We start from the raw sequence: 141448 nt of genomic DNA, 5'->3' as shown, positions 1-141448 counted from the left end.
TTCCAGTGCTATACCAAGTTTCTTTCCCACCCAGTTCGTACCCGGACCGACCACTGATGATAACTGTGATGAACAGTACATTTGTATGATCCATCTCTGTCACCTGTTATTCTTCAAAGACTAATGATAAATTACTTGTCACGCCAGCTTCGTAGCATCCATCTATTACAAGTTGCCATGGTCGTAGTCGCCAACTAGTTTTGACCAGTAGTACGTTCCTTTTTTATTGGATTTTCTTTCTTGCCTTTGCTTTTTTTATTTTATTTTTTTATTATAATTTTTTTAAAATTACTAAACAAAATATAATAATCAATTTAATTTTTTCAAATTTTAAAATATAAATAATATTAATAAATAATATTTTATTTAACTTTTAACTTTCATCTCATTTTACTTTTCAAACCTTACTTAAATTTAACATTGCTCTGAGTTGCTCTCTACAAAAGCATTGTCCTGTTTTAACCTTTTATAAAACTTTTTTTAATGTAATGTCGTGCAGTTTCACATTGGATGCATGCTAATAGAAAAATTATTAGAGAAATGCTTCGTACAAATTTTAAACAGATAAATTTTATACAAGTTCTTATAAAAATGTGAATCCTATCTTAAAAAAATATAAAAAAAATTATTATTTATTATTGAAACCTACTTTTTTACAAATAATTTATATAAAACTTATTTATATAAAAATTATACCTACCATTACTCAAACTGCTATCATGCATTTAATAAGTTGAGGAAAGCAAAAAGTATTGGTAAAACATTTTTTAAATTTTAATACAAAATATAATATACTCATCATTATAATTTTTTTAAATTTTAAAATAATAATATTAAAAAATAATATTTTAATAATATTTTATCATCACAACTTAATTTAATTTAATATTTAAATTTAACCTTAGAAACTGTAACCCAATTAAGTTTTTGCCATTAAAAAATAAACTATAAAACATATCTGAAAGGATACAGGAAAAGTATTTTTAGAAGATGCACAAACTTTCAAAAGGATCAGTCTGAAAGAAATATATATGTTGATTGATTGGGTTCCTCTCGCTGAATCGCTGATTGTGTACAATATTATGGTCCACGATCGGCCAATATGGTAACGCAATGAAATGGTGTTTTTTTTTTTTTCCTTCCTTATTTCCATTGGGTTGGCTAGCTATGCCTAATTATGCAGCAGCCATTCACCGACACATCATCATGAACGGATGAAAGTCAATGCCTTCTTCGGTATAGAAATGCAAGCCAACTAGTTGTACTACTCTTCTTTCTACCAACCTATATATATATATATATATATATATATATATATATATATATGATTGGTGGTGTCCAGTTTTTCCTTCGAAATAGCCTCGATGTGAAGCTGGCTGTTGTTATTTAAAAGAGAGAATATACAACATATACACTGTAGGACATTCGCATGTGATTGGAATGATTGATCAAGGAGTTGAGTTATCCGGGCGATGACAGAAGTAGTCATTAACTGATCATAGAAAGCATTGGTTGACTCAAACGGCAAACCCAACAATTCAACTTTAGATCAAGCTTTATAAGATGTCAAAACATTTTCACGAATATTTCTTGACGTGTTGATGTTCAAACCAACATCAGAACCAATAGTGGTTTGACTACAGAGTTTGTACAGCAACCAGCATGCTCTGTATTTTGTGTCTTTGAGCCTGTGTCTTCGATTTTATCTCCATTCATTTCAAGTATGGGATAATGTGAGATATCTGGAGAAGTTCAAATCCCTCTTGATCCCACTTGTTTAGAAATATACATTGTATATTTGTTTATATTCGAAGAATTAAGGGTTTCATTTTTCCAAGAAAAAAACAAAGTCACCTAGTGTGGGTGCTGATCTATAAGATCCAATTAAAATATAATAATTATTATATTATATGAGTATAGCATTAAAAGTCAATTACTATTGAAAGGGGAATTGAACTAATAGAAGAAAAATTAGAGGTTCTACCCACCCCCTACGGGGTGGGGACACCCCTTCTTGCATGGGGTAACGGGTGGGATTTTCACTCCCGTCCCCTGCCCACGAGTGCGGGACGAGGCGGATTGGGAATCCGCCCCGCCTCATTATACTTAAAAAAAAATTACATTTTATTTGATTTAAAATTATTTCTAAGTACAAAAGTAATTAAAAATACATTTTTAAATCTAAATTATAAATTTCAATTTTATAAATATAACTATAATTTAAAAATTATGTACTTTTTAAATTAGATAGTATATATTTTGTGTAAATTGTAGTGTATTAATTTTTAAATTATGTAACTTTTAAATTTACCAATGTATATTTTATGAACAAGTTTAACAAATTGTAATATATATTTATATATACACAATTTATAAAATATAAATATATATTTATGTTTTTATATATATGTATATAATATATATATATATATATATATATATAAATGTAAGCGAAGGCAGGATAAGGCAGGGCGGGAAAGGGTTGGCCCTAGCAGGACTGGAGGCCTTGCCCCTGCATAGACAGAGTGAAGTTGCCAGCCGAGCAGACGGGAGCGGAGTGCGAAGCCCCATCCTTAAGAAAAATGACTATTATGTGATTATATTTCTAAATAAGAAATGATAATTACATTTATGAATGTGCAAGTGTCGCGTAATTATTTAAAAAAATAAATAAATACAAAACTTATTTATAAAAAATTAATTTTTTAAAATAATTATATAATACTTATTCACTACACGATCGTGTACGTACACTTTTCAAATAGAGCATGCCCATCGTTGGCCCGTGGCAAACCATCTTGGCTAAAAAATGACGTCATTCTCCTCCTTGTTGCCAATCGATGCTGTGCAACACAAGACCAACATCGATTTCATTGCACGCTTTCAAATTATCAAACAAATTGGAGGCCAAATGAAGGGAAAGTGGCAGATTTTGAAGTTTTTCTTCTGGTAGAAAGATACAAATGGGAGGAGGAATTGATCATTTACAGTAAACAGGAAAACAATAATGTTAGGATGAAGAAGCTCTATTCTCTATTATTATTCATCTAAAGCTAAACAATGAAATCAAAACCAAAGCTTTATATCTAGTATTAACAGTAGTACACCTTTAAGCATACCATTACAGAAAAAGACACCAAATTTCACGCACACTGTTGTTGATTAAGCAATGAATCAAACCGCTCGTCTCTCACCAAACACCCATTGTTCCCACCGTACAACACCTTCAGAAGTGCCACCGCCTTGCTCTTCCCCTTTGAACTTCCATTCTCCGCCACGTCGGTGATTCCGTCCACCACCAGCATCCCTTTCTCCCTCACTTCCCTCCCTATCCTCTCCCTTCCGCACCTCACCAAATTCAACAGCGCCCCCACCGCGTTCTCCTTTACCCTCATGCTCGACCCCGTCGCCCCGTCCAATAAATCCACCAATACCCCGATACCCGATACCTTCCTAAACGCCTCTTCGCTCTCCTCGCACCCCGCGACCTGCGCGATCACCGCCGTCGCGTCCTCTACAACTCCGGTAGCAAATCCTTTCAGTATCAGCGAAAACAGGGGCCCGACACCGCCCAGATCAATAACCGTCTTGCGATTCAAAGGGTAGAGTGAGATTCCAAAAAGAGCTTTAAGCGCGTCCTTTACGGATCTGACGGAGGAACCGGAGTGCTTTATTATGTCGATCAAGGAATAGATGATATCCCGTTTGGATCCTATGATGGGACGGTACTCGTCGTCGATTAGGAGGCTGTGGAGAGTGGCTGCGGATGACTGGACAGCGTAGGCGTAAGAGGATGAAGCATGGTGGCGGAGCACGTGGGAGAGAGCGTCCAGGAGGCCGCGCGTGCACATGAGGACAGCGCGGGAGGAGATGGAGAGGTTGAGGAGGGTGGCGGCGGCGTCGTCCTGGGCGGCGTGGGCTGAAGAGTAGAGGGTCTCAGCGAGGTAAGGTACTGCGCCGGCGTCAGCGATAAGAGGGCGGGTATCGGCATCGAGCTTGGTCATGAGGCGGAGCTCGCTCAGGGCCTCGGCTCGGGTCTGTTCCGACACGGAACCCAGCTTGGTTATCAGGGACCGCACGGTTCGATGCTTGACCTCCATTTTGTTCAGAATCCAAAGCAGTATCTGAAAAAATCCTGTTGTTTTCTGTATACCTGCTCTCTCTCTCTTCTCGTGTTTATCTAGAGAATAATGACACACGGCACACTTTACGATACTTTTTTTACAAGTTAAATGAGATGTTTTTATAAAATGTTATTATTTTTTTATGATATTTTATAATAATATTTTATATTTTAAAATATAATTATAATGAAAAGTATTACGTGTCTATCGTTTTTCCTATCTAAATACTCTGAATACATGTGTGAAAACGAAGGGACAGCGGAAAGGCGCGAGAGATGCTTTGCAATTGGATTTTCATTAATGTCAAAGGCCATCATCTACCTAACTGTCCTCAATGACGAAAATGCCCTTCTTCATCTTTCCAACCAGAATTATTTATTCATATTAGTATATTTCTATTACTATTACTATTTTATTTATTTTTGTTTTTGAATTAGTTGTTTTGTTTTTTACTGAAAATTCTTATGCCACGTATTTTCATTTAATTGATTTGTTATTTTTATACTTTTATTTAAATACACATATTTATATATTTAAATATTAAGATAAAATAACAAAAATAATAAATCACATATTAATTAGTTAAAAGTATGTGATGTAAAATTTTTACATAGAATTTCTCTTTATTTTCAGGTGTAACACAACATAATTAAGATTTTAACAAATAGAAACAATGAAAAATTAAAATTAAAAAAAAAGAACAAAAAAATTAGCAGGTGATAAAGACGATTAATTATATTAATTGAAGGGAAGAGAGTCTATGAGAATTGATTTTTTCTATATATATATATATATGATAATAAGCCGAAATGGTCTAATATCTGACCACTTGTCAACCACGAGGGTTTTGAATTCAACACCAGTACCTTTTCTTATAATTTAGGTGTTATATATGTATATACGATTCCACCAATTGAAAATGTCATTTTATAGCAGTTTGGACAGCTTGCATTGATTTATGATACTTTGCGTACAGGCATTCATTCATTCATTGGGCCAATAACGTCCTTATCCACTTGTACATGATTTCTAGGAACATCTCGGAAAGTTATACCAAACTATCATATTTTATGAGATTTCTGAACAATTCAACAGATATATGATAATATGTAGTCAATTAAGGATGTCCAAGTAACCCGAACATGATTTTGCATATATGCAGGCTCTTGGAAGCTGCTGCAAAAGTAGGACTAGGAGGCTTTTGGAAAGCTTTTTAACTTCTTTAATTTCTGGGTGATCGGACAACTACTGTTCTGCGCCGGTTGACATGCAGTGACGATCAGCATTTTCTTGGTAAGACAACCACTGAATTGACATATATATATATGTATGTATATATGTCATATCATGATTTTAAGCTGAGTTTCTTGGCTCATCACAATTCAATGTATGCACCCTCATGTATAAACATATATTTATATGCAACTTTTATGTTTTTTTATATAAGACGTATATAATGTTTCGTATCCCACTCGATCATTCTGTTTTCTTTTTTCATTTGACGTGACTCCTCCACGTTGCACTGCTTTTAATTTTTTTGGCTGAAACACATCTCAAGCTTGGTCTCCTTCTCCCCAACCCCATTGCCCATCAATTTAGACCTAGCCCCATCTCGCCTCCTCTCCATCTCAGAAGGAATCTTCAAGGTAAATTATTATTATTATTATTATTTAAGCCCTCAACTTTGTTCGTCTCCCCTCTCCTCCATCTTCGACCGGTACAAGGTATTTTTTATTTTATTTTATTTTATTTTACCTCAATTTCCCCTCCTTAGAGAAACAAAGAAAAAATTGTTGAGATCATTGTTAAGATATTGTGGATTCTTGGCTATACATTTGAGATCCGACTGCTTTCAGAGAAGGATTACTTGAAACTCGGGAGAGGCTCTCAGTTTTCACTAATAAATTTGATCTATAAAGTGCTTCAGCGTTGTTTAGCCCAAATTGGCTTGTCCGATCATTGAAACACTGACTACCAAAGCGGGAGAACTTGGTTGCCCTCTCTGCAAACCCAGGATCAGCAGAGAATTCTACCACACTGGAACTCAAAGGCATTGATTTTTCCAAACTGGATAAGTTTTCTTTTATCAGGTGATCCGTCCTAGGCACGTTTGGCTTAGGAGGAGAATTTCAGTGGTGTACTGTAACAAAAAGTGTTGGCATGGCACTATTATTTCTACCGAAGTTGCCAATGTTTCCCAGCTTCCAAATCAACTCACTTGTAGTCATTTTGAAAGAACTCTTTCTCCATGGAGAAACAAACAAACAAACAAATAAATAAAGGAGGCTAAAGTCCAATAAAGTTGAGGGCTTAAAACTGAGGTTAAAAAAAAAATGCCTTGGAGATTCCTTTTGAGATGAGATGGAGGGGAGGGGAGATGGGGCTGGGGGCGAAGTCGATGGACCATGGGGCTGAGTAGAAGGAGACCTAGCTCGGGGGATGTGTTTCAGAAAATAAATAAATAAATAAAAGTAGTGCAGCGTGAAGGGGCGACGTCAAACGGAAAGAGAGAACGAGATATGTAACATTGTCTTTTTTATAAGTAATGTGGAGAAACATGGGTATTTGTAACATTTTTGTGACGAAAATTATTATTTGTAATAAAAACAGACTAATTTTAGCTAAAAATAATCATTTCGCTGAAAATAACTAGTCACAAATAAGCTGTTTTCTTGTAATATCATTGATCTATATGAGCAGCGAAACATACAATTAATACAGTTTCAAGCACATCATGGACAAGGTGTTTCAAGCCTTCAACCTGTGGACAAGTGCTCTTAATTAAGACACAGTACATACAGTTTGATCATCATGTAGGTTTACAGAATGATCTGTTTGAGAAACACAATTTGAAACTTTTTTGTATGGGTTTGAATCCAACATTCACATCCGCAGGTTTACACTACAACTTTCTACACATGATATGATGTTTTTTAACTTGATCTATGTGCCTGAAATTTCTGACCTTTACAAACTCGTATCTATCAATATATCATTTTTCATGTGTTTAACGTTCGCCAAGTCAAAGTTAACTTACGCAGATCAAAGCATAAATCTTTCCTGATCTCGCAAAAATAATACACAAGACCCATGCATGCAGATACTTATATGTCCGTACTGATCATGATTACGATTATAATGTCATCAGGGGATCCCGATTACTGCAGCACGCACATGATCTGTTGATGTTAATCTCGTATTTACCGACGATAAATGTGCTCAAAGCACGAGAGTAGGAATGAGGTTTAAAAGAAAAAAAAATTCTATTTATAATTCTCACATCGGACATTATATATATATATTTTTTAATTTTTTTCTCCGATTAAATATATAGTATATTGATGATAAGTAGAAGAAATTAATTAATTTAAGAACAAAAAAAAGTGTGGTATGTAAAAATAATGAGTAACAAACCTCTGTAAATATATTTGCATACAATTTAGTTGTTCCAAACATATTATAAAGTAGCTGTAATTTTTTTAAACTTGGTCACTCACTTGATGGAGTTCTAAGAATCTAAAATGTGAAAAGAAGAAATTAAAAAAAAAATAACTCCAATGTAAATTTTTTTTTTTTTTTAGAGTGTGAATGAAACTACTCAATATTCTTTGGTCATAATCAAAGACATGTAATCTGATTGACATAACTGTAAACCTCTAAAATAAAGGTACGAAGTTTAAAATCTCTCTAATCCAACTTAAAGAAAAAAAAAAAAAAAAAAAAATCTTGGGTCCATTCTTGGGCCAGGCCGTCCGGTCATGCCACAATGAGGCTGGCGCTGCCTCGTGACTCATCATGAGGAGACAAGATAAACATCCTCTCGATTTTTAACGTACGTAGAACATTTTATGTTGTAAAAAATATTGAATGTTTAATAATTTATAGTGATACTTTCAAACTTCAAATAATTAATTTTTTTAAAAAAATTATGTGCTTTTATCACGACAACATGTATCACTTCTACCGCTCGATGTTTTCTCAACAATACTTCTTCATTAGCAGATGCATTTACCATCACAAAACATTACAACACACCTCATTTATTGGTTTATATATATATATATATATATATATATATATATATAAATTCAGAGAGGAAAACCAAAAACAAATTGACCGCAAAACATTTGGAAGTCGTGCAAAATACAACCCGTGACTATGTACCTTACCCAATAAAGTGATGAACAACCTAAATAAAGACAAATTAAGATGGCTACAGAGAATCCGTGACCCACCCCAACCACAAAACTACAAAATGACACTTCAATCTGGACCTTATACCTACTCATCCATCCCTTTTAAACACATACAGTTAATAGCAAACCTTAGAACTTATTCAAAAAATAATACTAATAATAATAATAAACCTTGACTTAGAACTAAACCCGGGCAGAAAGCCAAATACATTACTTAAATGGGTACCAAAATGACATGAGCATGAGCTAAGGACATGGCATGGGAACCCAACAAGCTAGATTAGGTGCAGAGCTCACGAGCCACGCCAAGCCTCGAATTGGGAACATCGAAAAGCACACGGTGGTTCTGTTGTTGCATGTTGGCTATCACATTAAGCACAGAGTTCACGTTGTCGGGAGCGGCTGCCATTGCTAAACATGTGGTGCTGCCTGCTGTGCTGTGGATCAGTATGTTGTCTGGTGGTAGTGTCACATTCATGCCTGAGAACATGAATGTTATTGTAGGCGCAACAATTGGGTCCGAGTAGCATGTGTCGAAGCCACCTAGGGATGACACTCCTGGCTTATTCACACGCCTTCGGAACTCGTCTCTCACGGCTATGTACGCCGGCTGGACTAGCCTGGTGAAGACAGTGCCTGATCCAAGCCAAAAGAATTTGTGTTCATGTCAAGATTTTGAACATGCGTTTTTTAGCATGTGACTTGACTGACTTGAGTAATGGAGCAAGTGTCAAGACACATAATAAAATAATATCAGGCACAAACTGTTTTGAGTACATCAAAAAATTACCAGAATCAATGATGGTCCCTGCGCCTGTCGTGGGATTGAACGCCAATGCATCAGCCGGAATGTCCACGATTCTCCGACCAACCCTTATTGCAATTAAGTTCACGTAGTACAGTGATGATCTTCTAGGGTTTTTGAGCAAGGGAGTGTACTTGATCCTCTTGGGCTGCCCAACAGGGCCGAGCCTCAAAGACCCAGAAAAGTTGAGGGACTTGAAACTAGGCAAGCAGTAAGAAAATGTGGATTGGTAGAGGTTTTGGGTCTGGGATAAAAGAGAGAGTGGCCCTCGGCCGAGACCCAAGAGGCCCTGTGGTGGCGCTGAGCTGCCCGTGACTTTCTGTATGCAGCCGAAGGTATAGTCAGGAACAGAGTCAGTGGCTAGGGTGATGTTGTCCTGGGACAGGTTAGCCGCTATGGTGGAGCCGCCGTAGGTCAAGTTGAAACTGCATGCACTGCCACCGCAAGTGGGGTTGGGTACCTGAAAAACAAAGTTATTCACCCGTGAACTTTGCATCGGTCACATCACACTCAAAAAGTTGAAGAAAAATTCAGAAAAATTCAACTAACGATAAGGTTGTTAGAGACGTGATTATGAGAAAAGGAAGCGGACCGCTCAAAGTTGAAAAAGGAAAAAGAAAGCGCGTGGGATTTGTGGATTAGCATCAACATAGAATTTATTTTGACAACAGCTTAATTTGGATCATTTTGTCAACTAAAAATTCACATCCACCAATCATTGTTAGAGACGTAATTATGGGAAATGGATCTCATATTGGACCCATCTCCATTTCTGGCAGTAGACTAGGCATATGGGTAATGTTCTGTATAATTACATAAATATCACGTAATTATTTTAAAAAATAATAAAATATATTATTAAAAAATTAATTTTTTTTATATAGATCTTATATTTTATTATTATTTTTTTTAAATAATTACGTAACAGTTACACAATTTATAATTTTAAATATATTTTCTCGTGCCATATATATATATATATAGAAGAAAATTCACGAGAATGAATGGATGTACCAAAACCTCAGACAAACGAGGGTAAAACCATAAGGTTTCGATTTACTCAGCAATCTTAAGGATTTTCCTTGTTAGTGGGAACCTAAACTCTTCTTTGCAAGGGAATATATAGGAAATAAAGTTGAATCACATTCATCTAGGACCAATATTTATAATAGCTTACAACAAAAGGTGGCTTGATTGATAGATCTTACGTTGTAGAGAGAACTTGCAGTACCGTTCATAAGGATCACAGATCAGAGTAATTATTAGATATTTTTAGAATACAGATACATGATACTTTCATCATATTATGAGATGTCACGTTAATTTGAAGTGTTGCTTATATAGTCATTTTTAATCCCATACATCTAGTGATTGAAGCAGAGTATGAATACTCGAGATACTTAATAATTTTCCACAAATTAAGCCTACTGTTAACAGCAATTATGTAATAAAGCAGTACATCACGTACCTGCTTGCACTGAGCTACTTCGCAACCGAGGGTCTTGAAGGTGGTGGATTTATCAGAGGCAAACAACGTCGATGATAGGCACCCAACACAGCCACTGCAAGGTATCCAAGCAGCATCATTGCTCGTGTCCATGGCCAAGAGAAAGGTCTGAGCTGGTGTCCCAATCTTGGCCCTGACAATATACGTGGGGCTCTGTATGATTTGCCGGCCGGAGGCAATCGGCACCACAGATTTACGGGCCACAAGGCTCGACAGGTACTGGAGCCTGGCCTGGTCCTTGACCTGCATTTGGAGCACACTCTCATCCCATGAGAGTGGCTTTGAGGGCTTGAATGGGGAGCATGGGCTGTAAACGTGGAAGATTTGGAGGGTTGAGCCGTGGTCCGCTGTCTCGCATTTGGGGTTGAGCCCTTGGGCAAGGGAAACATAGAGGAGGGTTACTGCCAAGACATGGGATACTAGAAATAGGGTTCTCATAGCAGCCATGGCTACTTGGTGATCAGGACGAGTTGGCTATGATGGTTTATTGTGGCCAAGAGAGAAACTATATATATATAGCTGTAATAGTGTGTCTGTTTTCTTTTTATTTTATTTTATATTTTGAAATGGGGATGACAATTAGTAGAATTCTCAATTCTGAAGTAAGTGCGTAGTTTGCGTACAGACTGTATTCCATCTGCTTTTGTAGAGACTGGCCCTCCCGTGCCTCTGTCACGTTCTACTTATGGATGGATGATGTTTTGCCCTCTCCCTCTCCTTATTTGTCGATTGAGAGAGGAGAGAGAGAGAGAGAGAGAGAGAGAGGAACGCGAGGATTGGCAATTTTGATAGCCTAGACATGTTAGAAATGATAGTGCAAAGATTGAAGTAGAATGATAAGTATGGCCACCTTGAAATAGTAGTAAACAATGTTAACTTACCAGAATCTGATTTGTTAAAAACGCCACTCATATTATTAATTGTTAGACGTACAGAGCATCATTTGTGTTCTAGCTCGCTGTCTCACCTGAAAACTGAATAAGTGGACAAGGACAATGATGTGCAATTTAAGGCCATCTATTTCATGTGTTGCTACAGTGTAAATTGTAATGATTATAATTTATTAAAGTTAAGATCTTTATCTGATTTACATAATTTTAGAAACCCAAAGAAGATGGAAAGGTAGAGAGAGCGAGAGAGAGAGAGAGAGAGAGAGAGAGAGGAGATTATCTTTTTGCCTGTTTGCATTATGGAGGCTTTTGTTTCTTTCCTCCCATTCACACTAATACAATCTCTTAATGCTAGGAATATGGAAAACCAAAAGAAAGCAAGCAGAGCCCAGCTGCCAAGTGCCGTCAAGCTCAGCTCTGATAATAGTCAATTATCTTGCAGGAATCGCTGGAACTTTGTCTTTTAAGTCACGGACATTGCAGTCATAGATGAAGTTTGCATGTGATACTTTAACTCCACGCCAAGACCCAATCTAACCCTACCCAGAATGCAAACGCTAAACTTGGGATTTGATAGATCTTTCCGGCCAGATACTCATCTAAATCTTTACCACTAAGCTAGTTAATTGAGAAGATAGCAACAAGCGTCAAGCTGGCTCAGAACTTAAAAGTCAAATTCCAATTCTAAGAATAATGTTATCTGATGTTTTACTATCACCCAATATTGTAGTTGCAGTACTGTAGATCACGTCTTTTACCTTATTATTGCTCCTTTTTTTAAATTAAAAAAAAAAAAAAAAAAAAAAAAAGAGGTTGGATGATCTTTTGGCTGTTTACCAACTATTTGGACAAATAATTTTGCTACCATTAGAGTAAATATAATGAGAAATGATTTAGTTCTAGAATGATTCTACGAAAATAAATCTACAAATCAACATTGTTTGATACGGTATATTAGATTATAAAGTTATTTTTATTATAAAATAGATATGATGTATCATACAAAGGCATGTTAATTTATTGGTTAACTTTTATGAAATCTCTTTATATCACTTCTCAAATATATAATAGAAAATGATTGGTACACAATTTGTTTTATAATTTTTTAGTATTATGTTTTAAATGGAATGCATTTTTGTACCTGTGACCATTTATTTTATGAAAATGTCTTCCAACTAAAACAAAGTTATAGAAATGAAGATTATGTCTATATCAATACTCAATCTAATTGACATAATTAATAATTCCGTTTCATCTTTTAACTAAAGTCCAAATCAAAAGGAGATTCCATGTTATAAGTAATTAAAAGACTATGATTCATACGATATTGGTAGATTCCACGGACTACATGATTTTCAACTGTAACAACGTCTAACACGCATTACAGGCTGTAGCTAATCTGTGAAAGCTGTTTACCTTCAAATCTGGACTCACATTTTATGGCAAAAAGTGAATCAATCTTTCGTGAAAAAGGCACTTTTTTATTTATTTTATTATTCCTTGAAACAAGGATCGATGGAGAAGGACGTCTGGTACTGATCAACACGTGAACACGAGAAATTTTTTAGAAAAAAATGTAGAACAAGACGAGCATTCATCATCACAATCTTTGCATATTAATTATTATTTTTATTTAATAATTTATAACAATTGAATATTACGATTCACAGAACGAAAGTACTTATTCACTGACTTATCTGAAAGAATCTTTCTTTTTATAAGAGAAATATTTTTTGTCTCGAAAATAGATCCCCATTTTGTGTCTCAAATAACTTTTTTTTTTAAACTTAATAATTAAGAAAATGTTTTTTAATAATATTGTAAATTTTTTATTTTTTTAAAAAATATTTATAATGATTAAAAAAATACATGAAAAAATAAATAATAATAAAAAAGTAAAATAACTTATTCAGGATATTTATTCGGAATGCATTTTCGGTGAACGTAACAATACTCTTTTTATAATAGCCAATTCCTTAATATATGAGATTTTGTTAGCATTATTAAGCACATTGCATGGAGCACGTGTACACTTAAAATCATTTTTTTAATTATTAAATAAAAAAAAATTGAGACCAACTAGGACGGTTAAACGTTGGCTGCAAATAAGCTTTTCCCATAAAATATCCCCTCCCCTTTTGTCTTGATATAGGGTTTTATTTTTGGATTTGGACTGTGGCAGTGAGATCTACAGCAAGGCGAGCACAGACCTTTGTGATGGAACCTGGAAACGGAATTCTGGAAACAGTGAGCTGAGTAGAAGGTGGCTTAATTAAATGCAGATCATGCAAAGCAAATGGCCTCATGCATGCACTATGTTGATATCTTGTTTCACGGACCTACATGGACAAATCCATGTAGACAGTGCCGTGATGTAAATTTTTTAGAGCCCTCGGCAGTATTTCAGTGTGATTGTACAGTGGTGATTCGTACGTCTATGACGGTGAATAAAAATAAGTATTGTGAAAGTAAAAAGAGATAACATCAAGATTTACGTAGTTCGGCAATTATATGTTTACGTCTACGACGGTTTCGGGAGAGAAGTCTCCAGTATAATATATATGTTTACAATCATTCATGGATCCTCATATTTCACTTTACAGAGAAGGTTGGAGCTCTTCCTATCTGTAAAAAATCTCTCTTTAACCGTTCGTCTCTTCCTTGTCATTCTCTATATTTCATTAGTTCAGTAGTCCAGAAGTCCCCTTTAATGTTGTCTGGGTATCATCTTTTATAGGCTTGCCTGACCCCTACTATACATGCCAGCCTGCCTTGAGCTGGCAAAGGGTTATCTCTCTTGCATGAACCATTTGCCTTCTCCCCCTAATCTTTTAACACTTTACAGCTCTAATATCTCTCTTGTCTCCCTCTTTCCTATGACATTTGCAGTCCTTATATCTCTATTGTCCCCCTCTTTTGTCCCCTAGTGATATCTTGATGAGTTGGGCCTAATTTATAGGTTAGTGCATTTTTTCCCTTCACATAAGCCTGCTAATTTTTAGCACCATTTTGGGATTAGAAATTATAAAGAAAATTTGTTGTATTCCTATTTCCTCAATTTCTTTTTGCTCATATTTTCTCAGTTTCTTTTCGCTTCTATTTCCTCAGCTTCTTTTCGCTCTTATTTCCTTAGCTTCTTTTCGCTTCTATTTCCTCAGTTATTGGGAGATGGACTCAACTGCATATAGCACGAGCGTGGTGCTCTCGAGAGTCTAGTGACTCGGTTTTGTTTGATGGAGATTTCGTTTGATGGAGACTTTGCTGATGGAGATTTCGCTGATGGAGATTTCGCGGATGGAGATTTCGTTGATTTCCACATCACAAAAAATAATTGCATTAGTAAAATAAAATTCACATAATTTTTAAGAAAGATAAACCGCTAGGAGTGCCCTTTAGGGAGAGTCAGCTGGCGGAGCAGAGCAAAGCAGAATAGTAGAGTAGAGCAGCCGATCAGGGCCAAGCAAGGTAGCAAAACCGAGCCGAGCAGAAAAACTGAGCTGAGCATAAAAATTAATTCGAGCAGAAAAATTGAGCCGAGCAGAACAATAAAGTCTCATGCAAATTTGTGCAATTTTATCAATTTTGTTTGTGCGATTGGTTTGGTCCACCATGGGCTTCTCGTACATGGCAGACGTCATTTATGTAACTTAATGCACAAGTTGTGCAATTTCCTCTAGTATATGATTGATGTAGCCATGCGATGATTTCTGAGTTGAGGGAAATACGAGTAGGTAACATACGAGTAGGTGCTTCACATGCAAGTGAGTTTCCGAGCAAGAATCTGTGCATGTAGTGCTGAGGGAATCCATGCATGTATTTGCCGAACTGATTAGTTCGTTTATGTGGTTGCCTTGAGCTGGGGGACCCGTGTAGGAGCTGAGCAAGTTGAGGGACCTAGCTGAGGGGCATATGCATATAACTTCCAACCAGTGAGCCCTGAGCAGGTGGTTTTGTTTCGAACTGGTGGGCTGCTGGGAATTCCCGTGCAGGTTCTCTTCGTGCAGCGGTTTTTGAGTAGGTGCTTTTCATGAGTAATGATTTCCGAGCTGAAGGATCTGAGTTGATGCTTCACGTTCAGGTGAGTTTTCGAGCGAGAATTCATGCATGTCGAGTTGAGGGAATCCATGTCTGTTGTTTCTAAGCTACTAACTTCCAAGCAGGTTGTGCCGAAGTTGAGGTCGAGCTGTTTCTATGGCATTACTGGATGTGGTTCATGTGGAACCCTGCCCTAAGGGAGTGGCCGGTCAATGATCGGCTCAGAGGAGACAAACGACACCGGCACACCACATGGTGGGCGCCGGCCACCTCTCCCGTCGCGTAGTAGTTGGGCTACTGCATAGCACCATAAGGTTGTGCGTGTGGTGTGTTTCCGCTGGGGTCATTTCTAGGGTTGAAGTGTTGTTGGTGATGCTCCAACAGAGACAGACGGGGCCGGTGAGCCACATGGTGGGCGCTAGCCCCCCCTCTCCCATCATGTCGTGGCTGGGCTTCAGCTTGCTCTCCGTGCGCACGAGAGCACTGTTGACGACCATTTTGGTGGTGGTAGTGGCTTTGGAGCCAGTGTCTGCCAGCGGTCCAAGAGATGACCGCCAGTAGGTGACTGGGCTCGCAGTGTGGCGCCGCGAGCTCCAGGCACATAGGAAGCTGGGACCCTTGCACTCGCACAATGCACATGGGCCTAGCTTGTGGGCACTATTTACACATGCATTGAACATGCATGCTCATTCACTGTGCACTTAAGTGCATAATGCTTTATCTGAATATTGTGTAGGTTTGAAGAGTGTTTGTGTGTTACTGTGCACTTTAAGTGCATAGTATTCAACTTGTAACGTCCGGACAGCGTGATCTTTATGCATTCGGTTTTACTAGGTGCTTAATCGCTGCACAGTTCATTAGAATGAACTGAGCGCAATGGAGCTCGGCTCTCCACCTGGGCATGTAAAGATTCACTTGCCTCCTTTTTTATAAATGTAAAAATTCAAGAAAGCTGAGAATACTTATCTAGAGGAAGCTCCATTCTTTATTCGAAATTTATTTGGTACACTGGAAAAAATCATTATTCTTCCACCTTTATTGCGTTCATTTTCTGTGTTATCACAGCCTGTTTGTCTGCTCTTCCTTCCATCACTTCAGTTTGTTTTTCTTCACATTGCAAGCTCTAAGAGTGTGTTGTTGTCGGCCTACAAAGGACACGCTGATTATGAGACAACAGAGATCCCACAGACGGTGTCATTGTTGATGTCGTGTTTCACGGGTCTAGGCAAATCCACGCAGGCAGTGTCGCGATGTGAATTTTTTAGAGCCCCCGGTAGTGTTCTAGTACAACTGTACGGTGACGGTTCATACGTCCATGGCAGTGAATGGAAAATAAGTGTTCCTGTACACCAAGATTTACGTGGTTCAGCAATATGCCTACGTTCACGAGGATTTGGGGAGAGAAGTTTTCAGTATAATATATTTGTTTACAATCACTCATGGATCCGCATATCTCACTGTACAAAGAAGGTTGAAGCTCTTCCTATCTGTCAAAAATCCTTCTTTATCCGTTCGTCTCTTTCTCGTCGTTCTCTCTATTTCATTAGTTCAGTAGTCCAAAAGTTTCCTTTAATGTTGTCTGGGCATCCTCTTTTATAATCTTGCATGACCTCCTACTGTACATGTTAGCCTGCCTTGAGTTGGCAAATCTCCCTTGTGTGAACCCTTTGCATTCTCCCCCTAATCCTCTGACGCTTTACAGCCCTAATATTTTTCTTGTCTCTCTTTCGGCGCCACTGTTGATGTTGTGTTTCGTGGGCTTAGGCAAATCCATGCAGGCAGTGCCACGATGTGAATTTTTCGGAGCCCCTAGCAGTGTTTCGATTCGACTACATGGTGGCGGTTCATGCATCGATGACGGTGAATGAAAAATAAGTGTTGTGAAAGTAAAAAGAGATGATACCAAGATTTATGTGGTTCAACAATATGCCTACGTCCATGAGAGTTTGGGAAGGGAAGTTTCCAGTACAATATATCTGTTTACAATCACTCATGGATCCTCATATCTCACTATACATAAAAGGAAGTTGGCAAATCTCCCTTGCGGTAACCCTTTACCTTCTCTCCCTAATCCTCTGACACTTTACAATCCTAATATCTCTCTCGTCTCCATTTTCCCTTTGACATTTGCAGCCCTTATATCTCTCTTGTCCTCTTTTTTTATCTCTAGTGATATCTTGATGGGCTGGGCCAATTTATGGACTATTATATTTTTTTCCCTTTACACAGTAAATAGACCGCTTGGAGAAAACTTAAGTTTTTGAAAAAAGTGGTAAAATTAAGGCAGTTGTAGTTGTTACGTACTTGTGCGGAAACAAAGTTTAGATTCAGGCAAAAGCACTTTGATCCAAAAAATCTTGAAGAAAGTATGCAAATAGAAAGAGGTTTTATATATAAAAGCACTATGATCTACAAAAGAATTATACAAAAGTAATATCACAAATTGATATAGCTTCATCTGATCCACGTTAGATCTACTTTAAAATAAAAATAACTTTACAATTTGACGAATCACATCAAACCACGTTAGTTTATAGAATTAATTTTATATAATCTATTTGTGGCTAGAATAGTTTTCTTTTCTATGCGGGGTCCCATATGGGCCGTGCGGGATAGCCTGTCTGCCCATGTGGGGGCAGGGAAGATGGGGCTGGGGAAGATGGGGCCAGTGTAGTGGGCCCACTGACCACCTCTACCCTTTCCTCCAAAGTGATGGGTGTAGCATGTGTGTTTCGTACGAGTTTTGTTGTGTACGCATGCACAAAGAAAGAAAGACATACAATGGTCCAAAATCATCAACAAAGTGTGAGAATAGAAGATATTACTTGGAAGTGATAAGAGTTTATCGTGTAGCATCATGTGTGACGTCTTGGATGAGTCTTGTTGTGCAGGTATCATGTACTTGTCCAGATTTTTTTTTTTATTTTGTGTGGTTATAAATCTAATATATAATGTTTGCTGTCTAACCTTCGACTCTACTCATACCATGTGCTGTGTATATTGATACCAAAAACATTTCAGGCAATGAATCCGTCTGTCCAAGGACAAATTGCGCATGATTTTTCTGTCTATTATTCTTAGTTGATGCCTAATGTTCTAAATAAATCTTTATTAAATATTTAATTTACAAAATTATTTAAAACATATCACACCAATCTATGAAAACAAAATTTTCTTACAAATCAATAACGGTTTATATCACACTCCACAATTATAATTTTTTATAAGATATAAGAGTATTTTTTATATGATGCATAAATATTTTTTATAAGATGTGGAGTGTGAAATGATGAATAATAATTAATAAATAAAAATTTTCATGAAAATACTGCATAGTTTACGCCAACAAACACTCACAAGCTCACCCACGCCTTGCTGGTCCTGGTGTCACCCATCGTCATATCACGTCATGGGTTTGATTAATCTTATCCTCTGTGAAAAGGCCATCAAGCACATACCTTTGCCCGACTTTCGACATAATTTCTACCATTTTCTAACTTTACGAGTTTGATAGCCAAAACGAGGAGGTTTTTTTTTTTTTTTTTAGAGTTGTTTTTTCGTATTTAAGTGGGAATACAACATTTTTCCCATCTACAAATTCAAATGATTTTGACCCAGCCATACTGGGAGTGTTCCATTCAACAATCTAGACCTACTGACATATCTAGATCAGTTTGAAGAGTCGTTTCTAAGAAAATTGCATTCCCTAACTTGTGATTTGGATAGGAAGTCCATTTTGAAATAGAGAAATAATTTAATCACAAAGGATTATACAAAAATTATTCTACAAACTGAAATTACTTTATGTGATTTATTAGATCGTAAAATTATTTTTATTATAAAATAAATTTAATAAATCACATGAAATCACGTCAATTTATGAGATTATTTTTACATAATCTATTTATAGATGTAACACTTTTCTTTGAATTAATTATAGCGGGGAACAATAGTGCTATCAGGTCAACCATTTCCAGACTACAGTGGTTGTATTTGCCCAAGATCCAAAGAAAAGCAGCAAAACTATCTTCTTTATTTTCTTTATAGTTCATACTTGGGAACATTTAACATGGGGTCTGTGTGATGCATCACTGATTTTTTTTTTTTTTTTTTTTTATTGGGGGGGGGGGGGGGGGGGGGGGGGGTTACAAAGAGATAAAAAAAATTTCCTTTTTCTCAAAATCAGAGTTCCATGGGGGGTACCAAACATCTACTGTGTATCCCAATTAGGAATGTTTGCAGTTGCTTCATTCACCATCTTAACAAGGGTAACCTGTCAGAAGAAAAAAGCAAAGTGCAAATAATTATCTGGAGTCATAATTGCATACACAAAGGCAGAAGTACATGAATTCATAATACAGTATAGGAAATAGACTTGTCAAATACATACTCTACATTTCCTAATCCCAAGGATGAAGTTTCCTAGTTGAGTGTGTGTTTTTACATATCAACTGGTTCCAGCAATCTCTACATATTGCATTACAGACTAGTCCCAATCAAGCTCTCAGTATTTGACAGCTAAACAACCTGTATGGCACTCAATCCTCCTAATAAACCATAGCCTATGGGCCAACTGTTTCCCAAAATTGTTTTATTGGTTGTGCACCACCCTCTACTGTGACCACCCAACATCCACTTCAAGTTCTAGAATTTCTTCCAATCTATGTGATTATTGCACTTTCAGCCAGCATAGGCTACAAATGAAAGGAAGGGGGGAATAAATCAACAGTGGCAAAAGTGCCACTTTGAGCAGTGGTGGCCATCTCCCCTCTCCTACAGTTAAATAAGTTAGGAAAAAATGGCCAAAAGTGTAAGATAAAGGAGTGACGTGGGAAAAAAAAAAATGGCAGTCACCACAGAGGATTGAAAAAGAGAAGGAGCTCATATATGAACATTATTGCCGCATGTGCTTAAGAACCAAACACACAAACATGTGAAAGTGCATTGTCAGAAACACTACGGGATGGATGACAGATATAATGGAGCAAGCAGGACAGCAGCTTAGACTGAGAAATCTGCTACCTAGCAAGATTCAATTGAGCGAATACTAAACTAATATAGACATACCACACTTTCAGGGACACCCGGAGGGGGCAAGGAGAGGTTCCTTGGTGGAGGTCCACGTAGATGTGACCTCTTGTCAAATCGCCACTCTCCGATTTTCCCATATGTCAGCTCACCCTGAACAACAAGATTTCAGATAGTTCTTTGTATAAATTAAAATAGTGGGTCTCAGCTAATAAATAACACAGCTGCTGAGGTGATCTAGATTATTTAAGTTGATCTTGAATAATAGTATTTTGTGGATCTTATTGAAATGTATTTGAAAGTATAAAGTAGGTTGAAGTGAGTTTAACTTTTTATAAAAAATTGAAAAAGTAATAGGTCTCATGTAACCATGACCGAGCAAAATGGGAGAAAGTAATACCTTCAAGTTGTAGTCACACCCATAAGTGTAATGAATAATGAACTTTTTTCCAATTTCCAAATCCCAAGGGGGCTGAAAAAATCACACAAGGGAAGGCTTCTAAGAAGAGCTTCAATATATGCATATATAAATGTTGTATCAGGAACTTGCTGAAAATCCATGCAAAACCGGAAATCAACTGTGATCCAAATAAATTTCCTAAAAAGAGACATACCTGCAGCATGAAGTCTTTCCGAAGAATATGCTGCACACCGTGCAAAGCAGAAGCCACAGCATAGCCATACCTGGCTTCAACAAAGGAACAGAAGTGCTATACAAGTCCATATTGAAATAAAACTTTCTGCTATCAACTTTGCAAAGTGAACCCAACCAAAAGACAATTATATTCAACGCTTACATTTCCAAAACCCATCCAAAAGTTTTATCAGTCTCCGGGTCATCTTTCATTCTCAAAGAGACATTCATCCATGTAGGAGCAATCTTCTCCAACAAATCCTGAACAACAAGATGAATTGATCCACAAATGAAAATTCATTTACCGCTGGGTAAATAAAATAAAATCCATAGGTGAAAGGAAATTATCAACAATCCCATACAAGATTAACTTGGGAAAAGCTAGTGTTATTACATGGCAGACCCATATTTTAGTAGGCAAAAAGAGTTTTACCTTCTTGATAATTACAGGAGAATTGCCGATCGGATCAACATTTTTCACAGGGCCTGGATAGAACTTCCTTATAATTTTCTCATGCTGATCTGGCTTAATGTAGAAAAATGGAAAGGCAGCTGGATATCCGCCATGTCCCAAATTTGGTAGTGGCTTTACAAATATGTGATCCGGCTCTGCCATCAAAATGTATCTGCACCATAGTAGACAAACAGCCTTTTAAACCTTATGCAGGTATGTAACCTCATTTCAGATCCATAAATTTACGGAACTCACTCTTCCTCTATTGTAGCCTTTTCCAGCCATTGCACAAAGGCCCACGGTCTATTTAAAACAATGTATCCCTGAGACATATATGAAACTTATGTCAATAATGTCATGTTTAAACAATCACAATCAGACATAAATTCATTACCTCCACAGATCTGATCAACAGAGAGATGATAAGAATATTTAAGCAGACTTTCCAACCAGTAGGTTATAAGGACATAAACAAAACTATATGTATGGAGATGCAAGGTTTATACTTCATATGTGAATCTATCCTTAGTTGCTCGGTGTTTGCAGTAGTTATGGAAGGGAATGCAATGTTCAAACAAAGTCAATAAGGAGTTTAAACACAAATCATTTAAAAAGCTAAAAAGTTGTTAGAACTCCAACAATACTATTACTACATAAAATGCCACGTGAACAAGTCATGACATACAGGCAACTTACTTGAGCACATAGGACTAAATAGCATGGTTGAAAAGTTTAAGCCTATTCCATCATTACCACTGCCATAGGCACATAGAACAACACATCATTACCACTGCTATTCCAACTAAGTTCATGTTAAGATATTTTAGAATTAGAGAAATTATTCAAGAAAGCTGGTCACCATGATTATCACACATACCCCATACTAAAGGCTTGCTAATGAGAACATAATATGGTGCAAAACATGTACAAAAGAAGGTGACTCCTAAAAATATGTTTTACATAGACAGGAGGTAGGCTAAAGATCTTCAAACCCAAAAAAAAAAGGACAGGAATTATAGAACAAAATCAGAAATTAAGCAGCTGAAAATTATAGAATTGCAAGAAATCTCACCCTATCCATTCCAGCAGGAAGAGGATCAACCACAACAGTAGGAATCTCATCCATCAAGTTGTCGGGATTTCCTGAATGCAAAATCCGAGTGAACCCTCCCATCTCCGATCTTGGCAAGTCCTTCTGCTTCTTGTACCAGAAATACATAATGCGACACTGCCATTTGTTGTAAGGAGCATCAGTGGCTGTTAATGCAACATGGAAGAGTAGCTTGGCATTCTTCGGTTTCCTCACATTCTCTGGCATCTCAATAATGGGGTCAAATGATAATGCACCATCCGTATCAACAGGTGCCCATTTCCCTAAAGATCTATGGTCAAATATCATTGTTAACAAATTATATGTTGCAAAGAAAACCCCAAGAGACAATATTATCAGCAATATTGGTGAAGCTCGTCCCATGGTTTTCCTTCCACTCATACTAGTTAAAATAGTATCAAAATCCCAAATATCCCTAGCTCATAAGAGCACAAATTTCATATTCAAAACAGCTTCAAAACGAGACCCCTCAATTCCATTAAACTTTTCCCGATTTCCAAAATGATGAATCCACAGAATCCAACGATATTTAGCAGCAAGAAACCTGTAGTAAAACAAGGACAGAGGTTAATATGATGCATGGCAAACTAAGGCATAATAGGTTCACGTTTGATCTAGAGGAAAGATAATTTTGAACCAGAAACAAGCAAAATTTTCATCAGTCAGATTCAAAAATATACAAATATAGACCTATTAACCCATCCCTACTCCAATTCAACTTCCAGTAGATTTGAATTACCAATAAAAACCGTAATCTACTCAAAAGTGAGGACAGAACGTCAAATTGAAATCATCAAACCATCCCTTCCTATAGAATCTATAAATAAAATTTCACAACAAAATGATGGAAATGTTTATATTAAAGATCAATACGTTGAAAAGGACTTATCAAACCTATAAGATCCATTACATGCCCCAAATTCGCCACTAAGTGCAAACAAAAATGCAGTCACACAAAACGGTTCTCCGTAGTTTAGGAAAGAACCAGAAAATTCAAAGGCTTCCAAAGCTATATACAGACATGTGGAAGTCAAATTAAATGCCATGTTTAAAATAAATAAATAAAAATAGAAAGGGACGATTGAGCTGCTGAAAATTGGTCATAAACTCGAATCAAATACAACTAAACAAAAATTCATTAGATGAATTCACATAAAAATCGAACTATAAAAAAAATTAACGAATTCCGAGTCAAACTAAATTGAGACGTCAAAGTAGAGAAAAAAAAAAAAAACAAGAGAGAAAGCAAATTGCGAAAGCTCTACCGAAAGAGTCCATATGGGTACCCACGAAAGCTTCAGAAATCACCAAAAATGAACAAAGAACAAACAAACAAAACCTGAAACGTAAACGAGCGCTGAGTTGAGGAAACTCAGGATGATATGGAGTGTAAGAGCAATAGCATTGAAGAAAATGATGTTGCACTAAGCATTTTATTACCAGACGTGGATGCTAAGGAGAGGAGTGACCCTTGACGTGTGCTCAGAGGCAGAGAGATTCGAAGACGGGCTTCGGATCCATGGACTGACTAGATTTGGAAAGTTGGTCTTCTTCCCGGTGGAGGGGGTTTCTGACCTTTTAAACCATGTACTTGTGACGGGTTGTTTGGTCAAAGCACGGGATAATGAACTTATTAGATTTGTTTGGTTATTCAGATGGAACGACATCTGTTAAATAAAATATTATTGGGATGTAATTTTTTAATATTATTTTATTTTAAAATTTAAAAAATATTAAATTATTTTTAAAAAAATTAAATTATTTATTATATTTTATATAAAAATTTAAAAAAATTATAATGATGAGATGAAATAATTTAATAATATTATTTAGATTTTACTTTGTACTTTCCGCTCTTAACAAAATTCTAATTTTTTTAATCTATTATTTTCCACTATTTCTACACTGAGGTAATTAAATCTGAATTATTTAATTAAAAATAATTAAATTGTAAACATTCACAATAACAATTTTAGAAAAATGAAAGATCTAAGTTTAAGGGCTAATTTGAGTCTTTGAGTGAGAATATTCAACTATTATTTAATATTTTATTATTAATTTTAATTATTTATTATTATTATTTAATATATTATTATTATTATTTACAAAATATCGATATCATCTCTGTGTCCATCGAAACCTAATTCACGAGTTATTAGATTTTACGTTTTAATGCCTTCTACACGTTAGAATAGAAAAAAGATTTTCATGTTTTGGCAAAACTTTCAAGAATATAAAAGTATAGTTGTTAATTTTTATTATATGTTTTATATGTTAACATGGCCTAATATAATACGTCAAATTTATTTTATAATAAATAATTTATAATATGATAGATCATATTAAATCATATTAATATATAAAATGTGTAGATCAAATATTTTTTTTTTTTATAGATTATCTAAGTGTTGAAAAATATATGTTTTTTGGGTCACTGACAAATTTGATTGTAATATCCTGTATCTAATAATATAAGAGATAAATGTTTTTTTTTTTTTTTTTGACAAGTAACATAAGACATAAAATTGTTAGAAGAGGGAGTTTTTATAATAATTATTACGGGTCCTGCTATGTTGCCCGATAGCATTGACCGACAAAAGTGATCCATTTCGATGCCCGCACATGTATTTTAAGATGGGTAGTTCTACAAAGACGGATGTTGAATCGAGGAATTAAGATTTTTTTTTTTTGGTAATTTTTTTATATATCTTTAATTATTTTTAAAAATAAAAAATATCAATTCATTAATATTTATTTTTTTAATTATTAAGTAAAAATAAAAAAAAAATCAATCGATATTTTTTTAAGTTTAACTAGTATTTTCCTTTTAAGATTATGTTTGAATATTAAGGTAATTTTAAATAATTTGAATTGATTTGTAAATAATAATATTTTAGAAATTTTATTAAAATGTATTTGAATATATTAAATAGATTAAAATATGTATTTAAAAATTGAATTATGAAATAAATTAAAATATATTTAAAATTTTTTTAATGAAAAAGTTGAAAAAATAATTATTTTGTTTGAGATGGATTTCACGGCCTAACGTACCCATGGGCCGCCTCCGACATTTCTAATTCAAACCCAATCAGCCTTTGAGTTTGACCCATTCTCCCACTCTGCTGAAGGTCAAACTCATTTTCCACTCATCGGACGGCACCCATACACACGCACAAATCAACCTTCCCCTCCCTGCACATGAATCTCGTCCCCCAGCCGTTCACTGGGGGACAAAGCTCTGCCCGCCTGGCTATATATACTCTCCCTCTCCCGGACACACAGGACATTGCAAAGGGAGCGCGATGGCGGCGTCGAAACCGCTAATTAAAGTGGCTGCTCTTTGTGGGTCTCTTCGTAAAGGATCCTACAACCGAGGCCTCATTCGTTCTGGTACTCCCTCTCCCACTGTGCTTCGCATTCTTTTGGGTTTCCCTTTTTTTGTTTTGTTATTGGTATTCGGGCTTTGATCGGGTGTGGCTGGTTGCCGGTTGGCTTCATAGCAATCGAGCTAAGCAAGGGAATCGACGGCCTCCACATCGACCACATAGACATAGCGCCGCTGCCGATGCTCAACACTGACTTGGAAGTTGATGGAACATACCCGCCGGCCGTCGAAGCTTTCCGCCAGAAGGTAAAAGCGGCCGATAGCATCCTCTTCGCCTCTCCCGAGTACAACTACTCCGTCACCGGTACTTCCTTCCTTTGTCGCATTATTTTTTCGTTTTACTTGTCTATATTCGAGGGCGCTTCTTCGAAGCGCCTGTGATGTGATACAGGCAGAATATTCTGCGATATTGTTTGTGCAAAGAACCTAAACTTGATTGCTATCAAAAAATCAAGTTGTTAAAATCTTGATATTTAAATGAATTTTCAATTGAGATGCTATTATCTAGAATCGTTTCTTAGTGTGCTGTTTACGAAAAGGAATTAAAGATGGAGCAGACAAATGGCTGGGGACACAACAAGCAATATGGAACCTTGTTCTTTTTTTATCTTGTGGTTGTAAAAAAGGTGCCCTGTTCTTAGGGATAATGGGTTGAGGTTGCAAGTGGGGCCAGTCTGAACTTGGCATCAATAGCGACTCAGAACTGGAACTTGAATAGTTGACTTCAGTTTGGATTTTTATATTTTATTTGCATGGAACCAGCTTTCATTGCCAATTGAAACGGCCGATCTTGCATTTTATGTGGCTACAACTGGCTCTTAATTGTTATCATTGTTGTTATTGCTGCTACTGCTGTTATTATTATAGCGATGGTGGTGGTGGCTGGTGGGTCATTTTATTGCATTCTAAGACTGCGCAAATTCTTTTAAATGTGATGTTACGCTGTATTTATTTTGGTATGCCTCGGGCAGGATGTCCAATCTGTTTGCAGGTAGCAGGACGTGGTGAACAACTAATAGAAATGTTATCTGGATCGTTTTCAACCTTGAACTGAAACAACAAACAAATGGAAAGTTTTTAGAAAATATTTTTACTAAAAGCATGTTATCATGATGTCTCAATCTAACTCAACTAAGCTTTAGTCCAACTGGTTGGACTTAACTCCACAAATCGGTTTTCAACATCATCTGTGTTTGTGCGTGTGCATGTCTTACAGAGAAAAAGGAATTATACGTTCTGTAGAAATCCAATAGTTCAAGTGATGAAATTGAAAAAAGAAACGCGTGAAGGAGCCTCAACATGGTGGAAGTTTGTTTTTTGGACAAGTTTGTGAATTCTTTCCCACTGTTTACCTTAAAAACCCTTCCTCCAAATATCTCATTGATGTTCTTTGTAGAGCCAATATGGTCAGCACTGTTTTACCCCTTTGACGTTGATTACTCTTGAAAAGTTCAGATTTTGACAGATTCTGTACCCTCGGTTGAAAGTTTATACATGTAGCTAAATAGTTAACTAGTGCGATCATTAAGAAAAGCTGGTGGCGAAGACTGCTTGTGCATGCTTGCTTGTGTCTGAGAAAGAGTGAGACAGATGCTATGAACTATTCTTAATTAATGGAGCACTTTGTTGAGCATCAGCTATTGCTTCTTTGATATGCTGCAATGTGACGTAATCCTCTTCGTCTTGTTTTCTGTTGCTGATTTCAAAATGACTAGATGGTCATTGGCATCCCTAGACTTGTCAAAATTGTCTTTTCCCCTGGCAATTGTTAGGATTTATAATATACATATACAGGTTCCAGATACAAGGCTGATCGTTACTTGTATGCGTACTTTGCAAAAATAAAGTCCTTTAGTTTTGAATATGATATATATTCTTCTAATGCATTCTAGGAAAAATTGAATAACACAAATTTATAAGAAGGCAGTGGAAGTTTCTAAATATGTATAATAATACGTCGAATACAAGACTTTCCATTGTATGGATGGCCTAAATGGCGCTGCTAGTCTGATATCCAGTGTTTGCAACTTGTGCTTTCTTTTTGGTAACACTTTCTCTCCCCACTGTACCAGGACCTCTGAAGAATGCGATTGACTGGGCATCTAGACCACCAAATGTTTGGGCTGATAAAGCTGCTGCGATTGTAAGTGCCGGAGGAGGTTTTGGTGGGGGACGGTCTCAATACCACCTTCGCCAGACTGGAGTTTTTTTAGATCTTCATTTCATAAACAAACCTGAGTTTTTCTTGAACGCATTCCAACCTCCTGCAAAGTTTGACAGCGATGGAAACTTGATTGATGCATCGGCCAAGGCGATTTTGAAGCAAGTTCTTATATCCTTGCAGGCATATACATTGCGCCTTCAAGGCAAGCACTGAAATACTGTTTGATTCAGCATGTACTTTGCTGGCATTACGGATTACTGATTCTGTGTTGCAAGATGGGTAGTTGACATGCGGATTGTCTTTTATATTTGCTATTTTGTTGCTTGCAGTATAAGTGAAGCAAGCAATCTTATATCAACTCTCTCATGTCATGTCGGTTTCTTATGAATATTTGTACCAGCCTGGTTTCGCTTTATCTTGTTCAAGGGTGGTGGTTAAATATATATATTTATTTGCACCGTAGAGGAGGAGGGAGTCAAGGACACTCCATCCCTGCGGTTTGAGATTGCTGGTCACAGAGATTTGGATGTGGAGTTTATTTTTTCTCCCGAGTCCTGATAGTGAGAGTCTCAGGGTTAATAAGGAATTAGACTCGTTTGAATATTAAAAATATCTTAACATATTTATGAATAATAATAAAATAATTTATAAATAATAATAAAATATTTTATTTTTTATTTTTAAAAAGAAGAAACTAAATTTAAAAATATCTAAAAATAATTGCGTTTCAAAACCAAACCTTATATCCTTACTAAATTAGACAAACAGATCGTCGAAAAGGCCACCTGAGTGATTTTTTTACCGGATTTCTCTCGTAGCCGTAGGTGTCCTCTCTGGTCGGCACTTGTTTTGGAATATTATATCCAAATTATGTTACTCGCGTCATAATTAAATATCATTTTATAAGCTATTGCCAAAATTTTGGCTAAAGTCAAGAAAGGTTAATCTACGTTTACTGGTGATCGTAAAATCAAAATAATAATATAATATTATATATTTTAATAATTATTTTTTATATTTTACAAAATAAATTTTAACCAAATAAATTATTTATATAATATCTCGTAACTTTATTTACAAATTTTTTTGAGCATGTTTACGAGCATTTGCAAGCATATAAGGTATCGTTTGGATTCGAAAATAAGTTGAGATGAGTTGAGATGAGTTGTGAATAGTAATAAGATGAGTTGTGAATAATAGTGAGATTTGTGAGTTAAAGTTGATAAATAATAATGAATAGTAATGAGATGAGTTGAAATGAGTTGAGATTACTTGCGAATACAAACTAAATCTTCTTTAACTGAACTTTTCTACTTCAACACAATTTGTAGGATTCTAATTTTCATATTTATGATAAAGAAAAAGAAAAAAGAAAAATAAAAAGTACTGCTGAAAAAAAAGAAGAAAAAAAAGTGAAGAATTGGAAAATGAGGGAAGGAAGATAATAATTTAGAGATGAATCGTGATTAGTGTTTGCCGAATTCAATCGAACTCACTTTGAGCTACTCGCTGGTAGAATAGCAGTGCGCCGCTCGGAGGCTTGTGGAAAGATTCCAAAAATCTATTTACCAAACGTTCTATTCACAACCGCAAATCAAATCAACACCCTCTTTATTCTTACCAGACTGTACTCTCGCCACTCCACGCTCTCTCTCCTTCTCTCCCGGAGAACGAACTTCAGGAGACAAGTTTTATTTCAATGTCAGAGGTGAAGAGGGGCAGAAAGATGGTGGATCAGGAAGAAGCGAATCCAGTAGTCAGAGTGGCAGCCATATCTGGGTCTCTTCGTAAACGTTCCAACCACCGAGGCCTCATTCGTGCCGGTACTTCATTTCTCTCTCAACTCTCCTATAATTTATTTCCCAATCCTGCTATAATAGATCATGATACATACATGAAAATTTTCAAATTTTTTTTTTTCTAAAAAGAAATACTTGTAGTGTTTTTTTGTTTGATGAATGATATATTTATTGACTGTGTTTACATGGGTTCTACCCTAACCACCATAGAAGGACATTTAATTTCTGGTTGGATAAGATTTCTCTCTGATTCTTTTGTATAAAAATGGATTATTAGTATGGTGGGTTTTATTGTAGCAATCCAACTATGCGAGGACTCGATCGACGGCATGCAAATTGAGCACATAGAGATCGAGCAGCTACCGATGCTAAATACAGATCTTGAAGACAAGGGAACTTACCCACCAGTGGTTGAAGCTTTTCGTGAGAAAATAAAAGAAGCTGATTGTGTTCTGTTTGCTTCGCCTGAGTACAATTTCTCCCTCTCTGGTACTATCCTTTCTCTCATTCTCCAATTAATGTACTTTCAGGTTTGTTCAAGTTTGGTAAAGGCCTTGGGCTTGGGGGTTTGCTCCCTTCGGTCTAAGTTTGGAAATAACAAATATACTTGCTAAATTCGATAAAAATATAAGGCTGTGTTCTACCTAGTATAGAGAAGATTACCCAAACGGAAAGTGAAAAAAAAAAAAAAATGTTAATAAAAACAGAATCTTGAAGTGTTGCCTGCAAAATTTCTGTACAAAAATGAAGATTATGCATAAATATCTTGGGCATACCTTTTATCCATACCTCAACTTCACGTTATATGTGTTACATTTGTGGGAACATATAAGAGTTTTACAATGAGTGAACTATTTGCCTTATCATAATACAGGTGAAGTCTTTGTAATTATAGATAAGAACTCTATACAGAGATAGCAATACACATATGAAATACAAATTTGAAATTGAAAAAGGCCTTATCACATTGTTATCTCAACTTGGTGTTATCATCATCTTGAATTTGAGTTGTTTTGTTTTGCTTTGGTAGCACCTCTGAAGAATGCTGTTGACTGGGCATCTAGACCCCCAAATGCCTGGGCTGACAAGCCTGCTGCAATCATAAGTACGGGAGGAAATGCTGGTGGAGAACGAGCACAGTATCATCTTCGTCAAGTTGGAGTTTTTCTTAATCTCCACTTCATTAATAAACCGTTGTTTTGCATTAATGCATTCCAGCCTCCGACAAAGTTTGATAAAGATGGCAACCTGATCAACGAGGAGGTCATAGAGAAGTTGAAGCAAGTTCTTCTAGCCTTGCATGCGTTTACCTTGCGTCTCCAGGGCAAGTAAATGAGAGTGTGTGTGATTCTCAAACACAACAAAAATATTTGATTCGTCCTGCAATATTGGACTTGACATTAATTTCGGGCACTCCTTTTTTTCTCGCTCTTTTGAATATAGACATTTAACGATGCAGCTGGGATGCAGCTTATCTTGTTTGCACCTTCCTTTCATAATCATTTACAGTCAAAGGAGAAGCTTAGCTATAACTTGTCCCGAAATTGATGACTGTTATGCATTATATGCTATATCAGTTTGTACCTTTCGGTTGTTCTGGCTATAATTTGGAATGAACTCCTTTTCAACCGTAAGTGTGTAATTTGTTCAAACTATATATGCCAATCTACTATCCTACATCTTTAGATTCTTGAAATTGGACTTGTTGGAGATCATATCAAATCATTATTGATTTGATTTTATTTTCATAATTATCAAATAATTTTGATTTGATATTATCTTTATTGGAGTTACATTGATTTTAACTTATCTCATCTCAACAATATAATTTTCCTATAAATAGAGATTTATACTTTATATTTAGTTACAATTGAGAATAAAAATGATTTATCTCTCAAAGTCTCTCTTCCTCCTTTCTTCTCCATCTTCTTTTCTATTATAATATATATCTTCTATCAACTCGCGGAGATAAACCAATCCTTCAAAGCTTTCTTATAATCAACTGATTTAAGAATTAGGAACTCCAAAACAAAGGGTCATTAGTGCATTGGTAAGATGAAGAAAATGTGCTCTTTTTTCTGGGTCCTATAGTGGATAGAAACTTGGAGCTTGCTGAATTTGTCTGTGGTGTGGAATCTCACTTCGGCTTATAGAGCAGATGGACAACCTTAAAGTCTTTGTACTTGTGAGTTCCGCTCCAAAGCGGGCGGTCGGTCTGCTTTTAAGACATAAATAACCAACAATCAAATTATGCCACATCATCAATTGTACGAAATTTACAATAAAGCCATTACACTAGATTTCTTCACCAAAATAACTCCACTAAGGCCTCATTTGTTTTTAGGAAACATCTCATCTCACTTCATCATTACAACTTTCTCAAATCTCCACACAAAATAAAATAAACAATTCAACCTTTTCAAATCTCAAAATAAAAATAATATTAAAAAATATATTCTAACAATATTTTATTAAACTTTTTAACTTTAATCTCATCTCATCTCTGAAAACAAACGAGCCCACTTACCAACTCCCCTTTTCATTTTCGTCTATTCTCTGGTTTGGCAAACAAGAAAGACATTCATATATCTCTCACCCTTAACAACATCCTCTGTAGCAAATGATTCGAGTTTGACTATTTCTTTTGGGTTTAGTTTCACAAACTGAGCTCCAATATTCTAGTTGATATTCTAAGTGTGTTTAGCCACTTTCCCAGGAAACCTCCATAGCACTACATGCATTAACTCCATTAATGATGTTCGTACACCATCTCTCTTTAAAACTTCTAGCAACTTCAACTCAAAAGAGAAAACAGGAAGGAAAATGAAATTGTAGGGATTTGCCAAACCTAGAAACCATGATCTACAATCTCTCTTCGCTCTCTCTAGAAATGCAATTCCTCTCTTCCCAGATTTCGATGTTGTAAAATTATTTCTCTTGTTATTACTTTGAGAAATCTGGGCTTGAGAGAGAAGTTGATGGTGAGGAAGAAAAAGTGAAGTTGAAGAGAGAGAAAAGGGAAAGTGGAGAAAGATCGAGAGACTGAAGTGGGAGAGAGAGAGGGAACGGACTTAGGAAAATAAAGAGGAATAGCATGTGAATGAGCATATAGAGGAGCTACGTGAGAATTTTTAATTGGAGGGCTGTTATTTTAGAAGGAGTAGATGGATCGGTTTTAAGATATTCACAATTCAAAAAATATTCAATTTAAATTATCTCATTATTATTTATAGAGTAATGCTACGGATCAATTACTGTTCACGGCTGATCCATAACACCTTACATGTCACGGTGTTTTTTTTTTTCTCGGTATTTTTCTTCTCTCTTTCCTCTTGTAGCCCTTCTGTCTCCTCACCAATTCATTTCGAATTTTCACTTTACCCCACCCAACCAACCATCTCTCTCTCCCAGACATTGCTCCCCCGGCAAGCTTCGGCCGCATTCTTCTCTCCTTCGAATCTCATCGGTGTGGCCGAGCACTCCCCTTCTACTAATTTGACCGAAAGCTTAAAAAAAAAAAAAAACACCTCCCCTGCGTCTGTGGCCAAGCACCACATTCTCGGCACAAGGACCTACTTCAAAAATCAACAATCTGAACCACAAGTCCCTCATCTATCGTCTAGGGCCAAGCACTCCTCTTCCACTCATCCCCTCTCCCTTTCATCCCCTTCCATTGATCGAAAGCTGCCATTTGTTTATACTGTTGCATTTTGTTTCCAAGGTAAGAATCTCAACATTTCTATGCAGTTTTTCTCATACGTATTCTATATATCCTTTTGCTGTTTTTAGATCTTCTTTTTGTTTTTGTTGGTTGTGTGTTTTTGTTGTTCTGAAGATGTGTTTTTAGTTGCTAATTTTCCTGTTCTTTATATTTGTGTTTGGTTGCTGATTTTCGTGGGTCTTGGTTGTTGATTTTCGTAAATTTTGGTTGTTGTTTTCGTAGATTTCATAGGTTGGGTTGGGAACGGCCAAAGCCTTACTTATTTATGCTCAGGATATTTGTTTAGAGATGAGCTTATGCCACAATTTAGAAAAAGGAAGAATCATATTGGAGTTTTTTGAAAAAGTTTACATCTCATAAGTGGACTCTTTTCAAGTTTCGCCACCCTAATTCTTTAATTAGGATCATTTTGCAGCAAAGTTCAAAGAGAAATAAGTGCAAATTAAGAGGAAAAAGGCTGCAATGGGATTTTACACTGGATACTTCTAAAGAAAAAAAAAACTTATCTAGAAAATAAGATAACAAAACCACATGACATGAAAATTGAAAACAAAACAAAGAGAAATACTGTACACAAATTATTACTGAAAATTCTCACAAACTTTCCTGTTTTGAAAATGATAATTTGGACATGCTTCTTTACAATTTTTTGGCAAGTAAGAAATGCTTTCCTAATATTGTTTGCTTTATATTCAATAAATTTATAAAGTTATGATGTCTGGTCATGGTTCATGTTTCATGGTTTTCTACTCCAATAAAAAAAGGGTGGTTGGTGAGGTTATGAGTTTAATCCCTTGTGGACATGCGAGTTGTATTTACCTTCCTAAAAACATGTTATAGTTTTCCAACCTATTATATTCTATTTAGGATTATTAGGACTTTCCTTACTCTAATAACTTTAAATGTACCTGTGAACCCTTTGCTTGAGTCTTAGATCACTCATCTATGTGCTCAGGTAAATTGCTTAGATATTTCATAGTAACTCTATAATTCTAGAAAGAGAACCTCTAGCTTCTCTCTAAACACTTCCTCACTCTGAAAATCGCTTGAGGGGGTGGGAGCTTTGGCTCCCTTCCCCTCACTTCTTTCCTTCCTTCAGTTTGTGTTTTGTTTTTTTTTCTGTGTTTTTCAAGTCTAATCAAAGAGGAATACTCTCCGGTAGTCCAATCTCTACGTCTTGTTTGGTCTTGTTTCTCCTTCTAGATGTATGAGAAAATCCACAAAACCCCTACTACTCATTAACCTGACCCAACCTTTTCTAGATCTCCGTTTGAAATGGTTTTCATGTGATGCGTTTTAGAGATGGGTGGCCGGTACTCAAGCCGGTGGTGTCGAGCTATGGGCGTAGCCGATGTGTGTGCGAAACTGGTGCTGGGCGAGACGGATGGTGGTGGAAATGGCCGTTGCTCGTGCGGCGGATGACCGGTGTTTGTGCGAAGGTGGAGGGGATCAGCATGAGCAGATAGGCCGCCTGTGCAAATGGCGGCAGTAGGAGCAGATCGGGGCGGCCAAGAGGGATGGTGATAGTGCGGGGGGAGCGAGGTGCTCAAGTGGTGCTGTTGGTAGGTGGTGGGGAGAATCATTGGTGCTCGCGCGGAGGTGAGTGTCTTGTCGATGCTCGGTTGGAGCCTGTGCGAAGGCGGAGGGGGGTACGGGGCTGCGAAGGCAACGTATGGCAGCAGGAAAAAGGAAAAAAAGAAAAAGGAGGGGCGGCGAGACATGTTAGAGATGAAACCCTAGGGGTAGTCTTGTGTTTTTGTTTTTTGCGCAGTGTATCTCTACTTTTTGCATGGTTTTTTTCAGTGTTTGTTAGTGTTTTTCTTTGCTTATTAATAAAAGAAATAGGCTATTGGACTTAGTGTCCATAGCAGTTGAGTCCCTTTCTTCCTTTGAGAGGAGATGGAGTGATATTACTCCTCCTCCTAGGGAGGACGGGGGGTGATAGTGCTTCTCTTTTTTGGAGAGGAGTCGGTTAGTTTTGTTTTTACAGAGCGCTATTTTCTCAGACAAGCTGGAAGGTTTGTTCGGAAAGAGTTTATAGAGAAATTTAGACAATGTCCGTCACAAAAAAATTTGTGTTCGGAGGTACTCCAGAGCAGATGCATAGGTTGACTTGAAGTCTGGATTTTTCCTGTATTGATAAGTCACAATTACAACTTCGGTTTCATTAATACAATGAAGTCTATTTAAATAAAAAAAAAAAGGTAAATTGCTTAGACTTCAAAAAGACTAGGTACCAAGATAGATGTCTCTTGTGTACCTTACTTCCGTGCCTCTCAATAAAAGTCCAGCTAGCTGAGTGCTAATATACATATAATTTTTCTGCAGTATTTTCACGAGGTCACTGCGCAGAGGAATATAGAGGGCATTCAAAAGAATTCATACAATGATATTTGTAGTGATATTTATCATTCCACAAGTGCAATGTGGGATATTTGCACATATTAATGGACATTTGTTGTGTCGTTTTAGTGGAGATTGCTTTAAATGCTTTTGAGATAGCCTCATAAATGCACTGTTCCATTTATACTCTTTTTCGATGGCGTCTTTACACTTTCAGTCACAGCCCCCAACCATATGCATATACATCACCCATCTCTCCCATTTTCTTTTGGGTGTTTTGCTTTTTCAGATATGTAGTTGTTATAGGGGTGAATAAGGGCATTGGGTTTGAAATAGTTAGACAATTGCATTTTGCACTTGAATGATCTCTATATTTGAATTTGTATCCCAAATGATAAAGCTTGATAATTGACAGCCTAAACTACCAACTTCTATGAAATTCATATGATCTTGATACATTAATGGTAGAACTAACACATGTGGCTAAGCAAAATTATTATAATAGCTACTATGCACTTTAGATTCTTGATAAAATTAAGGTAAATCTTGTAATTAAGTGCTTATGGGTTAGAAATCCTTTAAATAACTGGAGGGATTCAATATCTTTTCCTGCCAAAAATAAAATTGATGAAACGTCACAACTATGTTTGAAGTTGAACAATGCAGGGATTGGTGGAGTGAAACTAGATGCTGATGTTGGGATAAGTACTTTGGTGAATAGTTAACTTATACCGACTACAAGTGTCTTTTAGTTTTTACAATTTTTTTGAACAACTCTTTTTTGAACAACAATTTTTTGGAAAGATGCTGAAAAGTAACTAGTTTTTTGGATTATTTGGCTTTTGTACACTATGTTATTTATCTTATATCAGTTTATTTTTTAAAAAACTTTTTTGCTTGTCTGTTTCAAAGCATTCAAAATAAATGGGCTGAAGGAATTTTACGTTATGCTGAAAACCTTACAAAAGAAAAAATGGATGAGGTGTTGAAGGAGTTTCTAAAAGATTTTAAAGATGGTTCTCTGGCATCCAAAGGGTTGCCAACTTTTCCGATCTCAAAAGCAACCATGAATGCCTACACAAGAATCCTGACAAAAATATATCCAAGTTTATGCATCAACTGTGTCTGCCCTAGCTTTGTCAAGACAAAGGATGCTGTTTGTGGACATAAATATTGGCAGCTTGTGTAAATAAATATTATAGATTGTGTAGCTGTTTGTGTCCAGTTATGTATACTGTGTTGTGGATTATGTCCAGGTGTATGTGTGATTCAAGGCTTTGTGTCCAAATTAGGAACTGGGAGTACATTTTGTAAAGTTTACCATACAAAACTTGTATATGAAATCAATCATGCTTCAATATCAGTTCAACTAATTTGTTTTTGTGCATGCACGAGTTTAGAAAAAAATCTATATAGCTTGTGCAAGTTTTGTTCAGTTTTCATCTTGTGTATATAATAGATTGAGAAAAATCTATATAGAGGGTGTATGTTTTTGTTCCACTTATCATCCTGTGTATAATAGATTAGAAAAAAAATGTTATTAAGAATGTTATAGATGAGCTCAAAAGTGATCAAAACAGATTAAGAAAAAATATGTATAGCCCAGCATATTCAGAAAAGTGACAAAAAACACTAGATTTTTCATAACTTTCACAGTATCTCTCCCCTATACAAAAGATGCTTGGTCAAGTACCTAATTGGGCTTTGCCCAATTCAAGGGAAAGTAGTATTTACAATTGATCTATAGAAGAAAAATAAAGAAAATATTCACCATTCTACATGTGCCCTCTAGTTTATCCGAAAGAAACAAAATCTATTACAATTGATACAAACTAGTACAAATATAATAAAATTCATGCACTTTTATTCTCAACCTTCTGAGCATTTCTCTCTCTCGCTCTCTTAGTTTATCTTCCTTTTCCTGCAATGAACTTTGCTGTCCATCTTTATGTTAACCCTTGTAAAAATGTCCGTATCCAACTTCTCTTATTAAGTTCTCCGTTGAAAAACCATTTCTTGCAAGATGTATCCAATGATTGTTGTTGGAAAACCTGTTCAGGTTGTTTTTGTACCCATTTGAGAAGCACTGGTATATCTATGAGAATTAAAACAATGGAAAAATTAAAGCGCTCTAACGCCAGGACAATAACCATACCATCCTTATCCGTGAGCAAATGTTAACTGGAACGATTATAGCAGATCCATACTCCAACGATTACCAAGGTTCATAAAATTAAAATATCTATGATTGGCACGTGCCATCAGATATGATTGGATTGGTTATCTAATTTCTTGAGTTATAAAATTAAAATATCTATGATTGGCACGTGCCATCAGATATGATTGGATTGGTTATCTAATTTCTTGAGTTGAAAAGGCATAGAACCAAATGAAGAATTTATCTTTTTTGGTTCTTGAGTTAAAAGGCATGAAATCCATTTGGTGAAGTAATCATTCCATCAATAAAGTCTATAATCATTTTTAGAAGCCTTAGTGGGATTTATTGATATAAATTATAATGACTTCACAATACTTAAAAACACACAGAAAAGTCCAATAAAGTCTATAACCATTTTTAGAAGCCTTAGTGGGGTTTATTAATAGCAATTATAATGACTTCACATTACTTTTTTTTTATATAAGTAAATAATGACTTCACAATACTTAGGATCATTATCTTGAAAGTGCTTTGAAAGTTCTGTAAAGCACTATATAGTTGCAAAACCCATTACTACTTCAATAAAACCAGATTATACATACATTATACAGAAAACCAGATACATGAAAATCCATTACTCTACTACTTGCTTTCAAATATACATACATTATACAGAAAACCAAATTCATGACAAATAGATAAGAAATGCACGAAACAACGTCATCCTAATCACAAGCTCTTATATATATAATCAGAATGAAGCCAAAAATTCATTGATCGTTAAAAGAGTTGCAGAAGAATTAGCTTTATATACCAGAATATAAAAACTCCAAAAATTCAATTTGAAGAAGATTCTTACCATGGCGAGATGCAAATTTGGATGCAGGGACATGTTCTACCTTCCAAATGTTTGTGTGTAGCCTTAAAATCACATCCAAATGAAGAGAAAAAAGACATCAGTCTTCGAAATGTATGCCTAAACCCAAGAATTACAGAAAAAAATAGATGGAATAAACCCTAGGATTTCATAGAATTTGTCACAAACCTTAGAATTTTCATATAATCCTTTTGAAGAAGATTATTTACACGAATAAATACCTTATTAAGTGACCGGCATATCTTTTCCACTGACTCGTGGATAGATTTTTTCTATTGTAGGTCTCTGATTTACATTTTGGAGGAAATGTAAAGGAATGGAGGGGATGGATTTGAGAAGAGGAGATGAAGACGTTGAAGAGAAGAGGGATGAAGAGATGAAGAAGAATTGAAAGGATGAAGCACTCAATCGAAGAAAAGAATTGACAAAAGGGAGGATGGTCGACGGCGACAGAGGTGCTGGGCAGAGGGAGGGTCGACGGCGACGGGGCAACTTTGCAGAGGTCGTGGTGGGGAGGGCTGAGGTCGGTGGTTGCTCGAATTCAAGGGAGGAGATCGAAGAAGACGAAGTGTGAGGTCAAGAGGGGGAACGAAGAAAAGGAGTTTCGGGAGGGGAAACTTTGAATTGGAATTCAATTTTGGGGGTCGAATTTGATTCCCTCAAATGCGAAGCCAAAAATTGAGAAAACCGCTTCACTGGTTAGTGAACCCGGTCCACACGTCAGGTGTGTGTTGGCTGATGCGCACAATAGGTTGATGCAAAGATTTTTTCTATTTATAAACTATCTTATTAATATTTATAAAATTTTTATCTCATCTCGCTTTTTCAATGTGTCCTAAATTATATATAACAACAATTATTTATAAATATCCATTCTTATTCGATACACCCAAGTTTTCTATAAGAATGGGCTAACGGGCCCAAGGGTTGGCGTCTTTAGTTAAAAAATGGTCTCCCAACTTAATAAAGTTTTTATTTTTATTTAGTGTTTAATAAAGTAACTTTTATGATGTATTTTTTTTTAATATTTAAATATTAAAAAATAAATAAAAATATAGATTTGTGCTAGCCGGCATGATGGGGGCGGCAGGCTGCATGACTCTTGGCATTAATATATAATAGCCTGTCAAGATGCAGAACCGTTGATTCTGATTTAACATTAGAACAGTTTTATCATCATCCATGACCTAACCTTTCTTGATTAACAAGTAAACTAAACAGCATCAGTGTTCGGTCCATGTTTTCCTTTCATATAAATTTGGCAAGCATTGCATTCGCAGAGACAAGTACTTCTACATATAGAGGGCAGAGAGAAAGAACTTGCAGAGAGAAAGATCAGAAAGAGAGAGAGAGAGAGATAGATATGGAGGCACTAGGCCGGAAAGCGAAGCCTGTAGCTGTCAAAGTGGCAGCTCTTTCTGGGTCTCTTCGTAAACGTTCCTACCATCGAGGTCTCATTCGTGCTGGTAAAACTTCCTTCCTTGCCTGATTAATTTCTGCATCATGTATATGTAGACATGAAATGGGCTAGCAGCTAGAAGTATTGATCATATGGTTTGGTTGTAGCAATCCAACTATGTGAGGAGTCGATCAAAGACATGCAAATAGAGTACATAGAAATCGAGCAACTACCGATGCTAAATACTGACCTTGAAGGCCATGGAACTTTTCCACCGGCTGTTGAAGCTTTCCGTCAGAAAATAAAAGAAGCTGATTGTGTTCTGTTTGCTTCCCCCGAGTATAATTTCTCCCTCGCTGGTACTGATCTCCTTTCTTCTTTACGACTTTCATTTTATTTTTGACATCAGCTAGCATTTGCCAAATTTAGACCAGAATAAGATCAAGTTCTTGGAATGGTTTCCAGCTTGCTCTTAAAACTTAAAAGTGCATGGAATACATGAGATGTGTCTAAATTATAAAGTTTTTTTTTTTTTTTTTTTTTTTTTCCTTTTGGTATATTGCACATGATCATGAATATTAAACCCGATCCCTTGCTTTCATTTTCCACCTTACAAGTTGGGGTGTCAAAAATAAAATAATAGAAGAAAAAATAAACACATGGCTTTTATAATTTTGGATATATATAGCACCTCTGAAGAATGCAATTGACTGGGGATCTAGACCACCAAATGCGTGGGCTGACAAGGCTGCTGCAGTCATAAGCACTGGAGGAAATGGTGGTGGAGAACGAGCGCAGTATCATCTTCGCCAAGTTGGAGTTTTTCTTGATCTTCACTTCATTAATAAACCATTCTTTTGCTTGAACGCGTTCGAGCCTCCGGCAAAGTTCGATAAAGATGGAAACCTGATCAATGCAGAAGCCAAAGAAAAGTTGAAGAAAGTTCTTCTAGCCTTGCATTCATTTACTTTGCGTCTCCGCGGGGGCAAGCTGTAAGTGAGATTATGATATATATATGTAATTCTCAGATAGAAAGAACAAAAATCTGTGATTCTTCATGACGCAATGAATGGACGTGACATTGATTTGAATTAAGTTACTACTAATTCACTTATTATAATTACTATTTTGCCTTTTATTTTGAATTTTGGTCGATGTAGTACTGGTATATCTGAGAAATGTTGGTTTTGGCTAGATAACTTCAAAATTTCTTTTGTTTAAGCTGGGTGCAGATAAATTGTTCATTATTAATTACTCATGTGTTGAACCCCTTCTTGTCTGAAACTCCCTCATTATAACAAGCATGGCTTTAAAGTCATAGGATCGAGTTATTCAGACCTCACATTTTGATACCTACCATGTTAAATTAATCATTGTTCTGGACACTTCAACGCTTAAAAAAATTGGATAGTATGAGGGCATGTCAGCTATGACCTGACAATATGGATGATTGGTAACGAGTGTTAAAACATAAGAGAAATTAAAGAAAGCAAAAACCGAATTAATTTCACGTATAATTTATGTGGTTCGATAATATGCCTATATTTAAAAAGTTGTCGATGATTTTATTTATATTTATAAAAGAATTACATAAAAACAATCTTATAAATTGATGTGATTTCATCTAATCCGTTAGATCTATTTTATAATAAAAATAATTTTACGATCTGATAAATCATATTAAATCATGTCAATTTGTAAGTTTATTTTTATGTAATCAATTTGTAACTAGACTAGTATTTTCCTTTTATTTAAGATGATAGTCAAATATAACGGCCTCATGGAAATAATACAATATATATAGTAAATTCTAAATACAGGTTTAGGAATTACGATGATCCCATGGCATAAAAAGATAATTAGTTCAAAAGTTGGCTCAAAGCCAAGCCTCATGAGCGACGATCGAACAAGGCTGGCCCAAAGTTGGCTTTGTTAGACATAGCTAGCTAACAGGCTTAAGTAAAGGACTGCATGGGCACAGTCCAAATCGGCTAAGATACTGGGCTTCGTGAAGATTTGATAAAAACTACTTAATTAATCCGGCAGTTTCAAGTTTTGAATTAGGTTACCGATTCAGATTGCGTCCTGAGAATAATAAGAATGAAATAGACCCTCCAGCTCTCGCGTGTATCCGTACGTTGTACGTACCATTCGATCTTTAGCATGCAGATAGATAGATAGTGTTCAAACAGCTTCAAACTCAAATTAAACCGTCTCCAGTTAATATGTACACTTTTCGATCGAAGGATCGATGATCCTTAACTAGCTGTCGGTTCGTACAAGGAAAATCCAACAGGTTTATGATAGATATATAATATCGATCCATGATTAAACTAGGTTATGGGGAACATAGTCTGCATGTTGTATATATATATTCCTTCTAGTTTCAGAACGTTGGCTGACTTGCTGTGCACGGACTTGAACGATCGATCGATGGCAGCCATGGTACGTATAGATCAATTATTCAACTGACAAAGTACTTCTTTCTATACATACATTAACGTACATGGATATATATTATAAGAAATGATATTTTCAGTCATGGAATACATAAATACCATATAATCTATTTGAAAAATGTGACTAAATACGAGACATAAATGATAAGAATCTAATTTTTTAATAGTAGATCACATTCTTTTTCAAAAAGATTATACAACACTTGTCCAATTCATAACTGTATTTATCATTACTCATATATATATTATATAGCTAAAACTAATTCGTGAATTATCAAAGAGTATCTAAATGAGTTGATCTATTACTGTTTGTCTTGTTGTGTGGGTTTCCTCCTATATGGAGGAGGGCCTGTGTGAGTCCATTAAGCTCACATGGAGAGAGGGTTTAGACCCAATATAATTAGATTTATTAAATCTTAAGTGTTGTTGCTTCTATTAGTAGAAAGAGAGTATGAAAAACGTGTGAGAGAAGAAGAAGACAAAGAAGCTGTCAAAAACAGAGCAGACCATATAGTTTCCATCAAACGTTCTGATCGGCGTTGTCTATGGTCCGATCAAGAGTATTATTAGCTCTTTGAAGGGTTTTCCACGTAAAAAGTTACTGACTCTTTGTGTGTGTATGATTTTGTTTTAAATTATTCTCTATTAAACTACTTCTTAACAGATTCACACAAAGTAGGAGAATATTATTTCTGCTGTTTGGTAATTGATTTGGTCATTCTAAATCGTTGTTAAGATTTCTCCCAACATGTCTGACATTAAGCAACACAATCATGTGAATGGATAATCTGTCTTGATAGTAGATAAACATACATAATTCCAGAACTTGAAAGAGCAAGCTGCTGATCTTAAGTTGGGATATTGCATGCCCCACGTCATGACCGGCCCAACTAGCACTCTCCGTTTGCACCAGTCCATGCATGCATGCAGCTGCACTTGTACTTAAGGTGCTACTCTAATTAATTGGCTGCACATACGTTTGAGACTACGAGTGATCGAAGTAAGGCTCCTCCTGGCGGACCTGGCCTGCCAGTTACAAATTACAATTGCCAACTCCGGCCATGCAGTACGCGTGGAGCCCTTCGTAATTATATCATGCGCATGGCAGCACATAGTTAATTTGTTGCCATCCTTTCTGCATCTACTAGATCTCAAAGCATCTTTCTTGCCAGCCCATTGAATGAATCTCGATCGCATGCATGCATGCATACGCGTGGGTTTTATGAGTGACGAGCGTCATTAAATGCAATGTACCATCAAGACAACCAATACACAGTGGTGTCAAACGGCCTAAATTACATAAATTCTCCAAAGATATACGCTCTAAATCTTATATCTCGTTATATCTTCATTAGCTAGCATAGCTTTTTTTTAGAAGATATTCGTTGAATGAATGATCATTGAGCCTTCTATTAATTGGAGAAGCAATAAGTGTCTAAATTCTTTTAGCTTTAATTGGCTTTAAAAGATGAATGAATTGGGATAAGATCATTGATGATGTTCTAATTAATTAAATCTGGTTATATATCATAATAACATTTCACGACTTTTAGAGAGAGAGAGAGAGAGAGAGAGAGAGCAAAAGTAGAAACCTAAAACTCGGGCTAAAGCCCGGAAAAGGTGGGATAGTAGGCTAGAGCTCGGCCAGGCTGAATTGCGAGGCCTTGTGACCACCATAAATTAAGAGCGAGCCCCGGCTAAAAAGTTCCAATCCACTACAGCCTACAGTAGAGAAAAGATGTCAATTTCCATTAAAACAATGAATGATAGTATTAGATTTTTGTCATCGTTAAACTCCGAAGGCTTTGAAAACGAAAAATGTGGTCACGCAGCGAGACTTTGTGCACGATCGATGAATCTTAATTAATTCCTGTTGAATGTTCTGTCTCTGTCTCTCTCGCTGACAAGATGTGTGTTTGAAGTGTGCCTAGATATTAAATAAGATCAGGCGACAAAGGCTTATTTGTCTGTGAATGCAGCAACCCCAATAGGAGACCATCCTATAACATGGTGGGCAAGTGTGTGATCTTATAATCAACATTTGTCTACATTTATGTTGACAATTCGGAACCCCCATGTCTCCCCCACAGCCATTGGGTAGCCATCTCCATAAATAGGAAATGACTCAGTCGACCTATCCTGGCTACTTACAACCAGCTAGGGCCTCCAAGAATTCATTTAGTTTAGGGGTCCCCTTCAAACCATATAACCTGAGGGTTTTAGGGTTTACGCGCTGTTTCTACTGCAACCTCAATTTTAGAAGTAATATTCCATTGCATGTACGTATTATAAGCTCAATAACCTAATGCAGCGTTTCTTTTAATAACATGAACGGTATGACCTTTAACTCTTTAATTTGCTTTCCCATTTCTCGATCCAAAGTCTTATAAAACGGGATGAGACGAGTTGAGATAAAAGTTGAAAGTTGAATAAAATATTATTAAAATATATTTTTTAATATTAATTTTATTTTGAGATTTGAAAAAATTGAATTGTTTATTTTATTTTGTATGAAAATTTAAAAAAATTATAATGATTAGATAAGATGAGATGAGATAAGAATTGTTGTGAAAACAAACTAGGCCTAAGCGTATAATAACAAATAGTTCAGTTATTTAAATAAATATATATGTTAATACTCTCCTTATGTGTGAATTAGCTAGATTTCTACTTAATAACTCCCTAGGTTGAATATATATACGTAAATATTTTAATTAAATGAGACATTATATATATATATATATATGAAGTCAGGATTTTAATTTGCGCACTTTATTTGATACTATTTTAAATCATCACTTATTCTAAAATATTAAACAGATAAAAAGATATAGATTTAATTAGTTAAACAATATTCCAGCATGCACAAATTAATCAAGTAAATTAGCCTGTTAAATTTATGGTAACGCAAAGCAAAAAGCACAAGAAATAGGTTTTTCTTTCTTGAGCAAATAATTAATACAGGAAGAAAGCTAGCTGGGCTAGCATGTTAATTAGGTGAAAAATCAAAAGCTAGCATGCAAATTAATTAACCCATTACATATGGCAATCATTAATTGCTGAGTGGAAGAGCCAACTAATTAAGGAAGAGTAGTACTTAATATTGATGCATGTTAATTTGCTGAAATCCACACGATCGATTATCTAAAAGAGAAGTAGTAAACCCAACATGATTAGAACTCTAATGCTCTGATTAAAGAAACAACGACGACTGCTTCGAAATATGAAATGCTGAGAGTACGTATCATTTGGCTACTAATTAATTATTAATTAAGACGTACCAGTCATGATTGTGTACGTGCCACCTTTACATTGCTGTACGTGTTTGAAGATATCTATATTATTAATTCACTTTCAACTTTGGGAGCATGGATGGCGGCCTTTAGCTTAATTAGCTATCTACCCTCAACTTAAAAGTCAATCATTATATAATGTAATTTATACCAGGATCACTTTCTCTCGTTGGATGAATAATTGATCTACCATATTTGAGCAAAAATATAAAATATATATATATATATATATATATATATATATATATATATATATATATGCAGACCCGTTTGCGATCTTCTTTTTCTGCAACATTTTTCTAAATAGTGAGAGCTGATCAACACAATATTTCTACTAAGAGCTAGAGTCTTTTAATGATACCATGTAGATTGGCTTCAGTGATTTTCTTTTTCTTAATTTTTAAAAAATCACCACTTATTTAAAAAGTTTAAACTGATGAGAATAAATTCTCGTAGATTTTATTATTTATATTATATTTTTAACACTCTCCTTCAATGAGTAATCCAAACATGTAAAATATTATTTAATTAAATGAATAAAGTGCAAAGTAACTCAATATTTCTAATACTCTAATATCATGTGAAATTATCACCATTCATCCTAAAAGATTAAACTGATGAAAATATATAGATATTATTATTTGTATTATATTGATAATATATTTTATTATCCTTTTATGCTGAGAAGTCTATAAAGAGAAAAGAAAGTGCACATACGATCGATGTTGACCTAGCTCGAGGCAAAACTAAAAAAACAAACGTACAAGACAAAAAAAAATGTAGAATGGAGAGAAATATTTACTTTGAAGAGATATATGTATACATATATCTACTCTATTATAATAAATGGCTATCTAACTATGAATAATAACTTTTATTATTTTTCTATTAAGTCCATTAAGTTCTGTTTTATCAAAAGGTCTTTAAAATTCTTGACCATTTGACGTGTAGCTCCCTTGTAGATTTTAATGTTTTATCAAAAAACCATTAATATTAAATTAATAATATTTTATTATAATATAGAGAGTAAATAGATAATCTAATATGGATGTAGACTAATGTTCATACTTTGCTGAAGTTTAGATTTTTTTTTTAATCTTATTTTTTATTTTTCTTTAACCTTGTATTTTCTTTTTCCAAATAAATAAACTATTGATTTTTTTATTTATTTTTATTTATTTAAATCATTATATTAAGTTCATCTCGGAACTAATGCATCTGGGATCGTTCTCTAATATTTATATGTATATATATATTAAGGTATTTTTTTTTTATTAGCCATCATAATCATAGCTTAATCATGGGTTGCCAAGAGACAGGTAATCATGCCTGCTTTGGATCCAACCAACGAAAAGCTTTTGTGGGACTGTTGGTATTTAGGATGGATTGGGGGGTTTGACCTTGTCTAAAAAAATACTAGGCTGCACGATAGTGGACCATTTTGAGACGTGTTTTACAGTTAAAGTTTGATATAAGCCCTCTATATTTAAGACACATCCCCTCTAAGATTGATTAATTTTCACTTCTGCCCTTTCATTTTTTGCTTTTTGCCATCTAGTATCTACTACCCTATCATATATAATTATCTTATTTCTCCAAAGGAATTCACATAACCCTAAAACTCTATCATAATTTTCAAGCTTCCAGAATTCCTTCATGTGCTTTGGAAAATAATTAGGATCAACAGTCTAAAGACTTAAAAAGTCTTACAGAATTTAACACTTTAATCTAAACGCTAATTGGAAGTGCCAAACTACAAATTCTTTAAAGGAAATTTGAGCTATGTGTAATTGAGTCCAAATGCAAGGACAGCATTGGAAAACAAAAAGGAAAAAAAGATGATGCTACACCAGAGAGAATCTCAACGAAAGGTAATTTTTTTTTTCAATCATTTTTTTAAACCCTTTAAACATTTTTAAAAATACAAAAAATCAAAAATTAATTTAAAAACATTTTATTAATCATTAAATAAAAAAAATTAAAATGAAATTCGATAGAAGATGTAGAAATCTTCCATGGATATAGTATTTTCCAAAAAAGAAAAACATGGTTTGGTCTATATGTGATACTAAAAATGGAAAGCACATCACACCGCTACAACCATTTCTCTCCTCCTCCCTCCAACTGTTTGGTCTGATAGTAGTTCAAGGAGCCATATCCGGAATCAAAGAGAAATGTGTTGAATCTCTTGTTCAAACCCAAACCAAAGAAAGAAACAGAAAAAGACAAAAAGAGAGAACAAAGAAAAAAAAGAAAAGAAAAGAAAAGAAGAAAAAACAAAAATATACGCAGCAATAAAGAAAGAAAAAGGCCGTCATTGGCACGAACCACTTTTTTTTGCTTTTGTCATCAATCTAACACCTCCATCTCTTTTTTTTTTTTTTTTAAGTGTTTTGACAAAATCCGGAACAGCCATTTCCCTAGACCAACCCCGCATCAAACAAAATTCCTATTTTTGTTATTGTCTCTGTCATTTTCTCAGTTCCCTCCGTTCTGCACCCTGCTGGGTTTGTCTAAGAAATGTCCCTTCTGCTTCTGAAGATAACAAATTGAGAAAGAGAGAGAGTTTCATGATTTGGGTATCGATGGATGAACCTGAAGAGACAAGAAAACTGTAGTGGAGAGAGGCTGAGGTATGAGCGAGCAGCGAGAACGTTGGCATTGCGAAGGCCTCGGAAGCAAAAGTACGCAAATCACAAGCTAGCTAGCCAAGAAAAGAACAACCATGTCCGTGGCACATGCCGATGACGACGAGCCTAGTCCAGGCCAAGTCTACCACGCCGAGAAAGTCCTTGTCAATGGCGACTTCTACACTGGACAGTGGGTGGATAACGTTCCACATGGCCACGGCAAATACCTTTGGACAGATGGTTGCATGTACGTCGGCGAATGGCACAGAGGGAAGACCACGGGCAAGGGCAAGTTCAGCTGGCCCTCTGGGGCCACCTATGAGGGTGAGTTCAAGAAAGGATACATGGATGGGAGAGGGACTTACACGGGTTCGTCTGGGGATACATTCAGAGGTTATTGGTTGATGAACTTAAAGCATGGGCAAGGGACTAAGAGCTTTGTCAATGGAGATTATTACGAGGGCGAATGGAGGCGTGGACTGCAGGATGGGCAAGGCAAGTATCAGTGGAAAAATGGGAACCATTATATTGGACAGTGGAGGATTGGATTAATGAATGGGAATGGGACAATGATTTGGAGCAATGGGAATAGGTTTGATGGGTTTTGGGAAGATGGGTTGCCAAAAGGTAACGGGACTTTTAGGTGGTCGGATGGGAGTTTTTATGTGGGGATGTGGAGTAAGGATGGTAAAAACCAGAATGGTACTTATTATCCATCAGGGAATTCTGATGGGGATTTGGATTGGGATCCACAAGAGGTTTTTGAAGTAGATTTGAATGAGTGTAAAATTTGTCCTGGGGAGAAAGTGTTGATTTTTCCCTCTCAGAAAATGTTAAATTGGCCCGGGATTGAGGGGGAGTTCTTGCAGAAGCAGCCGATATATAAGAAAGGGTATGACGGAAGTGTGAAGCCTAAGAGGATGTCGATGGATGGGAGGGTGAATAATTATAACTGGGAGGATGATGGGGATGCTGATTTCAATGGAGTTGAGGGATTGGGGAATCTTCAGCTTGAGGAGTCGGTTAAGAAAGGGAATGGACCGCAGCAGTTGAGACCAAAGACAGAGAAGAGGCAGGGGGTGACCATATCGAAAGGGCATAAGAACTATGAGCTGATGCTCAATCTGCAGTTAGGGATAAGGTATTAATGATTTGTTGGTTCTTTACTCCTTTTTGCTTTCTTTTTGTTTTCCCTCACGTAGTTTTGTTTTGGTTCGGGCTTTTTTTTCGGCCTTAGTATGAATTTTAGTTTCTTCTCACTTTTTTTTTTGAAATCCTGACTATGTTTCTGAACATAGAAGTTTCAAACATAATGGATTGAGGAAATGAAGCCAGGATTTTCTCATTGTTTATCGCAATGAAACACAAAGCATTTACGAGCTCCTTATTCAGAGATCAAATTTCTTTATCTGGTTCAGAACTGAATGCATGAAATGTGTTTTAACTTTTTAAATCTTTTGAACGTTCCACACCAATCATTTTTCTGTTGCAGAGGTTTATAATATGCTTTCAGTCATTTGAACTATTCCACTGATCTTATATGTTGATTCCTGTCTTTAGTTGTCTCTATTTTAGCTTACAAAAGTCTTCCACTCTGGCTTGTAGCAAATATTTTGCAGTATGCTGTAATGCATGCCAATGTTCTGAAGAAATGCTCTGAAATTTCTTGCGCTAAATAGGAAAACTTGAAGAGTGCTAGGACGGAAGTGCAGGGCAACAATGATAAAATATAAAACGGGTTTTTATTAAACCCTTTGAATTATCTGTGCTCATGTACAAGTCTGTGAGATTAACCAGGCCTACAAGGAAAAAAGAGGCTAAAGTATTTGCTATACTTCTATTTTTTGTGATTTATGGGTCACTGTGAAAGGATTATAAGATCAGAGAATAGTTTTTATTTGGAAAATCATTTCACATTAGACATATTTTAAGATTTCTAGTGTATGAAAACTGACATATTGCCGACTTTTTCTCTTAGAAGTAAATTGCTTAATCTTTATCCAGAATAATGACCTCCATTGCACGTAACTGATTCGTTGTGCCATAGCACAGACATTCTGTTGCAAGGCCTGCTCCAAAGACAACCCTTGATTTGAAGGCTTCGGCTTTTGATCCCAAGGAAAAAGTATGGACCAAATTTCCTCCAGAAGGATCCAAGCACACCCCCCCTCACCAGTCGGCTGACTTCAAATGGAAGGACTACTGCCCGGTAGTTTTCAGGTCAGGCCTAGAAAGATTTACTTCCTGGTCGATAGTTTTCTTTGGGAAATGCATATTGGATTTTTTTCTTTAGTCTTCTCTGGTATAGCTTCATCAAGGTTGTGTTGCCACGAGAGAGTGGACTCTCAGATATGTTTTGTATTAGTTCTGCAAATATAATGTGTACATGGAACACAAAGAGCTTGATATTTTACTTATATAATATTCTTTGATCCCCCCACAGAACAATCGAAATTTTTGCTCAAGTCGTTTATTCGAAAGCAGACTAAGTTACCATGACTAATTGCTTCATTCATAACATCCTAAACATTATGATACCCCCTCATACCTGTTTTAGGTTGGACTTGAAACATTCAGGGCTGATAGTTCGTCATATTTTAACTTTCAGGACTCTCAGGAACTTGTTCAAGGTGGATCCAGCAGATTACATGATATCAATATGTGGGAATGATGCCCTTCGGGAGCTATCATCCCCTGGAAAAAGCGGAAGCTTTTTTTACCTGACCAACGATGACCGATACATGATAAAAACCATGAAGAAGGCAGAAGTAAAAGTGAGTTCCTTTTCTGCTGCCTGCTCCCAAATTTGAGATAGACATTGAGCTTCAAATGATGTTACATGCCTGCACAACTTTTAATTTCTAAAGACTTTCATGCTATATCTGAGCTTTTTATTACATATCCGGAATTTGCCCTTCACAGTTGAATAATTATCAAATTATCGAGTTTTGCTAATTATTAAAAATTATTTTTAGCTTCGGGGTAATTTTGGAATGACATCAACTTCTTTTCCTTCTGACCATGAATTGGTAGATACGACTTGAATTTATATTTCACACTTTCATGTTATTGCTGAATGATGCTGCTGCCAATAGCCATTTTACATGATATTTTCCCTATTACTACTTATTCTGGATATTCTCCTGACGAAATCATCACTTGCCAACATGGTTGCAGGTGCTTCTACGGATGCTCCCAGCCTACTATAAGCATGTCCGGGCCTTTGAGAACACTCTAGTCACCAAGTTCTATGGTCTTCATTGTGTCAAACTGACTGGGGCCACACAGAAGAAGGTAATCTCAAGCTGTACAGAACCTCCCATCTACTATGAAAAAGAATAAGAAAATACTGGCGTGCTAACTTTCATGCATTTCAGGTACGATTTGTCATAATGGGGAATCTATTCTGTGCTGAGTATGCAATTCACAGGCGGTTTGACTTGAAAGGTTCTTCCCATGGTCGCACAACTGAGAAACCGGAGGCAGAAATCGATCCAACGATAACCCTTAAGGACCTTGATCTCAATTATATATTCAGGTTGCAGAAAGCTTGTTTCCCGGAGTTTTGCAGGTCAATTTCTATTATTATTTCCTTTTTCTCTCATTCTTCTTCTTTTCCCATTTTTTTCCCTAGTATATAGAAAACGGTAATGTTTGGGATGGGGGATTGGGGGTGGAGTCAAAGTGTTAGTTCCTACTACAATACGATGTATATTTAATTGAAAATTTAAACTTGGTTTGTTTAGGATTATAATCGTGACTACTATCAGCATTTTTGTGCTCATAGCTCTTAAGTGAATGAAGGAAATCTAGTAAAATTATTCATTAATGCTTATGATGGGAATGGGAATAATTCCCCATATTTAAAGAAAAACCCATGTCATCGTATGGAAGTAATGGCTACATGATACCACTCTTATGAACTCAGTTCATTGTTGTACGTATTCACTTAACTCCCTTAACTATTCTTTCTAAGAAATGCCTCGTGTTGACAATCTTATATACCCTCATAATAGAACACTCTCTGAAAGTGGCACTTCTGCTCCATACTTTCTGTTTCTGTGATTCTAAATTGAGAGTTTTTTTAGAAGTTTTTGAAAGTGTTGTATGGTTTACATTCTATTTTCTGTAAGTTGAAATCTACCTTCATGCAGGCAAGTGGACAGGGACTGCGAATTTCTTGAACAGGAGAGGATTATGGACTACAGTCTATTGGTTGGTCTTCACTTCCAAGAAACTTCGCATGGGGATTCACTCACACCTAGGAGCCGTACCATTGAAGGTCACCCTCATACTGATTATGTCTTATGTGGAACTCATCTCTGTTTTCATAGTTTTGACATGGATTCTTACTGAAAAGATGAACTTGTCTTGCAGGAAATGGAGACCCTCAAAATGACGGAGCCTCTTGCCTTTTTAGTGCAGAAGTGGACCAGCTTCGTTGTGATCCTACCTGGTACATCAACTTTATGATCATTTTGCCAAGATTTCAAATACTAGTCACTGATTTAAAGCTTATGTTGATTTCACAGGTAGTTTTCCTGTCAAAATATTTTCGAATAATGAGACTTTTACTTCTTGTTCCACCATGACATGCATTTTTCTTCCCGATCAACATTAATTATCGAGTTTATCATCTCCCATTGAGAATGTTCTTAAAAATAAATCCTGAATGCTTGCGTTGCTGCTGGCTGCCCAACTGGATCACAATATGATCTTTATTGATTTATGATAATTTTGGTTGTTTCGTGATACTGTATTAGACTCATTTAAATCTTCTACCATGGTTCGTGAGCCCCTTGCATTTATCATTTTCTTTTTATTGTATGCTGCAGTTGTGCATCCAGTAAATTAGGTATAAATATGCCAGCATGGGCTGAACGGATAGAGAGAAGAAGCGACTGTGAAACTCAGCTGGTTGGAGAACCAACAGGAGACTTACATGATGTTATCCTTTTCTTTGGTATAATCGACATTCTACAAGACTATGATATTAGTAAAAAGCTAGAGCACGCATACAAATCATTCCAATATGACCCCACTTCAATCTCTGCTGTGGATCCAAGGCAATACTCAAAACGCTTTCGGGATTTCATCTTCAGAGTTTTTGTAGAAGACACTTGATCGAAGGTATAGGTTGATTACATATTTCCTACTTTCAGCAGGTGGCCATCCATGTATAGTGGGTCTTCAGAGGAAATGAGTTCAATTAACGGCAAAATGTTATTATTTTGGCCATTGACATGATCATTGGAGGGTGTTTTATGGCTGCCAGAGTCAGACATACATGGTCTGTAATTCATTCCCCGAGCCATCATCTTTAATTTATAGTTACAGAAGTATCATATGTTCTAGCGAACGTATATATTAAAGTTGGAACCAGAGCTCTTTAGCCTATTCCCATTGTAAAGGATTTAGCAGAAAGGTAAATCTATACTGGAATTGATTCTTTTTGTATCCAAGTTTCCCAGAAGGTGAGGAGTATCGAATAAAATGTACAGGAGTGATTCTTTCCTTTTCTCGGCAAATGTAGAGGAGTTCAAAATAATCAATTATGTACAAAGATTTAGGTGGACCATCTTCTAGAAAGTTGAGTCCTGAATCTCACCCAAAGTTGACAACTATATATTTTTTTTTTTCTATTTTAGTTTTTCTTCTTCTTCTTCTTCTTCTTCTTCTTTTTTTTTTTTTTTTCTCCTTAAAATGGTGGTGTCACATGAATTTTCAAAAATAAAGGATGCTTGAAAGCCTGATGGAAAAGGAGTGGGAGCGCAATAAGTCTGGACAACAGGGCAGAACCATTGACCAAGCATATATTTTTGTCTATTCATGTTTGAGTTGCAGATTTTATGAGAGATATATATACATACATATATATATATATATATATATATATGGGTTGTCCTTTTAGTGAAAGAATAATATTGTTGCTGATACTGATAGCTCGGAAGGGTTGGAGAGTCTAGGAGGGAATAATGGGTTAGCAACTTAGCACTCTCGAGGCTAATGTGACTATAAAACGTTTTCTTTTTCATTGACTTGTATTTAAAAAAATAAAAAATAATAAAATAATTCTCACCCACATTCTCAGTGTGTCATTTCATTGCAGGCTTTTTAGTCAAGTGGACCGTTTTGCATTATTTGAAAAAATCTTGAGAGTAACTGCTCACGCCTCATCCAAAATATATCTTATGCGATTAAATAAATTAATAAATTTATTACTAAACAAATTGATAAAGTCCCACGTAGCCCCCCTTCCCTTCCCCCACGAATTCGAAAAGTTGAAAACACTCCATTGCTACCGAAGTTGATTTGAGCTGCGATGGAGAGGAAGGAGGGAGTTGTCGTGATTGGAGTTCGACGGTAGGGGTTGCTACAAAGTCGTGAGGCTCGGTGGTGGTGGCCAGGCTAGTGCACGGTGGCGGCATGGTGGCAAGAGAGGGGGAGACCCATTTCGGGTTGGACTGATCTGAGTTGTGATGGAGAGTTGTCGTGACTTGGGTTTGACGGTAGGGGTTGCTGGGAGGTCGTGGGCTCGGTGGTGGTGGCTGGCTGGTTTACGGCGGTGGGCAGCGGCATTTTGGGACTAAATCCGTGTGAAACCCATTTCGCGAGTGGAGAGGACGCTGCGCATGGAGGTTCGAAGGTGGCTGGAGGGTCGTCGATGTGAGGGGAGCCGGTGAGATGGTCGGTGGCATAGCTGGGTGGCCGACAACAGTGGAGATAGGTCGAACACGATTCGGTTGCTTGGCGAGGAAGGAGTATGCGGCGCGGCGAGGGAGGAGTACACGAGCATCAGCAGTACTGACGGTGAGGCTGGAGGCTAACGATGGTGGTGGCCGGTGACTGCAGGTGGCACACGGCAAGGCTGGGTGGGCTAAGAGAGGGAATCGGGTGGGGGTAGGGGTAGGGGTTGAAATGTGTCGGTTTTGGAGAATTTTTTTTTTTTTAAAAGGGTCACGTGTGCTACGGATTACTCGTGAATAGTATTTGATCTGTAGCACAACTCTTTCTTTTTTTTGGGATATGATTATTTAATTAATTCAAATCCAAAGTGAGTAAACCATATAACCTTTTTTCTTTTAAAAATTTCAGGTACAGTCAATTTTGCATACTTTTTATATATTCTACTAATGTAATTGGTCGCATTACTTTTTTTAATATAAAATAATTATTTTGACCAATCACATCAATAGAGTGTATGAAAAGTATACAAAAGTGACTGTATATAGCAAAACTCTATATCTTTATATGTTTGTGAATCTATATGGGTATATGCCCTCACTTGTATAACTTTAGATATAAGCCTGATGATGGGTAAGGATGGAAGCATACAAAAATACTACGTGGGATAATGGGGGCAGCACTATTGAAAGAGTGTAAACTATTCTATTTCTCTTCATTTGTTTATATATTTTAAAATAAAACATATCTAGTTATATATATATATATAGTACTAGTTCTGGTTGCTGGTTAGGATTTGATTACATATGATGTAGAAATGATGTTTTCATACTTGATTTTGTCATCTTCAGTGTCATATGAGTTTATATGTCACGTTTAGAGTTACTTTTATTTATTTATTAGCTTATGAAACTACTTAAAAAATACACGTGTAAATAGAAAAATAATAAGATTTAAGATGAATAATAAATTTAATTCTATGTATCTATCATGCCCAAAAAATAATGGGAGTAATTCACAGCAAATTTTTGGATGGATAGATGCAGCCACGTCGATCTGAAGGGCGAGTGGCCACTGGCCCTTTAACCTAATAGTATGTCCACCCCTCCCAAATGAAATCTCCCAATCTCATCTTTCCAGCTGTGTATAAAAAACAACCAAAACAATAAAACTTTTTCGAAATTCTAAACAAAATATAATAAATAATTTTAAATTTTAAATTCTAAAATAAAAATAATAATTTAATAATATTTTTTTCTATTTTCATTCCAACTTACTATCTAAACCTCTCTTAAGATTTCAATTGGATAGTGAGGTGATCTTAAATAATTTGTAAATAATAATAAAAAATTAATGATAGAATATTAAATAGGAGTGAATATTAATGAAAAATAATAATAAAATAATAAATAACGGTGGAGTATTATAAGAATATTCTACTACCCAAACTAGCGCTAACTAGCGTGAATGGAATAATTATTAAATATTTTCAAAATAAAGATATATGATACCTTCATCTTATTATAAAATGTCACGCCAATTAAAATTGATATTTATATAAGCAACATTAATTATATTATATATTGTAATTGAATGTGAATAACTTATTCTTTGTATTTTTAGAATTCTCATCTCATCTAATGTTATCATTACATATTTTTCAAATCCTCATACAAAATATAATAAATAATTCAACTTTTTCAAATCCTAATTTAATTTTTTCAAATTTCAAAATAATAATAATATTAAAACATAATATTTTAAATTTTCAAACAAAACATAAAATTCTTATAAAAAAAAAATTTAAGTACAAATGAGGGTAGGTCCTAACCTTCCCCGGCAAGAGACCGCAGATCCAGACCGACCCAACATGTTGGCTTCCGATACTTGCCTTGAGTCCTATCCATGGGCTTGGGAATGAGGAGTGAGACGGCATATTTTGTTGTATAAATTTTATTTGAGTGGGGCTACTATGCCGTCTCATTTTTACCGTTGGGCGTACCGCTTAGAGTTGTTTTTTTTTAATACATTTAAATATTTTTAAAAAATAAAAAAATATATCAATACACTAAAAATCACTTTCTTAATTAATAAATAAAAAAATAAAAATAATTTTTTTGCAAAGCGATCAAATAAAACGATAAATGTGAGTCAGCATAGTAGCGTTTCTCATTTTCTTTTTATAGAAGATGGGTCTTGTTCCAAACTTAAAGCACGGTTGCTTTTGACGAAAGATGGAGTAAAACAAGATACAGTCGGTGAAAATAAAAGAGTTGCTTTTGTAAACCTTTCGATTAAGCCCTATCAAAAGTTGCGGACAAAAATCGTTTTACCGTATAAAAATGCTAGAGTCACGACATTTAGGTCTCGATAATTTTTTTTAATTTTTAAGTAAGTATTTTTTAGTGATATTGTGATTTAAAAAATATATATATATATATATATATATATATTTAAGAATATAAAAGAAAAAATAAATGAAAAAAAATAATTTATTCTTCTCAGGAGTCAGGACCGGTCTCTTGCTACATTTTCCTCTTCCGCCGCTCTTTACCGTATAGATTTTCATTTTCCAACACTGGTTTTCTAACTGCAACATGAGATTGCCCAAAATCTGTGATGCTGATTTGGTCTGTCATAAAAGAAACGGAAGGAATGTCCAGAACTAGGTTGCAGGCCAGCACTCTCATAATCACTTGACCAAATACAACTAACCATCCTATACCCCAGTGTTATTGAGGGTTCAGAATGTCATCAATTAGCGTCCAACCACCAAAGAGGATGCTGGAAGCAAATAGACCCAGCAGTATTTTGGGGTCTACAATGTCATATATTGAATGCATAGGGTTGGTATGTTAATTTTGTGGTGAATTATTGAGGAAACTGAGAGAAAAAAGTAATTAATTTATCCAACATCCATTACAGCATTTATGCCGCTGTTGTTCTTCTGGTGGGTGGCCTAGTCCCTTCCTTGAAGGAAAGCCAGACCATTTGAATCTTCAATTGTGCAGTTTTATTACCCTATAAGATCAACGTTACGCTGCCATACTTTTAGACTAAAGTCTCCCTCCAGGTTTTGACAGTATTTGTGGTAAATAACTCATGCCTGTAATCTATACACTAGTTTGGAATATGTTCATCAGCTCACGTCTTTCGAATACCTTCTGGAATATCCTTTTCCTTTTTAATTTTTTCAAATGAATTTAGAGAAGCAAGTCATTGAAAGATTCACAAATTTAAATTAGCTGCAAAGAAACAGAATTTCAAAGTGAATCAAAGCATTTAGGACAAGTTTTTCATTCCAAAACTGTACAGGAATCTCCATGAAACCCCAACATGACATGCCTGCTTTCTTACATAAGAGCTGAAGGAAAGGCTCCTATATGCTTTCTCTATTTGCATTCATATATTTATGCAGAAGACAATTTACATTAACCAATTCTGATGCTCAACTTGTGCAGAACCAAGAACCTGTACTGGTGGATTTCATTCATCACCTGCCATATGACAAACGGTTTCTAGTTGGTGTCCTGCAATGTCTCATTATTTTGTTTTAACAACTAAGGAATGTAGTAGGAGAGAAAATATTTTGCAAAATGAATAGATTTTCAATCAGCAACAAGTCAGTAATGACTTCCCGAGACTGTGATATGATATTTATCATGTGAAAGACTGCTCCATTACCACAAAACCAACAATTAAAGATTGCTGGGAAATCCACTCTCAACCCACTTCAGGGTGCACCATAAGCAAGTTGGATACAAATGCATCATCAATTCAAAAGTTATGTTGACAATCATGCTTCATTGTATGGCTAATTAGGTATTGTTTTGGTCCGAGAATGCGGGGAAAGAAAAGAAGATGAGAATATGATGCAATTATGATTCCCAGCAATGTCCAATTTTCATTTATATCTCCATTTTGGAATATTCCAGACCATTCGAAGGCGGTGAAAATACTAGAAAGCCATTGGCTGAGCGTTTCAGAACCGGTATGAGCACTTCTTGGCAAAAGATCCCACTAACAATTGCAGAATTCTTAACCACACTACTTACTGAAGAAAACATACACATAAGCACAATACCATGGCACTATTGTATCTAATTCAAACAATGGTGTGCCCTTACACAAAGGGAAAGTACGGGGATTAAATGAGTATAACCTTGGCTAAGTTTTAGAATGAATGAAAGTATGAGATTGGAGTAATGATATGCACAAACATCTTGTTAAGAAAATCTTGACCAAGTTTTACAAGTCCATGAAAACATGAGATTCAAAACAAAAATGCGCAAACAGGCGGTTAGAACCTCGAATAAAGACTCGAGGCCCACAAAAAATTTCAACTCCTAGTACATTCCTAGGTGCACTAGGGTAACGCCTTTAGCATTTCTGTAGTGGATGTAGACAAAAAGTATGTGCAGTGTCTTTTCCTTTTCTCCATTGATGTATAATGACATAACAACAGCGACCCATCCATTCTCAAATTAATTAATGCTCGATTAAAAGTCTAAACTCGTTGAAAAAGAAATCTAGTAACAAGTTGGAAGCTCAAGTTTGGGAGAAGAAAGTTAAACATCTTAGGAAGCAGGGCATTCAAATGCCAGATGTTAGTAAGGAGAACACTTCAGATTGATGCATTTTTATTTCAAGCTAGATTAATCATTTTGCTCTGACAATGACCATAAGAGAAATATTTAAGCTATTGAGTATTTTAAGGCCTTACCATTGAGCAATCTTCAGCTGCCAGAGCTTGGATGAGCATTTGAAGGAGCCACAATTGGAGAAGAGGACTCCCTATTCCTTCCACCCCGACTACTACTTTCCAAATGCATTTGTGAAACAGAAGGGAACGAGTTTTTATCATCAACCCCATGATCATAGAGAAACCCTTTGAACACATGACCACTAATGCTCACTGTAGCCTGGTAGACAATCTCGGCTTCACCACTACTCACGGCTGTGACTCTGTGACACCTGAATACCGCCGGTGCGCGAACTTGGCGCGGTAAGGAGTGTTTAAAACTTGCATCTGTTATTCCAAAAAAAAAAAAAAATACCCAAATCCGTCAAGTGCCTCAATTCCAAGAATCAGCCTCTTGAAACGTAGATTATCTAAAGAGAAAGAGACCCAAAATCTACAATCCAATAAAACTGTCATTTTGTCTAAAGCTTGCCTCTTTACTTGAATAAACCATATCAGTTATCTTCTATGGTGGAGTCATCATCACAAAAGTTTGTTACAACGAAAGAAAGAGAGTGGGAGATGGAGAAGACCTTGGTGGCTAGAGCTAATGCCAGTACTCCTAGGAGTGGTAGCATTAGATGTTGAAGCATGAGACGTAGCATTAACATTAGGAGGTGACACCTCAATTCTTGGCCTTTTAACCCCAGAGGAAGACCCGGAAGAAGCATCACCATCACCCCCCACCAGCGACATCCTCCGATCCCGCCGTCGAGCTGCCGGAACCCACGTGCTCCTCACGTGAGTAGCACAATCATTACCACGGCTCTTACAGCAAGTCCTGCACCTCCTATAAGTACAATCCTTCTTAGCCTTGTTCCCACAATCCCTGCAAACCCTCATACCACTCCCACTACTCTCAAACATCTGCTCAGAAGCATCATTTTCGACGTCAATCCCACCTTTGTTTGAGGAACTCAGTTCTTGACCTTTCTTTAGAGTCCAACAGTTGGGGTTATTAGAGTTGCCGCAGTCTTGGACGCCATTGTTTGAGGGTGTGATGCATGGAGTGGCAGTTAAAAGCGGGAAAATGCCGAGACCTACACCAAGGGCGGCTGAGGAAGGTAGAGGAAGGTTAGGGTGGTGATCAGCAGAAATGGGTTGGTTTTGTTGGTGCATGGAAGAGGTTGGAGCAATGAGAACAAGGTCTCGGAGGCCCAACATGCCCATATGGTCAGCAAGAAAAAGTGGTGGCGGTGGATATTTGATTAATAGTGCTTATGGTCGGCAGATATGGCCTTGGTGAATGGTACTGATTTAAGTGAATAATGCAAAATTTTCGTATTTATCCAAAGCTATGGAAGATCTATTTAATTTACAAGGTAAATCAGAAAGTGATCTGAGATGATAATCTTTCGGACTACTATAGGTTTCAGCAACAGAAGTACTACTTGTGCACAGAGAGAGAGGGAGAGAGAGAGAGAGAGGGAGAGATGGTGAGGCTTCTCCAACCGCTACAAGTTCTAGTACCTATCGATTTGCTGAAGATCCAGCCTTTTCAACCTGCGTAACTATGATTACTAATTAAAAAAAGAAAACCACAGTAGGTATAAATACTTTTAGCAAGTATTTAGTCAGAATAAAAATATACGTCAGTGGATTGAAAAGGTTAAAGCAGAGTCTCACGTTTACAAAGGAAGGGGAGGGAATGAAGTCTTGTATTGAAACATTTTTTGGGAAAGGAGTTTCCCAGCTCAGCTGCATTTTTCTATGTACGAAAAAAGTATATAAAATGTTATTTGATCTCAAATTCAATACAATTTGAGAAAAAAAGAAAATGCTTAATCTATAAAATAAAAATTATAAATAAAAGTGACTTAATGTAATAATACAAGAGATTATAAAACACATGTTAATATAAAATAAATTGGACATTTCATATTAAAATTCTAATCTTATGTGCAAGGGCTTTAGAACCATAGTTGGTGGATAGACTGTTTATAATTGAAAAGTATGAGTAATAGGAAAGGGAGGAGGACATAGTAATTGAAAAGTATGAGTAATAGGAAAGGGAGGAGGACATAGTTAGGTAGAAATCACTAAGAATTTTTTATTTTTTTTTCCTCAACTAAGGTTTTTTTTTTTCCTTGGTTGCACGATATATGGCCTGGCTAGTCTAATCATAGGTCAAGATCAGACCCCTACATAGCCGAGGCTCCATTGCCATAGCTGGCCTACCTATTGCCTTTCACTGGATAAAGTTAAACCTCTCTTTGGCCTACCTGATTGATGTTGATGTGCCATGATTTACTTATCCCCCTCCCCTCTTTTTGTTATTCCTCCTATTAATTTTTTGTTTTGAGAATAGCAACAATACATCTTCCAACAAATTAACATTACGTGCATATATAAGCTCAATTACTTTGCTTGGTTAATTCCTACACTTTACTATTATTTTGACCTCATCTTCTAACTTAATGTTTTATGGACCATAACTTGCACTATTGCCTTAAGGCACAAGGACATGATAATGCATGTCATGGGTCAGAGAAATATTTTCAAGTTGTTGCTTGAAGTGCCTTCCCACGATTCAACATTTTTATGGGGTTGTTCTGTTGCTTTTTAGTAAGTAATGGCGTTATTCTCTTTTAATTTAGCTAGGGGATTTGGTGCGTCCTTATGTGTGTGTGTATATATATATATTTGAAATAATACATATATCTAGTTGTGGATCAGTCTTCTTCTGGGGGCAGATACAAGGGATTTTGGTTCTTTTGTACACCAACGTGAAAGGGATTTTTCTTATGTTTTCTTATTGGATACCTCTCAAAACTTTCAAAAAAAAAAAAAAAAAAGCATGGGGCCGACCTATACAGATCAAGGTAAGCGTTTCATCAGCCTACATGCCTTTAGGCTATAGCCTAGCCCTAGGCATCTAAATGGGTTTGGTTTTACTTTTTTTTCGTAGGGCAGGTTGTTGATATTTGATGGGATATCATGAAAGATTTAAGAGAGGATTATTTTATTTTATAATTTCATCCGTAACTTTTCTTTCTGTTTTGAACGGGGCAACCCAAAAGGCACATTTTCTTTTGCGACCGTCTCATATGCTAGTGGACGTTGGATGCATCTTTTATGTGAAGAGACTCAACTCGTATCTTAACTTTAATGACAATTGATAAAGAAAAGTAGGGGTGTAAAATTGTATTAATGGGTATTATATTATATGAATTAATTGATTTGTTAAATTTATCGTGTCAAAATTTTAAATCATAACACGACTTATCAACAAAATGAATTGACGCGATACGACACAACTTGTTAGTAAATACTATAAAATAGGTTAACACGACATGACCTGATTTGTTTTAATCCGTTTATGTAAATGAGTTGAATAGACCCGAAATTAATTCATTTGATCTAATTAAGTTTAGCATAATTTTATATAAATGTTAAAATCACAATATCTATAAAAAAAATATAAAACTAACTACAAATTCAAAATTACAATCCAGACAATAAAAATATTGAAATCAATTTTACTTTTAGATATGAGGATATAATTGTAACTTTAACTTTTTTAACGGATCAAAAAAGATTGACTTGTTATCAACCCGTTAAGCATTGTATCTTAATGGGTCAAAATGCTATTATTGTGTTACATTCGTGTTGACTTAACTGATCGTATCACATGTTGTCACCCCTATAAAAAAAAATTCATTGAAAAATATAAAAATAGACAAGGAAATACCAATATCCTTTTTTCTTTTTCTTTTTCTTTTTTTAACCTGGTTTGATAATTACTTTTATCATTTGGGTTTTCTTCACTCTTGCGTCTTTTAAGTTTTGAATTCAAGAAAAACATTCAATTTTAGAAGTTTTGAAAGTGAATGAATCTCTAACAATCATCGTGCGGATTATTTTTCCAAACATGCCCCAAATAAGTTTTGTGTCATTACTTCTCGAGAAATAAATAGAAAATTTGTGATAGATATACTTACACAAGTTGGTTAACAATATGGCGATTGACTGTCACGTGTGTGAATGGATAATTTTATCCAATCAACATGTAATAAGGTCCTCCGATTACATGTCTTCTAAATGGGAATCTCCTCACTGATCTCATGGGCTTAAACTCTACAACATGAGTTATATACATAGGGCTCCAATGTCCTAGGCTCTAGATATGTGTCATTTTGGCAAAATGCATTGCAACTCTTCCGGCTTATGCCTCGATTGGAGGATTTAAAGTTCAATAAACTTTAAATTCAAATCTGGTCTCTTAAGGCTGTGTGACACAATTTACAGGAGGCACTACCATGGTTCAGAGTTATTACCTAGATAATTTCTAATATATGATGGCCTGGTCCAACCTTCCTCCATCAAAATGAGGTTGAGGCGTATCATCAATTTCTCCACGGCATCTTCCTCCAGGTTACTAAGTGAATCAGGCGATTGTTTTATTGAGGAAGAATCCTGCAATCATTTAAGAAATCCTGTTAGCTAATTCAAAAGTAAAATCACATGTTATGCCATATAGATAGAGAATTGTACCTTCGCATCCTGGTACAACTTCAGATATTGCAGTGATTGCTCAAAGAATCCACAATGGTAGAGAAGAATGCTATAATCTCTTAATTCCTTTGTATCAGTATCTAGGAGGATAAGACGTTCACATGCTGTAACAATAGGAAGAATTCCCAGATAAATAGGGGTAGAAACAATTGAGAAGATCTTTTCATTTAAGGATAGAGTTTAATCATTCAATGATTTGTGTGCAGGGAATCCACGGCGAAAATGAAATAGAAGGGAAAGGCACTATAAGTTGATTAGGTTTAACTTGGCAACCTCGACCATTAATGCTTGAGGCAGATCCTAATTATAATCAAATGGTAAGCCGAGTTTCAAAGCAATATCAAGAGATGACACGTTAACCGTTTTAGTGATAACTGCTTCCAAAAAAAAAAAGAAAGTACTAGGAGCACATAAGTTTTTCATATGATTCCATGAAATTGAGAAAGCCTCCAAGCCTGCTAATATGGGTTGTGCATTAAAATTTCAAAGGAAGCAAAATAGAAGCCTGTCATTAACAACTGAAGTTAAAGTGCTGTCTCAACTATATATAGTGAGAAACCACCCAAAAGTACTCAAAAGAAAAAAAAGACACTGAAAGGTAGTTTCATGGTAACAAAGCTAATGATGAATTCCTACGTGGATCAATAAACAGCATGTCATCCTCCTCTAATGCTTGTTAGGCTAAAAACCCCTTGGATGAGGTACCCTAAAAGAACTCAGCAACCAAGCAATCCCGATTTGACAAATCACAAAGAGTATAATCTATTCCCAGGCAATGATTATTGCAGCATGATTGATTTCTTGACTCCAAATTAAACTTTATGTCAAATCAACATAAGTCCTGCATCAAATCAAAGGCATTGCAGAGCGCTGCAAGCACGTAGGATCTATTATTTTGGATGGAAACAGAAAAATGTTTTTGTAGTAGCCAAAACATCTCAAACCTCAAGTCCATTTTACTTTCTAGCGCCATCAACTCAGAAGTAACACCAACTCACTAGCAACATCAACTCATAAGTAGAAAGAAAAAGAATCTACTCGACCATCTTCTAGGAAAGTAAAAGCTGCATATAATACATACTAGATAATGCACGCCTCATGTCCCCAAAACGTACACTAGTCCAAACACCACGTTCTAGCCGATGCTGAGCAGCCTTGGCAGATGCAATCTGAAAGCCACTGCAAATTATGATATGAACATCCCATGTAAACCTTTCTGTGGAAAATGAAGTATGCATTGGATTGCAATGTAATTAAAAACTTGAGTTACCTTTCTTCACCAATATTTGATCTATCAATGCAATTAGCGGCATGTGCTGCCCATAAGAATAAACTCCTGGTGTGATCATGTTGAAATGGCCAGAAAGCATTTTTCAGATTTCTCAAAATCTGCGCATTTTGTAAACTGTAAGGACCAGAAGCAAAATTGATGTGCTGAACAAAAAATTAAAACTGAAATTGAAGCTCCTTCACTCAATACATGTGCGCCATAGACCCTTTTTTTTTTTTTTTTTTTGATAGGTAAAAGAAATATGTGCACCATAGACTTACAAAAAGCTAACTATGCAGACAGAGAGCATACATAGATTAATTTTTCTAATATCCTTAAAACATCCTTCTCTAACTTTCCCAGTATTATCTCATGGAATTTCAAATTGGCCTTCCATTGGGGTAAACTGAGGCCTTAAGTAATCTCTATTGATCTCCTAATGTTTAGAGATTAGTGTGATAGGATAATAACACAAAATGGAAAAGTAAGCAAGGCCATTACTCCCACTTCAGTCAGAACTTTTTTTTTCATAAGTAAAAGTAAAGTTTTATTGATATAAGAGACATCACCCAAGTAAACCGGTAGTATACTGAACATGCCTAATAACACCACTCATAAACCCTGCGAAATTTTGTGATACTGCATTCATATGGAACTAGAGGAATAACCGAAAAACACAGGAAAACAGAAAGAAAAAGTAGAAAACACACCATCAGACATTAACTTCTACTGTTTTTTGAACTTGCATAAAAACCTTAATGACACGTCATAGAAAAGAAGACAATACTGCAAGCAATCAAAAATGTAGAAGTCACCTCCACCAATAACATTTGTGATGTAATTATATGTGGTTGATCCGAGTCCTTGCTTTTCTGTTTATCATAGCCTCTAGGTAGACTATGCAAATCATGCGGAAAGAAAATTTCCACATCAAAATTCACAAGGCCCCACAAGCGAAGCATTTTCAGGACTTCTGAATATATAAGTGAAAGCATTGCAATGGATCCTGAACGATGGGTCAAGACCTGTTCAGATGTTAAGAATTAATTACCAAAAAAACCCACCATGTTTCATAGCTTTCTCTCAGAAACAGCTCTGAATAACAACACAGTAGGCAGAATCCATACCGAGTGAAGATAAAGAGCTCGTGGCTCTGCTTGATTTTTTGAATGTGTCCTTCGGAAACCCTGAAAAGAAGAAAAACACATCATGCAAAAGCAAATACCATCAGAGCAAGGGGTGCAACATAGCTGATGAGATAGATCAATATGAAATCAGTGGATGTGACTATTAACTTTTTGCTGACTTCATTTATATTTACAGGAACTGCTGTATTTATATTATAATATTGCTCATCAAATCCGTGTAGGTCAACAAATATACATCTGTTTCAAAATTATAAGACTAGGTCCTTTACAAATTCAACAGCCCCAATTAAACATGAAATTGAATGATGATCTCACAATCACAATAAATGACATGAAATATATATATATATATATATTATTGGCACCGGGGTGTCCGAGAACAAAGTCCCGACTAATCCTGGACATGAAGAAAAAAAAAATCGAAACAGCACAAACTCCTTTCCCCCAGACAATCTACAATGCAGGGCCTCCTCTTACAAGTTTTCATTTTCTTTAAGTAAACCAAATTCAACTTTGATTTCAAAAGCCAAAAACTCTTCGGATAGCATACCTTCATGCCATACAGGTATCTCTCTAAACTCTCCAAGAACTTCTCAGGAGATGACCTGTAGGAAGAGTTATACTGTGAGCAGTATCCCACGGAAAGGTCGTCCAGTCTTTCAATGAAAGCATCCACAGGGAGAGGAACGGAAGAGTGCGAAACAAGCGAATCATCCTCTGCAGCAATATAAAGAGCTGTTTTCCCCAAATCAACGCATCTATTAATGGTGATGCTGGTTTCCCTCTCTATATCAGATAATTTTCGAATCTGTGCACAGAAACCCTCCCTTGCTTCCTTCTCAATGATTAATCATAAAAAAAATTCACCAAATTGAACAACACAAAATAATGACTTTAGATTCAGACACAAGAAATTGACGAGGCATAAAGTTATCTCTAAAAGAAAATGAAGCAAATCCTTCTAAAAATGGAAACTAATTTACATTAACCAAAAAAGAACAAAAAGAAATAAAAATAAATTTCACGGGCTAAGCTCGAAGAGTCCAAGAACAAATAAACCGAAATTAAAATCACATATAGATAAATCATAATTAACCTAAATAATCGATTTACAAACAATAAGCTCATGAAATTTTATATCTGTTCATTAAAAAAACTCAATAAAATCAGGAGCAAAAACAACAAATTACGAAAAAAATGAGACACGGATGAAAAAAAATGAAGAAGAAAAGGAAATGGTAGTTACTCTGGCATGCGAAGTGTCGATTCCAGAAGATTCCAGAGCCTCGTGGAGAATGAACTTCGGGTCGCTCCCCACGGACTGGGAATTCGATTCGGCACGACACACCAAGCGAGAACACGAGAAACAACAAGAAGGTAGTGGAGGAGGAGGAGAAGAGGATTGGAATTTGGGGAATTTGGAAGGCGTTGTGAGTAAAGAGGCTCTCGAAATCCATTGAGAGGAGGAGGCAACAGAAGAAGCCAACGAACTCATCTTCTATCGTTTATGCGAGCGAGAGAAAGAGGAGAGGGAGAGGAGGGAGGGGGCGTTAACAGCAGAGTATCAACTTAGAGACATGGAGAACATCTTGGACAGGTGGCGGCAAAGCAGCTATTTGCAGTTAATGTTAAGATGCACTAATTTTAGACCAATAAATACACACATAAATAGCTGCCCCACTTTCTGCGTTTTGTCTGCGTTTTGTCTGCGATATTTTCTCGGTAGGCCGTTCTACGGAGACCGAAGGTCTACCAATAGAACTGACCGATTACCACGCTTTTTTTTTTTTTTTTTTTTTTTCTCTTTTTACATTGAGATTTTTTTAATATTTAAGAAAATAATAATAATTTAATACATTTGTTAATATTTAAAAAAACAACAAAAAAATAAAAATAAAAATGCACCCATCGGTGCAAATGCTCGCTAACATTTCTCTTTCTCGGTGTATATGTTTGGCGGCTGTTAAAAGAGTTTTTAAGTGAAAAATTACCTCTACAGTTCTATGATTTACGAGTCATGTGAAATTCCTTCTGTAAAAAGAGAGATACACTTTATATTTATTTTTTTAAGATAAATTCCATTTTCTTATCTTTTTAAATTTTAAATTGCACAAAATTTAGGCACCTTAAATTATATTTAATATTATTTTTATTTAATAAAAATAAAAAATAATTTTTTAATTATTTGTCCATACATTAAAACTAAATGACCAGAAAAAGGATAAAAACTTTTGCGAATAATTCTGTTAATGAAAATATATTGTTTAAAATGTAATTATTCAGTTTTAAGATGAATTTAAGTGTTTTGACTTCGTGGCCTGAGCTTTTTATTTAATAAATCCAACATGTTATTAAACAAGCAGCTGGCATGTAGTTTGCACATGAGTATCAATGCCCGAAGGCAAGCAAACACATGAAGGATCAAATCCTATGGTAGTGGAGAAACACAAGTTACATAGAGCATAAGCTATATATCCACAGCCAGAACGAGGAAGTCCTGATTAGGTTATTGTTCAGGATTGGAGTAGACATGGAATAACATACATCCTCAACCTTCGATCAGAGTCATGAAACCAAATATGTTGACTTAGCTTTGAAGCTGAGACTTGTAAATGTCGTGACCAGAGGTGGCTCTGGTTATTGGACACAACCTGATGGAGAATGAGTAAGGTACAGCAGGAATCAGATACTTGTCATGGACACAAGGGGACCAGCTATCGTCTCCGCCCACTCCCATGTGCTTGTGGTCGAGGTGAACCTGAAACACCATGAAACATTATATAACATGGTGACACTTCATTGTCGATAACAAAAACCATGACAATGCAGGGAAGCAAGAAAGTTAAGAGCCGATTGGAGCATGAAATAGAACAACCTAGTAAAACCAGAGCCTGAAGAAACAAATCCTCTCTTGTTGTAAGGTTAGCTTATATTTATAAAATTTACAGTTTTCAACTCATAAGACTACTAACTTTTTGAGGGGCCACATGCAGCTGTCTTCCTCTAAGTATTGGTGTCAAAAGAACTTGCATTTGGCCATCCATAAATGAAATTATTAGAGAAGAGACGCTGGACAACTTCAGGAGAAAAAGAAAAAGTGAAAATGGAACTTTAAACATGCAAGCATTCATGTGAAAGACATTTAAGAATTGTCATTTGCAACCCCACAAATTGGTTTAGGTGTTACAATCCACCACTGTTGGGGGAACAAGAAAAGCTCAAGGCAAGCAATTGTGGTTCCCCTTATTTGCCTTTTCATTTAAGTGGTCACCTCAAATCCATATAATGTACACAGATACAGCTTGAAAAATCTCTTAATGCTTTACAATTTATTTCGTTGTTGTTGTTGTTACTATTATTATCAATACTTATTGTTTACTATCATTGTTAGCTATTATTATTATTGAGAGTACATGAAATAAGTAAAGATGACAAATTCAATGCATGAATTATGAGCTAACCATTTTATCCCGCAAGACATCACATAATGCAATTTGCAGAATGCTGTTGTTAATGTACGTGAGGCATAAGGCGCATGCACACAAAGGGCTACTCATAACTATAATAATAGTGTGATATCATTTTATAGTAGTGCAGGGAATTTTTAGTAGAAAAAACAGAAGAAATTACCTCAATGTTGTCTCCTTCAATAAGCTCTTCATTGTGAGTTGCCCGCTCAAGCTCTGCTGTGGTGTAGTAACTTGCACTCATTTGCATGGGAGGAGAGCTTCCATAGATTGAAGCATAAATCCCACATCCATCTTTGCTTTGAAATGTCACCCATCTAACATCTGCCCTGCCAGAACATTCCCCAGGAACAATATAAGGAACATGCATGTCACCCACTTTCTGCTCATAGAACCCAACATGTGCAGCTGCTTTTCTATCTGGATAACATTCGAATGGCCCTTTTCCATACCACTTTATATTGTTCATTGACTTCTCCAAATGGAACTCAAGTCCCACACGTGGCAAAGGTGGAAGATTTGAAGAATTTGGTTTTACCTTGCATTCCACAATGACATCCCCAGAACCATAAATTGTGTAAATCATATCAATTTTGAATAAAGCATTTGCCTTCCCCGACTCGGGTATAGAATGCTTTTCATCCGTTGGGACAGCAATAAATCCCACTACTATTTTCACAAACTTGTCTGTCGTATTCTGTACAGAACAATTTTCTTTAATATAGAGGAGGCTATCCATATGGGCAGCTTTCCACTTGGATAAATAACTATCTGCACCTCCCCCTTTGTCATTATCAGTAGGTGCTCGCCAGAAGCATGGAAATATGCCTTTCTTCATCACAGTAACTCCTTCAACCTACCATCAATCACTGTATCTTCAGAATTGTGGTTGGCATTTATCACACGTGAATAAGCTTCTATGTGAACAAGGGTTTGAGCATATATCAAATAACTTTGCTTGAGAAGTTTAAGACATGTGAGGTATTATATGAACAGGGTGCCAACTGATACAAATGTCACTTAAAAAAATAAATTCCCATAAATGAAGACAGGAAAGGAAACTTAAATCTCTTCAAGATAAAAATTTTGAAAAAGAAAAATCCATCATAGATATTCAGTCAAAACTGTTAAAATACTGCCCCTCTAAATTTGTTTTGTTGAAGACATGAAGATGTGAACCAATCATGCATTACAGGTTCCAGAACTCCAGGGCTTATAGATTATCAGGAAATCATCCTTAAAGTGTGTTTACTTCATTTAACTATCATGTTAGAAGAAAACCTCATGCTTTTAGATGAAACAAAAATAGAATAGCATTCATTTTAACAAGCTCAATGGTACAAAATACCTTCCAGCTTTCAATTGTTCCTGTCTGAGTATTCAATTCTATCTCCCAAAAGTTCTGTTGCCTCACTCTTACTGTATCTCCAAGAACTTCAACAAGGAAAGTAGCATCTGTAGTTTTGATGACCTGGGACCATAGACATTTGAAAATGGTTAGTGATCACTGTAGGTATGAAGGCAGTGGACCAACTCATAAAAAAATGAAGGAGAAGGAACTACATGAGGAACAATCTCTCTTTTGCCAGGCAACAGTACTTGTGTAGATGAAATAACATGACCAGCCTCGACCCAGCGAGTGGGGTGCAAAAGCTTAGCATATATTGTCAGAAAAAATTCTTCTGCAAAAGATGAAGCCCACAAAGAATACCATGGACCTGATTGCCATTCAATATCAAAACTGCTCTGTGGTCCTATCAAGGGAAGAGATAGAATTCCAGTTCCAAGTTCGCGACCATCCCCATTAGCAACCCAGCTAAATTCCAATCCTTTAGTTGTTTCATAAAATTGAGTGTTTGTTATCTGCAATAAAGAATTCCAAATGAACATAAAGAAATGATTCAACTAAAGATATGCAGAAGGTGGGTGAATATGTAAATACCTGAAGTTTTCCTTCCTTTAAAGAAACCTTGATCGGTTGATAGACATACTTGACCTCTGAAAGTAATAATCAAAGACATTTGCTCATCACAAAAACTGACATCCAACATATATGTTTTGCAATTTCCAAGCACATTGTTATGTTCGAGAATAAAATGAAACAATGAGTTACCAAGCAGTGCAGGATGAGGAGTTCGATCTGGCCATGTAAGGCCATTCAAACAGAAGTTGAGATCATTAGGAACATCTCCAAAGTCACCTCCATATGCCCAATGCTTTCTACCATCTGCACCATCCTTCAATAGTGCCTGTAAGAAAAGTACAAATCTTTAGAGTTCTAATATACTTCCTTCTTGTCAATATTCCCAGGAGAGGGGGAGAAGAGAAGAGAAAAGCAAAAAAAAAAACAACCTACAGATCACATTCAAGAAATAATTAGTAGTAAAGGCCTTACATATCTACCCATTTCAAAAGACATAGGTAAGAACTATCATGGCAGCACTGCTGTGGGCTTCTTAACCCAATCAGTGACAGGTAGGCATGAAGAAACCTAAACTTCAGTAGTTCAGTTTTCCACAATAGTTTATCATGACCTACACGATACATTGGAGAGATGCCAACATTACCAGTTCTTAAGTCTGAAGTTTTGTTCATTTGGTTAAATATACTTAATAGATAAGAAGAATTCCTATGAGTGGCATACTAAACACTCAGTTAAAAGTGAACATCATAAACAACGGGGAATGAAAAATACATAGAGGGAAAGAAAAAGGTAGTAGAATCACAGTAAATGAAGTAGGGATTTGTTACTATAAAATTGTCTCTCATATAACGACATAACTTGCAATTTGGCCTCACAGGAGGATTCTGGAGATGGTACCTTTCCATTGGCTATCTAGATTCAGCGCTTTTTTTTTTTTTTTTTGGGGGGGGGGAGGTAAATCCGGAGTCAGTTTCCCTTTGGGCATAGGGGTTGAGATCAACCACATATATCATTACTGTTTTTTGTTTCTGCATAGTTACTTTGACACTCTACTACTTCATTAGTTCCACCAGAAATCTCAGTTTTGGCAGCTGTGGTATAGCTTACTATAATTCAATGACTCCATTGATTATTAAGCATATATGTAGCATGAGCACAGGCATCTGAATTGATTGTATATTGTTGTGCTGGCCAGGTCCTAAGTTTTAGAATGAGGCTGTTAACCCTAAATTAGGATTCATCCTTTTTTTTTTTTCCAATAACTAAAACAAAATTAAAGAAAAAAAGGGTCCATCCTGAGTGGCATATTATCTGAATACATGCCTTCCGCATTTAACTCACAAGGTTCCCATCACATTTAACTCACAAGGTCCCATTGTATGTCACATAACTCAGATGCTATGTCAAACAATTAGAGACAGTTCTTCAGGAGATATGACAGAACTTGACAATCAACTTTTGGCATGATGCTGATTGGTATACTTCTGTGTAAAGTCAACAAGCAAAACAATTAACTACTCGTTCTATGTATTCATAAGGACTTAATGGTTTCTTTACCTGATCAACCCACTCCCAGATAAAGCCTCCTTGGAGACCAAATGTGCTATCTATTGCTTCCCAATATTCATGTATATTTCCATTGCTGTTTCCCATGGAGTGTGAATACCTGCCATTTGTGCAGCATAAGTATCCTCAAGCAAATAAAATCATGAAAAGCAAGAACAAATAAAGGTGTATTCTGAGATTAGTATAAAATATTAGTAAAAGGAAGTGACATACTCGCAAAGTATCAAAGGGCGTGTTTCAGTTGGATCTTTTGCAATCTTCACTATGTCCCAAACACGCATGTACATGGGGCATATAATATCAGTAGATGGGGTTCTAGATCCACCTCCTTCATAGTGCACTACCCGTGAGAGATCCCTCCCTCGCACCCAACCTAAATTAAACTTTCCACATAAAAGTAATGAAAAGAAAAAGGCCCTCTCTGAAAGCTAGTGAAGTAATGGCATCAAAAGCTTTGAAAAAAAAGCCCCAAACTCATGAATAACATCTTATGAAGTGCATACAGTACAGGGTCTTATTATTTTAACTCACATATTTTCCAAAATATGGTGATCAAACTTGTACGTAAATTTTCAAAGAGGAAAGAATAAATTTGAAATTCTAAATAATGATTTGTTGTTCAAAAATTATACTTCAGGCTTCTCTACTTTGAAGCATTGATTTCCCCTCATTAATTCTATTCTAGAACTCTTCACAATTTTTTTACCAAATATATCCTGACTTTTGGAAATCTCTGATCATCATTTCATGGGGAAAAAAATAATTGTCCATGAAAAACCTTCTCCACATAATAGAGTACAATATGCTGAAGCCATTTTTCGGACATGGTGGTTCGGCCTTAATGCCTGCTATGCAAGATGCCCTCAAGGACCTATATAGACCCTCTCCACCGACTAGCTTTTTTTCTTCATCCTCTTTTTAGTTAATTTCCATCAATATTAGATTTATTCATGCAATTTGTACCTGAAATGCTACAAGAAACAAGCTTTATGACTTGCTATGAAAAACTAGGAAACTTCTCTTGAGAGATGATTTGTATCATAAAAAACTTCTCTAAAACACAAAACATGGTTCTGTTTAGATGAAAAACACAAAACATGTTTCTGTTATGAGTTTTTCATCAAAGCAAATAATATTATTTTAGGAATCAAATCATCGGCGAAGCTAAATACTGAAATTGATAAAAAAAGAAGTTATCATTATGTCTTGGAGATAATTAAAAACAACTTTATAATATGTTTAATTAAGAAATGCCAAGTCAGAGATTCTGCAGAAATTGCTTCCAAGCCAGTAAACACACTCCAACAAGGAATATAAAGCAGAATTCATACCAGCTAATGCCGAATGATTAGGGCCATATCCAGATTCATTTCCTAAGGACCAAGAAATAATGCATGCATGATTTTTGTCTCTCTCTACCATGCCTATTACGCGATCCATCATGGCAGCAGCCCAACTTGGTTCAGAAGTAGGATGCTTCACACGTTGAGATAGATCAAAACCATGTGTCTCAATATTTGCTTCATCTATCATGTACATGCCAAACAAATTACACAACTCGTACCAACGGGGATGTTGAGGGTAATGGCTGTTTCTCACTGCATTGATGTTGTTTTGCTTCATTACAAGCAAATCCTGCAAGCAGAATAGAGACAAATGTCTTGAGAATATCTAAGCACTATTATTGAGACACGAGGCATCAACTTGGCAAGCAGAGATGAAAGCCAACAAGGGGATCACCTTAACCATGCAAGACTCTATGTTCGTCTTCCCCAGACGTGGGTGATGTTCATGCCTGTTCACACCTCTAATTATAACAGGATGCCCATTTACGAGTAGCTGTTTAGGAGCTTTAGATACTTGTCTCATGCCTACTAGGCATGATTCGCAGTCAAGTACATGTCCAGATGCATCTTTCAGGATGACAACCAGTGCATACAGATTAGGCTGTGAATAAATGCAAACCAAGGCATAAGATATCCAAGAGTGGAAATTAGAGTAAACATGGATTTCTGCAAAAGTGTTGAGACAACAATGAAATGAAAAGCTTCATACAAACTTGCAGAAACAAAAAGCATCATTAGCAATTAACACAAATAAAAAACAAATAAAAGCTCCCTCAAAGTACAACTCTTGGGCTTTCTAATACGTAATCAAAAGTTTCAACTATTGAACAACTTTACACTTTGGTCTTTCATCACAGGTAATGAGTCAAGACTATTTCACTTAAGTAAAAGAAATGCAACCAATTGGAAATGGGAAAGCCCATAGTCAACTAAATAATATTTGCAAACAGTGTAATGTCCTTTTTCCAGGCAATTACAAATTCTTAATTGGCAATGATCAAAAGTATGTACATACTGGCTCCATTTGTTTTTTTTTTTATTTTTTTTTATTTTATGAGGATGCTTCTTATAACATTATACAGGTTCATATAAACATATCCTGTACAAATCACAGCAACCAACTGGCCTCCGGATGCACCATAGAATGTATAAAGCTAATGCATACTATAGATCCAATATAGAAAAAAAGAGTAGCAATAAAAAAGGAAATTTAAAAAGATGCAGGAAAGAAAAAGTATTTTTAACTACATATCATGTAATCCTTGTCACAGTTAAATCTAAATGCCTGTGCATGCAGGTCAATTCAGCCATGTGGCAATGACTTTTCTATGAAACATAATCGAAATAGTTGCAGTTCAGAGTTCTGATCAACAAGGCTGTAACTATCAACAAAAATGCATCCAGGTTGACTAGAAAATGAGAAACAAATCCAAAGGAGCTCAGCTTCCTCACTTGCTCCGCAGACCAAAGCCTTGGCATTTCAATTCTCCCAACAAGCACATAACCATGGAATCCTAGACTTGCAGTGGAGGGAGTGAGCTTTATATTAGCCGCATTAGATGAAAGGAGATCAGAATATCCATTAAAGTTGTACCAGCTCCCAGTGTCATATAATGCAGCTTCTATGGTGTAGTTCGTAAGGAAACCATCTTTTGATGTTTCTTGGGAGTTGTCTATTTTCACTTCAACCTGGATTACAAGTGCGAGAAAAATAAAAATTTCAAATGTCTGCGCTAATGGGATTAAGTACTCAGAACATCATAATCTCAAACATATTGATATTGCAACCATTGATCATACATAAATTGTGATAACAGCAGGTGAAGAATTCCTAGAAGTTGTTTGCTTGATCAATAAAATTTTATTCTACCTTTAAAAAAAAAAAAGAATTCCTAGAAGTAGACAAAGATGCTTTATGCAACATTTATAATTGAGGTATAACTGAAACAGCTAAGAACGAAGAAATGTAGGTCAGGATACCCAGTATGAAGCCCCACGTACCATTTGTGCTGTTAGATAAGCATGCCTAGTGTGGCTGCCCAAACAAAGAAAGCTACTCCCATGAAAGCCTTACTCCAAAATAGTCTTCCTTAGAAGAGTAATACAATAGCTGGGGACTAATGCATTATAGAAAATTTTTACTTCAAACACTCCCATCTAGGATAAGGCCCAACACACCTTGTCTTCACCATCCGGCTACCAGATGAAAAAAATCAAAAAATGTTGAATAAACCTAGAAAAACCCATTTAACAATTTGATTTCCGCACCACACATCATACCAAAACTTAAACTTGGATGTGTGGTGCAAAAATCAGATTGGTATGATGTATGGTGTGGCGATAGGACACTCAAGGAAGCTTATCAAAGCAGATTTGGAATGTTGTGATTGAAAAGGTGGAGCGCAGATTAGCATCTTGGGAGAGGCTGTATTTGTCTAAAGGTGGTAGGCTCACTTTAATTAAAAGTACTTTTTCTAACCTACCCACCTATTTTTTGTCCTTGCTCCCGCTCCCAGCAAAGATTGCCAACCGTATTGAGAAAAGCTACAACATGATTTCTTGTGAAGTGGTTTGGGGGACTAGTTCAAATTCCATCTGGTCAATTAGTCAATGGTTTGTACTCCAATTTCTGGGGGTGGACTGGGGATTCGTAACTTGATGAAGTTCAACCAAGCTCTATTGGGTAAATGGTTGTGGCGGTACCAACACAAAAGGGGGGGCCCTATGGAAGTCTATTATAGATACACAGGTTGGGGAGGCACGGGGTGGTTGGTGTACAAATGAGGTGCACGGCCCATATGAGGTGGGTCTGTGGAAATACATTAGGAGGGTTGGGAGATCTTCCGGAGACATACATATTGTAGTGGGTGACGACTCTCGTGTCAGATTTTGGTATGACAATTGGTGTGGTGATCAAAGCCTCCAAGACGCTTTCCCTACCATATTTGAGCTTGCCCGAGTAAAGGATGCAGCGATAGTGGACCTCTTGGCTTTTTCTAGTGGCTCTCCTCAATGGAATGTTGATTTCATTAGGGTGGCCCAAGACTGGGAGTTGGAGGTTATCACAAAGTTCTATGCGGCACTGTATTCTATACATATGATCGAGGGTACCATGGATAGGATGATTTGGAGCCCTTCCAAGAAAGGAAAATTCACTATCAGATCCCTTCACAAAGTCATAATGAGCCCAGACATGCACACATTTCCATGGAAGAACATTTGGCAAAATAAAGCTCCTTCAAAAGCCACTTTTTTTGTTTGGACAGCATCATTGGGCAAAATTCTCACAACAGATAACTTAAGGTAACGTTGGATAATGGTTTTGGACTAGAGTTGCATGTGTAAGAAAGATGGTGAATCAATAGATCATCTATTTCTACATTGTGAGGTGGCAAGGACCATGTGGGATTATTTTTTTTACAGGATTGGGATTATCATGGGTCATGCCTCTTAGATTGGTGGATTTTCTGGCAAGCTGGAGAGGTCTCCGAGGTAATTCACAAGTTGCAACAATTTGGAAAATGGTCCCTAACTATATGTGCTAGTGTATTTGGCGGAAGCGAAATGATAGAAGCTTCAAAAACCGCGAGGAGACAATGGAGGAGCTGAAATTTTTTTTCTTTAAAACATTGTTCTCATGGGGGGGCCATTGTTTGTAACGGACTAAATGTACATGACTTTTTACTGTCAGTTGTAAACTCTAGTTAGGTATTTCTCATGTATACTCCCTATGTACTTGGGCTTTGCCTATTCTTATGAATAAAATTTCTTGATTACCGATAAAAAAAAATATTTCCAATCTACTACCAATTTCCATAGGCAATATTATTAATTGGCGTAGTGCCAAAACTGCTTTCCCATAAAGCTATGTTATAAGTATAAAAATGTCAACACATATATATATTTTCTGATAAGTAAAGATACCACATATTACTGAGTTACTGATAAGCGCTAGGGGCGCAACCAGTAATTATATGAAACGAGACAACTAGCGGGTATTAACAGATGTAATGAAAGATCAGTAGCACCATGATCTTTATAATTACTCAGGAGCAACAGAAGAATTGGAAGCACAAAAATCTAAATTTCCACTCATCTTTAATGTTTACCTGTACATCTGCACAAGAAAAATTTTCTGCCAGCTCTGATTTGAAAAAATAGTCAGCAATGAATACCTGCATGCCATATAATTTTATAGTTAACTCTTGTGCAACTCTGGTAAGTTGACACAAAATTGGCCAAAATAGAAATAAAAAATGCATTTTTTTATCAAAACATAACAAAAAAAGAGACCTTCAAAAATAATATTCAAACTTGCAATCTTCAAAGAACCATTAATCATCTCTCTTTTAGATATAATCAAGGTGCATGTTAAGCTTGTGAGACGCAAAGAGATTGCCGTCAAAGAGGTAGAATGCCCTTGGTAATGTGAACTAACAACATATTTCGAAATGCGAGTCCCCCACCCACATACAAAGGGCTGACAACTGCCTTTTAATTTACTTAAACTGTAACAGGACAACAACAAATGGAAAAAATATTTGAGGAGAATCCAAACCTGTGGCTTGGCTAGAAGAAGTACATCACGATGAATCCCAGATAACCACCAATGATCCTGATCTTCAAGGTAAGAGCCGTCACTCCATCTAAATACTTGAACAGCTAGAACATTCTGAGAGTCCGACTCGAAGGGATGACAATATTCAGTGATTTCAAATTCTGCAGGTAGTCTACTATCCTGACTGACCTAACACAATATTAAAGAGTTTGTTACTGGACAGAGGATTCATATAAAACTCTAAATCCATACTGCATTACTGCTAGACATAAGAAACACACTGCAATAAAATGAAATATAGATCAGTACATGCTAACATGCCTGCCATTTTCAAAGTGTCAAAGAATTATTATTTGTCTGTGTAGATTAAGTATAAAAGGCTTTTCTGGCAAACTAATAAGAGATAAGATTAAGTATAACTCAAAGTTGATACTCCTGTCCAAAAAGAGATGGAAGGTTTTCCTTTTTGGGCTCTCCCAAAATATATGGGAGTTTCCAAACATAAAAAAAAAATATTATTAATTTTAAATTTTCATAATACCCTTAAATTCGAACACTCATTAAATTTGAATCCGCCTATTCTTAAATTTGAACTCACCTTTCTTGATCCACATAGAGAGCATTTTGAAAGCTTGTTATTTTCATTTAATTTCATTAAAAGGGGTGTCATTTGAAAACTATTTTCTATTTTTCGATGGAGGGGTATTTTTATTTTTCCAGGAAAAAAAAAAAAAAAGTAAAAAGAGGGATTTCTTAGTTTGAGTGCATGGCCAGTTATCAAGCACAGTAAAGCAGCATAAACTCACTGAGGAAACTATATAAAATGGTGGAGAAATATATTGCAAAGCAACCAAATAGGTAACAATTACAGCAGTTGCTAATATGTCCTTAGAAGTACGTCCAATTACCTATATCCTACAGGAACCCCATTTACCCATGCGTAAAAGGCAGAATCAACAGCTTCAAAGTGCAACAAAATCCTACGACCTGTCAAATATTAAGTAGAATATCATATGATAATAGGAATCGTCACTCCTATTAATTGTACATCAAGAAAAAAAAACCAAAGAACAGAAGAAACTGATAAAAGGATCAAGAAGCATCAATAGATAGAGTGCTGAGTAAATTTCAATCATCTCCATATAGATCATACCCTTCCATTCTTTAGGAATATTAAAGTACGTTCTATAGCAACCCGTGGGATTGTCCACAAGAATAGAAGGAGGATCCAGAGGAAATGGATATATGACATTTGTATAAATAGGCCGATCAAATCCATGCATCTGCCAATTTGAAGGAACTGTTCCAATTCAAGACAACAAAATTATGAGACATGTACAAAAGACCAGTTGTAAATATTAACAAATTTACAACGAAGATGATTCAAGATCAAATGATTAAATAAAAAACCATGATAATGTATTCATTGCCAATGTTTGGATAACTCAAAACCCTACAATAAACTTCATTATCAAGAAATAATCGACATCCTAAATGTTGTCAACCATCTATATCTGAGAATGAGAAAAGAAGTGGCAAAAAAAACTTGATGTTGAAATATATTTAGTAACAACTAACTCTAAGCTCCAAAAGAGGACAATAAATCACATTCAGGTAAAAAAAACTTTCGGTGCCTGTCAGTTTTCCATCAGTCATAGCCTAAAAACTATCAAAGAGAGAAAAATAGAAGTTTCTCTTATTGGATTAAATTAGCATTTCACAATTTCCAGATATCATTGCAAAGAACCTAAAAACGACAATGCAAAAATTGGAACAGGTCATAACTATAAGTCTATAAGCATGCAGAAGAAAGGCATGCCAATACAGAGTGCACTCTCTCCATATACATGGCTTCCCAAATTTATAGTCGCCATAGATGGACACCAAGCGCCACATTGAAGTTCAAAACAAAGTAAACTGGGAACACAACCAAAAGTTCATAAACAGTGTAGGAAAAAGGAATATTAAAATGATGGAAATTGAACTTCAAAATGAAAAAAGAAGAAAAAAAGAGTCAAAGAGAGAATGTTGAAAGAATGTGCGCACACTTAAGTCTGTGTTTTTAAGCATGTGTATGTCCATAACCGTGTATGTATGTACATCTATATGTATGCAAGTACCTGGCAAAGTTTGCCACTCAGAATCCTGAAACTCAGTGTCATAAAAATTCACAGGGACGCTGTTAGGATTGGCAGCCAAGAAAAAATTCCAGTATCCAGATAAAGACTTAACAAACGGCAAGCCCTTGACCCAAAAAGCAGCACTATCAAGAGATCCACGAACAGCATCATCATTCCAAACAGCAGAATTAGCTACCACAAAATCCACTTTGTTGCGCTCATACCAGAATTTAAGAGATCCTATTCATACAACAAATTGTCAGATTCCACTTGATGTAAAAGGTGAAAAATAAGTTACTAAAACAAAGAGCAGACAAGACATGACTTGGATCAAGGTGATTATTACGTGGTATGTATCACGACCAATTGCTTTTTCTGACCTTTTTGTTTTTGGGTTTTAACACCCGGTGTAGACATTATTTACAAACACTAAAAGAATTCTATCAGGACCATATTGTAAACGGAAAAAAAATAAAGTTCACAATCTATATTTCATTAGGAAAATCATACGTCATGATCCTAATAATGTCGTTTATATTCGAGAAAAAGTTTGTTGCAATTCGGATAGGAATTCCGGATAAATCTCAATTAGACATCAAAACCCCATTGGCTAAAACTTCAAATTACAGCTAGACATAGCACAAGAACAACACGGGAAATGGACAATAAGAAAAAAAAAAAAAAAAAAAACAAAAAGAAAACAAAGAACATAAACAAACAAAGTCTGTTGCAAGTACAAACATGGGAAAATGAAACTAAAGGAGCATCGGTCTCAGTCTGACCTTCAACGGAATCATGACAATGCAAAGTAACATGAGGGTCTCTCTTCCTCCACTTGATAAAAGACTGGTCCTCCCAGACCTTGTATCCATTATCCAATGGAAAATCACGCTGCCCAGCCAAAGAGGCCATCGGAGTACATGCACTCTGTGCCTATTCAATCACAGAAATAACTTAACAATTCAAATTCAAACACAAATATACTTACATAAAAACATATATTGTGTTATGTGTGTGTGTGTGTGTGTGTGTGTGTAGAGAGAGAGAGAGAGAGAGAGAGAGAGAGAGAGCATGCCATTGAAAAGCGAATTGAAGTTAAACGTTACTCGGCGGAGGATGAGGAAGAGAGCGAGTATATGTGTGTCAGTGTGATCTTAAGTAGATCAGAGTAAAACGGAGCTTCCTCTTTCGTGGGCAACTCTCTTGCGAGGAATCATTGTATCGTCGCTTCCTTCGTTTATATTTATCGCACACTAATTTAAAAGCTTTCATTAAAAAAATAAAAATAAAAAGTAATTTTTGTACCATATACATCTCAACTTACCTAATCTTATCCGATCATGTGGTAAATGTCACTTTTAAGTATTCCTCGTCATTGTCGCAGACTTACCTATGACCGGTTTTTTAGAATATTCTGTCTTGCTAAATAGAGCAGTTTGTAGTTATGACAAACATCTGTTCAATGATTTTCTTATTTTGATTTCCATTAAAAACAATGAAAGTTAGCGATTTTCATCATATATTATAATATTTTGATTATTTTTATAACTTACGATGCAAATTGAAAGAAAAAAATTAACAGTTTAAGGGCACAAACTATAGTTTCCCATAAGATTATGCGAACACATTTTGTTTAGACAATAGCTTTTTTGTTTTTTTTTTTTTTTCTTTTTGTTTTTCATGTATGATCATGGCTACCTGTTTTATGGATACCTTTGGCAATCAAGTTGGGTCATTCCTGCACACGATTACACGTAAGAAAATACTTTAACCACAAAGAATTACGTAAAAATAAACACATAAATTAATATAACTTGATATTATATATCAAATTGTAAAATTACTTTTATTATAAAATCAATCTAACGGATCTCATGAAACTATGTTAATTTGTAAATTTGTTTTTGTATAATCTTTTTGTGTCCGTAACAGTTCTCTTACACATTACTTGAAACATGGTACTTCAATCAGACATTCTTATCATGTATGCATGTACCTTACCAATAATATCACAGAACTATAGGGCAGCAGATTAGCTTGTGCAGCCCCATGATTAATCAGGACGTTGTTCTCAGAAACCCGGTACTGGCAGGCTAATAGGAAAAAGGAACAAGAATGAGTGCATCAGAGAATTTTGATGAGAATTGAAAGTAGCCTCTATTTTGATATCAAAAGAACATGAATTTCCCCACCCACCGTTATAGGTTACATGCTACCTGATTGAGCTATGTAGTGGATAAACATGAACTGCTGCATGGGAAAACAATGCATTCTGTTGGGAGGAGCTGATGTACACTAAACATCTGCCCTTAATATACAAATCAAAATAGCAGATGATCGGAATGTTTCTATCTAATTACATCAGGGGAGTGAGCAAGCTAAAAGAATTACAATTAACAGAGCAAATGACCCCCATAAGCAGCCTTACTGCCCTAGCTCTTTTTTACCCGTTTCCTCTGGAACGGAATTGCTTTCCCGGTTTCCTCCAGAACGGGGCTTTCTGAAATACTTTGCAAGGAATGCTTCAGCAACGTCTGGATACTTGCTTTTGATGAAGTTATCCAGGCATTTGCGATAGGAAAAATCTTCCTTACGACCATCAGTTGAGACAACGTAGAAGCACCGGCTATCCTGGTAATTGCTATGCCTGCTAACCTGTAATGTCATCTCATCATTGTATCATTATATGAAGACCACAAACTAAAGATATAGACCATGCATAGAGATGATATCCGACCAGATCAAATGGGAATTTTTTATAGGTATTTAATTTACAATAAAAAAAAGCAAAGATACTGGGATTATTGTGATGGTCTCAGTCAGAAATTTGCATTTCACCAATTTTTTTATTTCTTTTTTTTTTTTTTTTGGGGGGGGGGGGGGGGGGGGGGGGGGGGGCGCCGCGGGGTGTGGTTCGTTCAACACTCATATTTTCCCATCTCCTACCAAAAGCCTAAAAATTGTCCTTCATAATGTTCATGAGAACACTGCAAAGACATTAGATTCTTCTGTTATTAAGTTTAGGATTCCTCAGGTGGTACTGCCATACAGGAAAGGGAAGACCACAAACAGGAATAAAGTTCTCCAACCAGATGCCAAGTCAGTCAGCCCACTTCTACGAGAAAATTATATACATTTCCCGCTATGGCTTATGAGTTTATTTACCTATTAGGAAAAAAACTACAGATAAGAGATCATTTAATTTGTCAACTTTTTAACATTGAGCTCAGCATCATCTCCAGAACATGTAGCAAGTGAAATAAGATTGCCACATTGAATTCCATAAGACACATAATACATGTCGATAACAAAATCTAGAATCACATCAAGAAAATGAGTTTTGCTAGATATAGGATGGCAAAGTATCACCTGTTTTAGATCCATTTGTTATGTGCTACAGGAGTTCACCGACCAATTAAAACAAAAGTATGGATCGCATGTAATCACTAGACGAAAAAAATTGCAACAAAGGAATCTTCATGATCTCCGATATTGTCATCAGTATCAACCAAACAGAAGATGGTTTACCAATGTGCAAGGTTGGTGACAAAAAAAGCACAAAAAATTGATCTTGCAAACAACTATGTGGAATACTTGATAAAAATATGAGATGTCAAGCTCTTACAGGGGAAGAAAAAAGTAACTTAATTGATATAGCAAGATAGCCCTCACATGTTACTCATAACATGCAAAACTAATTTATTCAAGTAAACTCAATTATGTGGTCCTCACTATTAACTTTCAAGTTTGGAGAGAGTATGGTTTTACCCAGAGTCTATCCATCAATGCATGCATTAACTATAGTACTTCTGCACTGATATTAATTCTATGCACACATTTTGTGCACGAAAAAGTTTTGGCTGTGCACGTAGAAGTTTGAACCCACTGGGTTAGATAGGCAAGGAAATTCTGTTTGGAAAACTTTGCCATTGAAGTTCTGTTTCAGTTAAAAATGACTGCCTGAAAAAACATGAAGAATAAACTATAATGCGTAGCATGCCTTACAAAGTCCATCTAAATGCCCTGTATCCGAGGTGTTATCCCACAAGGACCTAGTACGATAAAAACTTACTTCCAAAGAAAAAGAAAACTGGCAATAAAATTTTTGTGAGGCATATACCTATAAAAAAAAAACATAGTAGTGACTTATGAAAAAAAACATTGTAGTGAAGCATACCATGAAATGATCAATTCCAGCACCCATTTTCACAGCTTTATCTGGATGATAGTTAAAAACACTATCCTGTATATAGGACTGATCTTCGGATGATAGTGGATCCCCATCATTATACCTTGACACAGGAAATTAAAATCAGAAGATTTCACAAGATAGCATGCCACATCGCAGAGAGCAAACAGTCGAAAATGGGACATCAAAGAAAAGGGAACCGAGGACAATTGCTCTATATGTCAGAATTTGTTTTATCAGATTATCAAACCAGAAGTGAAATCCAGAAACTATTGTGCATTACTGAACCACCAAGAAGGCTATTGTGGACAATAACTGCCAAGGCACATTTACCTGACATAGGCAGTTAATTGATACCCCAAAAAGCAGCCTCCAAGTGATACACGTAAAAGTTAACGTACATTACCAAGCCCAGAAAATATTGCACAGGTACCAGGCATAAGTGTTAAGTGATACCCCTAATGCAGCTTCCAAGTGGGTGTAGCTTGCCAGGGGTCAAATCCCGAAAAAAGGTATGGTATAGTGAAAATGATAAGAAATAAACAAAAACCTAAAGCTAATGGGTAGTACTTCAGCCTTGGAAAATGGGATAAGCATGAAAGATGCAGCACAAAAGCATCCTGCATGGAATGTATTAAATTCAAAACTACATCACAGACTCATGGTCACCCAAAAATAGTTAATAAAATTACCACGTTCACATTCATTAAATTATCAAAGCTACTGATAGAGGAATCGAGGATGCATTGCATCAACCAACTTCAAAAGATTATGCATTTAGATGATCAGAATGGCACTGTTTCTGTAGCCAACTGCTTCAAACAAACATGTAATCCAAAAGCAGTGGCATTACATTCAAGTTTAATAAATCTATGATTTGCATCCTCTATCAAATTTTAAGCATTCCTCACCTTTTCCACGATCCCCAAAATGTTCAAAAAAAGCCTTTTTGACTCCAATGAAGAGATTTCCCTAAATCAAACCAGCCCATTCTTGATGGATATCAAACACGCAACATGACAAAACTTACATACTCAACATAATATAACCATTGAAGAAAATATAGTCATTCAAACTGATTGACATGTACACGATACCTATCATGCAATATAATATAATCATTGAGAATTAAAGAGAACATCAAGAAGAACACATTGCTTCGTGCTATATATGCATGTATAATAAAAAACATACCCAGACTGATGCATTATTCTTCTAATAGACTGCATAACCTTTTCAATGTCCAACAGAACATCTTGTTCCTCGGAAGTGAACATATCTAATCGCTGTCTGGTTGTAGTATATATTCCACTAGCACTAGAACCAGTAAGTGACCTTCCAGGAGATTTTGCAGACCAGTTAGATTTCCTTTCTCCAGAATTTGAACCCCATCCCCTTGATCCTTCAAACGAATTTTTCTTGAATGGTTCTGCACTCTGCCTTCCCCACCGAGGTCTCTCACTTTCATTTCCACCGTCAGCATTTGGTGAGTCCCAACTGTTCAAACTTGCTAATTGATTAGAGTCATTCCAAGAGCCCCAACCTTGTGAAGGTTCTGGTGACTTCAGCTGCCCCCATGAATGATTGATGGCAGGTGACTCACAATGTTCCACGGAAGGGGATGAATGTTCATCTCTAGTCCCTACTTCAATAGTTGAAGAAACCCAACCAGAAGTTGACTGAACTGTCTCCTGTGTTACCTTCTTATCCCAATCAGAAGGCTCTGTTCTTTTTTCAACCAGAGGCTTCCCATCAAATCTGGACGATCCAGATTCTACAGCATCCCCAGCATTTTTTCCCGAAGGAGTTGCGGCATCCCAGCTACAGGATCTGGAAGAGTTCTCTTGTGCTTTTTTTGAGACAAAAGCATCTCGTGATTCATCTCCACCTGTTCCCCAACCAGAAGAAACATTTTTGTTCAATGAATTTTCCTCACCATCTCCATCCCTTTTTCCCAAAGGAGTTACAGCATCCCAGCCATGGGATCCGGAAGAGTTCTCTTGCTCTGTTTTGGAGACAAAACCATCTCGTGATTCATCACCACCCATTCCCCAACCAGAAGAAACGTTTTTGGTAACTGTATTTTTCTGAACATCTTTGTCCCCTTTTCCCCAAGGAACAGCATCCCAGCTGTGGGATCCGGAAGAGTTCTCTGGCGCTTTTTTGGAGACAAAAGCAACTCGTGATTGATCTCCACCCGTTCCCCAACCAGAAGAATCATTTTTGCTTGCTGAATTTATATCCCACCCAGCCATACCACCCCAACCACTGGACTTGGAAGATTTCTCCGCGGCTTTTGGGGAAACATCACCCGATTCAGCTTTATTGGTCCCCCAAACAGAAGAAACATTTTTGGTCACCGTACTTGTCTCCCATCCAGATTCCTCAACATCTTTGCTCACTTTTCCCAAAGGAGCCACAGCATCCCAGCCGTGGGATGCGGAAGAGTTCTCTTGTGCTTTTTTGGAGACAAAAGCAACTCGTGATTCATCTCCACCCATTCCCCAACCAGATGAATCATTCTTGGTTGCTGTATTATTCTCCCATCCGGCACTGGCACCCCTACCACTGGACTTGGAAGAATCCATGGCAGGTTTTGTGGACACATCACCTGGTTCAGCTTTATTTGTCCCCCAACCAGATGAAGCATTTTCTCTAGTCATTTGTTTGTCCCAACTAGTAGAAGCATCCCATGTTGATTCCTCTGGCCGATTATCTAAACAATTTTCAAACTCAGCACTGTCTTCAAAGAATGGCTTATCAAAACTTGAGTTATGCTCTGGGGAGGGAGCCCACTCTGCACATTCATCTTCCAGCATAAGATCATCAGTATCTGCACCCAGACAACCAGTATTTGATTCTTCTCCATTAGCAGTACTTCTCACCATATGTAGAAAGTTATACACATCTATTCCACCCTCTTCGTTCAATCCTACCTGGAAAGGAAAATAATATTCAAATAAAGGTACAAAACTCTAGTAGCCCAAGGGAACCTATTGATAATATTTTGTACTGACTTGAAAAAAAAAAAACTCTTATATCATATTTACCTGCCTTGTGTCCCAAAGGACATCAAATCTAGATCCTGTACCCACTGCCACGTGTTTTCCCCAGGAACAAGATGCAACTATGCTCGATAGAGAATCCACATGTCGCTTTTCAGCAGATCTCTCAAAACAATTTCTTGGTGTCTGAAACCACATAAAGTGGCAAGGTGAAATGAGAACCTGGGACAGTTTATCTGACAGGGAAACATTACTACAATAAAATTTTCCAACTACTCTATTGGTTTCCAAATCCCAGTTTAGATTGTAAAGTAGTATGGTTTTATGGTCCAACCTTAAAAATCAATACAGACTGCTTCAAAAATCAGTGGTAGGCATAGCTGATATCAGAATAGAAAACATTAAATTTTAAAATCAGGTTCTTAAATCAGTGGTAGGCATAGCTGATATCAGAATAAAAAACAACCAAGTACACAGGATGTGTACAAGAGTGGCCCCCAGCTAATAGGAGAAAAAGATGCACGAAAATCATGAAAGTTTAACCCATTTTTTTTAAGTATGAAAGTTTAATCCAATAAAATCTACCAAGGCTGTCCAAAGGAAAACAGCATTGATAAAGAAAGCTTTGAACTCTTTTTTTTAAATAAGTTTTGAACGCCTCCAGCGTCCTGTTGCAGTTCTCAAAGATTAGGCAGTTTTCTTGAAATAGGAGCCCACCAATTTAAATATTTTAAGAAAGTTGGGCTGTTTCTTGAAATGGGGTTGTCATTCGCATTTGGGGGTAATGTCCAAAGTAAAACCAATTTGAAAAGAACAGGGGATGCAACCCATAACGTATATTTCAGGTAATTATCCCTTTACCAACTCCAGCTTCATCCAGCAAGGACACTTGGCCACATTTTTCAATGCTAAGTAGGGAAGGTAAAATCAGATCACCAGAGGCATTGTCTCTTTCTCAGTTGAAATTTGCAGATTTTTTTACCCACCTCATACACGAATTAGAAAATGGCTGAAATTAATGGATCTTCTCATATGATTACTGTTGTGAACATGATGTATTTTTCCCCCATGTGGGCAAACATTTTTATCTTGGATACCAATTTTTGCGCCTTTTGCAAGGATTTTTTTTTCTAATTATTTTTTGCAAAAAATCATACCTTGTGAGGGCTTTATCTTCTGAGAGATACTCTATAATACTAACCTCTAGCTTTTCAGTCGTGTTTCAAGTTTTTTTTATCATATTTCTAGAATTCCTTTCTGTAGACCTATATATTTTTATTTTAGATCATTTCAATGATCTACTCCAGATATGAATTGATCATGAGTAAGATCCCAATTTTGACAATCCTAAGCATTAGAATGACATAAGAGAATCATAGACAAGCCTCATATTACTTACAAAAAGTGTCGCTTCCGCAAATGGTGCTTGGACATTAAATGAGCGAGACAAAGCTTTATAACCACCAGAATTGAAGCCAACCAAATTTCCAGCACATGTCATGCTATTTGCCAAGAGAATGAGATGCTCTTTGAGAACACCTTTTGCCACCATTGTCACTGATGTTGCAAGGCGCTGCAAAAAGAGCCACAGCATTAAGTCCTCACTCTTAAGCTAGGCAAAAAAAAAAAAAAAAAAGAGTACTAAGAATTGAAGATTTGAAATCAAGATGACAGATCTATTATGTCGTGTAATTCAAGCATTTGCAACAATACTTTCCCTTTTCCTTTAGAGAACTGATGTGCCAGACTATGATGGGGTGCATCATGTAAACCGGGAAGAGAGGGTTGACAAGTCAGACAAAACAATCAACCCAATTTAAGAAATATTTAGAAATGTAAAAGGTCCATGTCTAAAAAAACTGCACAGAATCTTCCATCAAGCATCAGAAAGGCATGAATAATGGGAGGGGTTCTGTTTGTAGGCACAGTACAAACCATTTGAACACTACGAGAAGCATGAATCAGACAGATTTTGAATCATGCAAAAATGCATTACACAAGAAATGAAAAGTAGCCAACAAACTAATGAAATGGATGACCTGAAAGAACAGAAGATGATTGATACAAGTTTCTGATACAATAAAGCAAGGCCAGTTAATAAGTTTGAATGCAAAGACAGTCAGTGCTAAGACCAACTACTAGAGAGCAAGAGCTCTCCAAAAGACTGAAGGATTTATTTCAAGATAATGTTGAAAAGCAACAATGGTGAGGGACATTATATTAATCCGCTACTATAAAGGACCAGAATTTGCACTTCATGCTCTTAAGAGGAAATATACAATGTAGATGCCTAGGAGACTCCTCTTCATCACTATTGAGGGAGATAGCTGCAATAAGACTCATTGTGAAAGTCAAATTAGATGACCAATCCTGTTGCATTTACATGTGAAGGCAAAATAAAGCTTCATGGTTTGGGTAAAGTAACGACATATCCCACTGACTCGAGACAACTGCATGTTACATCATAATAGCACGACCAAATGAAGGTGGAAACCCTTTGCATAGGTGGTCGGTAGAAGGCTAGAAATAGAAACACATTGATTCTTCAAGTTCCCGATGTTTTGTTGCAATAATAGAGGACACCAAAAAAGAATCTATTCATGGCTTCAAATCAGTTTGTTTTTTTTTTTTTTTTCTGTAGTCAGTAAGGAAGAATTTTATTGATGAGAGAAGTAGGCAAAGCCCAAGTACATGGGAGCTTCAAATCAGTTTTGTAATACTTATATGCATTTTATGCCCCTTAGGGTTTGCCACAAGTCTAGGGTTACTACGGATTGTAGTAAACCGTATCCGTATTGAGTAGTACCTATCCTATATCGTATTGGTTCTTCCTTAGTTGATACTGGAGATAAATAATGCTTCTTGATAATAGCATGTGTTCTATTCCAAGTGAGTAGTAATACACCCTTCTTTTTAAAGGCAAACAGAATATGCAGAGAGTGAGGAGGAGATAGAAGAACGTACAGTAAGAGATGATTATTCAGAGTTTGCTGAAAACCAATATGTGAACACATGAAATTCATTGGTAAGGGAAAGAAGAGGGAGAGGGAGGTACCTGAACAGCTTGATCAAAAGCACAAGAAATCCCTAGCAATTCTTGAAGCTGCTTTATTGCATATGGTATGGAACGCCTGGTGTCAATTAAATGAAGAACAGGAAGACAACAGTCTAATACAATCCTCCAAGCATCACCACTTTGCTTCACAGCTGATTTCTCCAGAACAATGTCCAGTGCTAATTCACCCTTTTCAGACTTGCAAGGGTTTCTTATCCAAGTTGTCGTACCTGGATTGATCCATATTATGTTTGCTGAGCAAACTCGAGGGTCACCTGCACAATTGAAGAGGAAGAGAGCATTTCAACTACCAGATTCTTTGACATTCAAAACATATCAAAAGATATAGGTTACATGACCACTAAAACAGTGGAGTATTTTAGAATCTTGAGTCACACTTTCTGAAGCCATCCTTCCCTAAGAATTGACCACACATCAATTATTCTTCCTTTCAACTGCCTAATCCATTACATGTACACTGACTAAAAGGAAACATATCATAAGGATGCTAACAAAGGAAAAGCAGAAGAGTTTAAAATAAAATAAAATAACCAGAAAGTGTACAGAAACCAGCAATGTGACAAAAAAAAAGTATGAAAACTATTGAAAAGATTATGAGCTTAATAGAGCTTGGATAAACTCAAAAATTTAGTGTAACACCCGTTCTACTTACCCAAGATGCCACCTAGTTAGTGAAACTTAGGATGTAGGGTCAAACATATGAAGGCCATTTTCACATGAGGGAACATAAAAATATTCTAGAAACACAAATTTCTTATATCAGTAAATAAGAATTTTATCGATGATACAAAATATGCATGGCCCATGTATATGGGAAACATTCTAGAAACATGAATAAAAGTGTAACATTTAAAAAACGAATAAAACTGTACATTTTGTGTTTCAGAAAATCACTCCCAAACTAAAGAGCCAACTTACAGCATTCAAATTAAGGAAAGTGAAAAGCGGTTCAAAAGTTTATTCAACGATATGCCTACAAAAAATAAAAGGCTGGGTAATACAAGTTACTTCAAAATTCTATACTTCTTGGTGAAATAAGCAGTGTCCCCATTGCTTAGGACCAAAATATCAGTGTGGAATATTACTTGTCACATTGTGGTGGAAAACAAATTAATACATAAACATCACCCTCAGAACATTAGCAACATTACATAAGATTATGTAAACTTACGCCTCGTTTGTTTTCACAGATGAGATGAGATGAGATGAATTGAGATAAAAATTGCAAGTTAAATAAAATATTGTTAGAATATATTTTTTTAATATTATTTTTGTTTTGAGATTTGAAAAAGTTGAATTTTTTATTTTATTTTGTATGGAAATTTGAGAAAGTTGTAACAATTAGATGAGATAAGATTGAGAAGTTTCCTGAAAACAAACGAAGCCTTAGTCAACCACACAGCAGATCATTAAAAGCATTGAGTTTGATATAAGATGACATCAACTTTATGAAAAATGGACAATAAACAGTATCCTCTCATTTTTGTGATAAAATCACCCACAAGAAAATTCAATTATAAACGTTGCCATTCATCATACGGTTGCTGCAAATTGGCAGAATAGAAAAACCATATCAATGAATAATTTTTTTTTTTTATAGGTAATCAAGAAATTTTATTCATAGAAATAGGCAAAGCTCGAGTACACAGGTAGCATATCAATGAATAATAGCAGCTGGATTTAAAACAAAAACAAGAGAAGGTGCCATTAAAATGGATAGAACACACAAATAGCATGCACCTGACCCTAGCAATGACAATTTTTTTTTATTAGCACCAGGTGTCCAGAACATAAGTCCTAACTAATCCATGGGGTCCACAGGCAATTGGAAAGGAGTTTCCCACAAGTGCGCCTCAGGTAAAGTAAAATTACTGAACGTATCTGGCTCACACACAGGTACATAGCAGAATAATAAAAAATTTAGAATAAATATCATACCTTTAATGATGGTTTCTAAAAGAACAGGGCAAATAATGTCCGCAAGGATATTTGCAGTCCTCTCCAAATAAATATCACTTGTGTCTGGCCAAGAAAACATCAAACATGGGATACCAGAGCTTCTATTTGCACCACATTGCTGGAAAGAGCAACATTCACTGGCAAGAAAGATGCATAAAGCCAAAGGTAACTTTCACTTTTACAGATTTAGTGTAGTGCTAAATAGCAATAAAAAGGTGGAGTGAGAAGGAGGAAAATCACTACAAATAGTGCAGATAAGACCAAGCTAATTCCAAAATTTGTGAAAACTTGATAAAGGAAAAGAAAAGTCCTCTAGTCCTCGTTTTCTAGAGAATTATTCAACTGAAGGACAACAAAAAGTATATCGTAACCAAAATAAATAAATAATTATACTGGTGCAAAGGGCCCTAATAGGACAATAGTGCAAGACTCCTTAGAGTAGGAGGGATTTATGGGTTTGCCTCCCAGCTCGTCTTGAGTTTGAAAATGTAAGCTGAAATCACCAAGACAAAGCCATGTGCCACTAAAAAATGTCCAGTCACGCCGATAGTATGCCAGAGTAATTGCAGACACCTCAAAAGTCTGAACATAGGTCTTTGATACAATTAGTTAAAACCATAGTGGTGAAGTTGGAAGTCCTCAAGAATTAAATAATATTAAAGGTTGCATTAAAAGGATAAATTCCATTTATTGCATGGGATTCAGACTAGGATTAATGAATCCCATAGGGAGAGTGGCATCAGGATTACTTGGTCCAGGTTTCCCAAAAGGTAGGGATACCATGTGTTGCGTCCTTCCTCTCACCAAAGAAGTTGCCAATCGCTAAGTGGCAGAGCCACATTACAATGAATGGGCGCAGATTTCCCCCACTGAAAATTAAAATACTTTTTTGGGGCATATGTTAATTATTTGAGGGGTTTGGAAATTATACTGATGATCGTATGATAACAAAATATATCATTCAATTACAAGTCAAACTAAACTAACCTGATAGACAGAATCGTTTTTTTAAAAACATGGCTAACTTTCTTCTTCTTTCGGAACAAACTAAGAGTCTCTTGGCACTTTTGAAGAACATCATGCATACTGGTGTTCATCTCTCCCAACAGCATCTGTTCAACAAAGATTCAGTTACTCAAGAATGATAATCCCTAAGCAGCAAGCAACAGCATTCCATCTGTAAAATATAGCTCAAATATTGAAATTAAACATATACACATGTACCAACCTCATTTAGATGAACATGACCAACTAGGCCTGCATCAATTTCAGAACTTTCTGCTACATTTTGCTGGTCTTTATATCTGCGTGTAAGAAGCATGATATTAGAACTTTGAATATAACATCGGTGCACATTATTACCTGATATTTCTGACCAATGGAATGAAAATTACATTGAAAAGACGATAGAAGTAAACATAAATAAACAGGAGTATGACATATTATCATGGACAAAATTTTTTTTGATAAGTTCATTATCATGGACAAAATTGCGATGTATCTTTGAAACATTGTTAGAGATAATAGGAGAGAGCCTGTTGTACGCTGGTAATAAAAAGGGTATCATAGTAAAAAGAGCATGAAAGTATATAGAAGAGAAAAAGTACATAAAATAACATGGGATCTGTGGTAGACACGATCGTGAACTAGCAATTTCTCCCTCTGTTCTCACTGGCATTTAACCACAAAGACAATTAGCAAGCACAGTCTTCCATCTCACATCTCTCAAAGGATGAGTGTCTCTAGCATTTTTCTTTGTATACAGAATTGAGTAACCAGTTTATACAAAGCTCCACAGTGGAATAAATGATTATATACCATACTTGTCAGGATCTCTTGTTTACAGTCAAAGCAATTATTATGTACCATGCACAGGTGAAGAATTTTATAGACCAAAGCAAGCTACAAAAACTTCTTTCCACTAGAAAAGTAGTTAGAAAAGAATAGGTAAAGATGATCAATAGGGAAAAAAATGACCATATCAAGGCTTCAATGATTTAGAGAAAATAACATATACAATAATCGGGAAATGCCACCCAAGCCAAGGTATTAAAGCCCATTACTGTTACTCAGGATACCTGGTACTGTTAACCACTAACATCTAAATGAATAAACCCTAGATACACAACCTTGGTGAGATTGTCAAAAAAAAAAAAATTTGAGAAGAGGTACAAGTAACAGAAAGTACAGTTGAAGTGGCAAACATACTCAATCAGAAACTCAACCGCAGTATCTTTAAGGCTGACTTTCTTCAATTGATTCTTTACTAAATATGCTGCTTTTTCACGGCAACACTTTCTCCCACAGCCACATTCATTCAAATATAATACTACACGGCGATCCATAAGTTCATTCTTAAAAATGACCTTGCAAAGCAGTATTTCCTGAAAAATACAAAATACAAAACATATATACAAATATTAGACACACCTATGCATTTAATGTGGAAGAATCTCATGTAAACTAGCCAAGAATTGAATACCTTCATCAGCTCCCATGAGGAATTACTGCTTGGAGAAGAATCAAGAACTGCCTTGTATGCAGGATTTGACATTGCTGTTGCAGCTAAGACGCCAACAGGTTCACCAGCAGGAAATAAGTTGTTGGGCTTACCTCTCGCCTTTACCCCATAATCAAATTGGATTATGGAATTGCTGCTAACATTTCTGACGGTGCCATCGTAACAAATAACAACATCTCGAAGGATGGCCATTAAGTTCTTAAATAAAGTACCAGGTTCAGACAATCCTCTCGATGAGCGGACCATTACTTCTCTCGTAGATATTGAATGAACAATCTCCTCATAGGGATCTAACCCATGAAAAAAACAATTTTGAATTAATCCATACTCTGCAGAAGGGTAATCAACTCCAGAAGAATATTTACAACGAAAAAGTGCAGCCACGTCTTCAACTAAGGTCTTAGAATAAAATTTTCCCTTATCAGAAAGTTGCAGGCCCAGGAAGCCAATTTGTTGAACTACCTTGTTAATGGCAGAATCATTTTTGGAGTCCATTAAATCACCCAATGCAGACTTCAAAATAAAATTTGTAACTGGCACTTTCACATCTTTGATGCGATTCTCCAATTGCAACTCCACCAGCTCATTATATGTTTCTCTTAGGTGATACAGCAAAGGAGAAATAGACTGAATATTCTTCTGAATATTTTGTATGTCCTCCCTGTTTATGGAAAAGTCATTTAAGCCAACACTAAAACCTTCCGCGAATATATTTTCCATCAACAAAGGCTGTAAGGTATTGAAGAATTTTAAAACCTCTTCAGGACCCTTCTCAAAGAAAATTGATGTCACAATTTCATTAACCACAGTCGATATAACATCACCATTGAAGTCAATTTTCAAAACATCACTCTGACTAATCAGGTATGTTTCCCCACAACAGTCAAAGCATGCAGGCAAAGCAGTCTGTAATATCTGCAAAGCAGTCCAATAAGGGGCAGCAGAATGAACCTTCAACAAAGCAGGCCGTGGCAATGAAGATGAAGCAAACATAGCCAATTGCTGAGCTGCTGATCTGTCCAAGAAGTATGTCTTAAACATTGTCTTTAGGGACAGCAATGAGTCAGTGGCCAGTTGCAAGTTGATTTTACCACTGTGAGAGCTAAGCAACTGCTTATCCACAGAGAAAAGTTCCAAAACTTCTGCTTTTGCAGCAAGAGATTGAGGATAGAAGAGATGCACACAGTCACCATCAAAATCAGCACTCAATGGGCCACAAATAAGTGGGTTTATCTTCACTGTATGGTCATCATGAACATACACTGCAAGTGCTTGCAAGGAATGCTTGTGAGTGGTTGGCGGTCTATTAATGAAAACCATATCCCCATCCATAATGCGTCGGTGTACTACTTGACCAGGTCGCAGAAATGTATGCCCCTTTGAACCCTCCCTCAGCGAATATGCTGAAGAACCATCTCTATATGTTAGGCACAACTTATTATCTACCAGCTCTTGCAAATATTTCAAATTGTGAACATTAACTTTCTCCTCAAAAGTGATCATCTGCGCAATCTCAAAGGGGATCCCAATCTCATCAACCCTTTTATATGCATCCCCAGTAATCACACTGCGGGACGAGAAGCCTGAACCTTTTCTGATGAACAATGTTCTAATTTTTTCAAGCCATGCTTTTGTTGTGGAATCATTTGGCTCTTTGCTCAGCCCAAATCTTGAGTCTATATCACGAGATGCTTTTACAGAACCCCTAATCTGCAGATACTGATTTATAGCTGATTGCAACTCGTTAGCTTCAACTTCATGAGATTCAAAATTTGGTGTACCAGATCTTGAACTCTTGATGATCTCAACTTGCCTGAGCACTTTTTTGAGCATCACCAAAGAAGGATCCTGGAATAAAACATGATACAAAGACTAATATCCTAAATCTAATCATAAAATAGGAATAAAGCAAAAACAAAACAAAGAAGTTTGCTTTAGTCTTTGCTTCTAATTGGCTTACCGAAGACATGACACTGACACCATCAGAAATTTCTGGCACAGACAAACAGTTTGGAGGGACAGGTAAGTATTTCAGGATATATCCTTCTTGAGGGAAATACCCTTTTCCAGAAAGCTTCTTCCTAGTCTCCTCAGGAATTCTTTTGAGCATTTTCTTCACCTGTTAGTTATTGTCAAATACAATACATGTACCAGAAATACTTTCAGCAAGTCAAATAGCAAGAAGATGCCACAATCAACAAAAAGAAAAGCAAAAAAAAAAAAAAAGAAAAATAGCAGAATACTACGGCATTTTCTGAAATCTAATGAGTAACATGATATGATTTCTGTTCGGTGATCTGAAATCTCTACAAAACAAAGCATTTGACTCAACTACTGATGATTGGAAATTCACTCTATATTTGGTGGGATACTTTAAAATATATTCTTTTTTTTTTTTTTTTGATTGGCCGTGGTGGCTGGATGCGACTCAGAGAAGGCCAACACATCTATCTATGCCTCTCTGCTGGACAGTGGCTCTCCCGTCGTCGCCGGCCGGGACTTGCCGGTGACAAGATCCCTTGCCAGTGAAGGCCCGGCATACCAACCAGCCCATCAGAGGACGTGGAGCCCTTCTCAAAGGAAGGCCCAATCCTTTTAAGACACCATTTTAGCTTGGGTTGGTCTTGACGAGTCAGGCCCGTATTTAACTTAGCTTTCCCTTTGTCAGGCCTCAAGTTCAGCCGTGTTTTTTTAGTTTTAGCAATTCTGAGCCAGATCTCTTACCAGCCCATTTCAAGCCCAGGTTCGAAACCAAATCCAATTTTGATGTAAGAGCTTCCACAGCCTTAGTTAAAGAGCCAAAAACTTCTTTCAAACCAAAAAGGACCCCCTGCACCTCCCTTTCTACTGAAGCAGCGTGGGACAAGCTGCCACCCCCCTTTAGAGTATAGTCCCTTGGCCATTCTCTGTTGTTCTTCCTCTGTTGTCCTTTTCTTTTTGCAGTTGCACCAAAGAGTGGTTTGTACCACCCAAGACAGCCATTCGTTTCCTAGCACCGCCCATCGCCGCTTCTGCCTACGATACTTCCTGCCTCCCCAACCCCTTTCCCTTGTCTGTTGCTCTGTCCATGGGTGGTACCAACGTTAGCTTCTTTTTTGCCTGACCATACATAGGCAGAGCATGTTTCATTTCTCTTGAGAGGTATTCCAAGCCCCCCCCCCCCCCCCCTTCCATTCCTTCCAAGATCACAAGAGGACCACAACACCCACTGCTACCATATTCAGTTACTTCTAAGTGACGCCCGAAATCATTCGAGCAACGATGTACAAATAAAGCCTTCCAGCCATCCCGATACGACTTGTAGAAAGTTTTGCTTCCCGCGGATGAGGTGCATTTTTCCACTGTGTTGGCCAGCCAGCGAGCACTGCTTTGACTGAAAACCATCTCCTTAGTGGTCTTTCAACTCCTCTCAATGATGCTTAGACAGCACCCCCTCAAATGATAATGCAAACATCTTCGTCTCTATCAATAGGTGTTTTATAAGACCTATCTTAAGCAAATCACAGCGAAAACCAGTAGAAATCTTATGGAGAATAAATCCGGCAAAGTTCACCAGAAAAATTTTCCGTTGTAAAAGTGTACGGAGAGAAGTTTTTAAGTTTTCGAAAAATGTACCCTTGAAACAAATCGTAAATAAAAACATAAACCACATAGAAGAGATAAATCTGATCGGACTTAAAAAAATATATTCTAAAGTCCAGCTAACTTAAACAGCCATCGAGATAATTATGCCAAGCCACCCCTCAAACCTAAAAATCTGACAGAAGCATTAGCCAACCCATAGCCTAATCATGCCATAAAAATAATCCGGACTACCCACCTAAGAATATAATATAGCGATATAGCCAAATAACAGTGATTTGAGCATATAATTACAATGCAAGCAAAATACTCCTATGTGCCAAAACCACAAACAGAATTAGTGCAAGCATGCAATGAAAGTAAGCCAATCATAAAGTAAAAGACATTAAGATGATCATGTCACTATATTAACGTGATTAAACAAATAATTAGCTATACACGTATAGATAAGCATAAAATATAAATTTCAAGGGATGGATGCAACGTGACTAAACAAAATACTCCTATCTTCTTGCTCTTCATTCCGCATCCGATGGTGGTTGCATGCGTTTGATGGCGTGTTTCTGACTGTATTGGAAGGAAAATGCCTTCTACGAAATGCGTTGTAGTCGAATCCAAGGTGTTTGGGGTGACAAGGGATGGACGCAATGTGCTTTTAGCTGAGAAAGGATGGAAAGTTGTGAAAGAAATGAGCTTGGAGCCAGCTACAGTTCGATGGTTTGCTAAAGCTTTTGAGGAGTGTCTGAAGGTGGGGAGTAAGGAGTTTTACACTGCTCATCGAGAAGAGGACAGGGGCTTCATTGCATAGTGTTGTTCTAACTCCCAAGGCTTTTACATGGCACTGGTGGAGTATGGTGGGGGAGGTCGCCGGAGTTTCATCTTCATACCAAGGAATAAGGATGGAATGGGCTAGAGGACGCTAGCAGAGGCATTGAAGGAAGCTGGAAGAGAAGGTGGTTCTGCTCGTTTGTTACCGCCAGTGACGACAGTAGCCACGTCCAACACTCGGTCGTACAGGGAGGTACTCCAACAACCGCGAGTCTTGGAGCTGCCTCGCGAACATGTCAAACTAGGAGCGGCAGGTCTGCAAAGGTCAAGAGGCCTTGCCAAAGGTTATGGAACCACCGACGAATGCTACGCCGCCGACGGTAGTATTCATAGAGCACAGAGGTGTGAGATCGAGCAACAATGACGTTCCCCTAGCCCCCGACGTGTCGAAACCCCCACAGTCTAGCCCGACGGTGGTCGTCGGCACACCTATGACAACAACCCCGTTGACTAGACTGTTAGGGGTTGAAGTTATAGAAGAAGGGGCTACGAGATTACTCGACTATCCCTTTTACTCGGTTTGGCAGTCACAGAGTGTAGTGTCGGAGGTCATTGATCCTCCTAACAACGTCCTAGCACCAGAAATCTCACCAAAAACTGGAGGAGTGGGCCCTCAAGGTAGTCACATGGAGTTGGGCAAGGACCTGAGGAAAGAGGCGTTCTTTGTGGGGGGTACCAAATGGATCATATCTACAGTTGGTTATCTGCGATGGGGAATGCTTCAATTTTTTTTTTTTTGGGGGGGGAAGGGGGAGGGATGCTAAACCAAACCCATTATGCACGCTCCCTCCTAGTCCCAATTCAAAGAGGTTCATTTCGAAATGGGTGTTCAAGAAGGTCGAGGAAATACAAGCTTGCATTGGGGTTTCTTGTATAGGTTTTGAAGAGCAGTTTAGGCCCTTCTTGTTGCCATTGAAGATGGTCAATTGAAGTCCGCCACAAAGAGAGACAGGGAACTCAAAACGCTCACATGTACTACTAATTATAAAGCGAAGGAGGAGAGTGGCGGAAGGGATAGATTGAAAGGGAGGGGGGGGGGGGTCACCATTGCTCATGAAACCTAAAATCCTCTCTTGGAACATGTGGAGGCTTAATGATCGCAATAAGCACCTTCACATAAAATCCTCATTGCGGACATGAAATGTTGATGTGGTGTGTTTTCAAGAAACAAAATTGTGGGTCATCAATAGAAGAATCATTTGTAGCCTATGAGGGTATTCATATGTGGGTTGGTCGTATTTGGCTTCATTGGGTGAGTCAGGTGACGTACTCTTAATGTGGGATAAAAGAGTGGTGGAGGCAATAAAGGAGTGTGTTGGGGTTTTCTCGGTCGCTAGTTTATTTAAAAATGTGGTAGATGGAAGAGAGTGGGCTTATGTAGGCATCTATGGGCCTAACATGGATAGAGATAGGAGAAGGCTATGGGAGGAGTTGGCGGGCTTATATTGTTTATGGGATGTGTCGTGGTGTATGGGTGGGGACTTCAATATCATTAAATTAGCGAGCGATCGGGGAATTATCGCAACTCCTCAGCCATGGAAGAGTTCTCTGAGTTCATATTTAATTTAAATCTCATGGATCTCCCCCTTGTTGGGGGCGAATTCACATGGTCCAATAGTCATGGTTGGTTAAGACTAGATAGGTTTCTCATCTCTCCTTCGCGGGAGGCCCACTTTCCAGAGCTATGTCAGAAGCGGTTGCCCCGTATTTGCTAAGATCATTTTCCTATTTTATTAGATTGTAGAGGTATTCAAGGGGGACACCGGTATTTCATGTTTAAAAATATGTGGCTAGCAGTTGATGGTTTCGTTGAGAATGTTCGTTCTTGGTGGTCTTCTTATCAATTCACAAATACTCCCAATTTTATTCTTGCAGGTAAGCTTAAGGCTCTAAAGCAACATTTAAAGAAGTGGAACTTTGAAGTTTTTGGCAGCATTGACAACCAGAAGACTTGGCCTATGCAGAAAAAGTTAGAACGCAGCCCGTCCATACAACCCGACCCGACCCGACCAAAAAAAGGGGTTGAAGTAACTTGTGGGTCGAACCTGCTAAAATCGATATTATAAGAAATATAAGACTGAGTTCAAGTCATCGAACGATTCGAACCCTGTAGAACTCTCGAGAAAGCACTTTCTTGCCCTTTCTTATCTGCCAAACAACCACCTAATCCCACGGCCTCACCTCAGATCTTCTCCTTTTTCAAGTACTCCGACAGCCTCACCGTCGTGGCCATTTCGTTTTGCACTGCCATAGTCTGCAAGGCTATCTCTTGGCTCCTCATCTATCGCATCAACTCCTACAAGTCGAGGTCCTCAATTGAGAAGGCTGCCAAGAAGCTAAAGACAATGAAAACCAAATCCTCCGCCAAGATTGCCAAGAAATCTAAGACCAAAAAGATGGACCGCGTCGAGACCAGTCTCAAGGAGTCGAGTCGTGACCCTTCCCTCTTAAAGTTCAAGTCCGATGTCGTCATCGTCCTTGTCCTCTTCGTCGTCTTCGATCTTCTTAACTCACTCTTCTTAGGGTTTTCACCACCACACAACGCCAACTCCAGCCTCTTCCCCATGCCAGATCCCAAAACCAATTGATATGGTTCACTGCTACTCTTCCTCTCCCTTTTTTTTGTTTTAAATTCAAATTATGATTGTTATGTTCTAGATCATACAGATTAAGATTTTGATCAGATTGCATAGGGATAGTGGGATTTGTAATTTTTGCCTGATTGTGCATTTATCCATAAATTCTAGAGAAAATGGGCTCTATTTGTATTAGTTGATGCTAGGTTTTGATCGGATTGTATAGGGATAGTGGGATTTGTAAAGGTTTTTTTTAATCTGTTTGTATACGATTCGGGTTCCCATTACCTACTTCCAATCTCGGGTCAGGTCGGCCCATATCGAATTGGCTTTTTCTTGAGGCGGGTCGGGTCGGGCCCATACATGAGCCGAGTTGTCGGGTTGTAACCCTACAGAAGACTACCTTAATGGAGGAGCTACAGGAGTTAGAAGGGCGGGAATTGGCAGGAGAAACCTCGAAGTTGAGGAAGAGTTTGGTTGTGACTGAACTTGAGAGGTAATTGTTGATGGAGGAGACCTCGTGGCGACAAAAATCCAAAGCCCTTTGATTAAAAGAATGTGATAAAAGTACGAAGTTCTTCCATAAAGTGGTTAATTCACATAGGCGTAACAATGCTATTGAGACACTCCATTCAGGTAATCAAGTGTTCTCTTCCCCCTCCAAGTTAGAGAACCATATTGTGCATTATTATAAGAACCTTCTCACGAAGCCGACCTGCTGGAGGCCAAAGCTCAAAGTTTTTTTTTTTTTTTAGTCTATTGATTCGCAGAGTGCGAGCTAGTTGGAAAGACCTTTTGAAGAGATGAGATTTATAAGGTCATTAGTAGTATGGCTAAAGACAAAGCACTGGGTCCGAATGGCTTTTCGTTGGGATTCTTTTAAGCTTGTTGGGAGATCGTGAAATGTGATGTTATGCAGGTTTTTCTTGAATTCCACTCATTCAAAAAGTTTGAGAAATGCCTCAATGCGACGTTCAGTGCTCTCATACCGAAGAAACATGGGCTATGAAAGTTGAGGATTTCCGCCCTATAAGCTTGGTGAGTGGGCTATACAAGATTATTTCGAAAGTTCTTGCTAATTGGCTAAGCTTGGTAATGGAACAAATCATTTCTAAGCCTCAGAATGCATTTGTGCTGCAGAGACTAATACTTGATTCAGGTTGAAAGAGGGAGCACCAGGCATTCTATGCAAGCTTAACATGGAAAAAGCATATGACCATGTGAATTGAAAATCTTTCTTTTATTTGCTCGGGAGGTGTGGCTTTGGTGATAGGTGGATTTCATGGATTCGACATTGTGTTACTACCACCTGCTTCTCAGTGTTTAATTAATGGCACCCCAGCTGGATTTTTTAACAGTTCTCGTGGATTGCAGCAAGGGGATCCGTTGTCTCCTTTTCTTTTCGTTATTGTTATGGAGGCATTGGGTAGGATGGCAAAGGCTGCAGTTGAATGAGGTTTTTTAGCCAGTTTTTCGGTGGGTAATGGTACTAATGACTCTATCATAATCTCACATCTCTTATTTGCATATGACACTCATCTTTTGTGAAGCAGACCTTAGACAAATTCAAGCTTTACGAGCACTCTTGTTATGCTCTGAAGCCGTGTCGGGGCTTAGGTTGAACCTAGGTAAGTTTGAGATGGTGGCGGTGGGTGTGGTGCCTACAACCAACAATCTAGCAAGTCTATTAGGTTGTAGAGTGTCCTCTTTGCCTATAAAATATTTGGGTCTTCCTTTGGGGCAACCTTTAAAGCTAGAACTATTTGGGATAGGGTTGTTGAGAAAGTTGAGAAAAGGTTGACTGGATGGAAACGTTTGTATTTATCAAAAAGGGGTCGACTCACACTGATTAAGAGCACTTTGTCTAACCTTAGACCTATTTTTTATCTCTATTTCCGCTGTTTGCAGGGGTGGCGAATAGGATCGAGAAGTTATTTCGGGCTTTCTTGTGGGATGGAGTGGGAGAGGAAACAAAATTCCATCTTGTTAATTGGAATAAAGTCTGCTCCCCAATCTCGATCGGCGGATTGGGAGTGCGCAACTTGAGGACCTTCAAAAAAGCTCTATAAGGGAAATGGCTATGGACGTACCACTAGGAGGGGGATTCATAGTGGAAGTTATTGACTTTAGACACGTAAGTGTTTGGGGGGGGGGGGGGGGGGGGTTGGTGCTCCAATGTAGTGGGGGGTATGGTGTGGGCTTGTAGAAATTTATTAGGAAGGGTTGGCAATATTTCGAAAATCATATCCGTTTTGTGGTTGAAGAGGGTACCAGAATCAAGTTTTGGCATGATGTTTGGTGCAGAGAGCGTGCTTTTGAAAGGGTCTTCCCAGCTCTCTATAGTATTGCAGTTAACAAGGATGCTTTGTGGCAGATCTGCTTGCATTTTCTCATGGTTCTCACCAGTGGAATGTCCTATTTAATAGGGATAATCATGATTGGGAATTGCAAACCGTTTCAGAATTTTTCAGATTGATATACTCCATAGGAAGTATAACATCAAAGGGGGATAGGATACAGTGGAGGTCTAGTGGCAGCAAGAAGTTTACAGTCAAGGTGTATTACAAAATATTGGTATCACAAGGTAATGTACCCTTCCCGTGGAAAAGTATTTGGAGATCTCGCGTGCCTTCCAAAATAGCTTTTGGTGTATAGACAACTGCCCTTGGGAATATTCTGACCACTAACAACTTTAGAAAGAGGGGACTCATTGTGATGGATTGGTGTTATTTGTGCAAAAAACATGTAGAATCAGTGGATCACTTACTATTGCATTGTGAGGTGACAAGAGTGTTGTCGAATGAGATCTTTAGAAGAGTTGATGTCGCTTGGGTAATTCCATTGAGGGTGTTTGATTTACTTGCTTGTTGAAAGGAAATTCAAGGCTGCCCCCAGGTGGTGGCAGTATGGAAGATGATTTTGTTGTGCATTATATGGTGTACTTGGTCGAAAAGGAATGCACGGTGCTTTGAAGATAGGGAGCGCACAATGACGAAGCTTCAAAATTTTTTTGTATACGTTATTGCTCTGGGTTTCAGCCATTGTGCTTAATGGAAACAATGTTCATGACTTCTTATCTTTAATTTAGGGACTCTAGAATGTATTTAGGCACTCTTTTGAATATCTCATGTGTACATAGGTTATGCTTATTCCATTCGTATCAATAAAATTTACCTCTTACTTATCAAAAAATATATATAAATGTCAATCAAATCCAAAATGGTACCAGTACAAGATATATTATAAGAATTACATGAGTTGATCACTTAACCAAACCGTTGAGATTAGAATGGAGTTACCTATAGATGTGTGTGCGCGTTTGTGTGGGAAAAACCAAAAAATAACTACTCTAACGCCAAAAGAAGAGGAAGGGCACTAAGCTATAAGTAGAATAGCAAAATATTCCCCATACATAAATAAGAGAGAGAGAGAGATAAAACAACAGCGGATAACAAGACAAATTAAACTTAAATAATTTGAGCCTTCATGCCAACTAACCAAAAAACCTAATCTTCCAATAGCCTCCCTATATAGCAAAGAGCAAACACAGGTTAAGAGTAGAAAGCAAACCTCACAAGGAAGCAAAGTACGACACAAATCGTCACCATAGCGAAAACCATATATTTCCAAAAAGTTCCAAGAACCATCCCGAAGTGACCGTTGAGGAAGCTTCAGTTCCAAGTAACAAGCACCATCTGTGGTTTTTACCTCTCTGATAGAAACTTGTGGAGAATCCTAAAATGAGAAACATAAAGGAAACAAAAAAAGAGAGAGAAAATATTATAAATCCTTTAGAAGATGGAGAAAGAATGTTACAAGTTTAGGAGACAGTTCTAATTTCAAGAAGACGAAGACAGAATCAAGAACAATATCCAATCCCTTGCAAGATACAGAGTTTGCAGATGAATATAAAAATAAATAATAACAAGGCAATACAATAAATTTAAACCCCACTTACCCACCTTGTTTATAATAACAGCTATAATGGGGTTTATGAAAGTATATGCAACATAAGCCAACAAAGCCCTAAGCCCAACTACATGGAATCCTACATGAAAAACATCCTAGCAACTCAAATCTATAACTGCAAGAAGGATATAGTAGCAACAACGTAAGGAAACATCTACAAGGAAAAAAGTTATGATCCTAATTATTTTTTTGGATATAGTAACAACTAAGGCTTTGTTTAGTTACTAAATGCATCTCAACTCATTTCAACTTATCATTACAACTTTTTCAAATTCCAATACAAAATATAATAAATAATTCAACTTTTTCAAATTTCAAGATAATAATAATATTAAAAAATAATATTCTAACAATATTTTATCATATCAACTCAACTCAGTTCAACATCCAAACGCAGCCTAAATTTTTTAAGATATTTTTTTATTGGCACCCAAGTGTCCAAAACAAATTCACGGCTAATCCCGAGGGTGCACATGCCCTTGGCAAAGAGTTTTCCACACGAGCACCTCAAGTAATTTAAGGGAAAATATCTCACTCCAATAGCCCCTAGAAATTGTTTCCATCTAAGGTTCGAACCTTAGACTTGGTGATAGCATACCACCAAGACCAAGGCTCTTACCACTTGAGCCAACCCCTAAGGGTTAACTCAAATTTAAGATGTTCTTACTATATCCTCAAAAGAAATCTTAAGGATATAGTTCTCAATGCTATTTTTTTTTTATACGTAATACACTTTAAAAAAAAAAAAGTGTCAAATAAATTTTATTTGCTAAACTACATTGCCAAAAGTCAATTCATTCCAAAAACTTTAAACCCCCTTTCAATGCCTTAATTTTATGGGCCAAAATGAAGCTTGGGGTGCCTTGAGAATAATAAGAAAACCACCATTGTTTGACCTTCTTAACAAAACCTTCAGCCTTTAATCACATATTCTCAAGCTTGAAATATCTTCTACCACCATAAATACTTCCACAATCAGCAGTTGAAAAATGATGTGAATAGAGTTAGGGCAACCTCATTTTACTTCGATATAAAAATGAGCTTCCCACTCGAGGGATGCAAGGAATTGATTGATTCATTCTCATCCGTCAAAACCAGAATCATTTCTATCATCTAGATCCGAAAAATGATAACTCATCTTGTATTGAACTATGGAGTTATGAGACACAATATCACCGCAATGACACCTAAAACAAATCTAAGAATGGCATCATGCACATCAATCACAAGGAAAATATAGTTTGATCATTTTATACTGACCTCACAACAGGAAGATAACAATCTTTCTGCCAAACCAGCACTCTTTAGTGGAACCTGAATGGTATTAAGATCCAGCATATAAAAAACAGATTAGAAATAGTAAGATTAGAAAAATAAAAAGTGGATCATAACTGGTTTACAATGTAATAAAGTTGAAAATCAAAGAAACACAGTATATATACACAGTGGTATACCAATTATTTTCATCAACAATCTCTTTATGAGAGAATAACTAGGAAGAGAATCATGAATTCCAAGCCAAGAGTGGTATCGATGATATTGAAAATAAGATCATGCAGCATCAAGGTTCAAGTTGGCCTTTGCAATGTTTTGACAAAACCAACCCAAATGCACAGAGAAGACACATAGGAGACACAGTGATGAAGATATTATACGAGACGATGAAAAAAAAAATAATGTAATTACTTACCAAGCATATAATGTTATAATACAGAAGGAAATTCAAAAAATGGTTTTTATGAAGCAAGCTTCTTGATAGACATTTCTTAGCGGAAAAGTGCTCTGTGTTTCCTCCATTAACAGAGTGGAAATACCCAGAGAACAAATTAAAATTTAGGTTAAGTCTCCAATCTGAATACAAAAGCATGAGATCAAAGGGAGCCTTAATAAAGTGGGAGAAAATACTCAATCAGGTCTTACCTTGTTCCTTTTCATCTTTAAGCACTTCAAACAAAGTAAGCTCAACATCCTCTTCAGTTCACCAACATGGCTAGGATGGTAGATCGGAATTGGTAATTCAATGTATCCAAAATGCCCTGAAAGGAACAAAATGAAAAACAAGTGTTGCTCTTACTAACACATACAAAGGAATGATTATTTGCAAGTCATATATTGAATTATCATATCCTACAGTAGTAATAAAGATAACAACACTTGCGCACCTTCACATTTCCCTGGTTCAGAAGTACCACAAGATTCACATTTGCCAAATTCAAGAGGCAGACCAAGAAAGGGATTCGCAAGTTGACTGGCATGGCTAATAGGGCAGTCACTGATCGATGCTGTACACTAATGTAAACATTGTAAAAACAAAAAAGTGCATAAATTTATTTAGTTATTGGGTTAAAGATTCAAAGCTACAAATCCTACCATCAAAATCATATAGTGACTTGTGAATTTGGCAGGCAATACATAGCACTCAATCAAAGATGCTTTTTGAGAATAGTTTAGCATAGTCAACTATAAATTACCAATCATCAAGCAATGCTTAGCTAGGTAGATAATTGGTCATCATTCCTAAATAACTACTCAAAATAGATTCTAGATCAAGCCCCTCAAAACAAAACAGAAAATCTTCCTGCAAATTTTATCAAGTGTTTCTTATCAATTGAATGTCATGAAGAGCCCTCGTATAAAGTAATGCCGAAAGTACAAAACAAGTAAATGAGAAAAGCCTACTTCTACTTACGATTTCATGATGAGTTGCCAAACCAAATCTGATCCCAATAATCTCGCCGTCTAAAATAGTTGAAGAGGGATTTTCCTCCATCTGTTACAACAACAAAAAAAATAAAAAGCCTTGAAAAGTACTGCAAAAGGAAGAAACTAATTAATTGCCGACAAGATATGATTAATCAATGGTGTGAAAGGCCTTAATAAAAGGGGAGCACTCTTACATATAAAATTTTAGCTTTCAATAGGCAAAACAAGATTACATATAAAGTTTACTAAAAAAAATAACACAGCCTCGTGGGCTTTGCATGAACTAGAAGCAAAGAAATTTTGATAACTAGCACAAAACGAAAGCCTAACCTCATTCCTCAATTTGCTTGGCAACCACATATGAAAATAATAAGGGAGAATGTGTACCACTATGTATTTGTGATTTTGCATGCATGTTTGTGCTTGTAAGTGGTGGAGTGGGTGTATGTTTAGCAAGGTCCCAAATGGTGATAAATCAAAATATCATAAATCCCATTTCCTTGCTTTTCGTAGTTATTTTCAGCAAGCACACAGAGGGTCTTTTTTTTCTTTTTTTCTTTTGCTTATTCATTGCAATTGAGCTTATAAATTTATAATATTCACATGAAGGAGCATGTTTCAAATCATATATAAAATAAACCCAAAAAAGGAATAATAAAATATACTTGTCATGGAAAACCCGACATGCATGGATGCAAAACCCAAGATGTATATAACCTCCCAGGAAATTTGGGGGGGGGGGGGGGGGGGGGGGGGGGACCATAAGCCCAAGCTCTGGTACAAATGGCAGCAAAATGCCAACAAACATTCTAACAAACACAAATGAAGAAAAGATAAAACCCAGCAACCACAGAGAAAAAAGGAAGTAAAGGTGTCAATTTTTTTTTCCATCACTTTCTCGGAAGCCAAACACCAGAACACGTAATATGCATGGAAGGAAGACCAAAATCACTTGGCTTTTGCCGTTCATTTCAACGTCAAGTGGTGATTTTGCACACAAACCCTAGGTCCAAACCAAAAGGAGGAACAAAATAGATGGCTTTAGCGTGATGGTCAAACAGAGAGACAGGACCTGAATTCTCCTTTCTGCTGCCGACAAAACCAAAAATGGGACATAAACCTTCCAATCGCCAAAAGAAAACAAGCCAAAACAAACAAAGGAGAGGGAAAAAAACTACATTTTTATGCTTTTATTTCTTTGTTTACTAATTACAACCAACCCAAAACACAATGCCTCGGTTTTCCCTCGTTTTCATCTGAGTCTCCTCACTTTCTCAGCAACCAAACACTAAAAAGATAAAATGTAAGGCAGAACACAAATACTCACCACAGATTTCCACTCCCACAGTCCTTCAAATTAGGGGGTTTAAACTAAAACCCTAGATTAAGCCTCAATGCCGGAATAAGTAGAGTCAAACTGAGCAAGAGAGCACTAGAGAGAGAGTGAGTGTGACGAAACGCCTCTGGTGTGTGGGACACAAAATGGTAGCATGGTAAACTAAACGAAAGGCATGTAAAAGTGAAACAATGGGTCGCACAAAAATGGCGGAGTGTAGCTTTTGATTTTTGCTCTCTCTCTCTCTCCTCTCTCTTTCTTCCTCGCTGTGAGAGAGAGAGTGGAATTAGCTTTGCATGTAACGGAAAAATACAGGGTCTGAGTTTAAAACACAGATCAAGCTTCTGATTTTAATTGAGTTTTATAAGGGTGTCACTTTTTGGCGCAGTGCTGAAATTTATTGGATTTGGGATTTGTTTGGGGAGGGGTTTAATAACTAGATTATGTTTTTGTTTTAAACCAGATTAGGTCTTTTTTTAAAAAATAAAAAATAGGTTCATTGTGTAGATGAAATTTGGTAATTTGGTTGGACAAATGAAGGGCATTGTATGGATTCAATTAATTTTCATACATATATGCATTATAAGAATATAAGAAAAAATCTGGTCGTAAGTGAATTTGCAGACCAATACGCGCATCAATGCTAAGGTAAAAAGGTAAACTTTAATGAAACGGCGCGGATTTGAAAATGAACATTTGACAAAATAATCTACGTCAAATATTGGTGCACATATTGATCCGCGAATCTGCTTGTAGATAGAATAGCTCAGAATATAAACATTACAATTTAGGACTAACAATTTGCGTCCTTATAACATATTAAAATGGTGTTAATTTAGATTTATGTGCATCAATTAATTATAATCCGATCTATTTAATTAAATGGATCAAATATTTTAACTCAAACTCGTTAATTATTTTGAGATGAATTTATGTTAAGTTCAAAAATTACGTCAAAAATTATCGTTAACTCCATGTATTTCATTTATACATGATTCAACCCTAAAGTAACTCATTTAATTAAACTTACACTCCTTAATATTTTGCTATATTCATGGTTTGCATCAACAGCAAAAAAACAAAATATTCTCAAAAGAAGATGATTCTTATCATATGTTGTTTCCAAATATTATTTGCAAGAAAGATGGACAAAGCAAAGAAATTTCATAATATTTAATAATGAGATCCATAATGAGTCACATATCAACTTTACACTAATCATGGATGAATTATTACATGTGAAGCTTTTGTTAAAAGAAAAAAATGTGAGCATGTAAAAAATAACACTCATGCTTACCGTTTATAAACATTGCATATCCCATAGGCTAAAGTGAATTGAAAAATATAAATTAGCAATTATAATTAACCTTCTCTCACTTAAATCCGAGAATAAAGTAAGTATAGAACGTGTACTATATTTTTCATGTGTTTTGGAAATTAACTCTATAAATTATCAAAAGTTTAAATACAGTTGGAAAAAGATGTTAGGGAAAATGTCACATTTCAGTATTTTACATTAATCATTAATATTTAGTTTATTATTTTAAAAGATAAAAATTAATATAATATAAATAAATGCCCGGGATCACCAATTGATTTTTGTGGATAACATTCGGGTCGATCATTACTTTGACCCGACCAAAACCCCACCTTCCCGGAAGCAATTGGTGGACCTTAGCAAATTCGTTTTTTCGGAAATGGGCCATAGTGGGCCGAGGTTTGTTCATTCGCTCGGTTATATGGTGGTTTCGAGAGTGGTGAGTTGGACCTATGGGCCGTTGACTGCTTGTTTGTTTGTTTTTCTTCTTTTTTCTTCTTTTTCTTTTTTTTTAATAAAATTGAACTTCATACATTAATCAACCCACATACGTACAATACTTAATCCATCCCAAATCAGAGTAAACATCAAAAGCAACATCCTAAAAGATATAAAATCTGGATAAGAGTGTCACCATTGATTAGTATCCACAATCCATTAGGCTTGTTGAGCAAGAAGGTGTGCGGCTTGATTTCCTTGTCTTCCTACATGAAATACTTCAACCATATGAAAGCAATGCAATAAACATTGAATCTCCATAATCAAAGACCTATGAGAAGTAAGATTTTCATCATTTGATTTTATAGCATCAACAACAATCATAGAATCTCCCTCTAATTGTAACCTCAAGTATCCCAAGTGAATGATCATCTGTAAACCTCTTAACGTTGCTAATGCTTCAATATCATCCATAGAAAAATCTCCAACCTCCTTCCTACTTAAGGCAAACAACACATCCCCTTTATTATCTCAAATAATTACCCCCACACTAACAACTCCACTCTCTTTACAAAGAGTCCCATCAAAATTCAACTTAACATAACATTCAGGATGAGCTATTCATATCAAGATCTTTCCTTGTGACATCCATTTTTTAGAGTGCTTAATACTATTATAGCTTCTTACATAATCAATACAATTATTAACACACACTTCAAGTGTATTAGATTTGTACTTAAACAAATTTTGATTTATAAATTTCTACACCCCAAGCATTAGTCATGAATAATGAAACCAGAGACATATTAGCTCCCATCAAAATTCAAACTAGCTCATCAAAGTAATTTGCATTATCAAAAAAAGGTAACACTTTTCTGCCTCGAGTTTCTCATATCTGGATTACCTTTGAACATAGACACAAGGCATGAAATTGGTATTCAAATTGCACATGACAATTACCACACCACATATTTGACAAAACACCCATCTTCAATAAGTTCACCTTTGCTGGGAGGTTGTTTTTACTAGCCCTCCATGCAAAGTTGTGTACTTTTGGAGGTAACGCTAAATGCTACAATTTTATTCAGTAAAGTGGATCTTTATTTGAGTCTGTATTTTTCCTCGATTCAACACAGTATTTTAATCCCAAACCAAAATGGTACCCAGATTTTATAGTATATTGTCCACTCCTACAGATTTGATATTAGAGAGTTTTTGAAGATCTTTCAAAATTATTGTATTTCTCTTAATCTAAATATTATGCTAGAATATTAATCCCATCGTCAAGACATATTGTCTCATTTTCATAACAAATACAAATTAAAATAACTTTCTCAAAATATATTTAAAAAAAAATGAGTCTTGTCATTCTCACAAAATTTTATAAAATCCGTTTTTAAAATATTTTTCAAATGACAATGCTAGGGTGTACACTAAATGTGCACACCAATGGAAATGACTTTTTTTAAAAAAAATTTTAAGCATTTTTCAAACATCCATACTCATTAAGAAAAAAAATACAATTTCACTAATAGTTACTTTTTTAAGCATTAAGATCTAGAAAAAATAAAAAAATTAAAATATACGAATAGGTACATTTAGTAGACATATTTAAAAGACATACTCTCGTTTTCATTTTTCAAAAATTTCAGAATTTTTTTTTTCTAAAATCCGATTATTTCCCACTTCTCGACACTTGCGCTTTTACGAGTTCATGGTGCATATATCGAAGAGTTGAATATCACAGGCATCGACAAATTAGAAAATGAAGAATATTACTTTGTCTATTCAATTTGTCTTCTGATATTTTATTTATTATATTTTTTAATTTTTAATTTTAATTTTTTTCTTTACTTAATAGTTAAATGAATGACTATTAGTATATTCATGATATTTTTTTATATTTTTTTAAAATGTTTTAAAATGATAAAAAAATACGAATAAAAAATTAAAAAAAATATAAAAATGTGATTTTGGACTAATGGTAAGTTACAGCCGTCTATTCTAAGTGGTAGAATAGCACCGCTCTTAGAAAATTGTGTTTCGCCACTTAATTTCGATCTTCATCACAGAGATCTCAAAGAAAAGGTCGAGGAAATATTTTATTTTCATCTACATATATTTTATTATGAAATATTTTGACCATTTCAGGTTAATTTAATTAATAAAATTATCAAAATATCACATATTAATTAATGTGGATACCATCAAAGTTACGTCAACAGAACAGCAACTGCTCATGAAGATCAACAGGACAGCAACAGAACATCAAAATACATGAGCTGTATGTAGAACAATAAATTATATAAGGAGTCCGTGGTCCACTCATGAATTAGCTACACAATAGCTTTTCTCGCTTCACATCACATCACATCACATCACATCACTACGGCCATATTGGAACAAGAAAATAACTTATAGGCATCAATTTTGAATAGTTTTTGTCGTTGTGTATATAAATAGAAGTAGAGATTAATTCATTTCAACTACTATCCTTTATTGGTGATGTTTTAGGGGTGATTTGTATTCGAAAGTTATTTTAAGTTATCTCAATTTAATTTATTATTATTTATTAATTTTAATTCATAAATTTTATTATTATTCACAATACATTTTATTACTATTCATAACTCATCTCAATTCATTTTCGAATCTAAATGACACCTTAATCAATTCACAAAGAAAAAAGATGCTTCCATCGGAGCATTAATTGATTGGGTGATGAGAAAGCAACTTGAGAAATAATGTTAATTTTAGAATATATAAATTTTACATATTTATTTTGAAAAATAATGAGATACACAATTAAAAGGTGAGTTATTTAATGTAAATTTTAAATTTATCCAATTTTTTTAAAAGGAAATGTGTGGAATTTGTACACACTAACGCTATACAAATCATTTTCCTAATTTAATACAGGTGTCGTGATGTATTCAAGACAATTTGAACTAATTTATTAATGATAATTAATCATATAAGTGAGTAGTTTATATGAATATGTTCGGTTTAGTATACTAACTAATTAATAATGAGCTAAAAATCCACACAATATATGTTAAAGTACCTAAATACCCATGGAGAGAGATTCAAAGTTCAAACTCACCTATATAAAAGGACTCCAAAATGCACAGGATCGCCCATACTTCTCATCATACCAATAAAAGGGTTTTATATTTTACAACCTCATCTCGGTCTGAGAAATGATTGAAAATGGCCGCTGCCTTGAAGATAGCAAGGAGTACTTCATCCCACGGAAACCAACCAAAGCTGGTGGATGGGACGCTGCCATTTTCATCACCTGTGAGCTGCTAACCAAGCTCTTCCTCCTCCTCTTCTTTAATTAGCCACTTATATATATATACACACATATATACATTATAAACATAGACATATATACACATATATACATTATATACATAGACATATATACACATATACATACACATAAATATCGATATTTTACTATAAGAAAAATGTTTATTTACGATCAGTTAATTTCAGCGAAATGACTATCTACAACTAAAATTGATTACGAATAGTCTTTTAATCACAATAAATTAATCATAAAAATCCGATTTTCTTCTAATATTTTTTTTTTTTTGGGGGGGGGTGTTTGCAGTTGTGGAAGTGGCAGAGAGATTTGCGTTCTATGGCTTGGCTAGTAACCTCATCACGTACCTTACTGAAGAACTCCAGGAGTCCAACTCCACTGCTGTTAAGAATGTAAACACTTGGCTCGGTGTGTCGTATCTTTTCCCCATACTTGGAGCTTACATAGTCGACTCTTTCCTCGGCCGCTTCAACATCATCCTTGTGGCCTCCATCATCTATTGCACGGTAAATGAATTCCATGATCATCTTCATACCTTTTTCTTCAATCCTAGCTTACTTTCTTTGGGAGGAAGATATTAAGAGATCGCTCGGATGCACATGATCATCTCGATCGTGACTGTTATGTATATATGGATGCATGCAAGATGCATGCCGTTGCAGCATGCCTGTGATCTGCTACCACTTAGCCAATAAATTGAGGCTATCCAAGCTCGTGTTAAACGTTGGATGGAGTTTCGGTTGCTCGGGTAGTTTCTTCCCAGTTCGTTTCATGAAATTAGACTCTTCAGACGCCGGAGTTTCCTGCTCTTGTTCGTTAGTTTCTTCCCCATCATAATATTCTTGAGAAAAAGGCAGGACGTGAAATAGCTCAAAAGTTTCTTCATTCTTCGTACAACTTGTAAAATCAAACAAGTAAAGCCAGAAATAAGATCTCAACACAGAATTACCTTTACTCACAAAACCCTTCACCGCCACTCTTTCTCGATCGCACATTCAGGCTCACAAGCGTACAAACAAGCAACAGCCTCTAGCACTAGTGATCAGCTTGGACCCGAGCTAGCTACGTACACGGTGACAGTACTGAAACATGGCTACTACCATCGCATGCTCTACGAATATTACAGTTTGTTTGACCTTTAAAATCAAAGAACCCAAAAGTCCCCGTTTTATAGGCAAGTAGGTGACTGGAGGTTGGTTCTCAAAAGGTCTGGAATGTACAGAGAGACACGTAGCTAGGAGAGCTACGACGATAGTAGAGACCGGCAACAATCTAGCTAGGCGGTAAGTCGGTCGTTATATGCGCATATATAGAAAGCCCGAGTATTTCTAAAGCGACCGCACGTTTTAGGCCCCTCCCATACGCACATCATGAGCACCCCGGCCCGCGTTTTACATGCAAAACCCTACTCATATTGACGAAATTGCTATATATTGCATATATATACACAAAAAATGAGAAGTGATTGCTCTTCTTCTGTGATTTGTTTTTTTTACGCGTCTCCACTCGGCATGGGAGGCTATATGATTTATCATTTATACTGCAACAACAACAAAATAATACTAAAATCTTTACAATAAATATACCGAACAAACAAATCATGCCTTCATTCGATTAACAATTACTACGGTACAGTATATAGTAAACTTGATCATCATGGTAATTTTCATGGTTTTTATGTCACACAGGGAATGGCTTTGTTAGCCTCATCGGTCTCAATAAAACCATTGAATCAGCGAAAAGCATTATTTTTCACAGCGCTCTACATAATAGCAGTCGGGAAGGGGGACACAAGCCATGCGTGCAAACCTTCGCGGCGGATCAGTTTGACGAGGACTTGCCAGAGGAGAAGAAGGCCAAGAGCGCTCATTCTTCAACTGGTGGTATTTGGGTCTAAATATTGGAGACTTCATCCACACTTGTAGTGGTATACATAGAGGTACGAAAAATTCTTCATATTAGTTACTATTTATTATCTTACATATCGCATTTTATGAAAAATATTTATATATTTTATAAAAAATATTTCTACACTTTACAAAAAATCTATAAATATGAAGTATTTAAATAAATAATAACTGATATATAAAATTCTACAAAAAATAATCATTCTATGTTGTTTTTTGTGTTTTTTTACGTAAAAACCGTTATATGCATGTGCAATATTATTTAATTTCTTTCCTAGAATTACTTCAAAAATACAGTACTCGAGAGTTAATAGATTTGTTAAAGTCCACCTTTCAAGAATTTGAAATTAATGTTGTGCACAGGATAACGTAAGCTGGGCGGTAGGTTTTGGAGCCTTGGCAGCGGCAATGGCAGTATCACTGCTAGTACATGCTGCATCTACTCAAAGTCAATGCGACTGTAAATACCTTTTGTTATCTTGCATATAAAAGCAAACCACAGTCTCTTTGATCAACCGCCTCCATCAATTGCAGACTCTGTAAGACCGCCCAGTATTGAATTAGTAAAATATTTTTTTATCTTTAAATTTAATAAATATTATTTATATTTACTCCACATTGAATTAATTAAATTATTTTCATCTAAACTATAAGCTATAGTAAATCTATTTTTTTTAAATATGAAAAAAATTATAACAAATCTAAAAATATTTTTTGAGATTATTATATTATAGATATAAGATTTTTATTCATATGAAATTTTATCATCTATATATATATGAGATTATTATATTATATATTGTTAGATTGTGAAAATGAAAATGAAAATGATTGTTGGATGTTATTGAAGATTATAAAAATAAAATATAAATTAATTAAAAAATATAAATAATAAAATTTTATTATTATAGAGAGGGTGATGACTAATTTAATATAGATTTCAAATTTTGAATGATTAGTTAAAAGTGAAAAAGTTATATATTAGTTAAAATTTAAAGAATAGAATGGTGAATCTAATACTAATGCTATAAGACGTATGTTTTGAACGAGTGAGAGATCTTGCCATATTTTTACTGCACATATTTAACAGCCACGGCTATGGGGCTTCTGGAGTGAAAGGAACTTTAACACAACAGAGAATATTGTAATCAAAGTGCCGGCTCTAATATATATTCTCATCATCGTGCCGAGTATCCAAGGCTAGCTTCTAACGTACGGGACTCTTCATCTCTTTATAAAAAGGTATACACAACCACCAAAGCTAGGGACAAGTTATAAGGCAGAAACTACTACATTAGTTTTAAATAGACCTTTATTTGCATGTCTCTCTCTCTTTTTGCATATTTTCTCCGGGACATGCCTGGTGTTTCCCTCTCATAATATTTTCACACAATTTTCGTGGATGCATGCATGCTTTCTATACGTTTAACTGGTTTTTGCTCTATTTTGTTGGCCACCCGCCGCCAGTACACGCGCTCGTACACATATATCGTACACATATATATCCTGAAGAAGCGGCTAAGGACTAGACACATCAAGATGGCATCGTTAGTCGCCTCGAATCATGCTCTGTTTTGCCTTCAACCTTTCGAGGTGAATATATGTCTAATTATACCTGTAAATGTTCAGGGTTTCTTTTGCTTTCACCCCTTATTTATTTGTCATCGACTCATCATGAGTCATTCATGATAAGCCAAGATGCATGCATTAATTAATCCCAACTTATATATCGGTTTCATTGAATTATGCGTCTATTTATGACTAATTAAGTCGACTAAAAAAGTTACTGCACTAGCAGATTCCGTTTTGACGACCCTAATAAATGTCAAGAAGAAAGTGATGATATATATATTAATAAAAATGTACCATCGAAACTATTTAATTTTTCCTTTGCATTCTAAAGTCCACTCTTTACACCGATCGATCTCTCAAGCCTTTTTGTAACGTCTCTGCTAACATATATAGTTAGTCATGCAGGTTGGAAATGGCTATGAAGATACCAGGAGAGAGGTCTCTAGACAACATAAACCCGCTAGGGGTGGTTGGAAAGCCGCCATATTCATAATCTGTAAGACAACAGCTTGTTCCTCGATCCTCCTGGCGTTGATGATCTTCAGGCGCTTCAACTTCTTAATAATTATTGATATCTTGATGTTTTGGTTGCAGTTGTTGAGATGGCGGAGCGATTTACCTTCTATGGCTTGTCCGGGAACCTCATCACCTACCTCACGAATGAACTCCACGAATCGATTCCAACGGCAGCAAAGAATGTCAACACCTGGGTTGCTGTATCATGTCTCCTGCCCATATTTGGAGCCTTCATTGCTGATTCCTTACTGGGTCGATTCAAGACCATCCTTTTGTCCTTCGTCATATACCTTGTGGTAAAGCTAGCTAGTTAGCTATCACCTTGTCAATTATTTCTTCCTATACAAATTCAAGAATGTTGATTAATTATCACTATTTTTTAGGCCTTTGTTTATAATATAATTGTTCTAAGATATTCTCAAGTTATTTTACTATTATTCACAAATTATTCATGTTACTATTAACAAACTATTCACTACTTCTCATAAACTATTTTATTATGATTCACATATATTTTGAAATATACTTAACATTCAAAACCAACCTTAATAAAAATTCAAGGAAAATGCTAGGTTTTTCCCTCATTTTGCCCCTTGCAATTGATTGCTCATATATTTTAATTCATTTTCATTAATAGTTAAGAAATTGACTACTAGTATATTTATAATTACATATATTTCTTTTAAAAAAAATTAAAAGTATTTCAAAAATATTTGAAAGAAAAAAAGTACAATTATATATATATATGCTGAAGGCACGCCGAGTAGCACTATCCATTCCTACAATTTCTATCCCCAAACAATTTCTACTCTATAATCTATATATATATATATATATATATATATATATATATATATATATATATATATATATATATATATATACTACAAAAAATATATTTTTTTAAAGAAACTAAAAAAAAAAAGACTTATTTTCTTATGAATAAAACTCCTTGATTACATGAAAATATTTATGAGAAGATGTTGAGTGATAAGATGACGGTTTATATTTTATACACATGAATACATATACTAGGAAATGAATTTCGAAATGATAGCCTACACGAAAATGACGTAGAGGTTCTCATGCATAACATATACACGTGTGTGTGTTGGGCATTTTTGTGTAGAGCCGGGTTCTGTTTTGTAGTAGCCTGATTTGATGATTCAATCTCACAAAAATTCATTAGGATTTTTGAGTGAATTTTCAATGGATCCTCACCCCAAAAAAATTTTTTTGACTTAGCGTTTTAGCCCTTGAACTAGTCCGATCTTACCCCTAATTAGGATTTACTTGTTAATAACCATAATTAGGATTTCGCCACACACAAACACATATATATTATATTTTGTATGGCCATTGGCCGCTAAAAGTATTATTGCACTGTATATTTAACTTTTTATCAAATCACGTAAATCTTATGTCAATATGTGATTGATTTTATTTTTCCGCTTTACGTATAACCTTCTCTCTTTTCGTTACTAACAATATCTACGTGTTGTATACATGTGTGCAAGCATATCTTTTAGTTCTAAATATTATAAATGTTATGGGTTTTATGTCACAGGGACTGGTTTTGTTAACGTTAACAGTCTCAGTACTCCCCTTGCATCAACGTAAACCCATGTTCTTTGTAGCGCTCTACATATTGACAGTGGGGGAAGGCGGGCACAAGCCGTGCGTCCAAACCTTCGCGGCAGACCAATTTGACGAGGATTCAGACGAGGATAAGAAGGCCAAGAGCTCCTTCTACAACTGGTGGTATTTAGGAATAGTCGTTGGCTCCACTTCTGCCATTCTCGCAGTAATCTACGTGCAGGTAAAAATCTGCCCATTTATTAATTAATATTATTGTTAATCGGAGGAGATAATATTTGGACCGATGATTATTATAGTCTAATGCAAAATTGACACGTATATTCCAACATAAAAAAAGGTTTACCTAAATATAAATATGAAAAATTCTACTCATCATCTCACACTACGCATCATACATCATATTTAATTTTTTTTTATTTACTAAATGTGTGGCGTATGGATGATGAGTAGTAACTCAATTTGTTTAAGAGGAATAAAATAAAAAAATAAATTTAAAAAAAAATTAAAATAAATATGATATGTGATATGTAAAATAATGAATAACAAGACCCTTATGTCATGCGCACAGGAAAATATTGGTTGGGCCGTCGGCTTTGGAATGCTGGCAATAGCATTGACAGTGTCACTGGCCATATTTTTGTTAGGAATGAGGAGGTACAGGAAGCAGGGTCCACTAGGGAGTCCATTAACTACAGTGGCACGGGTACTTGTGGCCGCTATGCGGAAGTGGCGCGTAAATGAGACGCGTGATGGTTGCGGTGTGTATCATGGAGATGAGAGTGATGGATCCCATGTTGCGGGTCAACTTAAGGCTCGGACTTTGGCACGTACTGATCAAGTGAGGTACTTCCCAATTTAATGGGTGCACTTGCATATATGTACTACTTTTTTTACAACTTTTTATATAACTATATTTTAAAATGAGAATATTTATATAAAGTGATATTATTTTTATAAATTATTTTATAAAAATACCCATAATTAAAAATATAATTGTATAAAAGTTTATAAAAAGGATTGTATATCTATAATTTTCTATATAACAATAGTTTCTTCTTTTCCTAGACTTTATGATCTTACTAATTTATAATTGTCTTACAAATAAATGAATAAATAAGTGCAGATTTTTAGACAAGGCAATGATAATTGACAACATCGATGCCTCGAGAAGTATCCGAGATCCATGGAGGCTATGCTCATTAAACCAAGTTGAAGAAGTAAAGCTTGTCTTGCGTCTTATCCCAATATGGTTGTGTTGCTTAATGTATGCCGTAGTCGAATCCCAAATCGGAACCTACTTCACCAAGCAAGCTAGCACAATGACCCGATCCATTGGACCGCATTTTGCTCTCCCCGCAGCATCATTTCAAGCTCTTATTGGCCTAACAACCATAAGCATTATACCTATTTATGACCGGATTTTCATCCCCTTGGCTAGAAAATTCACAGGACTGCCGTCCGGCATAACTATGCTACAAAGGATAGGCACTGGTTTTTTTTTCTCCATACTAATTATGGTTGTTTCGGCTCTAGTCGAGGGCAAAAGAATCAACATTATAAAAGAGAATAAGCTCGTGAACAACCCCAAAGCAATGGTACCAATGAAGGTGTGGTGGTTGTTACCACAATATATGCTTTTTGGTTTGTCCCATTTGTTCACGATTGTTGGGCTCCAAGAACTTTTCTATGACCAAATGCCGGAGGCAATGAGAAGCTTGGGAGCAGCACTATACCTTGGTGTTGTAGGAGTTGGATTTTTCGTTACCAATGCTGTTATTTCTGTCGTTCAGGCTATTAGTTCAAGTGCTGGGGAAGAATGGCTCGGTGGCAATAACCTTAACCGCGCACACCTTGATTGCTTTTATTGGGTGCTGGCTGGATTAAGTGCTTTGAATTTCTGTGTTTATGTATGGATTGCTAAGGGTTTTGTGTACAAAAAGGTTGAGGGGGATGATGTTCCAGGAGATAAAGAACTCTGTTTTGTCGATGGATGCCCAGATGGGGGAGGCATGAGACCCACAAGGCCATAATATATGTATATATGTACCAATCTCCAAACAATCTGGATATTTCTTTAAACTAGTTTTTATTTAATGTACATTTCCAGACAACCTCTTCCACATTATCAGATGAAATAGAGAATTATGTCCCATTTAGATTCAGAAAGTGTTTTTTTTTTTTTTTTTAAGAAGATGACGTTACCCAAATTTTATTAATTGCCTTCAATTGTGGCGGAGGAAACCGTGATTACAACAAGACACCTGGATGATACAAATAATCAAGAAAACCAAAACCCAGACATTTAAAAAAAAAAAAAAAAAAAAAAGGACCATCCAGAAACAACACACAATAACAAAACAGTACATGGCAAAATCAAAAGTAGACAAACAGAACCAATCCTAGACAAGAACAAAGAAACTTGCAAGAAAAACACATGCAAATGAAGATAAATAAGACAATTAAACCACAAACAACTTACCAGAAAAAATTACGAGATCCGCAAATAAGGTAAATCAATTCTGTCCATGCGGAGAAGACCTCTGAGGCTACTAGGCAACTCACTAGACCAGTCCGAATTTAAACCACCAGCTCCCCTCTTAGCAAGAAAATCAGCCACAACATTACCTTCACAAAAAACATAATGCACTCTATACTCCAAGCAGTTAAGATAACCATGTAACTCATCACAAAAATCCTCTAAATACTAGATATTAAAACCGCCCTTAGTGAGCCAATTAACTAACAGTTGAGAATCTGTCTCAATTTCAACCTGAACAAAATCTAGATGATAGTACCTACGAACACCTTCCAGCAAACTGCGCATTTCAGCAGAATTATTAGAGCCTTGGTCCAAGAACACAGAATAAGTTGCAAGGAACCTCCCACAGTCATCACAAATAACGCCCCCAGCACTTGAAGGTCAAAGATTACCAAAACTACTCCTATCGGTATTAAGCTCAACCCAACCTTGAGGAGGCCGAATCCATCTCACCACACAAACCTTCTTAGGTCTAGGGGGTAAAACCGGAATATCTAGTCGCTATAAAATAACAACATCCTTATTATAAATTGTAGACATTTTCATGATCAGATCCATAATACGGCAAATCCATAATATAATAGTATGCCAAACCGAAACAACGCTATTAACCCTTTCTTCAAATCTACCTTTACAGTGCCGATCCCAAAGCTTCCAAGAAAAAATAGACAGGAGAAGACCAAATATATTCAGAAAGTGTTTCATCTCATCATTACAACTTTTTTAAATTCTCACACAAAATATAATAAACAATTCAGTTTTTTCAAATATCAAAATAATAATAATATTAAAAAATAATATTCTAACAATATTTTTTTCAACTTTATCTTTCATCTAAAATTATTTTATCTCATCTATGAATCTAAATCAGCCCTTAAACTCCGATTTATCTTGGAAATTTTGTAGTGAAATCTAACAGAGGCCCGAATAGTGTTTATGACTCGCAGATGAGGCCTGCGGTGAGATTATCATTTGAATATCCAGGACTCTCGGGTTGTTTGAAATAAAATGGAAAATTATCATTACAGCCGATTCAGCCCTCACTTAATTCTCCACTAGATGGGACATTTAGGATATATAATATATTGTTTAACCAAGGATTTGGATGTTTAGAAAGTTCATAATTGTTATGATTTGAATGGTGAAAATAAGTAGAAATTGGAGCGTTGATTACCCGAGACTGTCCAGATTCATTCTAATGATAGGAGCAACAAACGCAACCAAGCTAGACATGACATCACTCACTGTATATATGCATCTCCAACCTTGCAATTGCATGCATTCCCCGAAAGATTATGTAACAGAGATAATTACAAACTGCTAAAATGATCATGAAAATCAATCCCAACAATGTACGTATCATTCATTGAAACCTACTTTCTGGAGTAGGCCGAGCGCATATCCACCACAGGGAGAGTTTTTGTGGTAGGTACGCAGCCATTATAAGTCTTGAAGGTCAAAGCTTTCTAAATATTAGGTAGACACTGTAGATTAGCTTCGCATTTAGATAGGGCGAGCCTGGTCAAATTCGGCAGTCCTTCATATACAAGCTCGATTGCCAATCAAGTTTATGTTTAATGAAGTATGGTACCTATCATAATCTACTTTTGATATTGCTGCACGGCTTGTGGAGGATGATTAGCTGATTATAATACCATTCTTACACTCAATGGATATGAGAACAGACTCACTGAGTTATCCACCTCCTTACTCAAAATTTTAAGCCACTAGATTTGTATTCAACAATGTTATATATTAACCACAGCAGATTTTGACGGCTGATTTCAACACTGCAGATTGTCCTTGGTTTGATGTTTCGTAGAAACATAATCTTGGTCTAGAACTTTATAGATGTGCAATTGGGAAGGTGGTATATATCTGCTGATTGCAAGCAAAACTCGAGATTGTAAGAGACATCCTCTCGAACAATCTCGATGTCCATAGTGTAGTCGGTTCAGAACACACTATCTTGAGCATACACCTATCTGGTGGGGCAGCAGCTTTCTGTGCATGCAGCCCTCCTAGACTTGCTGAGTAAACGGACTGTGGAACATGTTCAAGGCATATCAAGTGTAGAAACCCAACATTCAAATTCAAGAAAAAGCGTATGGCACTGCCTGTCTCTTTCCCTCAACTTCTTTCACATTTGAGTCCAGCAGATCTTCTATATACACATGATCTTCTTAGGTACATGAACTTGCCTCTGGACCTTTGAATTTGGATGCCATTTTTATCAAGGATGTTCTGGCAGACAGGAAGGTAATGCATAGATCATCAATGGAAAGTTGTTTGTAACCCCACAATGTGATGATGGACCCTATAGATGTTGCTTTGATTGATTTAAGTCATTAAGTGCTCTGAGGACTAATGGAGCAGAAATGCAGCAAATACCTTGTACATGTGCAGTGTATAACTGCTGGGCAGCAGAAACTAAGAAACAGTAAATTTTCCTTTCCCTTTTTTTGGGGGGCAAGATTGATAGTTAATAGCTACAACTAAGAAACAGTATTTAAACTTCAGTATAGTATCTGTGCTGCCAGTTTGTGTATGGGTTTGTCATGTCAGGCATTATGTGGGGGGATGTTGCCCAAGTATCTGGGAACACAGTGTGTACTGTCCCCTTCTGCAACTCAATGTAATCAAAAGTTTGCCGAAGAGTGTCATGGAGCTCCTTTAGGGTGCCAATTCAGACACGAAAATATTATGTAATTTCTACATTGGATTATGTTAGTTTGTAATGCCAGTGAAGATGAACACCCTTCTTAGAGACAGTGAGCAGCTAAAGCCTAACTTACATACTAACGATTGTTGGACAGTCATGTATAGTTGGGAAAATTGTGTCACCATGATGTGTGCGCATATCATTTAATTAGCTACTGATGCCAGGCTATAAAACAACTTTCCTCTTGTAGGGTCCAGCACTACTTTTTAGCTTAGTTCATGAGTTTTTCTAACCAAGAAGAGTGATTAAGAGACACTGGCCTTTTGGTGTGGGCCTTCATCTCTCTGTAACACAGTTTGACCTCCACTTTGAGATACCTTTTACAGAGCTATACAAAAGCTTCAAGTATAGAATACAAAATAAGATCTTAACCTGCATTTCAAGCATATCAATATTAGCATTGCCCAAAGAAAAAGGAAACCGGCCATCACCTGAAAGAGAGTCCTTTTACTATAAACTAAATCAATTTGACCATTTTATTATCTACATGCTAATTTTAAAGTTCTTAAACAGCTTAACATTTTTTTTTTAAATTTTATAAACTCCATCCTCTGCAGAACTTCAATTACACAAATATGACATGGTTTCAGCTTAAAGCTGGTAACGTCAAAAGAAAAGGTGGGAGGGAGTTCAACTAAAGTAACAGATTATAGGGTAGAGAAATGCTACAGTTACAAAGCGTCTACAAATTGACATGATTTCATATGATACGTTATATCTATTTTATAATAAAAATATATTTATAATCTAACGTACCTTATCAAGCCATGTTAGTTTATAGATTTACTTTTATGTAATTTTTTTATAGTTAAAACATCTCTCTAAATGGTAGCTAGTGGTGAGATCTTCAAATGTAAAAGAAAGGAATTATGTCATATGTTGAAATTTGTTTAGGAGGGAAAACGTAAACTTTTTAAAGGGTCGATCAAACTATTCGATGTAATTGATTTGATTTACAAAAGAAGAGTGGACTAGCCTACCAATATTGTGCAATGATATTATTGGGAATGTTTTTGAGGTCAGTGGAATTGATTTTTCTTTTGATTTTGAGGGGTTTAGTGGATCTGTTGTTTTCAGAAAAGAAAGAAAATATATAGCCTTGGGAAAATAAGATCTTCATGCCTGACTGTCTGTATTAAATTATAGGGTACCACTGTTAACACTGTCAACAGAAAAAGGAAACCGACACCTGATCACAAGAATCTTTTCAATGTAAACTAAGACAAGTGCTACGTGAGATAGGAAAAAATTATACAAAAATAAAATTATAAATTAATATAAATTTATATAATTCGTTATATTTATTTTACAATAATTACGGTAAAAATAATTTTATAATTGATAAATCATATAAAGTCACGTCAAATTCGACCATTTTATTACCTCTAAGATCACTATATAGTAATTTAACAATTCTTACACAAGCTAATTAATATATTAACCATTTTTTTTTTATAAACTCCATCTTCTACAAAATTTTAATTATACAATTATATATATATAAGAAATGATAGTTACAGTCATGAGTATATAAACACTGTATAATTATTTTTAAAAAATTAAATAAATATAAAATTTACATAAAAAAATAATTTTTTAATAATAATTTTTTTTTTTTAAAGTGATTATACAGCTGACATAGTGGCAAGATCTTCGGATGTAAAAGGAAAAAACAAATATATGTCGGGTGCTGAAATTTGCACAAAGGGAGGAGAGCTTTTTAAAGGGTCGATCGACAAAACTATTTGATGTAATTGATTTGATTAATAAAAGAAGCAAAGTGGGATAGCCTAGGCTACCTATATCCTATATCATCATGTATATATGTTGTGCAATAGGATAGGCTTGGTAATGTCTCGAGGTCAGTGGAATTGATTTTCCTGTTTGGTTTTGGGGAGTTTATAAGTGGATGTGTTGTTGTCAAAAAAGAAAGTAAAAAAATACTGTTTATTTCTTCTTATGTTCAGTGTAATATGTCTAAAATCTAAATCATCGCGAGGCTCCAAAGTCAAACACAAAGATATAAAGGAACGTCGGCAAACCTTATAAAGCACCCATCTTTGAGTGGATAGCTTTGGAATGCATGAAGCATATGGTAATCTTATAAATTGATGATTATTACCGTCGGCAAACCCAGTTAGCATTAATATATAGTTCTGATCAATAATTAGGATTAAAACGTTGATATTTTAATTTAAAAATAGAATAATGCTCATTACTTCATCATCTGAAACTAATTATTAAGACGTCTCTCTTGATGTGACACCATTATATAGTATCACTTAATTTATTAAAAAAATATATATATATAAACACAAAGAAAAAGGTTACTCTGTCACTCCAAACATATCGTTCGGCTTGACCATTTGGTGATTTTTTTTTCTCTTACCGAATGATGAAAGAAGTGATTTTAAATGTATTGATATATATATATTTTTATTTTTTAAAAATATTAAAATATATTAAAAAAATGTGAAAAAATGAAGAAAAAAAAAACTCAAAAGTGCCGTGCGGTACACTTGAGCGGACTACTCTGGACGGCTTAAACACAAAAGTGGTAAAGATAATATAAGATTTCAAGTTCTATCCTTTTGTATTTTTGGATGTTCTTTTTATTTTGAATATATATATATATATATATATATATATATATATTAATGAATCGTTTAGCATTGATGCGATGTCAAGATGATCATCTTAACAAGAGCACTCGTAAGAATAAAATATGGTTTTTTCTTTTTCTTGCTTTACATGAGATGAGATATGGAACTATAACATAACATGACACGATCATGTGATCTTTATTATCGGATAGATACTAATTACAATTAAACTTACACATGATTCTAATTAGGCTTTGGCATTAATTGAAACTAAGGATTGTAGATAAAACAATAATCGATCAGTACTATATATATATTATAGATTCAAATATTTCTACCATTTAGAAAATACTCGAATCTCAAGGATTGACTTTTAAGTTGTAAAAATATTGATTTTGGTCGTATTCGCCTAGATCAAGTGTGCAAGGCTCGATCAAATCCTCTCAGGGGACCCTTGAAATTAAGGCAAACTCTTCAAAATAATTTAAACATTAAGAAATAATATTTGCAATATGTAGATTTCAATAAATCTAAAATTTATAAGAAAAAAATTATTTTTTAATAATTAATTCTATTTTATTTTTAAAACAAAATATGTGATAATTTAACACGCTAAGCTGTCCCTAGCAGGCTAGCATTATACTCCTCAATATTTTTTATTTGTTCAAGATGCGAATTGCGAAGCTTAAAATTATTAAATCTAGCATACATCATACAAATAAATTATAAGCCATTGATTCGTTGCACGTGCGTCCATGTGTTCACGGCAACGCACAGAGAGAGAGAGACAGTGCTTCGGACTTTCGTCCGTGACTCCGTATATATATAGGGGGGGGGGGATCCTTGATTCCATATGCCAAAAGCTCTTAGTTGTGAAATTTCGTTCACCAGCTAGCATACCATGGATAGCACTGTAGTACCAGAGTTGATCATTGAAAATGGTGATCACAAAGTTACAAAGAAGGTTTCCACCCAGCAAAGATCCTCCAGTAGGGGTGGCTGGAATGCTGCCATTTTCATCATATGTAATTCTTGCTAGCTCTCTTTCACCATGATCGCCATCTTCTTCTTCTTCTGCTTCTTGTTCTTTTTTAAAAAAAAATTGATTTCCTCCTCAAACTTTTTAATTTCTCTGTTTGCAGTCGTTGAGGTGGCAGAACGATTTGCGTTCTATGGCGTGGCCGGAAACCTAATCACTTACCTCATAACAGAACTCCATCAGCCTACGGCCACCGCAGTTAAGAATGTCAACACCTGGGTTGGCGTCTCAACACTCTTTCCGGTTCTCGGAGCTTTCGTCGCAGACTCCTTCTTGGGGCGGTTCAAGACCATTCTCATCTCTTCCGTCACGTTTATCTTGGTAATTACTTCATCTAAAACCACAACTAAATGCCCATACATGAACAGAACATCCCGTGTTTGATCATGGCTTTTCCTTTGGCCACAGGGAACGTTTCTGTTGACCTTGTCGGTTTCGGTGATACCTATGCATAGTCGCGAAGCTTTGTTTTTCATTGCGCTTTACATATTGTCCGTCGGTGAAGGCGGGCACAAGCCATGCGTGCAAACCTTTGCGGCAGACCAGTTCGACGAGGACTCGCCGGAGCAGAGAAAGGAGAAGAGCTCCTTCTTCAACTGGTGGTATTTGGGCATAGTGGCTGCCGCCACTGCGGCCACGCTGGTGATAATCTATCTGCAGGTAACAAAATTCTCCCTCCGACCAGAACAATCTTCCTTCCCTTTCCTTTTCCTTTCTGTAGACAATCTTAAGTTCCACCTTTTTTGGTTTTGACATCTCCAATCGTGCGTTTGATATATATCCAGAATTAGATTAGATTGATTTGGATTGAATTTGAACAAATTGGATTGTACAAGGTACTGGTGCATTTAAATTGATTATGCGGCAGACACAATAATTCTTTTGAATATAACAGATGTGACTATATATTAAAAAAAAAAAGAAGTAAAACTATTTCTGGGAATTTCATCAAAATGCCATGTGAACTTAATGATTGAATATAATTGATAATTTTTCAGAACAGTTTCCGGGGTACCTGTTTTCAAAAAAGCAAGAACACAAGTAAATCATTCTAAACCCGAATTAATCTAACAATGTCATAATGTTGTGTATACTGTGCAGGACAATATTGGGTGGACCCTAGGTTTTGGAGTGTTGTTAGGAGTTTTGGGAGTGGCATTGGCAATCTTCTTACTGGGAATCAACAGGTACAGGAAGGAACGTCCCATCGGGAGCCCATTCACGACGGTGGTACAGGTGTTCGTGGCAGCAGCTCGAAAGTGGCGGGTGAAAGGTACGCGCGAAGGTGGGGATGTGTACTGTGGAGACCAGACGCGTGGGGCCGGGTCGTATGGACAACGGAGCGCTCGGATTCTGGCCAGAACTAATCAATTCAGGTAATAATGAGTCAACGTCATTATTTTCTTTTTCTTGTGGGCGAGTTCGTCTAAAACCACAAGTGACGTGGTACTCATGCGTGGGTGGTAAAAAGTCACAGGCTCTTATCCTAGTGGGTCACTTCTTGAGTAAATCCTTTGGTCAAATGTGGGGGCATTTTTTTGGCCTTTTCTAGAGAAAATGTTAGCTGGGTTGACAATTCTTTCACCGAATCTTTATTTGTTGAGACGGAATTACGCACATAAAGCCTTTTAACTTATCACAGCTCAGTACTGCAATTGGAAGCTATTCATTTGAAAGTCTAGATCATAGAGATGAAGGAGTGGGGTCCAATTATCAGATCCGTCTACTATTCTGTAAAGATTTTTTTAGGGGGTTCTGGGCATATGGTTTTGATCATTGAATCCCACTGCCATGCATCTTTATTTCCATCCAAGAACATCAAGTACTCTTAACTTGTGATAATCATAAATTACGGACTCTGTATTCGAGGTTTTTGATGAGTAGTGTGAGAAGAACTTGTTCTTGTTTTCTTTAGTCATATAGTGTTTATACCTAACTTTGAATTTCTGCCAGAAAACTTTGAATTTTTGCCTGATATATTATGTACTTCCACGAGTTTAATTATGATCTTACAATAGTTAATTTTCCAAAAGTTTATATCAGTACTAGTTGAAAATGACAGGTTTTTGGACAAGGCAATGATCATCGACGACATTGATGCATCGAGCAAAACCAGAAATCCATGGAGGCTATGCTCACTCAACCAAGTTGAGGAAGTAAAGCTGGTTCTCCGCCTTATCCCCATATGGTTCAGCTGCATAATCTTCAACGTAGTCCAAACCCAACTCCACACCTACTTCATCAAGCAAGGCAGCACGATGGTCCGGTCCATCGGATCCCATTTTCTGCTCCCGCCGGCATCACTTCAAGGCCTCACCGGCATCACAATCCTAATCGTCGTTCCAATCTACGAGCGAGTTTTCGTCCCCGTAGCCAGAAAATTTACAGGACACTCATCAGGCATTACTGTGCTACAAAGGATAGGAGTTGGCCTATTTTTCTCCATTCTCAACATGGTTGTTTCAGCTCTTGTAGAAGCCGAAAGGGTCAGCATTGCCAAAGAAAACAACCTCTTGGATAACCCAAAAGCAATAGTCCCAATGGCCATTTGGTGGTTACTCCCACAGTATATAATTTTAGGTGTGTCCGATGCATTCACGGTGGTTGGACTCCAAGAACTATTCTACGAACAGATGCCGGAGGAAATGAGAAGCATTGGAGCAGCAGCATATCTTAGTTTGATTGGAGTTGGAAGCTTCATAACCAATGCTATTATATCTGTTGTGCAGGCAATCACAGCAAGGTGTGGTGAGAAATGGCTTGACAACAATCTGAATCGTGCACATCTTGATTATTTCTACTGGGTGCTGGCAGGGTTGAGTGCTTTTAGTCTGTGTGTTTATGTATGGAATGCCATGCGCTTTGTCTACAAAAAGGTCGAAGGGGATCACAAAATAACCAATGGGCAAGCACAAGTGCTGGTTTATCATGGGTGTTCGGTTGGAGATCCATTTTGAGACTGGATGGGCCCATGCATGTATGTGTTTCGGCTTGTTTACAACTAGGTTATAATTTTATATATATATATATATATAAAAAGAATGCAAACAAGAAACAACTACGATAGTATAATGGAGATAAGCATTTGACAGCAATAAATGGTGTTAGATAATCTTTTTTATTTTTTGGTTTATATAATAAATATATGCCCCTCACTTAGCTTAATTATACACTACTAAATATGATATATAATGGGGCTTTCCGCTTGGTGCCTGATCCTCATCATGTTTCTATCAATAATTACTATATATATATATATTATCAGTAATAATTACCATATATATATAACATGTGATCTAGTAGAGCCTCCTATATAATTTAATCGTTACTACAGTTACTACTGTTATAAAGAGATCATACAAAATTAAATTTATAAGATTTTATATGATATGTTAGATTTATTTTTTAATAAATGTAATTTTACAATCTAGTGTATTAAGGGCTCGTTTGTTTTCAGAGATGAGATGAGATTAAAGTTAAAAAGTTAAATAAAATATTGTTATAATATATTTTTTAATATTATTTTTATTTTAGGATTTGAAAAAGTTGAATTGTTTATTTTATTTTGTGTGGGGATTTGAGAAAGTTGTAATGGTGAAGTGAGATGAGATGAGATGAGATGAGATGTTTTCTGAAAACAAACGAGACCTAAATCAAATCATGTCAATTTACATATTTACTTATATATAGATTTTTTGTGACTAAAGCATTTATTTAATTCCAATAACTGGGAAAAATAGCAATAGCTGGAGCCGGCTCATACATTATTAAATTGGGTATCCAGACGATTTAAGCATGGCCTATCTTTAGGACAAAGTTATTCCTTCTTACTGTTTTAATTTTCTGTCATATGAAGATTAATAGACGTTAAACCATCAAAAGACAGATTTGACAAGCGTTCACGCTTACATACGAATAGGACGAGTCCATTCATTTCATGAAAAAATAGTGACACTACTCGAGAAAAAAAAAAAAAATTTGAAAGGAATTCTCAAGGATGATATAAGCAAATGTATGCAAAAAAATAATAAAAAAATATAAGAATATCGTAGCCTTAGTACCTTTGAACTTATTACTATTTGGGCATTTCTGAATTATTGTTATGTATTAAGTAATTATACTCTTTACTTTAAATCTTGTTTTCTTTAATTATTTGTAATGATGCAATAATTTTTAAGTGATATTGAAGATGAAATTTTAAACTTTTTTTTTTTTTTTTTTAACGAATGAAAAGTAAAAAATTAAAAACAAAAATTTTGAAATGAGACAGAAGATAAATGAGAAAAGGCAATAGAATAGACTTGGCTGGCCTGGAGGTGAGCAGGAGCACGTGGTTTGGCACAAAGGGAAGGTGGCTATTGAGTCACCGTATCTCTTTGGGAGATTTGATGGGGTCGCCTTGTCATTACCTCCCCAGTCCTCCCCACCAAACCAAATTCCCTTCGGCTTTGGGCTTCCCTTCCAAGACACTTCTCTTCAGCTACTGCTACTTAAAGCCAATGGAGATCATATGGAAGAAACTACTACGAATTGAGGGGCCGGCTGGGGTACCCTTTGATTATTATTACTCTGTCTTTACCAGCATCTCTTCTTTATTGCCCATAGAAAGGAACAAAAACAAAAGGAGGGAAAAAACACAAATTCTTCCACTTATCCTTTGTTTTCTGTATTGAACTCAACCCCCAAAAGAGTGAAACTTGGGACAAATTCTTAGGCACATGACCAAGAAGTATACAAATTTCGAGCAAGATCTCTCTTTTTATACTTCTTTTGATCCTTTGGAGTGACTAATGTCATTGCAGCACATCTTATTTTGGTGGATTAAAGTAACAAAAAATCTGCAATCGAGAATAATGCTGAAATCACAACAGAAAATCAGATTCCTTTTAAGAAATGGGATCTTGATCTCCTTGATCTAATTTTGGCTGAATATTCGGCCTCGTTTGGGTATGCAATTCAGATGAAATGAGATGTTTTATTAAAAATTAAATAAAATATTATTAAAATATAATTTTTATTTTAAAATTTAAAAAAATTAAATTATTTATTATATTTTGTATAAGAGTTTGAAAAAATTATAATAATAAAATAAAATGAGATGATTTTGTGTATAAGGCCGAGAGAACTTCTCATATTAACTTTTAATATTAGATGTTTGAATATGAAGCAGAGGTCAAAGTTTAAGTACTGAACCCATGTGTTAGAACATTGGTAATGGACTAGTCAAATATCAATGCAAGTCTAAACTTTAGTTAGATGTGAGAAAAAGCCTTCACATTAGACTAGCCAATAGTTCAAAGCTTAAGACTTGATGAATAGTAAAGCTTAAGTCATCTTCAAACATGGCTAGCTATTATTCACAATGAAAAGTAATATTTAATTATTTCATCACTTTCCTTTCTTTTTGAATGGTAAAACATGCATGTCATCCATATTATTTCTACTGATTGATAGAATAAACACATTATTTCTACAAAATATGAAAATCTAAGAAATATATAAATTATATTTGTAAAAAAAAAAATATTATATTATTATTTTAACTTTATAATAACTAGTCCAAAATAAATTCACTTAATTAAAAATTAATATTATAACTAAAAATTAAAATTCTAGTCAAACTTTATATATTTGCCATGCTCTTAACCATTGTCAATGCTCTTTTAAGTGTGAAGAAATTTCCACGCGGAAATGGGTAACAATTTAAAACGTTAATTGACCGTGCAGCACGTGCATGGAGGCCTTCCAACTTGTGCCCTCTAACTGCAACGAAAAGACACCAATAAGCTGACAACCTTCTCAAAAGGGTCAAATGAAATATTATGAAAATAGGAAAAATACAGCACCTTCTTTGCTTGTTCACCAATTCAAATAGAATTATTCTTCAAAAAATCAACCTTGAAGATCCGGGAGATTCTTGACGAAATCTGTCGGATCTTGCTTTCCAAACTGTCAGATTTTCCTGGAGGATTCCCTTCTCTTTCTGACCATCTCATGGGTTCCCATTTAAAAGTCACACGCCCTTTGTTCTTTTCTTATATCTCCTTGTTGAGGCTTTTTCATCATCTTCATCTCCTTTCTCTGTTTCTTTTGTTGGGGTTCTTGCTTTTGATATATCCAAGCCACAATCATGGGTATGGCTACAGATGCGCAATTCCATGTTCTGGCTGTTGATGATAGCAACATTGACCGAAAGTTGATTGAGATGCTCCTCAAAACCTCTTCTTTTCAAGGTAATTTATCTTTCATTTCTTCGTTCTTTTGGTATTGAGAAAGAAGTTTCTGTACTATTGAACCCAGATCAGTAAACAAATAAGGAAGTTGGTGGTTAGAAGGATGATATTTTGATTGCTTATTCTTTCTGGGTATGTTTTATTTCCACAGTTACTGCAGTGGATTCTGTTAGCAAGGCTTTAGATTTCCTGGGTTTTCATGAAGATGAACATAACGAAACCATTACTCCCTCTGTTTCTCCAAATGATCATCACCAGGTGTATGATCTTCTCCCTAGATTTTGTTAAGTATTAATGTTTTCTCTGTGATTGTAACTCTTATCATCCAGTAACTTATATATTTGCTCAAATAGGATGTAGATGTCAATTTGATAATCACAGATTATTGTATGCCGGGAATGACAGGGTATGATCTCCTTAGAAAAATCAAGGTAAGCTTCATTGGCATGTAATTAACCCGCTGATTTTCCCTTAGGCTATATCATTTAGGGTTGATATTTGCAGTTCTCTGAACAGTTTCTTGGAATAAAAATCAATCTGATTTTGGATTTGATTTGATTTGATTTGCAGGAATCTGAATCTCTTAAAGATATTCCAGTTGTGATCATGTCCTCAGATAATATTCCATCAAGGATTAACAGGTAAGGAAACCACAGAAATTTTCTTCAGTTGTTTAATTCCTAAAACTTCACATGATTTTAAATTGATAAATCAATATTGTTTTGATTCAATATTTAATCTAACATGGTTAATCGTTTTGTCAGATGCTTGGAAGAAGGAGCAGAGGAGTTCTTCCTGAAACCAGTTCAATTATCTGATGTGAATAAGCTTAAACCCCATTTGTTGAAGTGTAGAGCCAAGGAATCACAACCTAACATTAACAATAGAAATGGCTTGGAAGAAAGGCATTCTCCTGACAGAACAATAACAAGTTATGGCGGATTGGAAGTGGTCTAAACATCACTTGATAAGAATAATATATAGGGTATCAGTAGCAGGCCAAGTTACAGACTCATAGAACATAGCCCTCTTTTAATTATTTTATATCCTTATTATTTGTACTTTTTCTGAGGCTGATTAAAGAGGCTCAAAAGAAGTATTGATTCATAAAGAGTGGAGAGAGATATTTAGGAATTTGGGTTGGTTAGTTCAATTGTAAATTTAAACAAAAAGATTGGTTCAATTTTGCTGGCTGATTTACAGAATATTTTTATTTTTTATTTTTTTTGACTTTATTGCATGATGTTGCCAGTCAAACACGTACAAACTGTAAGGAAACTTCATGTGGTTGAAGATGGGTAAGAACTTGAAATCAATTCTGAAAGTTTCCAGGTCCAATTTCTTGACCCTGCTGGTATGTCCTCACAAATGGCCGTGAGAGTGGAGGAAATGACATTTCTTGAGCCTGAGATGTGTTGTGGCTCGATGCCATTAAGAAAATAGATGGACCCAAGTTAGCAACAATGCCCCGAGTCCAGGTTCGATGACTAAAGGGAAAGCTATACGTACCTGAAGCCAGTTCAGGTAAAGGCCTGTGATATCTTGGTTTTTGGAATATTTATTATTTTCCAACAGAAGGGAAAAAGGATGAGATATTGGTAACGGTGAAATCTTGGTTTGTTGGTAATATTTACTAACTAAACGAAGGCGTTAGAACACTCTCATTGGCTTGCCTCAACACCCCACATCCAATTGAGCACGTCTATATAAATTTAGACATTGACTACAATAACTCATCAAATATCTGGATGTACGGTAACTTAGCTAAAGACTATAATATTCATTTCTTACTCCTTCTACCAATTATGTAGGTATTTTTTGTAATTACAAAATTTGGTTCGATTTCTTATTATTAAATATAAAATGTGATAAAAATAAATTAATTAGTTAATATTAAATATTATTTTAATTAGAATATAATAATTATTAATATTAATATTTAATAAATGTGATAAATATTAATATTAATTTAATTAGAATATGTTATTAACATTTAATTAGTAAAACTACAAAATAAGATAGAAATAAACTAAATAAAAAGATTATTAAATTAATAATATTTTTTTTTGTTATATAGAGAATAAATAGATAATCTAATATTGGGATTGGATTTGAATAGAATAGGCAAATACAAACTCGTGCGATATTTGCTAAAATTTGAATTTACATTTAACCAATTCAATGAGAATACTCTTCGTTTATTTTTACAATCAATCTTATCTCATCTTCATAATTTTTTCAAAATTTTATATAAAATAAAATAAATAATTCAATTTATTTAAATATAAAAAATAAAAATAATATTAAAAAATATATTCTAATAATATTTTATTCAACTTTTAATTTTTATTTCAACCTATCCTATCTTATTTACAAAAACACAGCTTCAACATTTATATGCAGTTTATCTGCAAGTATTGGGAACAAGGAAAGTATATAAAAGAAAAAGAGCAGTAGGGCAGGCAGTATTTCTTTTTGCTTTTTGCTTTTCTACTGTTGAGCAGTGATTTTAACTTTTGGGCAACACAGAGAGAAAATCCTCTCTTGTTTTTACATCTGTATTTGCAGAGTTTGATCCCAAGTTCCTATACCAGTTAATCTAGTTTATTTAACATAGTTTGTAACCAAATATTACAGGAAGATGTTAATTAGCACTGGATGTCTGTTGACTTCCAAACAAGGTGTCATGGGGAGCACCGTTCGGATTAACCAATGTATTCCAACCCACAGTGGCTGAGTCTCTTAATTCCTTCATTATTTTAGTCTATTATTTCCTGTCAACCCTGTTTTTCTCTGTTTCTTTGTTTTTTAGCCTTCGTGTAAACCATGTCAAGTGTGAAAGACCTGCAAAATGATTATTTAAAAAATAAAGAAATAACAAATGAAAGGTTGGCAGATTCCCCCAAGTGTTATGCTCCCATTTGATTGCACAAATCGTGTTGAATTTCATGTAAGGCTCACTTTTTGGCCTATAGCCAATGAAGATGAGTGGTTCTCCATGGTTTAGATTCTAGAATTTTGACAAGAGCTTGTGAAATTACATTTTACATTATCATATCTGGTCACTATCATTAATAGTGGTTTGAATGGCTGAGAAATCTCAATGGAGTAGGAAGAAACTTGAAAGGATCATATATCAACATTAACAAGAGTAATGCTAGATTTTAGGATGTACAAGTCCTTGTATTCTCTTTATTTATTCATTTATTTATTTTTTATTTTTTACATGGATCTCAAATTTTTTTTATATTTTTCAAATGAAAAAGTCTTTTCATTAGTTACTATTCACTATCACACACCCCACACCTTATGAAAAACACCTTCATACTCTATGAAAAATACATTCACACCCTATAAAAAATTATAGATATAAGATATAAAAATAAATAGTAATTAATACATAACATTTATCTTTTCAAATAAAGTGGGAGAAATTTGTATACTTTATGACTCTGTATAAATAATTTCCCATAGTAAGAAATGGCTTGATTCCATCATTTTTAACCAACCATACAGGTGTATTTAACTTGTAA

The 141448-nt window shown here is 36.0% G+C and overlaps 15 protein-coding genes and 1 long non-coding RNA gene across 22 annotated transcripts; 9 read left to right on the top strand and 7 right to left on the bottom strand.

The window, feature by feature from the left end:
- Positions 1–3015: 3015 nt before the first annotated feature.
- On the bottom strand, positions 3016–4242 carry LOC121239778 (U-box domain-containing protein 11-like). The gene has a single exon (XM_041137101.1). The coding sequence runs from the start codon at positions 4098–4100 to the stop codon at positions 3144–3146; it is 957 nt and encodes a 318-aa protein (XP_040993035.1). The 5' UTR covers positions 4101–4242; the 3' UTR covers positions 3016–3143.
- Positions 4243–8258: 4016 nt separating this feature from the next.
- LOC121238810 (aspartyl protease AED3-like) lies at positions 8259–11491 on the bottom strand. The gene is made up of 3 exons (XM_041135844.1): positions 10594–11491; positions 9111–9585; positions 8259–8956 (listed from the first exon to the last, which is right to left on the bottom strand). The coding sequence occupies exons 1-3, from the start codon at positions 11077–11079 to the stop codon at positions 8601–8603; spliced, it is 1317 nt and encodes a 438-aa protein (XP_040991778.1). The 5' UTR covers positions 11080–11491; the 3' UTR covers positions 8259–8600.
- Positions 11492–19652: 8161 nt separating this feature from the next.
- On the bottom strand, positions 19653–24402 carry LOC121239823 (hydroxyproline O-arabinosyltransferase RDN2). 2 transcript variants are annotated; one of them, XM_041137155.1, is made up of 9 exons: positions 24124–24402; positions 22746–23328; positions 21929–21996; positions 21653–21845; positions 21383–21480; positions 21200–21269; positions 20986–21057; positions 20625–20738; positions 19653–19830 (listed from the first exon to the last, which is right to left on the bottom strand). In XM_041137155.1, exons 2-9 carry the CDS (start codon positions 23163–23165, stop codon positions 19768–19770), a joined length of 1098 nt encoding a protein of 365 aa, XP_040993089.1. In that variant the 5' UTR covers positions 23166–23328; positions 24124–24402; the 3' UTR covers positions 19653–19767. The 2 variants fall into 2 exon arrangements, with proteins under 2 accessions (XP_040993089.1, XP_040993088.1); XM_041137154.1 differs by having other exon boundaries at positions 24225–24402.
- Positions 24403–25913: 1511 nt separating this feature from the next.
- Positions 25914–28751, top strand: LOC121239839 (NADPH:quinone oxidoreductase-like). The gene is made up of 3 exons (XM_041137176.1): positions 25914–26177; positions 26288–26476; positions 28245–28751. The coding sequence occupies exons 1-3, from the start codon at positions 26090–26092 to the stop codon at positions 28547–28549; spliced, it is 582 nt and encodes a 193-aa protein (XP_040993110.1). The 5' UTR covers positions 25914–26089; the 3' UTR covers positions 28550–28751.
- Positions 28752–29885: 1134 nt separating this feature from the next.
- On the top strand, positions 29886–31765 carry LOC121239910 (NADPH:quinone oxidoreductase-like). The gene is made up of 3 exons (XM_041137285.1): positions 29886–30159; positions 30433–30624; positions 31166–31765. The coding sequence occupies exons 1-3, from the start codon at positions 30036–30038 to the stop codon at positions 31465–31467; spliced, it is 618 nt and encodes a 205-aa protein (XP_040993219.1). The 5' UTR covers positions 29886–30035; the 3' UTR covers positions 31468–31765.
- A 1808-nt stretch (positions 31766–33573) lies between these two features.
- LOC121238067 lies at positions 33574–36469 on the top strand. Its single transcript, XR_005935080.1, has 2 exons — positions 33574–34811; positions 36061–36469. It is a non-coding gene; the product is annotated as an uncharacterized LOC121238067 (long non-coding RNA).
- A 4001-nt stretch (positions 36470–40470) lies between these two features.
- LOC121239760 (NADPH:quinone oxidoreductase-like) lies at positions 40471–41798 on the top strand. Its single transcript, XM_041137072.1, has 3 exons — positions 40471–40700; positions 40801–40992; positions 41322–41798. The coding sequence occupies exons 1-3, from the start codon at positions 40472–40474 to the stop codon at positions 41627–41629; spliced, it is 729 nt and encodes a 242-aa protein (XP_040993006.1). The 5' UTR covers position 40471; the 3' UTR covers positions 41630–41798.
- A 7287-nt stretch (positions 41799–49085) lies between these two features.
- LOC121238075 (phosphatidylinositol 4-phosphate 5-kinase 6-like) lies at positions 49086–54642 on the top strand. Its single transcript, XM_041134933.1, has 8 exons — positions 49086–50156; positions 51068–51235; positions 51624–51789; positions 52193–52309; positions 52393–52586; positions 53170–53297; positions 53393–53471; positions 53863–54642. Exons 1-8 carry the CDS (start codon positions 49111–49113, stop codon positions 54137–54139), a joined length of 2175 nt encoding a protein of 724 aa, XP_040990867.1. The 5' UTR covers positions 49086–49110; the 3' UTR covers positions 54140–54642.
- Positions 54643–58968: 4326 nt separating this feature from the next.
- On the bottom strand, positions 58969–61992 carry LOC121240066 (protein LATERAL ROOT PRIMORDIUM 1-like). 2 transcript variants are annotated; one of them, XR_005935435.1, is made up of 4 exons: positions 60974–61992; positions 60423–60728; positions 59669–59753; positions 58969–59540 (listed from the first exon to the last, which is right to left on the bottom strand). XR_005935435.1 is itself a non-coding variant. In XM_041137519.1 (3 exons), exons 1-2 carry the CDS (start codon positions 61608–61610, stop codon positions 60436–60438), a joined length of 930 nt encoding a protein of 309 aa, XP_040993453.1. In that variant the 5' UTR covers positions 61611–61986; the 3' UTR covers positions 58969–59196; positions 60423–60435. The 2 variants fall into 2 exon arrangements, 1 of the variants encoding a protein (XP_040993453.1); XM_041137519.1 differs by lacking the exon at positions 59669–59753 and having other exon boundaries at positions 58969–59196; positions 60974–61986.
- Positions 61993–64417: 2425 nt separating this feature from the next.
- LOC121239820 lies at positions 64418–69019 on the bottom strand. Its single transcript, XM_041137150.1, has 8 exons — positions 68620–69019; positions 67924–68208; positions 67353–67412; positions 67041–67250; positions 66226–66344; positions 66037–66134; positions 64935–65059; positions 64418–64856 (listed from the first exon to the last, which is right to left on the bottom strand). Exons 1-8 carry the CDS (start codon positions 68866–68868, stop codon positions 64695–64697), a joined length of 1308 nt encoding a protein of 435 aa, XP_040993084.1. The 5' UTR covers positions 68869–69019; the 3' UTR covers positions 64418–64694.
- Positions 69020–69703: 684 nt separating this feature from the next.
- Positions 69704–83581, bottom strand: LOC121239387 (beta-galactosidase). 2 transcript variants are annotated; one of them, XM_041136640.1, is made up of 18 exons: positions 83430–83581; positions 83137–83287; positions 82355–82594; positions 81388–81534; positions 81143–81221; positions 80235–80418; positions 79786–79851; positions 77129–77365; positions 76071–76277; positions 75662–75965; positions 74544–74703; positions 74322–74430; positions 72954–73089; positions 72783–72838; positions 72404–72703; positions 72189–72311; positions 71004–71696; positions 69704–70131 (listed from the first exon to the last, which is right to left on the bottom strand). In XM_041136640.1, exons 1-18 carry the CDS (start codon positions 83430–83432, stop codon positions 69961–69963), a joined length of 3366 nt encoding a protein of 1121 aa, XP_040992574.1. In that variant the 5' UTR covers positions 83433–83581; the 3' UTR covers positions 69704–69960. The 2 variants fall into 2 exon arrangements, with proteins under 2 accessions (XP_040992574.1, XP_040992575.1); XM_041136641.1 differs by having other exon boundaries at positions 83137–83281; positions 83430–83579.
- Positions 83582–84486: 905 nt separating this feature from the next.
- On the bottom strand, positions 84487–112496 carry LOC121239385 (DNA-directed RNA polymerase V subunit 1). Of its 2 annotated transcripts, none has more exons than XM_041136638.1 (18): positions 112090–112496; positions 110749–110829; positions 110222–110348; positions 109980–110095; positions 109320–109373; positions 107661–107825; positions 99065–99223; positions 97066–98952; positions 96792–96967; positions 95812–95887; positions 95571–95695; positions 94563–94720; positions 92604–92878; positions 90948–91121; positions 89594–89734; positions 87738–89479; positions 86532–86646; positions 84487–85009 (listed from the first exon to the last, which is right to left on the bottom strand). In XM_041136638.1, the coding sequence occupies exons 2-18, from the start codon at positions 110827–110829 to the stop codon at positions 84779–84781; spliced, it is 5802 nt and encodes a 1933-aa protein (XP_040992572.1). In that variant the 5' UTR covers positions 112090–112496; the 3' UTR covers positions 84487–84778. The 2 variants fall into 2 exon arrangements, with proteins under 2 accessions (XP_040992572.1, XP_040992573.1); XM_041136639.1 differs by having other exon boundaries at positions 110222–110341; positions 112090–112495.
- A 4409-nt stretch (positions 112497–116905) lies between these two features.
- On the top strand, positions 116906–119521 carry LOC121238483 (protein NRT1/ PTR FAMILY 5.4-like). The gene is made up of 5 exons (XM_041135362.1): positions 116906–116993; positions 117034–117154; positions 117474–117691; positions 118874–119124; positions 119456–119521. The coding sequence occupies exons 2-4, from the start codon at positions 117055–117057 to the stop codon at positions 119108–119110; spliced, it is 555 nt and encodes a 184-aa protein (XP_040991296.1). The 5' UTR covers positions 116906–116993; positions 117034–117054; the 3' UTR covers positions 119111–119124; positions 119456–119521.
- Positions 119522–120434: 913 nt separating this feature from the next.
- LOC121238481 (protein NRT1/ PTR FAMILY 5.4-like) lies at positions 120435–124890 on the top strand. 3 transcript variants are annotated; one of them, XM_041135361.1, is made up of 7 exons: positions 120435–120455; positions 120560–120685; positions 121070–121160; positions 121259–121476; positions 122748–122999; positions 123348–123622; positions 123903–124890. In XM_041135361.1, exons 2-7 carry the CDS (start codon positions 120632–120634, stop codon positions 124807–124809), a joined length of 1797 nt encoding a protein of 598 aa, XP_040991295.1. In that variant the 5' UTR covers positions 120435–120455; positions 120560–120631; the 3' UTR covers positions 124810–124890. The 3 variants fall into 3 exon arrangements, with proteins under 3 accessions (XP_040991295.1, XP_040991293.1, XP_040991294.1); XM_041135359.1 differs by lacking the exon at positions 120435–120455 and having other exon boundaries at positions 120468–120685; positions 121058–121160; XM_041135360.1 differs by lacking the exon at positions 120435–120455 and having other exon boundaries at positions 120470–120685.
- Positions 124891–131488: 6598 nt separating this feature from the next.
- On the top strand, positions 131489–134711 carry LOC121238479 (protein NRT1/ PTR FAMILY 5.4-like). The gene is made up of 5 exons (XM_041135357.1): positions 131489–131668; positions 131786–132003; positions 132091–132342; positions 132784–133058; positions 133745–134711. The coding sequence occupies exons 1-5, from the start codon at positions 131545–131547 to the stop codon at positions 134637–134639; spliced, it is 1764 nt and encodes a 587-aa protein (XP_040991291.1). The 5' UTR covers positions 131489–131544; the 3' UTR covers positions 134640–134711.
- A 2815-nt stretch (positions 134712–137526) lies between these two features.
- On the top strand, positions 137527–139120 carry LOC121238480 (two-component response regulator ORR9-like). Its single transcript, XM_041135358.1, has 5 exons — positions 137527–137915; positions 138067–138173; positions 138269–138346; positions 138486–138556; positions 138680–139120. The coding sequence occupies exons 1-5, from the start codon at positions 137813–137815 to the stop codon at positions 138870–138872; spliced, it is 552 nt and encodes a 183-aa protein (XP_040991292.1). The 5' UTR covers positions 137527–137812; the 3' UTR covers positions 138873–139120.
- Positions 139121–141448: the final 2328 nt, after the last annotated feature.

This window comes from Juglans microcarpa x Juglans regia, chromosome 7D, assembly GCF_004785595.1.
Source record: "Juglans microcarpa x Juglans regia isolate MS1-56 chromosome 7D, Jm3101_v1.0, whole genome shotgun sequence".
Taxonomy (NCBI): domain Eukaryota; kingdom Viridiplantae; phylum Streptophyta; class Magnoliopsida; order Fagales; family Juglandaceae; genus Juglans; species Juglans microcarpa x Juglans regia.
The sequence above is the reverse complement of the archived record's forward strand: the minus strand, read 5'-3'. Positions and strand labels throughout refer to the sequence as shown.

Coding starts and splice junctions, on each gene's coding strand:
- LOC121239839 (XM_041137176.1), top strand. CDS start 26,090: ATGGCGGCGTCGAAACCGCTAATTAAAGTGGCTGCTCTTTGTGGGTCT. Junction 26,178..26,287: donor CCGAGGCCTCATTCGTTCTG/GTACTCCCTCTC, acceptor TTGGCTTCATAG/CAATCGAGCTAAGCAAGGGA. Junction 26,477..28,244: donor GTACAACTACTCCGTCACCG/GTACTTCCTTCC, acceptor CCACTGTACCAG/GACCTCTGAAGAATGCGATT.
- LOC121238483 (XM_041135362.1), top strand. CDS start 117,055: ATGATTGAAAATGGCCGCTGCCTTGAAGATAGCAAGGAGTACTTCATC. Junction 117,155..117,473: donor CGCTGCCATTTTCATCACCT/GTGAGCTGCTAA, acceptor GGGTGTTTGCAG/TTGTGGAAGTGGCAGAGAGA. Junction 117,692..118,873: donor CCTCCATCATCTATTGCACG/GTAAATGAATTC, acceptor TATGTCACACAG/GGAATGGCTTTGTTAGCCTC.
- LOC121238810 (XM_041135844.1), bottom strand. CDS start 11,079: ATGGCTGCTATGAGAACCCTATTTCTAGTATCCCATGTCTTGGCAGTA. Junction 9,586..10,593: donor AAGTAGCTCAGTGCAAGCAG/GTACGTGATGTA, acceptor TTTGTTTTTCAG/GTACCCAACCCCACTTGCGG. Junction 8,957..9,110: donor AGGGACCATCATTGATTCTG/GTAATTTTTTGA, acceptor GGCTTGGATCAG/GCACTGTCTTCACCAGGCTA.
- LOC121239910 (XM_041137285.1), top strand. CDS start 30,036: ATGTCAGAGGTGAAGAGGGGCAGAAAGATGGTGGATCAGGAAGAAGCG. Junction 30,160..30,432: donor CCGAGGCCTCATTCGTGCCG/GTACTTCATTTC, acceptor GTTTTATTGTAG/CAATCCAACTATGCGAGGAC. Junction 30,625..31,165: donor GTACAATTTCTCCCTCTCTG/GTACTATCCTTT, acceptor TTGCTTTGGTAG/CACCTCTGAAGAATGCTGTT.
- LOC121239760 (XM_041137072.1), top strand. CDS start 40,472: ATGTTTTCCTTTCATATAAATTTGGCAAGCATTGCATTCGCAGAGACA. Junction 40,701..40,800: donor TCGAGGTCTCATTCGTGCTG/GTAAAACTTCCT, acceptor GTTTGGTTGTAG/CAATCCAACTATGTGAGGAG. Junction 40,993..41,321: donor GTATAATTTCTCCCTCGCTG/GTACTGATCTCC, acceptor GGATATATATAG/CACCTCTGAAGAATGCAATT.
- LOC121239820 (XM_041137150.1), bottom strand. CDS start 68,868: ATGAGTTCGTTGGCTTCTTCTGTTGCCTCCTCCTCTCAATGGATTTCG. Junction 67,251..67,352: donor GAGCTCTTTATCTTCACTCG/GTATGGATTCTG, acceptor ACATCTGAACAG/GTCTTGACCCATCGTTCAGG. Junction 65,060..66,036: donor CATGAGGCGTGCATTATCTA/GTATGTATTATA, acceptor CTATTGTTACAG/CATGTGAACGTCTTATCCTC.
- LOC121238480 (XM_041135358.1), top strand. CDS start 137,813: ATGGGTATGGCTACAGATGCGCAATTCCATGTTCTGGCTGTTGATGAT. Junction 138,174..138,268: donor CTCCAAATGATCATCACCAG/GTGTATGATCTT, acceptor TTGCTCAAATAG/GATGTAGATGTCAATTTGAT. Junction 138,347..138,485: donor ATCTCCTTAGAAAAATCAAG/GTAAGCTTCATT, acceptor TTTGATTTGCAG/GAATCTGAATCTCTTAAAGA.
- LOC121238479 (XM_041135357.1), top strand. CDS start 131,545: ATGGATAGCACTGTAGTACCAGAGTTGATCATTGAAAATGGTGATCAC. Junction 132,343..132,783: donor TGGTGATAATCTATCTGCAG/GTAACAAAATTC, acceptor TATACTGTGCAG/GACAATATTGGGTGGACCCT. Junction 133,059..133,744: donor GCCAGAACTAATCAATTCAG/GTAATAATGAGT, acceptor TGAAAATGACAG/GTTTTTGGACAAGGCAATGA.
- LOC121239823 (XM_041137155.1), bottom strand. CDS start 23,165: ATGAGTGGAAGGAAAACCATGGGACGAGCTTCACCAATATTGCTGATA. Junction 21,997..22,745: donor TTCCTGCTGGAATGGATAGG/GTGAGATTTCTT, acceptor TATATGTCTCAG/GGATACATTGTTTTAAATAG. Junction 21,481..21,652: donor CTCCTGTAATTATCAAGAAG/GTAAAACTCTTT, acceptor CTTGTTGTTCAG/GATTTGTTGGAGAAGATTGC.
- LOC121238075 (XM_041134933.1), top strand. CDS start 49,111: ATGTCCGTGGCACATGCCGATGACGACGAGCCTAGTCCAGGCCAAGTC. Junction 50,157..51,067: donor AATCTGCAGTTAGGGATAAG/GTATTAATGATT, acceptor GCCATAGCACAG/ACATTCTGTTGCAAGGCCTG. Junction 52,587..53,169: donor TGTTTCCCGGAGTTTTGCAG/GTCAATTTCTAT, acceptor ACCTTCATGCAG/GCAAGTGGACAGGGACTGCG.
- LOC121238481 (XM_041135359.1), top strand. CDS start 120,503: ATGCTTTCTATACGTTTAACTGGTTTTTGCTCTATTTTGTTGGCCACC. Junction 123,000..123,347: donor TCGCAGTAATCTACGTGCAG/GTAAAAATCTGC, acceptor TCATGCGCACAG/GAAAATATTGGTTGGGCCGT. Junction 123,623..123,902: donor GCACGTACTGATCAAGTGAG/GTACTTCCCAAT, acceptor AAATAAGTGCAG/ATTTTTAGACAAGGCAATGA.
- LOC121239385 (XM_041136638.1), bottom strand. CDS start 110,829: ATGGAGGAAAATCCCTCTTCAACTATTTTAGACGGCGAGATTATTGGG. Junction 107,826..109,319: donor TGTTATCTTCCTGTTGTGAG/GTCAGTATAAAA, acceptor TTCTCATTTTAG/GATTCTCCACAAGTTTCTAT. Junction 85,010..86,531: donor CTGGAATTGATCATTTCATG/GTATGCTTCACT, acceptor ATGACATTACAG/GTTAGCAGGCATAGCAATTA.
- LOC121239778 (XM_041137101.1), bottom strand. CDS start 4,100: ATGGAGGTCAAGCATCGAACCGTGCGGTCCCTGATAACCAAGCTGGGT.
- LOC121240066 (XM_041137519.1), bottom strand. CDS start 61,610: ATGGGCATGTTGGGCCTCCGAGACCTTGTTCTCATTGCTCCAACCTCT. Junction 60,729..60,973: donor CATTAGCTCTAGCCACCAAG/GTCTTCTCCATC, acceptor TTGGAATAACAG/ATGCAAGTTTTAAACACTCC.
- LOC121239387 (XM_041136640.1), bottom strand. Junction 74,431..74,543: donor CGCCCTTTGATACTTTGCGA/GTATGTCACTTC, acceptor CACAAATGGCAG/GTATTCACACTCCATGGGAA. Junction 72,312..72,403: donor AAAGAGAGATTGTTCCTCAT/GTAGTTCCTTCT, acceptor CTATGGTCCCAG/GTCATCAAAACTACAGATGC.